Source organism: Lagopus muta, chromosome 1 (assembly GCF_023343835.1).
Source record: "Lagopus muta isolate bLagMut1 chromosome 1, bLagMut1 primary, whole genome shotgun sequence".
Classification (NCBI taxonomy): domain Eukaryota; kingdom Metazoa; phylum Chordata; class Aves; order Galliformes; family Phasianidae; genus Lagopus; species Lagopus muta.
In genome coordinates this window covers 55,729,322-55,840,943 of record NC_064433.1, presented here as the reverse complement: position 1 = coordinate 55,840,943, position 111,622 = coordinate 55,729,322, and the positions used below count along the sequence as shown (strand labels likewise).

Here is a 111,622-nt window from a genome sequence, read left to right as displayed (position 1 = left end):
CTCTGTCAGTACCTAAATATAAATTGCAGTCTATTCAGCTCCAAGTTCACAGCTGAGAAAAATGTGACTCAAGAGCCCTCAATTGGCTGACAAGTAATAAACACTGCTGGAACCAGGGGAGCCAGCTTGGATACAGATGGATCAACAAGTGGATGGACCTCCTGATCAGTGAGGCAGCAGCAAACTCTACCACCTTCCAGCTGGCTAGTGGCAGTGGAACTCTGGCCAAAGGTGTAGGTAGCAAAAGAGCAGGAGGCACAAGTCACCCAGGCTGCCACCTGGGTAAATAAAGGCTGTTGTAAAATGCACGGACAACCCAACAAAAACTGTTTCCCCATCTTATTAATAAAGGATACTTAGGCATAAAAAGTCAGATGGCCCGATTTTGAATGTTAAACAGATGTTTCTTGTAGGGAAAAGTCTTTGAGAGAGTGATTTGTAGCATTTACTGACCACAGGACAAGATGTTCCTCACCTCCTGCCACCAGCAGTCCTAAGCTGGGAGTGTGCCACAGGGTTTGAGTTGTAGTGTCACTACACTGATACTGAGTAGAGTTTGGGAGTTCTAAATACAGCAATTAAAATTCCCTTTGACATATTTGTGAAAAGAATGACAGCACTTGAGGAACGAAAGGAAAAAAAAATAGTCTTCCCATGGTTTTTGGAGTAAACTTTTCAGTCTTCAGATTGTCTTCATTTACATTGTATAACAGAGCTCAATTGCAAATCCAGATGATTAACAATTCCCTAATTACCTGTTATAGCCAAGCAGGAGCCAGAGCAAAGTAAAGGAAATTTAATCCTATTCCCTTCTATTTTTATAAAGATTGATTATCAAATACTTTATTGCATAAAACAGAATTATAACTCCAGTTTAACTCAGAGAAAGTGAACTGTTGAGAGTGAAATTAAGCTTCACCAATAGTCTTGTACTTTATGCTAAAGCATAATTCAAATCTGTGAACGTTATACAGAAGGGAGCAAGGTTAAATCTTCTTAACCCTCTGTCCCTCAAAATCACTGGCAGCTTAGAAAACTGACTCAAATATTGGTGGTTTTTTTTGTTTGTTTGTTTGTTTTTCCACAGAGAGCTGACTCATTAAATTTTGAAACGATAAAACCTTTGCCAGGATGCTGTTGACATGAGTAATAATTAGAACAATGATCTGCAGTCAGTGCATTATTTAACCTTTCATTTATTGGTACTAAAATGTAGGTGTTGAGATGGCCATCCCTGATAGCACCTCTATGAAAAATATTCTTTGAAGAAAAAGGCTGAATCTGGAAAAACTGAAATTTACAGAAGAAAATTTTAGATTTTTGACAATTTCTTCCCTCCTTCCCAAGTTTTCAAGAAAGAAGAAATCTGATGTTTAAAAAGCCAAATTGGAAAAGAAAAAAAAATATTGTGTCCAGAAATCAAAAACCATAAACATTTAGCTGCATTGTGCCTTGAAACTTAATATTCACATCTGGTCCCCTTCAAAGGTTCTTGGAGACAACAGTTATGCAAGTGTAAGCTGAAGACTGAGGTACATCAGTTCCTCTGACATTTTGGTGCTTTTGGCTGTTCTTCACAAATTTGCTTTGCCAACAAATGAGTACTCCTCGTGTGGATTATAGTATGAGGAAAACCCTCATACTGTAATGTAAGGAGCAGAACCTGGGATTTGTTTAACCAGTGTGCAGGATTGATAGGAATCTCAAATCCTTTTATAACAGCTCTGGGATCTAATCATGCTTCACTTTCTTTCATACATGCATTTCGTTTTCTTTCTTCTCCCTTTTTTTTTTTTCCTGATAGGTTTCTCTGTAATTGATGTAAATTTCTTCTTCTGTAACTTATTCCTTTCTTGCATAGGGTACAAATGTGTCTTTTTATGCAACTTTTGCTACAGCGTCCTTATTGTCAGAAGGAAAAGGGACATGTTAACATATTCAATTCTTTTTTTTCTTTTTGTCAAAAGACATTTGTATTACAAGTAAAGTATCAAATTGCTTCAGTTTCATATTAGCATGCACAAACATTCTTCAAAACTAACCCTGACTGGACAAAATACCTTTCATCTAATGAAATCAATCATTGCATTTTTTCCCCTCATTCTAGCAACAGAATGTTTAACAACATGTAAGCCTGAATGAGTGCTGTACACAGACATCTGTCCTTATATGCAACAAATCCACCTACTGATGAAATTGCTTCTGTTCCCCCTCGTTGGTCTTCATGTTCACGTTGTTTGGAGGAGTGAGCAGACACAGCACGCAGAAAGACCCCCATTTATTGTGACTGGGATTAACACCTGGCTTTCTGCTTCCTTTAGAAACCAAGCCCTGATAATGTTAGGGGTTGTGTGTGTGCTCAGAGCAAAAACAACACAGTGCTCCTCCAGCTGAGCAGCTTTTAAGTATTTTCAGTTACTCAATTCCTTCTAAGAGAAGCTCCACTCTTTGCTTTATTAATTGCTCTAATTTTTTTCAAAGCTGAGTGAGAACAAGTCCTGTGGCTTAGGTCACGCTCAGAAGGATCTTATTTACTAATACTCCTGGCAAACAAATTAGTGAGTGCCCGTTTACTGAATGAACTGATAAGGTTTCCCAGTTCACTATACAGTTATTGAGCTAGTGGCTATGTCTGGTTTTCTTTTGTATAAGCAAGGTTCACAGAAGTGATGCCGCTGATCCGTATTCTTCCAAGTGCTACTGAAACAATGCTCTGGCCACTTTGCTTACAACTCTTTTCAGCTGCTTGGCAACAGGAGTCCATCGAACATCTGGTACCTTCGGAGAGCACTGAAAGCTCTGTAGTTCATGCTTGGTGCCCATACCAGACATACTGTAGTTCCTACTGATGCTTCTGGTTTCAGTGTACCTTAAAAATAGGTATCCCTGTGCTTCAAAAAGACTAGCCTGTCATGCAGCTTAAGTGTATTTAACGTGTCATGGGCATGGTTTGAATTTTAGTACCTTAGCATTCTGCAGTTCCTTTTCTTTTAGCTCTGACCATTAAATTCAGATCCTTCTTTAACTTCCCTCCCTCCCACCATGGTTTTAATTTCAGTATTTCCTTACCTTTAAAAACACAGATTGTATTACACTGATTCTGAAGTAGTGTAATAGGCACTTTTTTTCCTGAGTGCCTGTAAGTGGACGTTCATGAAGCTATGCACATGTATGGTTTGCCTGCAAGTACACTGTAGTGAGGACTTTCACTTTAGCCTAATAAAACCAGAGCATCTTTGATTTGGTTTCATTATCAAAAAACACATTGTTACAAACGACATTTCAGTGTGAATGAACCTGAAAGCATTAGGGAGCTCAGAATAAATCTTGAGATAAGGAGAGAAGACAGAATACAATGGTTAATTCATCTCTTTCAAAACCTGCAAGGAAGGGACTGGAGCGTGTAATTACACAGAGTGAGACTACTTGTATATATTTTCCAAGCACACTTAACGTCTTATGTTTCCCCATTTGAATAAATGAGTATCTGAAGATGAGTAAGGGATCTGTTAAATCCACTTCGTCTCCTGATTTTGGAGTCTGAAAGTTTGTTTACTTTGCTTGGGGACAGAAGGAGTATTTCCCGTCCAGGATCCCCCTTTGCTCCTCCATCTTTCCCAGAAAATGTTGGGATTCCCAGAAGAAATTCATAATTGTGGAGCAGCTCTCACAATGCAGCCATCTGCCTGCAGCTGATTTTCTTGGTCGGAGGCGGACCTGTGCAGGGGCTCTCTTTGCAGACATGCACATCCACAGCAGTCTGGCGGAGCAGAACAGTTTACTGGAGAAAATGCAGCAAAAATCTGAACCATCACCCATCAATCCTCTGCTTTGCTTTGGGGCGGGCACTGGGGGCCTTGCAGGTATATTTGAAAGGAAAACCCCTAGCTTATGGTTATTAGGGAAGCTGACTGAGGAAGGCTGCTTGTTCCCATACGTCTTTGTGTCATTCCTACCCCAGACAGAAACCACCCAACCTTCCCTCCTGCCATTCAGTTACTTTGGTGTCTCCTCAAATCTCTGCAGCCATGGGTTTGCTTCCTGGAAGCAGGAGCAAGAGAGTGCACCATGGAGTTGCCCTGCTGCAGTGCATTCCATGGAAATAGATTAAGACAAAGCAGTCAACAATAATTGCAAAATAACCCTGCTCTGAAATCAAGCAATCTGCCAAAGAGTGTTTATGAAAAAAAAAAAAAGAAAAAAAAGTAGGAAAATCAGTACTCCCAAACAAGAAGCTTCCTTTCAAAGTCAGAGTCCAGTGCAGCTGCCACAAACTCAGACATGCTGCTCTTCTTCAGCAGGCTTGAGGTCTCAAATGCATGATACCCTTTTGGTGTTAGCACTGTCTTTGTCACTGGCAGGGCCATGAGATGGTGCAGGTCTGAGATATGGCACCATGGGAGATGTGCTATATTTGGGTCATTAAACTGCCTTCTCTGGGTCTGCCCTCCCAGACGAGAGGGAAGGCAGTCTTAGCAGGAGGTGCTGCCTGCTGGAGCACAGGGTGCCCTCTGGATGTCAGGACCTTGGCTCTACCAAATGGCCCCACGCCCTCAGAACAGAAAACTCAATGTTCTGTATTCATATGGCTTGGAACAAGCAGATATTTCATCACAAACTGTACATTTCTAAATGGATCTGTCTTGCACAACATCACTATGCATTCAGCAATTCACTCCAATTATCACTTTATGACATTTTGCATCTGCTTCTGTTAAGGCAGTGAAGTTACTGTATATTTTCTTTGTGTTGTTTCATTTTAAAACAAATTGTTTCTGTGTCTGGCTGTCAACAGCTGTGTTTCTCATTTTATGCATTTAATGTACGCTCATTTTCTGCAGTGTGTCCTAATGCTACAGCTCAGCTTCTAACTTGAGACCACAGAAATCTTTCAATTAGGCTCTTCAAGGTTTTTACCCAGACTCATGGAATTTAGTCTTGATTAACAAATAATGTATCGTAACCCCTGGTAAAAGCATTGCAGCTCTTAGAGGATTTTCAGAGGATTTTCTCGGCATGCCCAAAAGCTCTGCCCAGAAAAACTGGTACCTGTGGGTGACATAGAGGTCTCCTGAGAGTCAGCTGGTGTCACCCTCTCCATCCTTTACCCAGACACTAGTGTCAGCAGTCAACCTCAGGTGGGATCACAGTTGACCACAAAGTTTCTGATGTTGGCAGTTTCCTACTTTCTTTTTTCCATGGTCATCAGCTCACTTTCTTAAGCGTGAAACTGGTGATTTCTTGTTTATTTTTCTCTCAAAGTTGTAACTGTAGTAATTAACCTGGCCCTGGATGCTGTTGTACAGTGCTACAAACCTGGACTGGCTGGCATCCTTTGACAGTGACGTGTAATGACTCAGCTGCTAAGCGACTGAGCATTCTTCTATGCTCTGCATCACTCTTCTGCTGCTTTAACAGCATTCAAGGCAGTACTTAACAATTAGCCATATGTTGATATCTGATTGCTTCAAATATCCCAAAAAAATGCCTGGGCAAACTATTATCAGTTTCGACCAACTCAAAGATTTAAGTACCTTGGGTAGAAAAGTTGAAATGTGTCTATGTGAAATGCTGAAGTTTTCTCACATTGCTGCATGTGCCAGCAATGTATGGTAGCTGACAGGCTGCTGCCAACAGAGCGGCTTGCTTCACCAACCAGCACCAGTACAATACTCTATGCAGAAAGGCCTGTGCGAAACACCAGTAATGCGTAATTTTCAGTACCGAGGAGGACGTGGGCACCTCAGTTTTAAAATTTGAGCTTGTTAAAGTATTGTTTTGAGACTGGAAACCAGCACAGGCATATGTTGCCCTACAGAAGAGATGCAACGCTGTGAATGAATGTGGGGGTGACAAGTCATGCCGGTCCCTGAATGGTGTTGTGTCAGGAGAGCTATGCTGACTGGCCCATGGTGCGGTGCGGGTTGAGCCTTGTAGGCTGCTGGTTGGAACAAAGGCTTAATTCATGTTTTTTCTTCCTCGAAGGGAGCAGGAGAAACATAAGTAAAATGTAGCAAATACTGTTGTGAAACAAGCCGTTGCTGTTCTCTGAAAAACAAGTGGGTGAGGACTCATTTTTGGAGATCTTTTCAGAGCAGCAGCATGGTCACCAGCTCTGTTGCCCCAGGGGCGGTCGCTGCCTCAGGAACACTGAGGACTGGAATCAGCTGCCTTCTTAGAAGAGGACGTGGTGCTGACCGTGTGCCACAAAACATGGCTGCTGTACAAAACCACAAGCTGTTTCCCACTCAGAAGCAAAATGCTTAATAGTAGCTGTTTCTGCAGTAATTGGAAAAGTTACTCCAATTCCCGTTTTTCTGGAAAAAATATCCCTGCCTGCAACTTGTCTTCTTGAAGAGCAGTTTGAAAATCAAGCCAGCTGATCTGACAAAAGCTCAGAAGCCATTGCAATGAAACTTATTCTTTGCTCAACTGGAGTCAGAACAACACGGTCTATTACTGAGTGGTGGTTAGCGAAAAATCAAATTATACCACTTATTCTAATTTATTGTATTACACTTGAAATTTCATTGTCAAATTTTATTTCAAAGACCTCTCCCTCACCAATGGTACTAAGAGAAACACTTGGACATGTTAAGGTTGACATGAGAGATGTTACAAACTGGTGTGACTAGACAAGAAACTCAACAAGATATGGTACCTGTAGCCATGGTGTATATTAAACTGTGGCTAACTCTTAAAATGCTTTGTCTACAGTGCAAGAACAGATCCACTGTCATCTGAAATCTTATATAGTCATCTGAAGAAGTGGAAAAATAGGTGTGTCTATTACATATTTCTAGGAAATTACCAGTGATACCTAAAAGCAGTGCAGCAACTCCAAAGTCTCCTGTGAAGGTGAGGTCTCCGCTGCTCTAGGGGCAAGAAGCACATGCAGGAAGAGAGATTTCTGGTCAAAACCTTGCAGTCTAAAGGAGTGTCCTTGTACAAATCTGCAGCAGATTCATGTTATTACAGTGGTGCAGCTTGACAGATGTTATTTAGCCAAATCACCCACTTTCTCTGCCTTTGCTGCTGTGAAGTTGTACTTTGGCATTTCCTTTGCATATATGCATGAGCAGGAACTGTGTGGGAGGATGGGAGGCACTGATCCGATCACTGTCACTGTTCACTGTATGGGCAATACAGGAGATCCCTGACATAAAAGTTTACAAAGACTAGTCTCCAAAGTCCTGTAATGGGTTGAGATGAACCAGACAAAGGTGTGACATGGCAGCCACAGCATTTTTCAGCAGTATGCTCTGTCAAACCATCAGTGGTCATAGTTGTCTGAAAGCATTGAGCATGTTGGCCTGTACTGACTTGAGCATTGCAAAAAGGCAAACTGGAAGAAAGACCGATCAAGCCCAGAAGAGGCAAAGTGACAAGCTTCTTTTCTCTACTTTCTCTTATGGACAGTATCTACTTCCTTTTATGGACAACATCTGTTTCCTCTTATGGTCGAAAAACATCAGCTTGAGTAAAAACATCATCTTGAGTAACACTACTGGTTGAAAAACACTGGTTTGAGTAATTCACTGAGGAGGAGGCATGATCACCAGAGATCCTTGCTGAAAACTCCTGGATCTTCTAGAACACCCTGGCTGTGCAGACATGAGGGGGTTGCAACCCAAAGTGTGGTCTTGGGCTCACCATGTAATGGTGAGCAGGCACATTTACCTCTCTTGACGTACCACTCATGGACCAAGACCCCTGACTCAAGACAATGCTGGATCCAAGGAATGGCAAAATCTTTTTTCTCTCTCTTTCTTCTTCTTTCAGTTTTCTTGTACTCCCTTTTCTTTGGTAGCTGTTTCCTAATTTTACCAGAAAGTGGTTGATAAGGAAATAACACTTGCACCAAGGTATTCTTATTTGTAACACTGTTCTAGTTTCAGCTGGGGCAGAATTGTTTTTCTTCAGAATGTCTGGTATGATTCCATGTTTTGGTTTTAGGAGAAAAACAATGTTGATAACACGCCAATGTTTCTAATTGTTGCTGAGCAGTGTTGTACAGAGCCAAGGCCATTCCACTTTCTCAGCTGCTACTAGCAAAGGGCTGGGGGAGCCCAAGGAGCTGGGAGGGGACAGAATCAGGACAAATAACTTTAACTAGTGGAAGGAATATTCTGTACCATATGATATGATGCAGAGAGAGAGAAGAGGGTTGGGAGTTCATTTCTCCCTCTTCCACTGCTTGGAGGCTAGCTGGGTATTGGTGAGCAATATCTAGTGCATCACTTGTTATATACATTTATATATATATATATGTATAGTCATAACTGTTATCCTTTTTCCTTTATAGAAAATTTTATAGAAATTTTATATTAGAAAATAGTTTAATCTCAACTGATGGGTTCTTCTTTTTATTTATTTATTTTTTTGCTTTCTGATTCTCTCCCCCATCCCACTGAGTGAATGACAGCACGGTGCTTAGCTATCTGGCAAGTTAAACCACAACAAATGCTTACTGACTATTGTTAAAAAGTTATCCAGTTTTGCCTCAAAGTTGTTGATTATTGTTAGAAAGCTCAGTAAATTGCCTTGTATTTTTTCTCAGTCACTGTTGTGACCCCATCACTCCAGCAACCCTACTGAGTAGGGAGTGCCCAGTTTGGGGGTTTCCAAATATTCACCTCTCTCACCAGCCACCAAGTGGGACAAGAGAACAATCATTTGCACTAATGCTTATTCCATAGATGCACTCACATTGAAGAAGTTTGGTTTGTGTATACAAACAGCTGCTAGAACAGTCAAGCTGACTTGAGGGACAACTGCAGTGCACAGAGGACTCCTTGTTGTCAGCATATGTGGGCTTGGGCCGTTCTAGAGGGTGCCTGTGATCTCAGATGTGAAAATGAACATTCATTTAGTGTCCAGTTGAAAGGTTAACTCCAGTTGACCAACCAAACATATCCGTCAATAGAAAACAACTGATAATGTTTTCTATGGTTCATAGCAGCAGCACTGACAAATTTCACCACAGAGGACAGTTCTGTTGATTTTGGCAGTGCTCTTAAACCATCGAGAAAGTAGTTATTGCAATAATTTTTAGTGCTGATTTATTTTAGGGCGGTTAGTCCAATATTTTGGAGCTCAGTAGTTAAAATAGTGGGAAAAGCATGGCAGTGCACTTCTTGGAACTGGATGAACTGTATAGAACTTCACTGCATTTCTCATACCTGCCTACGTGGTTGTTACTGCAGGTGCCTTAGCATACAGTTCCAGTGGTTTCTTACAAGAGCATCAGAACAAAATTATAAATGGAAGTCAGGAATCAGTAACTGAATGTCAAATAGCCTTAGTCAAAGTCACAAAAATAATTTGGAACATACAGAGTTAGGGACTTGAGGTTTTCTTATATGTATACATCTGTATATGTGTATTCTTTTATTATATATATATACACGTATGACATTGCAAGTAATGCCTCCTATTTGTTTTCATGAAAATAACACATACACGGAGCGCAATAACACTGTTTGATAGAGTGAATTCTCAACTACAAAATGCTATTTCTCAACATGATCACCACCATTAGCTGTGCATTTTCACCAGTGATGAACAAGAGCCTGCTTATAAAAGTCTGCACCAGTGGAGGTGACCAACTGTTGCTATCGCTACTGCTGAAACACACCACTCACCAGCTCACTGTGTTGACATCCATGGTTTGGTCTTCATAAATATTCAGCAAATGTCAATGAATGTCAAGGGGTGCCATTTTTTTGTGCATGGAGGGATTCATTGATGCATCTTTGCTTCATATGTGCTTCCGTGTCATGCTCCATTCTGTTAGACTGACCCTCTGCTGTCATCGGTCGCACAGCAACATAATGTAATGTAATACTGATGGGAAGGTTCATCCTCTACTGTCACATACCCAACATCTATCTCTGACATGGCAGGCAACTAATTAAAATAGGAGGCATTAGTTCTGGAACAGTCCTTGTATACATACGTACACATGTACCATAGAAAACCACTAAAGGAAATCGTACTATGTTAATATAAATTCTGCAAGAAAAAGGAGGAATTTCTGTTTCAGTATTTTGCAAAAATGTTTTTGTTAGACTGCTGCATCATATCTTTAGAAGTGACTTATTCTGAATGTGCCAAAGCCCATTAACTTTTCATGAGGCTTTTCAAAACAGGATTTAAACTTTTCAATCCAATTGCGACATATTTTATTTGAATACACATGCTGAAACATAAAATGATGAAAACAATTATTCCTGGAAGGTATTAAAAGGTTGATCCATATGCATAAATTAAATTAGGGCTCTGGCAAAGGTGCATTGCAAGCAAACAGATGCAGTATAAACATTCTTTCGTCTTCCTCTAGCATCTAGTGCCAAGATCCTCTAATCATTTTAAGTCTCTTCAGACTGTTGCCTGCCTGTACTCAATTACACAAATATTGGGAGGTTAAGGAAATCATTCAGAGTGCAAAAGTGAATGCTTGAGAAAGTCAGAAAAGGAAGGTCAGCACAGAAGACAGTGAAGGCTGCAAGAGCTGTGGTCCCAGGGACTGGCTGTTCAAATGCATGAACAACAGGAGAAACCTTAGGGGAACTTCGCTGCCAAGAAGTCTAAAGGCATTTCATTTCAACAGCACATTTGTGGAGAATAATTTTGCAAAGACTTATAAACTGACCAAATTGGGAAGGTTTTCCTGGGATTAGCAAAAGATTCAGCCTTGCCATGAAAACTACTTCTCTGCCAGACTTGATGTTCTGCTACAAAGCATACTTTTCCTAATGGAATAAATGTTACCAATGTTTCTTGGATATTGATGTTGTTAAATAACAACAATAACCACACCAAAACAGCTCTCCAACATGGAAAATTTCTATATTTACACAGGGCAACGCTAGCTGAAAATCAAGGTGCCAAAACAGCAGGAATGAGGCAACCCATCAGTGGTCAGCATTACCTAACTACTATGCTGTGGACATATAAGTATGTATACACTGGAGTAGGTTGCCCAGAGAAACGGTGGAAGCCCTGTCACTGGAGACAGGATGGGAGTAGTTCTCACCTGGTGCTCAGTCCAGCAGTACCCACACACATGCCTAAGCCTCTCCCTGAAACACCATTGAATACAAGGCTAGCTGTCCCAGGCAGTGAACAGCATGAAAACCATGCAGGGGCACCCAGCAGCAGGGACAGGCATCCAGCTTTCCCTCCCATCATCTCCTCCTCTGTGATAGGCAGAGAGCACCGCCGCCACACACGGGTGATAGAGCCATGAAGCTCTCATCAGCACACGTAGGTTTTTACAGCAAATATAAGAGGAGTCTGAAGTTCTTGAGTGGGGACTCAATGCATGTTTTGCCCAGTGTCTTTGGTGTCTCTCTCTGTAGCACATCCTCCACAAATAATAGAATCATTAGGTTGGAAAGACTTCTAAGATCAACCGGTCCAATCACCAACCCCCCCCATACACATCAGTGCCACATCCACATGTTTCTCGAACACTTCTGGAGACAGTGATTCCATCACTTCTCTGGAAAACCTGTTCCAATACCTCACCACTCTTCAAAAGTAAATCTTTCCTAATATTCAACCTGAAACTTCTCTGGCACAACTTAAGGCCATTGCATCTTTTCCTGCTGCTGTTAGCTGGGAGAAGAGGCTGTCCCCCACCTTGTGACCACCTCCTTTCAGGTAAGAATCATGTCCAAAGTGCTAACTGCATGAAGAAGAAGCAGGGTGCTTGGAAACCATATGAAGATATAAACTGAACCAACAAGAAATGAGGCAAGAGAAAACATGGACAGCCTAAGTACTGGGTGGACCGTGTGCTCTGCAAATCTGGATTGGCATAAACTAAAGCAAACAAAGGAAGCTGTGGAAAGTTAGATGTTTTAGATTTTCAAAATACAACTCTTTTATTTCTTTGTTTTATTTTGAAACAATTTCCCCTTAAGGACTGTTCCTTCATTTTAATTTGCAGAAGGCTGACAACTCATCCGATTAAAATTTTTTCCTTTTGCTGGAAATAATTTATTTTTATTTTTTGGCTAGTTCAAAGTGATCTCCCATATTCATCAAACTCATTTTAGTATAACTTTCCCTCACCATTTCAGGGCATGACCCAGCCTAATATCTAATGGGTGTTTAGAATAAAATTTCTCCAATAGGCAAATTTTCCCATAGTTGTTCCCTTTCATTATTTTTGCTGGATGACCTGATCTGATCTAACTGGTGGTTTGTGTACTTTGGGAGCGTAGGCATCCTGCTTTCTCTAGTGCTCAGGCTGTGCCCTCAGATGACACAAAGTGGAAATGGTGTCCAACTCGATCTGCTCATCACCAAAACATGGTGCTGGAAGCAACCAGGTGAGTCACTGAGACCAGATCCCCTGTACGGGCTGGCAACATCTGCCACAGATGTTTAGTTCAAAGGACTTGGTAGACTGTGTATGCCAACTGGCTCAAAAATCTTCCCAAAGACCTCATGACAACCCAGAGGTCTGTGGCAAAAGACCCAGCCCAGCAGCTGCTGTGTGTTATTTGAGGGAAACAAGAGGGAATGAGGGCACCAGGATGGCTGAGTCTGTGTTGGACAGAGGAAGAGGCATAGACTGAATGGCAGCAGGGGAAGATTTAGTTTAGACCTCGGAAAAACATTTTGTACCAACTAAGCCTTGCTGCAAATTGCTGAGATTCTCAAAAATCTTGCATTTACTAATATTTCTCAGAAACTCATGTGGACCTGTGAGTTAGTGTTGCAGGAGTGGCTTCTGTATGACACTGACATCTACGTGGTTGTTGGTGCAGGCAAGCACTGCTGTTGAATGCAGCCCTGAGAGTCTGTCCAGGGGCATTACAATGTTTGGCCATCCTGACACCAGCAAAATAAATCACTCAGAGTTAGCAATCCATCTGTGTGTGTGGCTGGGAACAGGAAAAGGAGCTAGTAAATAAGACTGGATATGTTATGGCTAGCTGTCTTTTGTTCTATTTGATTACTTGAACAGATAGATGGCTGCTTACTTTAGGCTATTAGGCATGTTTGGTATACATACGGATTCATGGACTTTAATTTGTTATCTGATTTTTTTAAAAAATTGCTAGGATTACACTGAGTATTAATTAATATTACAGGACTCTGCCTAATGGGGTATGAAAATAGAAGTGAATACCAAAATTCCAGGCAAATGCAGTCCCCTCTGCACTCTGATATGGTGCTTCCTTAAATTGCAAGATAACACAGACTCACAAAAGATAAATGAGGATAAATGGAGTGATAAAGGGAATGGCAACGTATCAGAACATACATAAAGAAATAAACATTTATAACTTTATTGCACATGAATTACCAAAGCTGAAAAGTTTCCAGACTGCTAATTGTCCTTTGAAGGATAAAACTCTTTTGTGGAGCTGTAGCACTGTAACAACATCCTCGCCCCCTTGTTTGGAAGAGGAAAGTTTTATTGAAGTACTGAGGGACGAATAATTTTATTTCACAAATGAACTAGAAATGCAGAAAACAACTAAATATAGGCAAGTCCTGAGAAAGAGCTCTTCTCAGTGATTGTTCAGAGACACGCACTGTTCTATTCACAGGAGGTTCATACAAAACATTGCAGTAACTACCAAAATACAACTTCTAATGATGTTCACATAAGATACAGGAGATGCAAAAAATCAGTGAAAGGAAAGAAAGGATGAGGTTGCTTTGCACATTAATTTCTTCTGCATAACTCTCTGCCAAGAGCTTTCAACAAGGAGCAGCTCAGAAGAGAGACTGATCCCAGCAGGACTGCAGTCTGGGAAATTACATCAAAGCATGGCGTTCCCTGGGCAGGTGGAAAGTCCCATCTTAGTGTGCCATAGTAGTTATAAATAGGCAAGAGCAATTGCACATGGGACCCTGGGAGTGCTCTTTGGGTTTCCTGTTACAAACAGTAGGCAGTTAAAGACAAACAAACTTTAACCCTGATGATGAACTGAAGTGCTGAAAGTAATTGTTCTGAAGGTTGCAAGAATTGTCCAGCACAGACTGTTGTATTTGTCTAAACTTACCACATAGCCTAAAGAAGCAGTGGGAGGAAGTCTTCAGATTTTCTGAGAACTCGTTCTAGGACACAGAAAGTGTCAAGAAGATATTTTAGGGCAGGAAGAAGTGAAAACCGTGGTCTTCTATGATCTTATCTTACACTCTGCTTAAAAACTGTGGAGAAGAGAGCTGGTTAAAGAGTGGTGGAAATTTTATTTTTCTTGCTGTATTTAAAAAGACCAAATATCCATTGTCCAAACTTTCAGAAGGGAAGCCTCCATGCTTTTCTTTAGGAGAGACATCACTTGGAAATGAGAGCCTTCCTACAACCAAAACTTCAATGTTTAATTTGCGGATTGAATAGACTGAGGATCATATCTCATCTCTGAACTTTCTTCTGATGCTTGTGCTCTTTGTAGGCCCTCTGAGGTTCTGCTGCCCACCAGAGCCCTAAGTGCAGCCTTAGAGACACAGATATTTCTGGACCAAAGCTTGATGTTGTGGTGATGAGCACTGCACCATCCAAAGCCTCCACCCTGCAAAGCAAGCCATACAGTAGTGGAACAGCTTCTACCTCCTGCTTTCCCACATTGGGTAGGATGATTTCCAAAATAACACCTAAACAGCCCAATACAGACTATGCATTCAAGCCCGCTCAAGGAACTTGGAGCGTTGAATTTTATTTTTCTCGGACTTTTTATTAACTTCCTGCTTTCATTTTCAAAATCTAAGACAGCTGCAAATTCCAAGACACCTCACCAAAAGCGAGGAAAGAGTGAGGGCTATGTCTATACCACACTACCCTAAGGGTTCAGATTCATTCACTGTCTCCTGGTGTCACAGGGGCACATCCAGGGCCCTGGCCAGGCACTGGGGTTGGTGCAGCCCACTCAGAGCAAGCTGCCTCCTGAGAAGCAGTAGCAGAGCTACACAGAGGTTGCTCTCCTGCAAGGCCACCCTGGGACAAACTCAATGGCTAAAGCACGCTGTTTCAGCTTCCTCCACTTGGGTAGCACGTGAAAGTTCAGGAGGAGAAATTTATTTCATAGTGATGCCGGTAAAGAGCATGAATCATTTATTGTTCCTTCTGTGAATATCCCAGCCAGGTGACTAAGGCAGATATATCTACTGATGACCCAGAAGGAGTTGCGATAAATTTCATAAATAGGGGAAAGAAGAAAATGAGTCAAAAGCGTGTATGGACTTTTACTTTCCATGTTCACTTGTTTTCCTCACAGCCTGAGCTCCAGCCAACCTAGAATTTGTCTTGGGGCTTTTTTCCACCTCTTTCCTTTCTCAGGCCAGGGTAACTGAGTATAGCTGCACCTGTGACTTCTTAAATTAGCAGTGCATAAGCTCCCTGTAGCCTCTAGGTCTCCCATGTGTGAGGGCTTGGGTGGCCTGTTTACTTTCCAGTATTTTTCTTGTCCTTGTTCCAGTTCAAGCTGCTAAGGCATGGTTTTGCTGGCTTTACTACACCTTTTCATTCCCTCAGGTAAAATGTTTGCACTTTGTGCTTGCTGGGGCATAGAGGTGGAAAGAGGAAGGAGGGAAGTGCTGGCTGAAGCAAGCTCGCCTCAGAGGTATGGGCCTGCTGAGCTTCTCTGGGGCAAGACAGGAGACCTTCTGCTCCCTGATCAGAGGATGGGCCTCTAGACTGGAGTCTGAGCTGTTTTCTGAGGAAGGACTGGGTGACAGCAGTAGTAAAAATATCCATTGGTTTTGAAAAAAAATCTTTTGGAGGACAGCCAGTAAAGCTGTGGCTAATGCTGAGCTAATGCAGAGGACTTGGGTGCTGTTTTATTGTTTAAGTCCCACTGAGTTTCTCTGCCAGGTTGTATCTGCTATACAAGTCTTCAGCTACTTAGTGCTTTCTGCCTGGATGCCTGAGGGGTGCTGTGCATGTCTGTGGCAGAGGAGATATTTAGAGTGCATAGAGAAGCTGGCAGACCCTGTCTCATCATCTCCCTCTTGGTGATGAGCAGCAGACCTCTGCAGAAGGCTGGATTCTGCAGTCCTAAGTGTCCTCTGACTCCTGGCTGAAAAGCTCAAAATCTGTTTTCTTGTATAATTACGGCTCTGGGCTTACCTTCTTAGAAATGTTCTTTTATTGAATGTGACTGCACAATATTAAGTCTAAGCAGCCTGTGGTCCTGGCCCCAAGCAAATCCCTCTGAGAGTTCAGTTGTCTAATCCCATGTGCAGCACGCAGAGTGAGGTGGGAAAGTTCTCATTTTCCCACAGCATTCCTGCCTTGCTGCCTCAGCAGTATCAGGTACAGTGGTATCATGCACTGGCCTATATACAAGCTGCTAGGTTAAAACTCCAACAACCTTATTCAGCTTGTAGCCATGAATTCTGGAGAGTGGCCCTACATAGTTAAAAAGTCATATCTTGACTGATCTTAATGCCCTTTGATTTCTCAGAATAGTTCATCATTCCTGTACTGCAATAAAAGTTGTAAATAGAGAGGTGAATGTATATCCCTAATTATACAGTTTGAAAAATGAGAATTGTGCCTCTCCCCTTACCATCCTAAAGAGGCCAGTCTTTGGAGCTCTCAGCTGCCTTCCTTGGCTTCCCCAGCACTGTTTTAACCCCTTTTTTGCATTGGTTCTGCCAGAAGCTATATTCTGTGGGATATGTTTTGCCTTTACATGGAATAAAGTTAATCCTTCACAGAGTTAAAATGATTGAGAGACATCCAACATTATTTCTCATACTTCCTCTCTCTTAAATAAGTAAAAAGTTTTTGTTTGAAATTTACATTGTCTAGAACAGCCTATCAGTGTTTCCAAAGCAAAAGCTACAAGGAATAAATACTTCACATGCAATGTTCTTTTTAAGTGCTGAGTTTTAATGGAGTTGGGAAATAGCTTGGAGGAGAGACCTTTTCCTGGAAGTGGTCTGTACTAAGGCCTTTTTCTTCACAGGGTGGGAAGAAACCAGAAGAATGGGAACAAGTGGCTGAGAGAGAGGGAGCGATTGCATGTGAAGGGGGAGTCTTGCTTGGCACGTAAGTTTAACCAAACTTGTTATTTGGGCAAAGTATAACTATTGCAAAATAAACTTGGGAAAGAGCAGAGAGTCAGGATGGATGTGTTTGGCTGGAAAGAAGGTCAAAGGAATGAGGTTTGAAGGGGGCAAGGTTAATTACGCAAGGTCAACGGCTAACAAGAGTGCTGGAGCATTTGAGTGGAAGATATTTATTTGGTGGGTGAAAATCAATGCCTTAATTCAGACAGATCTGTAATATCTCTGCAGCCTGTTGGGAGGAAGTGTTTGGCTACTCCAAGCTATAGAATTTGTTTTCATTATGGTAATAACTTATAGGCATGCAGAGAACTGAGATTCACGTTTACACGTATAGTGATGGACGGGGTATGCACATCATCTTTTCCAGTACATAGAATTCTCTTCGATAATATAAATGGTGTCGTGTCCAAAAGAAACAGCAAAGAGAACAACTTGCATAGCATAGGAATGAGCTATAGCACGAAGGGGAGGGGAGGAGGATGGGAGGAAATCTTGATTCTTTTTCTGTAGGAGTGTTTCTCAGTCAGTAATGAGAGAGTAGAGAGAGGACTGCACTACATATCTCCTTCTTCTCAAGTGAACACATTATATTGATCAGTTACTGAGTCCTTCCTGTTTTTGCCCTGATGAATTTCTTATGCAGTGTTGAAAAGCTTGATGTGGAGGATGGAGAAAGATCCCATCCAAAAGTTTATACAGCTTGGTAATTGAATGAGGTGAGATGTGTAGTTTTAAACCGTCATAACGAACCTCACTTGCCCCATCAGTTCTATGTTCTAACTGCTGAGTGAATGGAGTTATGACATTCCCCTCACTCCCTGCCTTTCAGCCATCCTCTGACAACACTTTTAATTGCCTCCAAGTCTTGCATGCCAAGTAGACCTATTCTTGAGCATGGGCATGAGCCTAGCAACTTGATGGTCTCTGAAGTGGAGAGCTCTAGTATACTGGGGAGGATTTAGTGTTGCTTTGTTTTAAATGCTAGGCCTAGGAAAAAAAAATAGAAAAATAGTAAAGCAGAAATCCTGAATGGCATGGATATTTCTCGTATGTGACAAACTAGACTACTTGCTTTCCTTCTACATTGTTTCTTCCACTCATCTTGAGAGATGACTGTACCTCCCAGGGGACCAGAGGGCAGCACTGGCTTGTTGACTAGGGGTATGAATTTCTGATCTATGACTTAAAAGAACCTTTCCAGATGTTGGAGATCCATTTTCAAAGTTTCTTAAGTACAGATCAATGAAGAACAAAGCAGACAAGCTTGGAGACAAGCTTTCCCCAGGGTCTGCCCTGTCTTGGGAGGACTATGCTGGTTGGATTTAACTGGGAAAATGTAAAAGGAGGGATTTTCTTGCATCAAGAGCCTGGGGCCTCTGTTTTGTTTCTCTGTATTGATGTGAGCCTTGAGTCAGCAGAGTGACTCCTGACTTTCATGTGCTTCGATTTTTTGCAGGATCCTATCCAGTGTCTTAAGCACCCTGAACTAGCAAAGCTGCCTTCTTGTTACGTACAAGGCTACTATGAAACTTGTTCTAGATCATTGTGAGCTCTTGTGCCACTTGTGGTTGTGTGCAGATTTGTCCTGAAGCAGCACTTTGCCGTTGCTATATTCAGTGAATTTGGACAGATCTGAGGCCTCCATCCAGGTAGTTTTGCAGTTTACGGAGCAAAAATGGAGTAGCATTGAGTGGTGCCTTCTTTGCTGCATGTGTGTACACACGTGTGTTTTTATTTCCACCTCTTTCTTTGCTTTTTTTTTTCCCCCATTTGGTTCTGCTTTGCATTTTATTTGCAATGTGTTGTGTTGTTGTGAGTATTGCTCATGCATGTTGAGTTAAGGTTCCCTGAGGAGTCTGTCTGACACTAAAAAATTAAAACAAACTCTTTTGGTTTTTGGACTCTCAAAGCCCTTTATCAGCTGGGTTTTTTGCTCTAGGGGAATAGGAAGTTGGGAAGGACTAAAATATGGCACTGCTGAGAAACAATTAATAGAAAACTTGCGCTAGTGCCTAACTGCGTGCTGATTACTCCACTCTAAAAGGCAAATGTGTTTTCTGTTTAGGTCACAAGTGAAATGAGCATTTTGAATCTTATTCCAACCTGTCACTTTCTTTTCCACCTTCATGTTTTCCTCTAACTTTATGTAATATATCCTGTTTTAGTCTTCCTTGACCTGAATTTCATTTCACTTCGCAGCTACAGGAAGAGTCACTAACTATTCAGGTTACTTATGGTAACAGCAAGTGAGTTTTCCCAGTATAAGTTTTGATCTACTCTTGCCATGTGCAATTTCTATTAGAGCAGCAGAGGCTTGAGGCCCCCATGCTTGGCTTTCTGGTTGGAGCTGAGCAGTGGGCAGTGCTGAGTGATGTGATTTACACCACACAGTGTGCTCAGTATGCCTCAACTTGCCAGATGGGAGCAGATTGGATGTGGGGCTGGAGCCTGGGCTTGTCTCTTTTCTTTCTGGTTGTTTTTTTTTTCCTCTCTCTTTTTGTGCACTGGCTGGTGGAATGTGTTTCCCAAGCCCCCATCTGCAGGCTTGTTTATTTTTCCCTCCTTTGAGCCTTTTATTTGTAGAGTAAGATGGAGAACAATGGGGAGCAATGGTCTGAAACTGAGCAAAGTGAAGGGGAAAAACTAGGCTAGACGTCAGAAGCAGTTTCATAACCGGTGGGAATGAATATGGGAGTGTGTGCCCCTGGGAAGAAGCTGAATATTTGTCATTGGATTCAAACTAGGCAATGTGGAGGAGAGCCCTATTAAAATAGAGGCAGGGGAGGCAGAGGGGAAAAGGATTTGCTGGCACTGCTTGGGCCAGACAAGCTCTCACACTCCATCCTGCCTGTTCACTCAGTACAGATTGATGACCTGATTGTGGGCTGTTTCCTGTTAGAAAGATTTCAGTGTATCACCGTCTTTACTCACATTTACAAGGTCATATGAAGGAGCTCTGTTAGAACCCAGAGCCATGCCTAACTTTTGGGAGAGGATGTCTGGAAGGGCAGATAGCTGAGAAAAAGCCAGTATGATCATTTAAGCTGGGCATTGGCTGACATTTGCAGTGTACAAAACAAGACCTGTGCCAAATCTGGCCTGAATGCTGGCTGTGTCCAGAGACCTGCATCTGGTCAAGTTACAGTGCAAAAACTTGTACAGTGCTACTGTTCGGTAGCTGAGCCTTGATAGCTCTATTTAAGGTTTGTTCTTATGAAGTAACTGTTAATAATGAAGCAACTGGAATAATGTTACGTGTGATGCTTACCTGTTCCCCTCTACATTTTTTGCTTGGATTTTGACCAGGCCCTCACTTCCTGTGAGTGGCAAAGCTGCACTGTGATGGTGGTCCATCCCGCAGAGCTCCACCTGACCTTGGGTATGATGTAACACCAGAAGACTGAATGTATCTGTTCCTTCTCCTCCTTAGATCTATCCTCTCACTCTCTATGGTATAAGTATGTAATGGAATAAAATGGGAATTGCCCTTGGGTAACTTCAAGCATACAGAATATGCCTTTGCTGTCACAGCTTTATAAATGGATCTGTAAATGATTTGTAAAGGCTATCACCCTATGAGGGGTCTGGCTTCTCTAGGGGCACCCACTGAAGTTGTTGGGCTGTCCTGGCACGAGATCCATTTGGAAGAGCTGTCTGTTCTTTCTGGGAACTAGTGTAGCAAACAGCTGTTCTGAAAGAATTCCATATTGTAGGAGTTAGTTGTTGTCATGCTGGTGTCCATGCTTTTGTCCATGTGTTACAATCAGGGACAAGATAGAAGGAAATGTCTAGGCTTCAGACTACTTCCTTCTGTCTTATATCTACCTCTTTCCTGAACCAGCTTGTTCTCTGTGATCTCAAAGCATGGTCAAATGTGGTATTTAACAAAGACAACATTCTCCTCATTTGGAACTTAGTTTACCAATTCAGAATATTCTTGCTTAAAAGCTAAAGGACTGCAGGAATTCCAAAGTAGAAATTTTATTTTGTGATTCACAGTTTATGGAACAAGAAAGAAGGTTCAGGGATTTTTATCTTAAGGAGATAAGGCTCTTGCAAAGTATTTATGATAGTGCTAGGTTCAGGATGGCTGTAAGATGCATAAGCAGCATGCTATGCAATACCATCCTTGCATAGCAGCTCAAATGTAAAAACACAGTCTGGTCTGTGATTCAGTGATGCTCCTCAGCTGAGGTAGAAGGGAAATGAACGTGCTTATGTGTTTGGGCCTGAACTAGTTGAATGGAGTGTCAGGAAATACTCTGGTCAGGGTAAAATATGCTTCATTCCTTGCATGAATGGATACTTATATTCACATGTACACAGACTTGAAATCCAATTAGCTCCCTGAGTCTTTCACCTGAGCTGTGGAAAAAATACGATGGTGCTTTACATCTACTGAAGTAGAAACTCTTGTTTCACATCTAATGGAGAATGTACCCTTGAATGAAGACTTTGGTTTGAATGAATAAGTTTGTTCTTGAGAGACGCTCAGTTTTATTTGTTGTCAGCATTGCAAATTCAGTGTTCATGATGTTAAAGCCTCTTAGGTCAAAAACCTACATTCATCAATTTACACAGATCTGCTCTTCAGCATAAAAAAGCAACGGATTAGACAACAAGAGGTAGATTTCATAGTTTTAATGCTGATTTGAACAGTCTCCCAGAAAAAGGAAGCACCAAACATTGGGTCTCTTTCAGCCAAATCTCATGTTGGATTAGGAACCTGCCTGGACGCTTTGTTTTCAGTATTCATCATTGAAGGGATATTCTGGATGGTCACGCCACCTGTGGAGAGGTCAGATTGAACAAGTGAGTCTCCTGGGATATCACATCAGTGATGTACTCATGCTGTGCCGAGCAAAGCTCTTATCTCTCTTGAAGAGAGGAAGCCTTAGTGGAAGACCATTCTGTGATTCTGATACTGTCTGCCCTGAATAATCTTCCCTGCAGAGCTGACAGTACACCTGTGCATTTAAGGAGAGGATAGTGAAGGACTGTTTTTTCAGGTCTATACATCACATTTCAGATCTAGGTCTAGTTGGTTGTTTCTTCAAGTAGCTCCCATATCCAGACTAAGTCTGGCTGTCCCTGTTCCTCAAAACCCACTAGCTCAGCTGAGGTGCAGATGCACTGCCAGATTAATAGCACCAGTAGCAGAGTATACGAAGAAGTTTTGGGATGACTCCTTTCAGGAAAGAAAGGGAAATTCATGGTTGCATGCAGCAAAGGTAGAGGCATTTCAGGCTCCATCTTAAATGCTGCATTCTCAAGGAAGATGCATAGTCCAGGAACATTATAAAAGGCAAGAGGTAAGTTCTGAGGGTAAAGTGCAGGTGAAAAATAACACTGGTTGTCTGCTAATGGCCAATGTAAGAGAGAGGTAGTTGAGTGAGGAAGTGTGGGTTTTAATGTTTTTTATTTTTATTTATTTTAGAATATGGTGCTAAACCACAAGTCCTGGCTTGACAAACATTTTCCATTAGCAAAACCTAGAATTTTTGAAGAACTCTGTCAGGTGCACCGTGGCAGCTGGTTGCCTTGCCTTACAACAGAGCACAACAAATACTGGCATTTATCCCATACGTGAATCGTTCCAATTTGAGAAGGATACATTTCACAATATTGAATTAACTGACTGGAAGACATCAAGCATTTTGAATTGGTTGCGTCAAAACATTTCATTCTGATATTTAGCCAAGATGAATTGTTTGCACATTAACAGATTGAGATGGCTCAAAAAAAAAACCACTTTGTCATGTTTTGGTTTCAGCATAATTTGACAATCTCTCAGCCACCACTGTCATAATATCTAGTTTCCATCTATGGAGCATGCTTTCTACTCAGATCACATGTGTTCAAAGATCAGAGTCCTCTTGTGTACCAAAATGATTCACTCAAAGGAGATAAGGTAGCTTGGAATAACTGGTAAGGAAGAATGTCCTCCCAGTCTCTGCTATGGACAAAATAGATTCAGCAGATAGATTAATGAAAATCTTGCCAAAATAATACTTTTAGATTTCTCAAGGGATGAAGAAACCATTTCAGACTAAGACTTTCTGGACTACACCTATCTCTTTTTTTTTTTTCCTGCTCAGATGTCTAACTTGCTAACTCATTCCAATTAGTGTAATATCCTGTTCCAATGGGCTTACTCACACTATCAGAACAAAAGATTTGCACATGGTAGCTGATAACTGGAAGAGTCACAGGAATGTTGTATTTTTCCATTTGCTGGTGTTTGAGTTGCAACAGTGGAAGGCTTTCCACAAAGCTAGCTAACCAGAATTTTTTTCTATATGGTGGTTTGACCTCCTCAAATACCTATTTCTGAATGAAATAAGGCATCTGTCTAGGCTTGTAAGTCATCTGTTGCAGCATCAATTCCAGATGCTTTAGTTCAAGAACATACTACTGGGTAGATATAGGTTTAATTGCTCCTTACATAGCAAAGTTACTTTTCCAATAAGTTATTTAAGTTTAAGTTTAAGATTGAGGCCAGACTGTACTGTAGCACTTTCCCCAAACATGGCACTTCTGTGAAACAGAATTGCCAGTGTCTATCCCACACATGCTGCTTTCCTCGTCCTCAGTAGCCTCCTGTGACAAAATTTAGTCTAATAAAGCAAAACATCTCATTTGTTAGCTTTAGATTAGTGACCTTGTAAGTTCTCTTCCCAGGGGCATTTACCTCCTCTAATTTTGCTTCTGGAAAAGGCTCTTTCTGCACTAGGGTTACTTTTAATGTATATTCTTACTAACAAAAGTTAAATGATGTTCTAACTTAACCTGGCCTTGTAAAATCAAATGATTTCCAATACCAAAACTTTCATAAATATTTGCTGGGCCATTTGTGAGAAGCTTTTTGGAACTAAGTGCTGCTAATTAATTGGAGGCTAATTTAAGTTGCAAGAAACTAAAGCTTCAGAGCACATTGCAGAGCTTAGATGTGAAAGATGAACTCTATTATGATGCTTTTAACTTAGTTAATATTTTCTGTCGTGTTTATCACAGTAAGTGGTTTATTTGTTCCTTTGCAACATTTTCCCTATCTTTTGAGCAACAGTCAACATTTTAGAGGGCTATTGATGCTGCTGTCCTGCTTTTTGTTATTATTAGTGTTTGAGCACAGTGGCAAGATGTAGATAACCCAGGCTAACAAGAGAAATATATCAACATGAATCCTTTTAGTGTTTGGCTACACATTGAGTGCCCTGAAAAAGGGAAAGCATAGTTTGGTCACAGATTGTGAATACTCTTAAGCTCACAGTAAAACTAATGGCCTTTTTCTCCAAAAGAGATCTGGGTCAGCCTGAGCCTTCTAGGGCAGTGCAACCTTCAGGTGGAGATAAACTACTTTTGGATTTTAAGATTTAGATCATAAGCAGCAAGAAATGAATTAGAAAGTGGTCTAGCAAGTCAAACAAGCTTTGTGGCTTTCTCCTTTTTGTACAAGAGGATAGAACTCAACATGAGAAAAGGAGAGGTGCCTGAAGACTGGAGGAAAGTCAAGATACGGCAAAAAAGGGGCAAGAAGGGGGAGTTGGGAAACTACAGGAGATTCAGCCTCACTTCTGTCCTTGGGAAGGTGATAGAACAACGTATTCTGGATGTCATCTCCAAGCAAGTGGAAGAAGAAAAGGTTAAGAGTAGTAGTTAACATGGATTTGCCAAGGGGAAATCATGCTTGACTGATCTGGTAGCCTTCTGTGACACTGTGACCAGCTGGGTAGATGAGGGGAGAACAGTAAATGTTGTGTACCTTGACTTTAGCAAAGCTTTTGACTCTGTCTCCCATAACATCCTTCTAGGTAAGGTTAGGAAGTATGGGATAGATGAGTGAACAGTGAGATGGACTGAGAATTGGCTGACTGGCAGAGCTTGGTGGGACTGGGTCCCATCTTGTTTAACATCTTCATCAATGATCAGGATAAAGGGATAGAATGTGAACTCTGCAGGTTTGCTGATGATGTGAAACTGGGAGGAATAGCTGACAAACCAGAAGGCTGTGTGCCATTCAGCAAGACCTGGACAAGTTAGAGAGCTGGGCAGAGGATCCTTGTGAAGTTCCAAAAGCGCAATTTTAGAGTCCTACACCTGGGGAGTAATAACCATCTGCATCAGTACAGGTGGGGGCTGATCTGCTTGAAAGGATCTCTGTGGAGAATGACCTGGGTATCCTGCTAGACAGCAGGTTGACCATGAACCAGTGGTGTGGTCTTATGGCCAAGAAGGCTAATGGTATCCTGGGAAGCTACTAAGGGAGAAGGAGTAGAGCTCTTCTTAAACTAGCTCTATACTGCATATTTTTACTTTTTATAGTATTGCTCTTAAGTTATTCTTCTGTATATCATTTTAGGATAAATTGTCTCTGGAAACAGTAGGGCTACAATTCATAAGCAATAATACTTAAATACTTGAATGCTTGCTGAGCAATGAGAGAAGTTGGGAAGGAGGGGAAGGGCAAGAAAGTATTCCTGTTTGAATATCAGAGCTGGTATTCACACTGGTGGTTAAAGAAGGTCAATACTACAGCTTGTGACTGACTGAGATAGCCATCACAACACACAGTGATCAAGAAGTTGTAGAGATGGAATAGCCAGAAGCAGACATCATCTTTTAGGTGGGCATTTGAAATTTGAGCTTTCAGCAAGTGTTGCAAGCTTATATTTGTGAATGATCTGAGACATATTCAGATGGCATTAAAGAGCTCCTACTTCCGAGTTTTATCATAATACAAGGTTGATTATACAAAAATTAATATTAATAGAAGATTTAAAAAGAAAACACTTCCTCAAAAAAAAAAACCCAAGAATGTTTGGTGAGAATTTTGGACTTATCCTGGACTTACATTAAAAGTTCCACGTAACGAACATTTTTGTTCAGGGCTTCAATTTCTTTCATCTCTTTCTCAGTGAGAGAGAAGTCAAAGATCTATTGGAAGGAAATGTTGAGAATAAGTTACAATTTCTTGTCACAGGTAACATTTCATGTGCTCCAGATTTCAGAAGTACAAGGGACACAGGAAAAAATACTCCCACTTATTTGGAGTGGATGGAGGGGTCAGGCCAGTTGTTTTCAAGTAGTATGGTTATAAGCCTTTTTGGCATGCCCATATACAACACCATCCCTTCCCCAGTGATGCTACCCCATAGCTGAGGATAAGTCAGAACAGGCCAGTGATCTCTGTATACCTCCAACCAGCAATTCTTGGGCTACAGATCTACCAAGTGACTTTGTTTCGCTTGTGCTGCTCAGTGCAGCAGTGGGTACCAGAATTCTTTCACTGTTCTGCTCTGTTATTATCATACTATAGTGCTATTAAGTGATGGTGTCAAAAAGAATTAAACTGACACTGGTCAAGTTTTCCATCTATGGAAGTAGATGGGAAAACTGCCTTTCATAGGGGCTAAGTCATAGCAAATGGATTCTTTTCTGTACCATTAGAGTGTGAATTTACCTGAAAATTCTCTCTGATGCGTTGGGGGTTGAAGCTTTTTGGGATGACCACCACCCCTCGCTGGATGCTGAAACGCAGTGCAACCTGCGCTGCTGTCTTGCTGTACTTTTTGCCAATGGCATTCAGCACGGGATCCTCCAGTAAAGGAGGGGAGGACACATTTACCCTGGAAGAGAATTGAGGAAAAACGTAGTCTTGCTGTTTTTAGTATTAAAACACACAGGCATCTACTCATTCATGGGCAGAATATTGCACCTTTGGACAATTCTGTGAAGGATGGAGGAGAGGAGAAGCTTTGGTTGTCAAAGGAAACTTCCTATGTCATATCCTAACATAAGCTTATTTTCTACTTTCTCAGTAGAGACTTCCACAGCCTCATTCTGGCAGAGGAGTCGTATGGAGACCTCCCATACAGGCACCTGGCACTTTTGATGACAACATGCATCAGGAATGTTATAAGTATACATTCACAACTGTAATATTTAGACACTTGAGTTCAAAACTACTCTGAAAAGGCATTTCACGCAGATCCATCAATGGAGATTTATTATTTCTTTCCAGGATGATGGCTCTGCTACTTGGGAATAACATGGGCACTTACCATGTTTCATCCCTCGAGGTTCCCAATGGGCTGTATCCAACAATAACAATGTCATGTTGCCTGCAAAATTCTAAGAGTTTGGGTTGGGTGAAATAGGGATGGCATTCAACCTACAAAAGTAACATAAAAAGAATGTTTAATCAGTAAGACCAGATATGGAAGTAGATGGTGTCGCAGTATTTGTAAGTGTTACAGGTTAAAGATGACTTCTTGGCTTTCAGGAAAGGATATATGTAAGTTAATGAATATGGGAATTTGATTACAGTACTAATGATATACTGCTGGGTGATGGATTTTATTTATTTATTTATTTTTGGTGGGCAGCAGATCAACATCTATGATTATAATTTTGTTGTAGGACATTTGTGGCAATAAGTGGGGAGGTGGAGCTGAGGGAGTCTGACTAAGCTGAGAAGGCAACCCACCTGATATGGGTCAGATCATTGGTTCTCTGTTTTATCAGGATGACCAATCTGATGTCATTTTTAGGGTAAGTGTTGGCAGAAGCTGTCCTGTATAGAAAGTTGAGTAGGTATATGCAAAAGGTGAGATATTTCCACAATGGCTATGATGTCATTATGAGCTCTGCCCTCTCATATTGCAAATACTGTCCCTAATTCCCTTACAGGAAGGGATTTTATGGAAGTACTTTCTGTCTCTGGGAAAGGAATATCTACAAGGTGACAGAAAAACATCTGTTTGAAAGCAGTCTGGAGCTGGCTGGCACATCTATGCTTTCTGGCTGCCTGACTTAATCTGGATTTAATATTTTTGCCCAGTTTATCTTGACCCCATGAAGCAGCAGTGCAGTCCTAGGGGCACTCAGTGAACAGCAACTGAATTTTGCAGCCACTGGGAATGTTAGTACCAATGAAGAGTGCTAGAATTTCCTCCTCTTTCAGACTGCCCTGCCCTATGCCAATTCCAGCCCTCCCGGCTATGTGCTGGGGATAGGAAGTTGGTCCCAGTTGGTCTCTGACCTCTTCTCTGATATTGCTAATGTGGATGCTCATCTGTGCCAGATGAGTCTGAAAAGTTTCCCAGTGACTTCTAGAAAATACAGTGAGCTGCCAAATGCCTGTCAAAGGTATTGAGCATTTGGATGGGTCACTGCCACCTCCCTCAAGCTCTGAGCCCTACTACTGTGATTAACTTGGATATCACCTATCATCTTCATAGGCTCGTTCAGCTCCAATTGGTTGCTTTATTTATTTATTTTTTTTCCCTTTTAATTCATGTTTTTCTCCAACTCTTACTGAAACTCTTACTGGAAAGGCAGAAGAGAGAAAGAAATTACGTCTAATGGCTGTTACACGGGAAGATTAGAGTGACCCAGGGTTTCTGATATTTAGGGTTGTTTAGGCTTAGTGTCAGCTGAGGTAAGTGTGGCTTCACTGAGGACTAGTTAACCCCAAATGGTTTATCTTAGGAACTTTTTGGATGCAAAGTAAAGTACATGGCAGAGATTTAACCTGGCTGTGGAGCTTGACATAGAAGTGTGAATTTTATAATCCCAAAACAGGAACTGAGAAGAGTGGTTGTTCTAGTACCTTCAAGTTTTATCTCGAGCTTACACAGGATGAGTAAAATTTTCAAGCTAGAAAGTGTGACTATATAGAGGGCAACAGCTGTGGCAAAGCATCACCCTGCTGCATAGGCATTGTGTTGCCTCTATCTTCCCTACTGGGCACGGGTACCACAGCAGGCGCTGCCCTTGGCTTCAGGTCATACCTGGTTGCTGACAGGCTTGTGCTTAAGTCCTGGCTTGTTCAGGATCATCTCCAGCTGCCTGCGGTTGAAATTGGATACTCCAATAGACTTTGCCAAGCCTGCGTCTTTACATGCTTCCATAGCCTGCAAAGACAGCAAAGATTAGTGGAGTCTCAAAAGCTGGCTTGATTCCTTGAAGCGTGTGTTTTGGAGGGGTAGAAGCCAGTCCGTTCTTGAAAGTGCAGAAAACTTGCAGCAGCAGAGCTAGCAGCTCTGTTACCATGAAGGCTGGTGCTACCCACTGTTCTAAACTTTTGTCTCATGTAGACCTGCTTTCCAGACCAAACCCTAATGTTCTGCCATGAAGGTAGAATTTGTTTGGAAAGCAGACAGGTTAATTTGGGAATACAAAGTAGGAGGAAAAGGTGGGAGAAGGGAATTCTACATTTTGTATGTCTCGAATCCTAATAGCTGAAAAAGCTTTATGAATGCTGTATATATGAACACATGCTTCTTCATTCAACTTTATCTGCTAAGTTGTTAGGAGGAAAGAGGCTCCTTCCCTACAATCTTCCTACAGTCTTCCTGTTTGCTCCCAGAAACTGCTTACAGATGATTTAGGGGCTGTTCAAGGCAGCACAGCTGGTTGCCCCTCCTGCAGGTTTCGTTATTCTTTTCTGTCTCACAGGAGTTGAAAGCAGGGAGGTAAGAGGCACCAGGTATTTGACGACCTCTAGTTGGCCCTATATGCTTTGTATCACTCAGTGACAAGTCAGCAGTCATCTGGAGACATTTTTCTTGCTGGCACCACGCTGAAAGACTGAAATTATCTGGATTGAGTTTAGCCAGGTTTATTTAGATTGATGCTCTTATTTGCAAGCAGCCACCGCTACCTATTCTTACCTCAGCCTTCTAGCTTAAAAGAGAGACCTTCTACAATATATCCTTTACAATAAAGCACCAGCTTAAAGTGTTCAGACAGCTGCTGCCTTGAGCAATTAGTTGTGAAAAAGAGAAATTACATCAGCCCCAGATGGGGAAATAAACAGCTAATATGGGAGTCCTCAGCTCCGTGAGATTCTGCCTGGATATCTTCACTGCCAAAAAAGGTCCTGGGCTCTCTTCTACTCTGAACTTTTGCTCAAGATTTCAGCCATTCTCTATGTATCTTCATCTACCAGACCTCAAGTAGAGCTGAACTGGTATGTGACTATCCAGTTCTGGGCAATGCAAACTGAAGTGGAATGTGGAATAGGCCATGTTGACTATCTTGGTGTGAACTGTGCTGAATTAGTAATGCTTTTGCAGCTCACTTGATGTGGAAGGAACGTTGAACATCTTTGGCTCTGAATTAAAGGCTATTTAAGGCTTCAAAAGGCAGGAACGTGAGGAAATCGCCAATCTCACTTTCTGCCTCACCTGAGACCAAATGGCAGTAGGACATCTTAACTAACACACCTCACAAACAATTTTAGAATGCAGTCTTCTGAGGAAATGCTGTTTTCCTGCAGGCTTCTTTAGCAGAATATTCTCATGTTCTCATCCTACAACTAAATTTACAAGGGAGTGAACTTATTTTGATGGCAACTTTTTAAATTAATATAATTATTATTACATTATTATTACTTCTAAATGAGGAGCTTTAGGGAAAAATTTGGTTTACGTTAATGGAAAAACATTTCCTTTTTTGAGGAAGATCCAGTTGCTTACTCCTTCAGGGCTTCAACTTTCTGCTGCTGTAAAGGTCTGATTAAAAAGGAGAGGCAATTGGGGGGGGGGGGGGTGCGGGGGAGAAAACACTACAGGTATATCAACTTGTAAACGTGTGCTCTCTGAAAGAAGCACAGACATCAAATGCCGTAATAATATTTTGTTTTGTTATAAAAATAATTAAATGATGAACAGAAGCACTGTTTCTAGAAACAGGAGTCAAATTTATCCATGAAGCTAGTAGAACTTGATCCATTTGTTCTGTCAGTATGTCTCAGCTCTGCTTATGAAGACTGCAAGTAAAGCTGAGAATGAGGATCTGTTGTGTTTTTTTTTTGTTTTTGTTTTTTTTTTTTTTTTTGTTGCTGTTTTTTAAGCATATATAGATATTGTGTTTGCTTACCTCCCACGTGGCACATAAATTTGTCTCATGGTAGATAAATTTTCCATTTTCATCTCTTGGGTAGATTGCATCTCCAGGCTAAAAAGTAAAAATAGATTATTTTTTTTTTTTTATTAAAAAAAAAAGGGGGGGGGAGAGGAAAAAAGAAAAACTTTCACTCCTCAGAGCAAAGATTTTTTTTTTTCCAGTCTTTCTACCAGCAAACATACAAAAATAAGTACACTCGAAAGCTTTCTGAAACACCCGAAGTTCAACAGGTCATTCATGCTGGGCTTACCACATCCTCCACTGCGAGACAGTCCTTGGATACACTTCTGGACTGTCACATGAATGCATGCTTAGGAACTCCAGGATGGCCTTATTTTTCAATAAACTTTTGACCCTTACAGTAAGGCAAACAAAGAATGAATATGCTTCCAAAGAGCTAAGTTAGAGTGCCAGTCTGTATTCCTTCTCCCTTCTTTCTGTCCCTCCTTTCTTCTCAGCCTTCCTCTGATCCTGTTTTTTTGTCCTGGGTGCCTGAGAAGAGCACCATCTCAGTCCAGCTCCAGCTGGAGTGATCATTTCCAAAATTTACTACTTTACTATTTTATTTACTATTATAACAATCTAAGAGCACAGCTATTGTACATGCTGCACATTTTTAAGTGCACTATCTGCATTTCCTAGGGCACTCCTTGTAACTCTTCCTGTCTCTGTGCTCCACAAGCAAGACTTCAGAGATGAATTATGAACTGATACCTCATGATATGAGCTTTCTTTTACTTCCTGCAGTTAATATTGCAGGCAATGCATTAACATCACCCTCCCTTTTGTCTGAATGTAATTCCACTTTTTTTTTTTTTTTTTTTGTGAAAGCCCTTCAGTGATGTTTAACATTTGTTCTGACTGCAATGTGCTACATTTCTAAAGACTGAATGCAAGCTGTTGGAATGATAATTCCTTATGAAAAGGATTCTTGAGTTCAAATTCAAGGCATTTCATAGGACAAGTGAGCCTAGGGAAAACACAGACTTAGATTACAGGCACCAAATTACAATCACGAGCATGTCTTCTTCAGATGTGCTGGCTTTCCTCAATGAATTCCCTGAAGAGGACCTATTGCCTTTGTTGCTGTGGCTTGCTGGAAAAAACAACTAGCCTAGAAAGAAGCAGGTGGTTATTGAAAATATTTTTCTACCAGAAAGAAAACTAATTGTCATTGTAATTTGAAACGGAGAGAATTTATTTACAAAACCACACTGATGTATTTTGGAACAAACCATTTATCCCCATGATATTCTAGCAAGCTATTCAGAGACTATGAGCTCAGGGCACACAGGCACAGCGTATGGATTTCATGGAGTTCTGGGGATAGCTCTGTTTCAATCCATTAAATTCTGTTCAATGTTTCTTCTTTTATAGTAGTCAATGTTACATTACATATAGGAGTGAGCAATTACACTAGTTCAGACATGCAGCATTTTTCTCTATTTCTATTCCTTGTGTTCTAAAAAGCCAACAAAGCTGGGATAAAGGTAGCTTGAAGATTGAGTTTGGTGCCAGCTACTCTGAATTTTCACAAGGATAAATTCTTGCCTCTGCTTCCAGGGATTTACACAAGGTTTCTGCTCAGTAGTCTCCAGGCAGTACTTCCTCTGTCAAGCTATGTTTTTTTTAAGCAAGCAAGTCCCTGAATGACAGAACTGACAGTAAATGGATAGGGAGGGATAACATGCTGACAGTGTTTTGCAGGTAACATGGTGGTGGTTGCTAAGTCTTTGAAGTCTCTCAGCAGTTTAGCACATTTCTCACCTTGAATTCTTATGGACTATAAACACCAATCATTGGCACAAATGTTCATCTTCTCTTGCAGTTGTCTTGGAGACAGTCACACAGCTTAGACTGAATACAAGATGGTTTTCTACCATGTTGTTATGTGAGCATTGAAACAGTTGGGACAACACTACACAGCCACTGCTGCTATGCAGTGCTGCAGTGCTCACTTAGTTCTCAAACTCAGGGACACCCCAAAAGCTACCAGACAATTTGCATATTTAAAGCACAGCAGTTGGTAACAACTGAGAGGAAAAACCTCCTCCCATGGTAATAATTTCCTCACCAACACAAATGTAGGGAGACAGGTCTGCACCTCCCATCACCTTCTCAAAATGTACTTTGACACATGCGCTTTCTCAAGAAGGCGATCTAACAAATTGTAAATGCATATTGTGCAAACAGAAGGCCATAAAAAGTCAAGTAGCAAGGCTATTAATCTGTTTTGATTTGTTATTTTAAAATCACAAAAAGATACTTAAAGTGAGCTTGTTCAATTTAAGGCTAAAATATCTCTTTTTCTGGTAGCTGGGAGGGATCTAGAGATTGTTTAGTGTGTGGGTACCTGCTTACTAACCATCTGACTAGAGGCATCTGAAAAACCTCCCAGTGGATACAAGCTGCTGAGGGAGAGGGCATGTGATGGCCTGGAGAAAGCCTGTGAGTGCTGGAGTGCCCCCAGAGAAGGGCAACAAAGCTGTGAGGGGTCTGGAGCACAAGTCTTATGGGGAGCAGCTGAGGGAACTGGGGTTGTTCAAGTCCGGAGAAGGGGACTCAAGGGAGACTTCATTGCTCTCTACAGTGACCTGAAAGGAGGTTGTGGTGAGGTGGGGGTCGGCCTCCTCTCCCAGGTAGTGAGAGGTAACAGCTTTAAGTGTGCCAGTGGAGGTTCAGGTTGGAGATTGGGAAAAATTTCTCAGAAGGAGTGGTGATGCATTGGAACAGGCTGCCCAGGGAGGTGGTGGAGTCACCATACCTCAAGGTGTTCAAGAACTGTGTGGGACATGGTTTCGTAGGGAAATATTAGTGGTAGGTGGAGGGTTGGACTAGATGATCTTAGAGGTCTTTTCCAGTCTTAATGATTCTATGGTATCTGTCTTACCACGGAAGAGGGGCTGAGCACCACCGCTGGGCTAAGGGGAGGAAGGACAGAAGTCCTGAATGGAGAATCCCTATAAGGGGGAGAACAAAAAGAAAAGGGAGACTCAGGCTAAAGTTAATAGTTCAGTGATTAATGTTTTCCCAGATACCATTCTTGGTGTACTTACAAGTACTGGCATAGTGGGGCTTTCTTCCTATGAGTGGTACTCTCAGCAAATAAATTCCTTTCTACCTGAAAGTCCCTGTGAGAACTTGCACCAGTTGGCTGTGTTGAGGCATTTTCCTTTCTGATTTCAGAATGGGACTATGAGTTTTGGCTCAAGTTCTTCACTGATTCCAAGGAGAAAGTAGTTTTGTTAGAAGGCATTTAAGGAGACAGATAAGTGTCAGCTTTTGCAGAGCAGGAAAGAGAAGGAGTCTATTAGCATGTTATACCTATGCAGTCCTCAGCAAAGGCAAGTGTCGTGTTTGGGATGGGTGTATTTTGTGAGGGAGGTAGCAAAAAAAGGAAACATCTGGCATACGAAAACGTGCATTTTTTAAGCAGAAGGTGACTTCTTTTTTAATCTCTCTTCAAAAGGGGCACGAGTAAATCTGGGACTGCTACTCTTTTAATAGCAGAGCTTGTTGATACAAGCCTCATGGAGTCAGATGTACGTTACTTTAAAGCCAGCTGTCTATATCTTTATGTTGTGAGACAATGACCTTCACTATGTGGGAGAGTGAACTACTAGAGAATACAAACACAAGAAAGGGGAAGCAGGAAATTGCAAGTGGTGGGAAATTTTTAAAAATGCACCCAAAAGGATTCCATACGTGGGACTGGATAAATAAAGTTTTGATATGTAAGTCCAATACTGATGTGAAGGTCTTAACAGGAAAAAGGATTTACAGGTCCAAGGTGATTGCTCCATTGCTAAATTGCTTCCTATCTCGTGCTTCTGGCAGTTTGGTGGTACAATATGATTTTAGTAATTAATTTCCTTGCAAAAAAAAGGTATGGCCAATTTAGCACTTTAACACCCCCACAGAAACTATTAGGTAGGTAATTTCCTGGCCTTAGCATCTTTAAGAAAAAGGACTTACTTGGTTAAAAAATCTCTAAAAGTTTTTTGAATCTCAATTTTCTAATTTCAGTATTACTTAATTTACCTTCATATCATGTACTTGCACGTGAAAATTTTAGAGCAAATTGTCTGTGAAACCAGAAAGTTCAAGGAGACTTACAAGAGCTGGTTTCAGGGGAGGCATACAACTCTGATGTGAGTTCCTCACTTTCAAGGGTTTTGTGACTGCAGGAAGAAGTTGCCAAGAGCCAGCAGAATGAAGAAATACGACACTTTAACTTTTTAGACATTTGAGAGCAAGAAATAGACAACCCTTATTTGGGGTTAACTGTCACCTACTCAAGCTGTCTGAGAGGAGCACTACATTTAAGGAGATTAAGATCACAGCTATGATTTGATCATTGGTTTTAGTGCTCCTGAGGCTGTTCTATTTTTGAGATAGAGTAAGGGACATCAGCTCTTGCTCCATCTTCTCCCTACCCACTCTCTGCTCCTGGCTCCTCATGGCTTTGTACAATACCTGTGTTACTTCACCTAAAGTAGTTCTTCAGCATAATTAGTCTTCTACCTAAGTTAGGAGTCCTGTCCTTTCAATGGAGAGACTTGATGATACAGCTGTTAGTAATGAATCTCACACACCTGTAAATCCCTCTGTGTGGGTAATGCAGAGAAATATGTGCAGGCGCTGTATAAAGAACATCATCTTGCATAAGTGCTATTTTCAATGTGGACTGGAAGCTACAAGGATGATGCTAGACGGAAACCTTGGTTCAAGCCAAACGCGTACTTTGTAGGGCAATTTTTCTTTTTACCTTGAAAGCCATTGGCAGCTCAATAATGTAGAGGTCGACATAATCCAGCTGCAGGATCTTTAGGGTTTTCTCCAATGTGGGACGTACCAGCTCTGGTGGATGGCAGGTGTTCCACAGCTGGGGAAACAAGCACAGACTCTGTTTAGGGTGTCATGAGTGACAGCGAGCATCCTCCAGCCAATTCCCTCCATCTCATACACTCTTGTACTTCTGACAGAGCTCATTATACACAGTACAAAGATGCCATGGTCTACATTGCTGCAAGAAAAATGCAAGGGGCTTTATCCCATATTACTCCACAGGAATTTGTAGAAGTTAAGACAGGAATCCTTGCCCAGGACTGTCTGTGTGCTGACCCAGTAAAGCTACCAAATACCTGCTTGTTACAGGACAGGTTATTCAGAGTTGTGTTTATTGCAAACTCTTGCTCAATGAACTTAGGCAGATTCCTTTTGTTTTATGAGCTTTCCAAGCATATGCTTTCACTGGAAAACTTTGTTCCCACAAGAAATCTGTGGTCAGGTTTATGCTTGAAGGCTGAAGCTCAGATCATGTGAGCTTGCTATTGAATTGCCAAGCACCTGGCACAAAGAGGATCTTTTGGTTTTTTTCCTGTGGCCGTGGAGTCTGCGTGACTGCCGACATAGCAAAGTTTAAACTTACTCCTCTATCCTCACTGAAAGAAGTATTATTGTTTAATTACCGTAACACAGGTGTGATCAGTTAAAGGATAGCCTTTGCAACCTCTTTAATCATAACCAGTGCTATGGCCTGATGTTGCTATGGAGTGTGCTCAGTTGATTAGCTTGCAATGCTACCTCTAACAGAACTCTGCTGATGCAAATCTCTTGCAAGAATAGAACCATAGCATTGTAATTAGTAACCAAGAACTCTTTGTGAACCATTCTCTGAAGCTAAAATCTACAAAAAAGTGAAATTAACATACAATGGTATACAAGTACCATCTGGTTGCATAGAATAAGTTGGGCTATTCTATCTTTATTGGGGGAGTGATGGGGAAGGTTGGGTGTTTGGGTTTTTTTTTGTTTTTCAACGCACCAAGCTGACATTTGGAGTCATACTGTGATTTTTGGCACCTTCATTGGCTGGAAAAAAACTGATGTTTGTCGGTATAGTCATTGTCTAGCCAATTTTGCTACCAATGCAGAAGTCACAGCATGCCAAGTTGTAGAATGAAACCATTTCTGAAACATGAAACACTTGAACTGAAGTTTTCAAAAGGTAAGGATTATAGGTGTTAAGACATAGCCTGAGTAAGTTTTGAAGTATTTTAATTATTATTTACTTAGAGTGTAAACTACTTAGTTGTGCCGGCAAAGGCAAGAATGTTATCTTGAAGCTTAGCTGTCCTAAGAGCATGCATATCTTCCTGCCCTAAGCTGAAGCACCAAAGTGACACCAACACCTCAAAGTTCACACTGGGTCTTAATCCTGTTGCAAAAAATGAAGAATTTAAGATCAGTGAAGTGTTGACTACATGGGTTGAGGTGTAGCACAGTACAAGGCTCAAGGTCCTGCTCTCAGTTTTAAGCTGTTAAGCTGGATTTCCTGAAAGCCTTTGGTCTGGGTGCTATTAAAGCATTTGCCAATCTTTGATTTTCATTTTACAAGTAAAATGAGATGTTCTTTTGAACTTCACATATGTAAGGAAGTGAATCTTTATATCCTTCATGTTTAGTTTGTTTTGTTACTTTGATTTAGAAATTTAGTAACTGAAGGTATATTGACAGCTTGGGAGCTGTTTTTCCTAGTGCCCTTAGTAGCTCAGTGCTGTTGAGCTAAGTTCATGCCAGTGAATATCCATCACTTTTAAAAAATGCAGAAATTCTAAGGAAAGAGTCTTTAGAAATAGCAAACATTTGTATTGCCTTAATACACAAATGCCATGGAAACTTAAGAGTTTCACAACTGTTTTCATGATTTGTACAAGTTATTGTATTATCTACCTAAGTAGAACCCATGTAGACATTCGAGAAGTCAAAGCTGCCAGCTGGCTTCAGCATTTCAGGACACCATATTTCCTGGAAATGTTACTTTTATTTTAATGAAAGAAATATCCTGGGATGAAAGAGGAGACCAAAAAAGGTCTTGCTGTATAAGCCAAGAGAGCTGCTGGCAATTGATAGAAAACCTCTAAAATTTCTGGATGCTGAGCTGCTGTGCCTGACCAGCCAGCCAGCAGCGAGAGCCAAGTGCAAGTGCCGATGATTTCAACTGGCAGTTGCAGCATGGTTGCACCAACTCACTATTCCAGTAACAGTGCCACTCCGTGGAGACATTCTTGTTAGTCCCTGCTGATTGACCAGCCTCTGACTCGCATCATCTTTGTTTAAGAGAAGGCCTGTATGAAGGAGTTGCATGTGCAGAGTCTTCTGTATGTATTTCCAGGACTTCTGATTCAGTGAGGTTGAAAACAAACACAACTTTTGTTGTGCCTACTACTTTCAAGAATGTTCTATTACTACATTTTCCAGAAGATGCAACAGTTAATGTTGGTCAGTTATCTATGAAGGTCTGATGTATCTACTGGTTTGATATTTGCCTATAATTTGTTCAGTGCAAAGATGTATAAGCTACACAAAGCTAAAGATATGTAAGTTCATTAGACAAAGGCCATCCAGTCCCGCTCTTTCTGGAAGGCGCAGAGTGGCTGTTAAAATGTCCAATGAAACCTATGAAAATCCTGGACTGATGGATTCATTTTTTGCAGTATATTTTCCACTTCTGCCTTTGATCACTTTAAAGGCTACAGAAGTGCTCTAATCAAGATGACCACCTAAAATGAAACCCTCATTTTGTCAAGCACAAGCAGGGCACAGCAGAAAGATAAATCTGTGTGTCCTATCTCACAGTCCCAAGGAAGGCTGGAACTACAGGCATTGACTACCACAGTACTGCAAGTTGCAACTTTGATACTAGCAGGACACTTGCAGTTTAGGGAACAACTGAACTCATAATCAAGAAACAGAAGGTGAAATTTCACAGCTCAATGTTTAAGTAGTGGGTAAATATATCTAGTGATCAGATCAGACAACTGAACATAGAAAGGCTTAATAAATAAAGTTTGGAGAATAAAATTTTGCCAAGAGGTGCTCTTTTGGAGATGCTGATGGGGGAAGCAGTTGGGAAAGCAGTTATTCAGTTTTAATCTTCATATCCAATTTTGTTGTTTTTTTTTTTAATTTGAAATATTACTGGTAATATGCAGTAATGATGCTACAAAACAGTTGAAATAAAATATTTTAACTGATTGAAATAAATGTATTGGCATATGAGAAACTGAGAGATTACCCTGATCAAAGTGGAAATTCTGAGGACTTGAAGCTTTTCTTAGGATGGCAAAATTGTGACTGTAACCAGTAGTGCTGAGCAGGGAACTAGGAGTAAAGTTGCATATTTCGCAGACTGAAAATTGCTTTACTTGGAAGTTGCTCTATAGCTGTTGAAAATCCTCTTGGTCTGCAAACTACACAATCTAAAGCTTATTTTCCCAGATCATACAGCTTAACTAAATTGCTCATAGTAAAACAGGCCTTTTATCCCATCAGAACTTTCACTCTAGGAACTGTATATTTATTTCCAAGGCTGTTGAGTAACTCCTGTGGATTACGTCTTATTTGGGAAGGGAGAAAGGGAAAATATTAGGCTGTTATATTCAAAGAAGCATTGCCGGAAGGGGAACTTGAGGCCACAGAGTCCATTAGAAACTGGACAGGAACCATGGGCTTTCTGGGAGTCATCTGATCTTTTTTTAGAAATATGCTTTCTCTTATGCCCATAATCCGGTCAATGTATTTGTAGCAGCTTCTATCGTATGTTTTATTGGACAGGGGATTTCTTTCTTCTAGCAGGGAACCTGCTCTTACAGCTGGGATTTTAAAACAATAACTTGCTCATGCACTACTCCAGTCTTGTTACTGTAAACCCAAAGTGTGATGACCTCTCCCAGTGTGTTGATTCATGATCATAGAAGTCTTTAATGACAGACAATACAGTAACTAGGGTGTAGCTTGATTAGTAATTCTTTGGCAGCAGTACCAACATAAGCACTTGCTGTTCTCCTGTACATAGACACTTGCATGCATGTGTTGGCTCCCACCCCTTCCATTGTGCAATCTCAGGGCAAATCTTTATGGGGAATTGCTCTAACAGAAAGTAACTCATTTGCAAGATCATTGTCCGGATCTGGCTCAGTATGTGACTATACAAATGCTTGTGCCAGCACAACACGTGTGACAGTAACAGCCCAGGTAGCACCACTGAGTGTAGCAATGGTCTAAACTTGCAGGTACCTACAGTACCAGGCAGAACACGTACTGCATTGTTCCCATTGCTAACTCACCTTTAAACTGACAACAGAGATTACTGTGCTTTACAGCAAAGCGAATGCTGAAAATGCTATCACTTCATGGTAAAAAGAGGAAAGAAACACAAAGAATGTTGGATCGAGAAATACACTGGATGTTGACCACTGGCGTTTTTAAGAAAGTCCATTCACAGAAATCCCAGACTTATTGTGAATAATATGAGCATAACTTCTAACCTTGCCACAATAGAAGATGTCTTCTCTCTTGATCTTTCCTTCAGCAATCTTCTCCCGGATGGCTTGTCCCACTTCGTGCTCATTGTAATAGACAAAGGCACCATCGATGTGGCGATAACCGGTATCAATGGCAATCTTCACTGACTCCAAACAAGTGCCTTTGGGAGTCTAGTGGGAGAAGAGAAAGAATAAATATCGTTCCAGCCTCCTGCTTGCTCCCTGTGCAATGCTATAGTCATTGAGATAGGCACAAGTTTTATGCTGGTGTTCACCCATTCTAATCATCCCTCTTGTTGCCCGGGTCTGGCTCAGTACGTGACTATACAAATCCTTATGTCAGCACAACATGTGGGTAACAGCTCAGGTAGCACCACTGAGTGTAACAATAGTCTAAACGTGCAGGTACCTACTGTATCAGGCAGAATGTGTATTGCATTGTTCCCATTGCTAATTCAGCTTTAAACTGAGAAACATACAATCATCAAGGTTGGAAAAGACATTTTAGTCCAGCTGCCCACCTAGTACCAATATTTCCAAACTAAACCATGTCCCTAAGTACAACATTTAAACATATCTTGAACTCCTCCAGAGACTATGACTCAGCCACCTCCCTGGCAGCCTGTTCCAATGCCTTACCACTCTTTTGAAGATGAAATGTTTCCTAACATCCAACCTGAACCTTCCCTCATGCAGCTTCAGGCTATTCCATGTAGTCCTACTGCTAGTCACAAGAGAAGAAGCTGACTCCCACCTCAGCACAACCTCCTTTCAGGTCATTGTAGAGAGCAATAAGGTCTTCCCTTGAGCTTTCTCTTCTCCAGACTGAACAATCCCAGTTCCCTCAGCCATTCCACATAAAATCTGTGTTCCAGATCCTTCCCTGGACACACTCCAGGCCTCAATGTCTTTCTTGTATTGAGGGGCCCAAAACTGAACTGAACTGAGGTGTGGCCTCACTGGATCTGAGTGCAGGAACCATCACTTCCTTGCTCCTGCTGGCTACACTTTCTTATACAAGCCAGGAGGCCACTGGCCTTCTTGGCTACTTGGGCATACTGCTGGCTCATGTTTAGCTGAGCCCAAATACCTGTGTTTCAGCATCTGAACAAAAATGTGCTGTGTTCTTTGTTCTTTTCCTTAAAAATATCATACATATGGAATTAGATTGCAAAAATAAGCTAGAAAAAAGCAGAACATTCGCTATGTGTCTGGGAAAGAGAAGTATAAGAGTCTTCAGAAAGTAAGAACTGAATGTACTTGAGATGTAAATTATTTCAGAATTTCTCACCTAGTAAAGATTTTCTTGCAACACCTGTTTAATAAAATTCATTCTTCTAATGGAAGAAGGCTTTTTTGTTGAGCAGAGCTGGTCAGCCTTCTGTCTCATTAGAAACTGCATGAATAGCGTATGACCCAGCGTAGCAGGAAGGAGAAGTTTGGATGTGTCTTCTTTCTTTTCAAACCAATTTACCATTAGAGGTATTACAGTTCAAAGGGTGATGTTTTAGGGAGGGTTACTGATATTCCCAGTTGTGGATGGACAGTTGCTTTGCAGTGTGGCTATGAATCAGCAGGCTGTTTAGTGTATGTTTATATACCTCTTGGCACGTCCAAGAGACATTTCTGGATTTTGTGCTGCACTTTCGATTACTCATCTTTGCTGAAATTCAAAGTGAGCTAGTTTTGCTGTTTTTTAAAAGCCATATTTTCTAAAAGCTGATGTGGCAAGTAAAATAAGTGCTGGGCAAAGCAAGGAAAAAAGGCAAGTGGTCACGGAAAGTATTTGACTGATCACTGGACCAAAAAACATCTTATTGTTGCCACAGTTTGCTTAACAATGAGCAGCTCTAAGCAGTGATGGCCAAAGGTGCTCAGTGATGCATGGCAACATTTTTCTCCCACTTTTTCACTGACATTTCTCTGGTGAGACAGGGACATCTGATTCACTTAAAGATGCCATGGGATGCTGAAGCTTCCTAGGACAATGATCTTCTTCACATCCATGGAAGAAAGGCTGATGAAGGCTTATTGAAGACATGTGGGATCAACATCTCTGTCTTTAAATCACAGAGCTGCAGCTAGTGGTAGGTTATTTGGGTGTAACAGGAGCGTATCCCTGTGTGCTCACTTTGCTTCTCAGCATCCCATCCAGGCTGACTGTATTGGATGGGACTGAGCTGGCTTCTGTTCAGATTAAAGGGGGAGCTGTCTGCCTAAATATTACTTAAAACACAAAGCTGCTCATGCTTGCCCTCATTTACTGCAGACCTGACTGATGACTGAGAGGCAGAAAGACACAATTTGACAAGCTAAAATAATTAGAACAGTCATGATGCAATATTGTCTGCTTAATTAAGGGAAACAATGAAACACTTGTTAGAATGCTTTGCTGCTTTCACTGTGGAAGCCCATGGGAGCATGCTCAGCCCCACCAGGGTCCTTGCCGAGCTTTTAGTAGAATGTAATGAAGATCAGGGCAGCAAAAAGCCTTTCAAGAACAGCTAGTTTTCTAGTTTTCACTTGGGACATGTTAGGAGCATAAGGCATAGCGTGCTGACAACCTCCAACACATTCATTGCTTGTCCCTATCTGAACCTGATAGAGCCAGATTTGAGGAAGGTAAGAGACTAAAAGCTCCAAACCAGATGCTATGAGTCTGCAGTTACTGATAGCAGCAACATCAGGCTTGTCACAGCTATGAGCTGCAATAGGGCTGGAGCTATGGTTGCATGGCATGGCTTGCCCAGAAAAGCAAGTAAGCTCAGCTTAAGGCTCTGACCAAGTAATGGGTAGTTATCTGAAAGAGAAATATATTTTTAAAAGTGCAGTCTGTTTTCCCTATTAAACCTGATTTTTCGAACACTGTGATTTTTAGACATTTTCAGCTTGTTTGACTGCTATCATTAATGTGTGTATAAGCAGAACATTTATAATACAGTGACACGTTACCTTAATACAAATTAAAAAGTGCCTGATTTTTTGTTTGTTTGTTTGTTTGTTTGTTTTTCCTCTTTGTTAAAGAGCCTAAAAATGGGATGTGGATCTGATCCCAAGATTTCCTCTCTCTTTTCTCCTTGCTCTCTTACGAGACTGCATGAGCACAGCTCCCAGTTGTTTCCTCAAACTATAAACTAAACTCCATGAAGCAGGGAAATGTTGATTACTGAGTTCCATCATTTCTCAGACACCAGGGATGTTTTGATCGGTGATGAAAACAGAAGGAACATGGAATGAAGAGCAGAGCCTTTCAGATTGGGAAATGGTATCACTGCAGACTTGGGAGGAGAGGGTAACAAAGGGAAATGAGCAAGCTTGCAGCTACTTCAGCTGGCTTTGCCTGAATAGGCTAACTTATATTAGTGCTGAACTCCTATATATTTCTTATTTCTTTTGCATGGGACTTGTACACATCTGTACAAATAATCTTGTGAAAGACTCCTCCATCTCAAGGATTAATCTTATCCTTTGGGGACTGGAGGAGGTTTTTTTTGGATCAGGACTTGATTATCAAGGGCTGGAGATGGGTTTACATTAAATACAAATGTTTTTATTGCACTAGTTCATTTCATCTGATGTGGTATATTAGTTCTGACAGATTCTGGTTTAAGGTGCTTCAGATAAAAATGCAAGGGGGAACCTAAGCAACAGTTTTTGGAAAATCCTGCCTCTATTGAACCCTCTGAACTGAAGGCCTGGGACATCTGCGAGCCTGGAAACTTTATACCATATGTTTATTTTCATTCTGATGGAGAAACTATCATCTCTACTATTTCACATATCTAATCCTTCCAAATCCTGCAGTAATGAGCTGTGGTAAACTGTGCTGATGAGTTGCACAGGCTCGTCATGTTGTGGTTTTGCCACTTTTTAGAAGCGCTGCCTTAAGTGTTGTATCTTATTCCGCTGTTCCTGACAGACCGTATTAAAACAGGGTGGCTCAGATCAACACTGCTCATCTGTCTTTCCAACAGAGAGGGCACAAGCTTAGATCTCTCCTTTCTACCCAGGCCGAGATGTTTTATTCTTTTCAGCTTCTCATGGAGATAAAATCCCTCACAAGAAAACACAGTGCTGTGTAAGGTCTGGCATCTCCCCCAGGACAGCTAGGCCTCGTTGGCCTTGCTGCTGGCAGTGCAAAAAGTGGCTGTCCTATTCTCTTTAGGCAGCCCTCTGTGTGTTCTTGCTCCATTTCCCTACTAAGCAGCAGTCATGTGTAGAGCAATACAAATGCATGCTGAGACACCAAAATATCCCAGCATGGTGCTATGAACCTTTGTGCTTTGTCAGTGGTCATTCAGGAGGCACTGGCCTTAAGACAAAATTTTACTTCTTTATTACTTTTTATTTAATCGTAGATAAGAGGTGTGCTTGTCTCTTAGCTGTAATTAATGCTCCAGCCTCTAATCAGAGTGCCCTGCACCCATGCTACTTTGATCAAAGGCTGTTATTTTAGAACCAGGATTTTATAACCGCTTGTACATTGTAGGTCAGATTTTATCTGTGATGGTCTTACATTCAGTCACTAATGTGTGCCAAAACAGGCATTATATTTATTACATCTATTCTGATAAAAGAGGAACCAGTAAGTTGAGTAGAACCCCTCACTGTATCGCTAATAACACCTTTAATAGCACACAAGTTATTTTTAAAATCATACAGTTAAAAGAAATAACACACAGGTTTTGTCCCTCCATCAGTCAGTAGTGTGTAAACCTACTGGTTTACCAGCACGCATGAGGGATTAAACCTGCAATCACTTCCTTCAGATCCATGATAAGTAAATCTGGCAGAAGGGTGAGGGAAGCAGACTCAAATCTGCAACTTCATTGAAAGAGAAAGAAGCAATTTGGCTCCTTCTCCATAGATGAAGTAGCCAACTGGCCAGTTACCACATTTTATGAGTCTGAAAAAGCAATGTGCTTCATCAGGTCTGCCTGTCTGAAAGGGTCTGCTCTCTTTTCCTCTGAGACCATCAACTTTTTTTTGGTAATGTTTGTTCCAGACACCTTCCATCACATCCCATTTTGTCAAAAGCTATTCTCCCTACCATGGAAAATGTACAGCTTCAAATCTGCTCAGGATTACATGTGATCAAACCACTGGAGAATATTCTATTGTGCAGACATACCCACAAATTTTGCTGTTGCCTGTCCAGCAGAATAGTATTTACTTAGCAGTGTTCGTGGTAGTCTTACTCATTACTGCAATTTAGTGTTGCATTTCAGCTTCCTGCCATTCATTCTGCTTCTTCTATAGCATCCTTTTCTGATCAGCAATTTCCATCAGCTTTTCAGCTGTTTAAAAGTGATTACAGTTACCTCTAAAGACAAAGCTAGTGGGACACAGCAGTCAGACAGATAGCAATCTTGCATGCAACAGCTGCCACAAGCAGTGCTTTTAAATGTCTTAACATCGCTGTTGTAATTTATTCCTTAATAGTGCATATGGCAAAAAGTCACAGTCTGACTCAGGCTCCCATGCTCTACTTTGCTTTGCTTCATGCATGCAGCTTTGCAGTTGCCCCAGCCTCTGCAGTGCATGGGGGCTGAGGCAGCAGCAATGAAAGGAATTAGTGCTGAGTATCTCATCTGGTTAGTGGTATCCAGTCCCCCAGCTGGGACTGGTGAGCCTGGAAGGAAGAGTTGGAGGTGTTGGGAAAGAGGGCTATCTCCTGGAAAAATCTGACTTGAGCTGCAGCTGAGTTACACGAGGGATCCAAACTGTGGGCTGAGTGCTCCAGTGCTAACCTATAATTTAAGATGTGAAGCTGCTGTTTAGGAATCTTAGTCAGCTAAATACAGGAAGGAGAAAGTAGGTACATTCCTGGGCTCAGCGCCTCCGTTGCCAGAGCTCGGCACTCACACAGAGATTCTTATGCAAGTTTCTTGAAGCCCAATTGCTTATTTCCATTTGCCTGTTTTCCGGACAAGCTGGAAAAGAGGACTGGCTTAAGATGTCAGGAGGAGAACGTAGAAAACGTGTACTGAAGGCATTACAGGAAAGCGCAGGTTGAGTTTACAAAGCCAGAGGATATAAGCCACACAAGGGTACATTCTTAGAATTGTTTAATCTTGTAAAGGAGACGCTGTACTGTACACCTCTTTCTTGGAAAATGCAACTGCCAGCACATCTCTCTCTCGTACACAGGAAAATCTGGCTTTCCTCCCCCGGAAGTATTGGCAGCCACCATCCGGGAAGCAAAATCCGGAGAAGGGATCTCTGCAAAAGCAAGGCTGAGAACGGAGGCAGCACAGCTGAGAGCCAGGAGCTGCTGTGCTGGCTGGGGGTTTGCTGTGCAAGAGAGTGCATTGCCTTAGAAAGTGGAGGGTAGCAAATGTGCCCACAGTAGATGCTGTGAACGGTGATGCTCTCTTCCACCAGTCACACAGATGAGCATGGATGAAGGGAGCCTTTGTCTCTAACATGAAGTCCCATCAGTGGTTGGAAGCCTGAGGTCTGATTGCCCAAACAGCAGCAACTTAGATTGCATAACTACAGATTTAGCATTTCTAGAATTCCTCTGACTTTGTTATTCTGGGATTTACTCAAAGCTGTGTTCAGGAAAGCCTTATTATTGTAGCTGGCAGAGGCTGCTGGAGCTTTTCTTACCACTTGATTGCAGAATCCTCCGTTTTAGGATCGCTGCAGCTTTTCAGTTAATGCAAACCTGGGCTGAAGGGCTGCCATGCCTCAATTTTAAGCAGCTAGAGCATTAAAGCAAACCAAGCAAATGGTGTGCACACCTGGGTGCCCTGCTCTCAGCATCAGTGAATTGGGTTGGGACAATTTGCTATAGAGCTGGAGCATACCGTATCCAAACAGCCCTAAAAAGCACATACCTAATTGCAAGGGTGGACGCTATCAAAACACCCTTCGAACAAGAAACATGATCCCAAGGATGCGAGAGGCACAAGGGAAGGATGTAGCACCAGCCTGTGCAACAGCGGACGGGAAAGAAAAGGTTGCCAGTAGTTCTTCCACTTCATTCCTTAGAGTTAAAGGGGAGAGGTTTCTGGCACCAGTTGGCATAAGCATTTGCAAGGGCAGATGTAAAGCTTGGGGAATTCCACCACCTAGTTAGCTGAACCAACAAAAGTTGGCGTTGTTGAAGCTTAGAGAGGCATTTTCTGCACAATGTTTTCAAGTTTTGACAAATGTGGCCTCCCAGGTCAACTGAAGACGCAGCCCAGATGTTGGCTTCCCGCGTGAGCCACAGGAACATGTTTACGCTGCTCTCTGGGGAACTGCGGGGAATCAGGGGCACATGGGAGCACGCAGGCACATTTAACGTATGGAGTCACTCAGGGACATTTTAGAAAACGGAACAGGTCTGTCTGGAAAATTGGGTTCTAAGTGTTCTTGCCAAAAAGTATATCTTTCAGTTGTGTTAATTCAGATGACTCACTTGTAGGGGTTCAGTTTTTCCATGCTCTTCAACAATGCCGGCAATTCCCTGTCTCCTCTTCCGCAGAACAGTCTTCGTAACTTTGATTTACAGGGAAGGGCTTTCCCTGAGGTACTTGAGCAGAGTTAAAAATTCAACATCTTTAGAATGCCAGAGAAAGAGGAAAAAATAATCTTTTTTTGTCAATATTTGGGCTGCACATTATTGCATTGGTAACAGCTAACTTTGTAGTTTTTGGAAGAGGGATATATTGAAACAGCTAGTGCTCGTCACTGCAGTGCACAGCTATGGAACGGAAAAGGTCTGCTTCCCATTTGGTTACTCTTCAAACAAATATCCTTAAGACTGTTTTTGGGTAGTGCTACTGTCCTAAAAGCTTATCTGGATTAACCTGCTATTAGTTTTGCATCTGGACCTATTAAATGCAATTCCAACCTCTGTCACAGTCAGACAGCCAGCTCAGTGGGTGATATTAGCATCTGATATTTACCATACAAAAGCCATACCAGCACCCAGCCAATACTGTCATCTCCTCAATGTTGCCTTGCTCCGGGAACGCTTCCCTCTGGAGCTCTCAGGCGGTGTCCAGCTCCGTGTGTGTCGGTGCCGTGTTTGGGAGCCAAGGGAAGCCGTGCCAGGCTGGCTGTGAGAGCTGGCTCTTCAGCTTGGATTACACAGGCACTGCTGCATGGGGGCCAGGAGATTATCTGGCTGTCATCAGCTCCATCAGCTGAGGTCCTCCCCTCTGCAGCCGGGGGTATGTCTCCTGCTCCTGGAAGAGCATGGAGACATTTTTACACAGCAGCTCTTGTGTCAGTAATGACTACAAGGCTTATCGTTTTAAGAAGGGTGTATTTAGTTTAAGGCGTGCTCAGGTTTGGGGCTGAGGGGTAAGCAACTCTAACTAACCAATGATACAGTCTACTCATCAGGGCAAAGTAAGGAATCTACTGCTTTCTGCAAATAGCAATTTTGTGGCTGCTTTGCTCATAAATCCTTCATAGGTTAATGAACCTTGTAGCTAGAAAGTTAGTCCTTCATTCACCCTCATATATGAGGCTGGGCCCATCCTCATTGGGCTTTTCACATGTTGATCATTTCAGTGAATGCAGCTTTTAATGCACCCCGTATGATGAGACACTAATTGTGTTGAGAGCTGGAAACACCACAGAAGCTGCTGGCACGAAGCAGAGGTTAGTCATACTATCAGTTTGTTTTCTCTTAAGCTTCATGATTCATAGAAATGAAGAGCCACAAAGATCTCAGCAGAGAAGACACAGGAAAGTAAACAGGCATTTCTGTGAATTCAGCAGTGTCTGAGAGTCACAGTTTTGTGCAAATAAAAGACATAAGAAAAAAGCTTACATCCTCAACAAATTTGCATGCAAGAATCTTTCCTTCCACTTGATGGAGGGCGATGAATCATTTTGTCAAATCCAACTTTACCGGTAAAAGGACAGTTTCTACACAACAGATAGGAGTTTCTGAGCTTGCCACATATCAGAAAGAAAAATGGCTTCCTTTCTGATTACCTTTTTTTTTCTAATTACATGACTCAATTTTCTCTTCTTAATGAGTTCAAGATGCAATCTTGCATTTATGCAAGCCGTAAGCATTCCATTGTATAACATGAGGCTACAAGGAGTTAGCAGAAACAGAGGTGTCGTAAGGTGGTTGCAGACAGGGGAGCAGAGGTCATGGCTGAGCACCAAGGAGAACATGTTGAAGTCACAGAAATATAGAAAGGCTGTTCCAGCTACAGAGATGATGTATGGCAGAGCGGGAAATGCTCTGATTGTCTGCCAGATAAATAAACTCTGCTTTTCACTGGTGGCAAATATTGAAAGCATATATGATAGGGAACTTTAAAATGCGTCATGCAACTAAGGTTTTTAGCAAAAGTTGGTGATGAAAGCAGGATTTTGTTGAGAGCCATCTGATGATGGGAAGGATGAGCTGCGAAAGCAGTACCTGAAGTACTCTGGTCATCCCTCATCCTTTGGTATACTTGCCATCTCTGTATCAAACAGTAGGAATTGATTCAGGCAATAATAAGAGCCCATAGTCACTGCAGCTCTTCAAAGCCTCATGCAGGCTCTTTCTCCTGTCACTTCTTACAGTGCTTTTGATTGCACTTCCAAGCCAACAGCCACTCTTCTGCCTCAGAGCCTGTCATCCTGCTGCCTGCTACACGCTGGCATTGGTTCCTGTCTCTGGAGACCAAATACTAAGAAACCCTGCCTTCATCTGCTCTTGGCAACCAGGTCTTGCCAGTGACTGTGACTTAGCTGAGGAATAAGCATTGAAATCTGAGAGGCTGAGCAGCAATGGCATCATTCAACAACTTTTTTTTTTTTTCTTTTTTTTTCTGGAAGATTACTTTGCTTCTTAAGTTCAGGGCATAAATATGAGGCTCTATAGCCAACTATCTCAGCTGACTCTCCCCCAGCCCCTTTTCACTCTGGATTCCAGTATCATTGTTAAGAACGAAAATGGTAACATACTTCCCTGGCCTACACCTGGTGTAGTCAATGATTTTGTGCAGGTTCATTGCAGACCTAACTCCAGACTCTCACTACTTGCTGAGCTCACATACAACTCTGGGTGTAGCTGTTCATGTTAAGAGTACTGTGGTATTTTTCATTTTTTTATAGCGTGTTGTGGGAAGTGAGCTGAGGCTGTTAGGATGTGTGCATGTTACAGCAGTTCCTTCTCCTGCCTTTATTATCTCTTTCAAGTAAAATCTAGCAGCAGAGTGGGAGGTTTACCTCAGGATGAAGACCAAAGGCGGTTTGGATTTATGAAGGAGAAATTCACAGAGATTGGGAAATGGAAGCCTTTGAGATTCAGCCCTCTCTCCAGAGCTCTGGGGTATTGCTCCTGCCTGGGATGTCCAATACCTGCTCAGTCTGATAGCTTTGGATCAAGCCAGGTGACTTTCCTGTGAGTCACCTGAAATCTTTGCTGTCTCCATTCAATCATGTTTCAGAAGTTGGTGATGGCCGGAAGGGAAAAAAGGCAAATTAAATGGTATGTAATCCCCCATACTGCAGTTCAGAGATCTATCTGTAGCCACAAATCAGCTGTTGCTTCTTTTGCCCTCAGGGTAGCCTATGCCCAGCTGCAGTGAAGGGCAGTCTGCACCAGAGATGCACCATTAATGGTGATCAAAACATTTCATGCTGTGCGTGCCCTTCTGTGGGGAAGTTTTGGCATAAAAGGTCCTACAAAAGCACTAGGGGCTGTTAGTACTGAACAGCGAAAGGTTACTTTGTTCAGCTTCTAGCTTGGGTGCAAAAAGCAATTCAGGGTGCCAAAACAGTGTTTTTACTTATGCAAAACAGATTTTTGACTTGGTCACAAAGATAGGATGTGGGAGCCCTGGGTGATCTTCTCTTCTCCCTGATTCAAAACAGCCACTTCCTTTTAAACAGAACTCAGGCTCACACTCACATGGGTGACTTTGTGGCAGGCAAGGACTTGGGGCACAGCCCTCTCCTACCTGGTAGAAATCACACAGAGCTGTTCATAGCCAAAGCTGTAGGGTTAGTGGGAAGAGCGCTTTCCTGCAGGGTGTGTGCAGTTCTTCGTGCTTCTCTCAGACTATCACGCACTCCCGAGATTATGTTATGTCTCTGGGCTGTGTGATATGAATTTGGTTCCCAGTGATAGAGAAGAAGATTGAATCTGGTTTCCCATGTGGGTTCCCTAACCAGTAGGCTATTTGGGCTATTCATCAGGCAACCACTACCTCCAACTACTTTAATAATCCTTTGATTCCTCAGCTTGTACTGCCAGTGCCCAAAATCAAATGCTTTGCCATTTGTTTTGCCTGAAACTATTCCACAAAACTGCTTCCAATTCATAAATGGATTTTGGCTACCTCAGAACCTCATTTTCAGCAAAGAAGTTGCAACTTGCCAGAAGCCCTCACCCAGCGCTATACTTAAGCGCTTTGCCCAATCTTATGTTTCAGAAGCAATGCCTCTTGTACAGTGTGGTTGCCACAACCTTCCCTCCAAGCCTTCTCCTCCTTCAGTAAAAACAGGAAGGCAAGAGAGGGTCTGTGGCCAAGGCCCCCTTGACCTTCCAGAGAGACAGTGATTATTTACACAGAGGCACCGTGCTGGTGATCCTAGCTGCGCTGAAAGGGATGAGTTATGAAGTGAAATGGATGTAAGTGTAGTTTTAATGAGGTGTAGGATTTCCAGGATTTAGGAGCATTTTTCACACCTTTCTCCTCCACTCCTGTTCAGCTCCGTTCGCCATCTGCTCCCTGCTGGGTTCAGGTCCTGCTCACTGGCCTCACTGGGAACTGAGTTCTTGTGCAGGGGATGACCCAGCTCTGCAGCTACACAAGGTTTGCCCTATCTCTTGTAGGGCAAACCTTGTGTTCCCTCCCACCCCACTTGGGGCTTCCCTCTCCCTCCCACCCCCCAGCCTCTCTGTTCTCCCAGGAATTGCTTTGGCTGCCTGGGGGTCTCTGGAGGGAAAGAGGGATGTGCAGCCCTTGCAAAACCACTCCAGCATGTGTGGAGCTTTGTTAGGAAGATCCATGCAGTCAGAAAGAAGCAGAATTGGCCCCACCTTGTAGAGCCTTCTGGAGGGTCTTGACAGCCCAGACTCACTGGTCCCACTGTGATTCCCTCCCAAAACCATCAAGAGAAGGGACATGGGAGAGTAGAAGAGAGAAAAGCAGGAATCAACGATGGATTTTTCTTGCTGGGATTTATTGGTAGGCAAGACTACTCGTTTCCTTCCCTGTGAGAGCAGAGAAGGAGAACACAGAGCCAACCTTAATGCACTAGAATACGTTGTTGATACAGATATTAGGAAACATCAATTTAAGCGGCAAAAGTGATTTCTAAGTGGGTTTTTTTTTTGTTTGTTTGTTTGTTTTTTTAATCCGAATTTATCACTAGTTGTTACAGCCAGTGAATATTCTTCACTTTTTGCTGAGAGATGTATTACGGCAAGTGGAGTCATTGCATTTTCCTGCTGTGCTGGGAGAATAAAACAGAAAGAACCACCCCCTCCCCCCAACACTGCCAGTCTCAAGGAATTAGATCAACATCTGGCCAGAAGAAAAAGGTCTCCTGTACCAGGGATAAGGAGTTTTCTATAAAAGTAATGTGATCATCAAACAGACCCTTTCTCAATGGTGCAGTGCTGCTCCAGCCGAGCGATGTGCTTCACTGAATCAGTAAACTTACACACAGGACCGAATACTGGCCAAAGATATTTTTTTTTCCTTGGTGTTTCACAACTTCAGAAGTGTGACTTATCTTCCAAAAGAGTCTTTAAAAGAACAATAAAGTCATTTAAGATGAGCAGGTGAGCTGCTGACACATTTCAATTCTGAAGGCACTGCTGTGCAGTGCAGTTTACCCAAACAAAGCCTGAAACACCAAAACTGTCCTCCTGCCCATTTTCTTGTAACTGACTGTCGGAAGAGCCCATTTCCCTGCTCTGTGGCTAATGAGATACGCCTGGTTTGCTCAACCAGTGAAAGCATTTCTGCACTCCAGGAAGGGCGCTCTGGGCTCGTTACAAGCTACCAGGCTGCAGCTCAAGATTGAGAAAACAGATTTATTTTGGACCAGGCAGTTTGACACAGAGGTGCCAGGGTGAATAACCTTTGGAAGAAGTCTGCCTCCAAGAGCAAGATGAATAAGCTGACAAGTGAGCGGCTCCACGATCTGTATCAAAGCACAGAACGGCAGCGTGTCACAGAGATCTGACTCACAAGCAGAAATAGTGTGCTGGTTACCGCTGGCACCATCACTGCCACCCGCTGCCTGCCTCCGCTGCAGTGAACGGGTGGCTCAGAGGCTGCTGCTTAAGCAATTCAGCCAGGAAAGGCTGCAGCTGAGGATTTTAAGGGAGACGCTCCAGTGCTAGCTCATAGAGCTCATAGCCTTGCTTGCTAAGGTAAACCCTGCAGGGTTCCTCACTGCCACAGCTCCTTTCAGCTCTCTAAGCAGGAGGCATAAGATGGGAGCACAACTGGGCACCCCTCTGGAAGCCATGCCAGGTACAATCAGCGCTCAGCAGAGCAGCTTGTCGCAGCTCAGCCACTCTTCATCACTGTGGCAAGATGCTGACATGAGCTCTACTATCAGCAAGGCAGCCTTTTTGAGCCATGACCCTTGTGTTCATCCTGCCCCATGCTCAGCAGCTGTGAACACTTCTGCAGCACATCCTGTGGCACCCTGTGACCATGCTTCCCCAGCTGCCTTCCCTGGCACCTTCCCACATCCAACACCCAATCCCAACCCTGGCGCAAGGCTGCAGCCCAGCACTGCAGATCAGCATGTCGTGCTTCACCTGGCCTGCTGGGAAAGTGGGCTTTCTGCAATGCCTTAGCATCTCCTACTCCCACCCGTAACTTTCTATCATGTTTACCCCGTGCAAAGATACAGCTCAGAGAATCAAACTCCTACAAGTGCCAGGGAAGGGAGAATGGGTGCTGGGACGCAGCCCCATCCCCCACCGGAGGTGCAGCCACCAGCAGCTGCAATTGCTCCAAATGGGGGTTGCCATACCCGGGCCCTGCTTTGTTGTCCCAACCCCCATTCTGCTATGAAGGCACGTGCAAAAAGCCAGCAGCCCGGGGCTGGAACCCCCTTACTTACAAATGATTCATTTGCCGGCTCTTCTGGGGCACTGCTCCTGCCAGCAGCCTCACCCACCAGCTTTGAACCCACAAGACTGCAAGTGTAGGGCTTGGGGACATGCCGATGCACAAGACTGGAGCCAGATGCTTTAAGTTTATTCAGAGCTATTTTGTCACCAAATTATGCAACATGCCCCTCTGCTACACAAAAGCTCCCGCTGGAGAGCTTAATTTTGTTCCTCTAACCCTTGTTCAAGGAACACCACTCGCTAAAAATATCCCCAGAAACCTCAGGGATGCAGGGGAAGGATGGTGCCCGGCGTCTGAAATCACAGATTCCCACTGGTTGTCCCTGCATGAGCCCGGGGTGCTCAGCGGGGAAATGGGCAGCACTGGGACCTCTCACAGCCCTCTGCTCCACTCCTGCGCTGCCTGCAGCAGCCTCTGTTGAAGTCCTCTGCCATTATTGGTAACGCACAACGGTGCGTTTACTTGTTGCTGATTAAGAGCTGTCTCTAGGAAGGCATTTTTAAATGCACTGCGGCGTGTGGAGTCGCTCAGAATATTGCATCTCGACGCTGATACTGTTACACAAGAAGGGCTCTGGCCAGCCTCACTGTTTCTACTCTTTAAACAAAGAAACAAACAGAAGGGAACGAGAGGATCGACCCTTCGGGAAAGAGACCAGCGAGCTGCCTTCATGCTTCCAGGTGTGCAAAGGGAAGAAGCATCAGGTGTTCTCCCACCGCCCCGACGCAGCGCCAAATGCGACAGTTCCACGGGACGCCTGCCCGGGACGCACAGCACCGAGGGATGCAGAACATTTGAGAGTGGTTTGGCCGCTGGCACTCAGCTTTGGGAGCTGCAGGAATCAAGATGCAGGAATTTGGGGCTTTGTTTTAGGAACATTCCTTGGAAAGTGTCGGGGCCAGCTGCGAGACGCTCCGAAATCCCTCATCTTATCTGCAGCGGGGCCTGCCTGGGGGACCCGAAACTCGGCGTGCCCGCCTGAGACGGGGTGCTGATCGGAACACCGGGATCGGGGTCCCCTGCCCGGGGGTGCGCGTCCCCATCGCCCCGAACCCCGTTCTGCGGGGAGGGGCACCGCGCAGCGCGAACTCGACGGGATTTTTATTTTCCCACCTTTTCGTCCTCTGCGCGCCGCTCACTGCCGGCACTCTTAACGGGCGCAATCGGGCTTTTTAAGTTTGCGGAGGAAAGGAGCGGAAAGAAGAACCGAGCTGGGAAGTGGTAGAGAGGAAGGGGAACGCAGCCCCGACTCGGGACTGTGCAGCGGAGACTGCCGTCACCTGCGGGGGACGCCCGGACCCGGACTTACTTTCTGGGGGTCGGCGTAGGTGCCCAGCCCCAGCAGCGGGATGCTGTTCCCGTCGCTCAGCGGGACGCGGTGGCTCTCGGCCGTCAGACTCATCTTGCCGCCAGGTAGAGCCGCCCCAAGCCCGGGGCCGCCTCCGCAGCCGCCCCGCGGATCCCTCCGCACCGCACTGTACAGACGGCTGTCGTGCGAGACCCGAGGTGCGAACTGCTCTCTGCAGCCGGCGGGGAGCGTCTTTTTGGGGGGCCGAGCCACGTGTGCCCGCCGCGGCCCTGCACCGCGCCCCGTCGCGCACCGCCCCGCGCCCCGCCCCGGCTCCGCGGCCACCGGCGGTCCCCGCGCACCGCCCCGGCCCGGAGCTCACGCGGCTGCTGCCGGGGGCCCCTGGATACCCCTAACCCGTCCGGAGCCCCGAGGGAGGCTGCCAGCCCCTCCCCCACACCCCCCGTCTGCGAGTCAAAGGGGAGCATCTATCACGAAAGCGATCTTTGCGGGGTCCTGGAGATCTATAGGTGCAAGCTAGCTTGCGTCTGGGGAAATGGTGGTGGCTCTCAAGGCTGGGATGTGAGCAAAGAACTCCCTTCTGGGAGAGTCCCTTACGTCACTTAGGACACCTGCACATTGGAGATGGAAAAAATTACACTTTTGCTGATAGGGACCTGCCGAGCAGCTGGTGACCAAGTGCAAAGCTGAGGCTGAAGGTCCAGCAATGTGGACCTGCTGAGCAGGCATCTAGTGGTTTCTTAGGCTGTGGGTACCTGCGTGCAGGCATTTCCTTGTGGCAGGAGGAAAGGAACCCGGTGTACCTTCCTCAGTGCTCCCATGTAACTGGCTGCTATGGGCAGGCTACAGGAGAAGCTCTGATCTCTCTTCATACTCACGAGTACAACGATTATAGAGCATGCCGATGCCAGCTGCAGCTCTGAGCCACAGTCCTACTTCTGCTGTGTTCCCAGCAGAGAAAAGCATTAAGTGAGATGGAAGTGGGATGAGCTGAGGAGAATGTGATGTGGCAGAGGGCATTCAGGGCACTACCCAGCTCCAGGTATCCCACGAGGAGGCTCCACTACCCCTGCATTCCTACACTCTGTCTCACCCCCAAACCCCATTTTACAATAACTCCCCCTATTCCAGCACAGCTTGCTCATTTGCTCAGCACAACCAGCTCATCATCTGGTGTGGCACTGGAGCTGCACGCGATCTGAGTAAAGCCCAGCTCTCTGTGCACATGCCCAGGGTGCCTGGCATGGGCATGTGCACAGAGCCGTGACAGCTGAGAAAGCAGATGATCACACTTTACTCCCATTTATGTCCTAGTTACTGGTTTGAAATAGCTTTCTTTCACAACATCTAGAAATGCTGTTGTCTTTAGGATCGCTGATGAGTATCCTCTAAAGAACAAAGGAAGCAAAACGACGCAGCCTCGAGCTCTTGAGCTCTTCGCAGGCAGTTCTTAGAGGCAATTAATGCTAGCTGCTCAAGGAAGCAGAGTCCCGTTTCAGAGCTCAGATGACTTCACCAGACTTTTTACGAGGACTCGGTATCTAGCAACTCCCACTGAAAAACAATGCAAGTTTCTCGAGGCAAAGCTTTGGCTGCCGGTTGTTGTTGATCAGCAGCTATTCGGGAGCTTTTATAAGATGCAGATGTGATCTCAGCTCTTTCTCTAGGAAACAAAAACAATGAGGTTTCAGCCTGGCCTTAGCAGAATCACCATCATCTCAGCACCAGCCAGCAGCCTCTGGCAGGGCTTGCAAGGCATGCAGAAACACCTTACGACACAGCTGAGGTGAATTCACCATTCCTGGGCTGATGGTGTAGTTTTATGGTCATACCAGTGTGGTAGAGAATAGGGTTTTCAAGAGCAGCATTTTCAACTTCAATGCTTTGTTTCCTCTGTATACACACACGTATCAAAAACTGAAAGAAAAAGAAAAAAAAAGTGCAAGTTTTGGAAGGAAAAGTCGATCAGGCAGCTGAGGTTTCTTATTGTTAAAAAATAACAAAAGTCTTGGGTAAAGAAAATGCTTAGTGCCCCCTTACCTGAACAACATTCGTCAGTAGTCTCTTAAGGTAAAGAGGCCACTCTCTTTGAATGTAACCTCCCCAGTTCTCACAAGTCAAAAGATGGGCACAAGAAGGATTTGTTGACTGGAAAGGATGGATCTTCAGGTTTCATGTTTTCTCTGAGATTTGTGGGTTGCCCTCCTGTTGTCAGCAGGCCAGAGATTTGGACAAGGGATGATGTTAAAAATAGCATCCTCTCAGTTCTTGTATATTCGGGCATGCTTACACATTGTAGATTAGATTAGTGAGTTTCTAGAGGTGGGTGACCTGTAGGAAAATAGGAAGTGCCATAATTATGCTTGTGTTTCTCCATGAGATAATAGCGTTAGATTGAAAATGTTTCTCTATGAGATAAAAAAAAAAAAAAGCATGTTGCCACACTGCTTCTACATTCTGTAGGAGCTGTGCCTCGCCACGTGAGATCATCTGCACACTCTCCACGTGTTTTTAGTTAAAATTTCTTAAAACTTGGTCTTAAAGCCTGCGTATTTTCAGCCTAGTCCCTTAATAGCTTGCATGAACCAGCATCTGTCATGCTTGTGGAGCACCTATTTGTAATGTGTATTTACAACCGTTTAGCGCAGAGGTTTTGGTAGCACGTGTTAAGGCTGATATTTCTTAACCTCGCTCAGTGTGATCAACAAATACGTCTAAAAAGAAAGTTCCAGTCTCTCTTCTTACCCCCAACAAATAAATATAAGTGAGGGTTTTCATTTTTTTTCTTACCACTTTGTTCACTATGGAAACAAATGTTCTAAACTGAGATTGAGAATATTTTTCTATGAAAAAAAAAAACACCAAAGAAACCCAAACCAAAAGCACCCACCATGCTGCAGCATCTATTTAATCTTCAGTCTCAGCTTCTAATTATCTTCCCATGCACCATGGTAGAGCTCTCAAGGACACCCAACCAGATGAGTGTTACCTTATATTGCTGGGTAATTCCCTCTCACAGTGGCCAAGGGTTTTCTCGCATGGGAGCGTTCCTGATCTTTTCCCTTTGATCGTGCTTGTTGCATAATGTGCGTGATTGCAGCCGGGATAACAGTCAGTCTAATGGGCCTGCTTGGGAATTTCTGTGCAAACACTTTTTCCTGGCTCCCACTCTTGCATGTCAACTGCTTTGCAAACAATGGAACACTTAAGCGACATGTTCTGGTTTACTTAAATTATTTTTGCCTGCTAAGGATTAGTTCTGGGTGAGTGCTGCCTCGGAGGCCTAAAGTTTGCTTTCAGGTTGTGCCTGCCTTGCAGCTCTGCAGTACTGGGAGCGTGATACATGTGTGTGTTTGCCGAAACCCTTCTCTGCAAGACCTAGAAAGCAGCAAAACCGAATTTTTCCAGCACTTCTGTTAGATCCGTAAGGAGAGCACGAGGAGGGGGAGAAAATGTGGCTACCACTTGCGCCTGTGGAGAGAATTAGGAAAATACTTGACGGCTGGGCCGCTTACCCTTCTGCTTCCTATAAACGCGCTGTGGCTACAGCTGTGATAAAAGGGAAATTCCTAGGTATCCTTGACGCTGTTCCATCACTCTGAGTAATGCTGGAAAAGTCAGGCGACCACTGAGTTGGATGGCTCCTGGGCGTACATGGAATGCCAGCAGCTGCTCAGCATTATCCTCCCACTGCCTTCAGCACTCTGCCACTGTGCCTGTGCCCGGCCCTGCCACAGCCACCTCTGTCCATTCTCATCCCTGTGTGTGTTGGGTCTCGCATGGGGCTGGGGGTGTGGTGTTACCTTGAGCACATGCTGGTGTGGATCCTGTGCTAGGAGCGGGCTCCACATCTGACTCTCCTCTTGCTTAGGGTGTTGGAGCTGAGAGTATCTGCAGTGGATGCTGTATAAGCATGAATACCCATCAGAAGAGGGGTGGCCAGCAGGGACAAGGAGGTGATTGTCCCCCTCTATTCTGCTCGTGAGGCCCCATCTGGAGTACTGCATCCAGGTCTGGAGCCCCCAGTACAAGAAAGACAGAGAGCTGTTGGAGTGGGTCCAGAGGAGAGCCAAAAAAATGATCAGGGGGCTGGAGCTCCTCCCCTATGAAGACAGGCTGAGGGAGCTGGGCTTGTTCAGCCTGGAGGAAAGAAGGCTGCAGGGTGATCTCACTGCAGCCTTTCAGTACCTAAAGGGAGCCTATAAACAGGAGGGGGATCAACTCTTTGAACGGGTAGATAACAGCAGGACAAGGGAAAATGTTTTTAAGTTGAGGGAGGAAAGGTTTAGGTTGGATGTCAGGGGGAAGTTCTTTACAGAGAGAGTGGTGAAGTGCTGGAACAGGCTGCCCAGAGAGGTTGATGATGCCTCATCCCTGGAGGTGTTCAAGGCCAGGTTGGATGGGGCCCTGGGCAGCCTGGTCTAGTATTAAAGGGGGAGGTTGGTGGCCCTGCATGTGGCAGGGGGGTTGGAGATTCGTGATCATTCAAGTCCCTTCCAACCCTGGCCATTCTGTGATTTCATGATTAGTGATTCTGTGCATGGCTGTCCACCAGGCACTGCCCTCATTCTTTGTTTTGAGTCTTCGATTAATCAAACAAAAGTGGCTTAGCTTTTCCTGGGTCTGTTTACTGATGGTATCACTTTCTTCTAGCAGCAGTATCTCAGTTCCTGCTCCAGACTGTCTGCTGTGGCACACACCTGAAGCTGTTGAACACCTTCTCTCAGCTCCCCCAGACAAATGTCAGGAGCTGCATGGTGGCCTCTGGACTCCACAGACACCTGCCCTCATCATGCAGGAAGGCATTAACCTTTGGTTCTAAGTGAGCGTCCTCATATCTCGCCTCATTTAGTCTGGCTGGCTATTTGATCCATCTGATAGAAGCATCTTTCCTTTGGCATCCTGTAAATCCAGGACTTGACCTGAGGATTTCCAGGGTGCTGTCTACCCAGTGCTGGTGGAAAATACCTCACATGTTGTGCCTAGCTCTTGGTAGTCCCTGGCAAAAGGACTGAAGGAGGGGATGGGCAAGAAGGCCTCGCAAGTATGTTGTTACATACAAGTGGTTATTCATCATCTGCAGCCCAATGATCTGAAGTTGGAGGTGGGAGGGTTATGTAGCATGTGATAGCCTTTATTATGCTGGTACTTGCCATTTCTGCTGTAGGTGAGATTGTGGCTTCACTCCAGAGTGTTTTGCCAGTGATATCACTAGGACCAAGGTTATTTCTTAAACTGGCACAGGTTGCCCAAGGAGGCTGTGGATGCCCCATTCCTGGAGGCATTCAAGGCCAGGCTGGATGTGGCTCTGGGCAGCCTCCTCTGGTGGTTGGCGACCCTGCACATGGAAGGGGGATTGAAAATCATTGTGGTCCTTTTCAACCCAGGCCGTTCTGTGATTCTATGATTCTACTTGAAATCATGCTCTTAGGACATGGTGAAAGCACCACCAGATCTCAGCTTTTTCCCCAGACTTGAGCTTTTCCTTGCCTCCAGTTCATACAGAGCTCATACTGGGCTCACCTTACCTTCATGCAGCACTACTTTCCTGAGTTTCCCTCACATAACCTATCACATGTATCTCTTGGGTCCACCTTAGGGCTGTGCACTAGGTCTTCTAGTTCAGCTGTGGTGAACTATCATTTTATTTCCTTGTACTGAATAAACAGATGTTTTCTGTATTAAGAGTCTCACTGGCATGCTGTTTCTTTCCTTGCCTTCAGCAACGGGCAGACATGTCTGACTAATTGCTGCAGAGCCACACTGGCACCTTTGCTACAATTGGGACAACATGCAAAAACACAACAAGGGTTTCCATGGCACAACACCTGGTGAGATTAAAAAAAAAAACAAGGAATAAGAACTTTTCCCCATACCTTGTCCTCTTTTACAAGGTGAAAGCAACACAGGCTTGGAGATGAGGCTGCCAAAGTGTGCAGCCTGGTTGCTCACAGCACTTCCAGCGGCACATCTCTTCCACGGAGACTCTTCCTTAAAGGAAGCACATTTCACCTGCCCCAGAGCCAATGTTAGAAGGAGGAAATGGATCAGAAAGAAATTCCTGAAGGTAAAGCCTAACAGCCTGGTGGTTTCTCTGCTTGCAGGTATTCTTTGGGAATGCTTTAAAAATGAGTAACACTGTGGGCTTTACTGATGTCTCCTACTAGTGGGAAACACCTTCTGTAAGTAAAAACAGGGTATCTGGAAGGGTTGGGTCTCAAGCAGCCCACTGGTGCATTTTGTTTTATCTGCATGCTTTATAAAGTGTGCCAGAACACTGTAAGAGACCAGAGAGCTTGGTTTTGTGTGGGCGGGAGCCCACAGGTGCAGGAAGAGCTCTCTGTATTTCTGTGTGTCATGGAAAGAGGGTTAATCTGGTTGGCTGGATGTACAACTGCACTCAGCTTCCTATTCCACATTATTATTTGTGCATGGAACAGGCTATCTAGGGAAGTAGGCATGGCCCTGACTGCCAGAGCTCAAGGACACTGCTCTCAAACATAGGGTTTGGATTTTGGGTGGTGCTGTGTGGAGCCACGAGCTGGGCTTGATGATCTTCTGGGTCCCTTCCAGCTCAGGATATTCTGTGATTACCAGTGTGCTGCTTGCTGACCACAAAGGGTTTGTCCTACTTTGTCCTCCCAGGACCTCTCAGCTGAGAACAGCCATTCTTTTCGTCTGATTTGCCGTGCAGGTGAAAAACAGATCAATCTGCTTTTCTCTTTCCCGTGTTGCCACTGAATTTTTGATGTTTACATGCATGTTGTCAGATTGGGAAATCTCCTAGTGTATTGTGTAACACGCTTACCGTATTCTGCCAAGCATTGCCAGCCTATCACTAGTCTTCCAGACCACCTTGCACATTTGAAGCTCATTGGCAGGTTTAATGAACTGATCAACTATCTGCCTCTCATTAAAGGTCTATTCCCTCATCCTGCCACATTCCCATGCTTTGTGCCATCTCGTGCCATGAGGCAGATGCTGTTCTTTGCCCAAAACCCTCCTGTAGCATCTCTGCAAATCAAATGGTGGTGATACAATTCCGGATTAAGAAATGGAGGCAGATAAGCGATTTCTTGTTTGCGTAAGAGTGGAAAAGCAGGGGGAGCAGAGCTAGGGATGGACCCAGAATAACTCATGGGCTGCCTGTCATAACAAGAAAGGGGAGCTTGCAACAACTTCGTTTTTCTGAGATGATTTATTAAATCTTCTGTAATTACTTTAGTCAACATCAATAAAGAACAATATGTTCTTTTCTAGCTTCCACAGGTTATTTAGGATCTCTCATAGCCATAACAGATTAATAATGGCCCTAGGATAGGATTGTATTACTAAACTTTTATTAAGTGTTTTAAAACCAATTGAAGACATTGCCAATTTGAGATTTTTAAATTGTTTCGTGATATTTTCTTCCCATTTTTGGCAAAGCATTTTTGAAATACTCAATCCTGAAACTTTTAATCATTTTGCAAAAACAAAACAAAACAAAACAGCAATGTACGCTCTCTGATGCTGGCTGTATACTGTGACGACAATTCAAGTTAAGCACATGTTGTTGTGGGAAGAAGAAGGAATAAAATTTTCCAAAAAGGAAAATTACTTTTTCCAGCTTTTTTTTTTTTTTTTCATTTGTAAATGTATTTTAAGTCATATTCACGGTCTCTGTAAGTGATGTTTTAGGAGGTTTTGAGTCCTCCTTCCAGTTTGATGTGTCTTTCGGAAAGTCATATCATAGAATCATAGAATGGCCTGGGTTGAAAAGGACCACAATGATCATCTAGTCTCAACCCCTGCTGTGTGCAGGGTCGCCAACCAGCAGACCAGGCTGCCCAGAGCCACATCCAGCCTGGTCTTGAATGCCTCCAGGGATGGGCATCCACAACCTCCTTAGGCAACCTGTTCCAGTGTGTCACCACCCTCTGTGAAAAACTTCCTCCTATTATCTTCCCGTCTTAGTTTAAAACCATTCCTTCTTGTCCTATTGCTGTCATTTCTGAAAACTGTCAAGTCTCCATATTGACAAACGAGAGAATGCCTTTGCCAACATAATAATAATTACTAAATAGCCTGTGTGTCTGAATTTCAGGGAGACGAAAACCCAAGCTGACATTGTTCTACATGTTGTGGACGTGCCCTGTTTCTTCCATGGAGAACATCAGCCTGAAACAGCTCCGTGAAATGAAAAGGCTCTGCAGGACTCAAGGTTTGGGGCAGAAAGGAGAAAAATGAATGTAGATACAATCACAGTTGGCTTTTGCAGGTAAAGGTGTACTTGCAACAATATCAGAAATATGTAGAGGAATTACAGGACTCACTGATGCTGGGTCATAGGATTTGCTTTGAGTTGTATGTAGCTCAGGGTGGGGACAGACTGGGACTAAGAGACTGCCTGAGCTCTGTGCTCTCCCTGTCTCCCTCCCCAAGGCACAAGGTTATCCCTGGGGCTATAAATTTGTGGAATAATATACAATAAGAAGCAGCTCTTAAGACCAGATCTCTTCATTCTGGTGCTTACCTTCATATTTTGATTTTGAAACAGAAATTACTTTTGTTGGGATCAATCAGGATGAAATGTGTGCACACTCTTTTTGATCTCTCTTGCCTCTTTGGGAAGCAGCTGATTTCATCCACACTTAGTCTCCTGCCTTACCTCTTGTCATTCATGTCTCTTTACTTCTTGAGACCTTTTTTCTGTTTTGTTATTTTTGTTTTTATTTTTGTTTTTGCTATTGCAATTAAAGCTCCAGGATCCTTACTTTTGAGGAAGGAGCCTATCAGGGTAACCCTTGGGCTTCTCTAGCATCCTTTGAAGGACGGAAGCATATCCTCAGCACCTGGAGCCCACCTACCTCTGTCTTGGAAGGGCCAGCAAAGCCTAAGGCAGCAATATCCTGCCCCTGCATGCAGCCTGTGCCCAGCCCACCCACAGTGCCCACCCTCAGCCCTGCACGTTGTGGGACGTGACACAACCCCACGGTGGTGGACACGTCCCCACCAGGCGCTTGGTGACCTCCTCTCCACAGGGCTGATGTATGCCTGAGGGACCAGCAAGGCTGGGCTGGGAGCTGTGGCATGCTGCAGCTGGCACCCCACAGACCATTCTTTAGCTCTGTTTTGTATAAACCCTTGTCGCCGTAGCACTTCATCTGGTGTGACGAGCACGCATGGTTTTTCTCTCCGCTTTCCCCCGAGGAGAGCCTGGTGTGGGCAGTGCAGCATTTCTGCTTCGCTCTGGTTATTTTAGAAACAAACTTAAAAACATATGTTCATTTCTGTTCGTTTATGTGACAGAGGCAAGGTCGAAGAGATAGGCCTGGGAAGGGGAGCTGAAACCTCCCTCAGAGCTGGGAGATCCTATTACACAGACTTTACTGCAGGCTGATGTTTAAGTTTCACTATAGGCTGCTCCACCACTGTAGTTTTAAATGCCCCTTTCTTTTATAAATCTCTTCCTTTTGTCTCCTTCTCCTTCCCTCACTTTCTTCTTCTGGACAATTTCACGCTCGGGACTACCCTCTGTTCTGCAGAAATATTCGTACATACTATAGGAACACATTTGTACAATTATTTTAGTCTTAATTTTTTCCCTATCTAGATCCTTGTTGCATTGCACACAGCGTCCCCGCTCCACAATTCTTACCTAAATCTCCATTTTTGTGAAGGCAGCCCAGACCTCTGAAATAGGTACGTGTTAATAGAATCATAGAATCATAGAATTACTCAGGTTAGAAAAGACCTTAAAGATCATCAAGTCCAACCACAACCTAACCATACTACCCTAACTCTAGCAGCTCTCTGCTAAACCACATCCCTGAGCACCAATTCAATCCACCACCCCAATAGGGCAACAAAAGGGGCTGGCAGGGAACAGCAATGGGCAATGGAAGGTTTCCTTGTGAAAAAAGCCAGAAATGGCATGTCTGGTTTTCATTCTTCATCACAGCAAAAGGAGAGTTTTGTGGTGCTGGTGGAGAGAAAGGTGGGGAGGGGAGATTCCAGCAGATAACATGGTGATACTGGAGACGTAAAGGTAAGGTGAGGGTGGTGCAGACCTGACCTGCATCTCGTGGAGCTTATCTCTGAGGCTGCTCCCTGCCCAGGCAGCCCTTGGAGGTCTCAGAAGTGAGAGGAAAAAGGAAAAAGCACATGACGATTAAATTAACTGAAAGGAGAGTGCTTGGGTGAGATGCAGTCAGCTGTGGGCACTGATAAAGGCAGCTGTCGTGAGTTTCTGGAGTGTTTTGATAAAGTCTTGCACTTCGTTGCTGTGATGGTGCTGTTGAAAAGTGACTGGTAACTGAAGAGACTTTAGGTTGTCTATCGTGGTGTGAAAACGCTCAGATTTTTGGCAGGAGTACTTCTTGTTCTTCCTCCTCGTGACATTGGTGGGAATGCAACTGCACATTTCAGTGGGAGCAGTGTATGACCCACGATGAGTCCCTCTGCAAACCGAGAAACGTTCTCTCAACCACTTCTGAGATGTCTGGATGTCAGTAGAAGTGATCACAGTCCCCTTTGTTGTTCAGAAAACATATTTGGCATAGCGGAGCAATAAACTTTCCCAGATTTTATTTCCTAAAAAAAAAAAAAGTTAATTAAATAACAGGTTGGTTGCATTTGTAAACAAAGCAGTCTGAATGCAGTGCTAACAGAAAGCGTCAGGGACTTTTACAGTTTTTATAGCTTTTTCCCTGGGCGATTGCTTTTTAGAAAACTCAGTGCATATGATTCTCTTTTATTAGAAAATAAACAGAAAACACATGCCCAGAAACCACTTCAAAAGGTCTGTCTCCAATGCCAGTGCTAGAACTGTGTAGAATCTCCTTACGAAATGAGAAAGCAGACAAGTTTTTTTCTGGCCCTTTGGTTGAAAGCTCTGGCCAGCGTAGTGAAAGGTTTATGAACCTTCTGGAGAGTCTCCACTGCATGTAGGGAACTTACACTGCTGTTCTGCTACTCCTTTGAAAGTAGGGGAAACCCCACAGCCTGAGGATGCAAACCAAGCAGTGGGAAGAGGAAGGAAGGGATGGAACAAAAAGGTAAGAAAATAGTAACTAAAGGCACAGCTGGGTGTGTATTGCCATTGCTGATCCTGATCCTATAAATTATCTGGTTCACTGTGGTTTCTGCCTCACTTCTGCCTGGTGTCTGGCTTTGAAGAGGCTTGGTGGTTTCCTTTGCCTTCCCAAGGGAGAAGAAGGCAGGTAAGGGTAGGCTGACTGCAGCTACAGGATCCTGACAACTGGGGGCTTGATTTGCTCTCCATGTATGCTGAAAGAAGCAGCACAGTGCTCAAGCAAGCAAATGAGAGCTTGCTTAGTTTGGGTAAATCAATTAAGAACAGATAAACTAACAGATCATTTTCACACCTCCTCACAAAGCTTTGTGTTATGGTACTTAAACTTGTAGAAAATTTTGCGCTAACCAAGCGGGATAAAAGCCCGTGTTTCCTTTCCAGGCATGTGAAGAGAAATTAATTTCCCTTATACCACTGATGGTCTTTTGGAATGGACTTTTGCAAAGTAAATCCCAAGCAGTTCCTGCTATGTCTCCCTTTCCCCAAACTCCTTCTAATGATGCTGGATCTGCAGTCTCCTCCATCAGGTCCCAAGCTGTCAGTTTGTGACCTCTGAGAGAACAAACACACTTCTCTGTTGGAAAAGGTAGGGATGAAGGCATGGAAATTTATGACATTTGAATTCTAATTTCTGAGTTCAAATTTTAGAAGTGTATATTGTGAAGTAGCTAAGAGACTGATGAAGCCAAAGGGAAATTGCTGGAATATCAGCTTGTATGGCAGGGTGACTTCCTGTGCACAAGAAACCCTCATGATACCCCACAGCTCTTCTGGAGCTGCTGCTGAAGGGGTGCAGCTTCTGTGCCAGCTGTCTCTTGGGTATAAGGGAGCTTATTTCTTTGAGAAGCAGAGCTCTTTTCTTGCCCACTGAGTCTTTAAAGCAAGCAGCGTGAAACCTAAGAGATGCAGCATGACTTCCAGAGCTCCGTGATACGCATGGGTGATTTTGCCAGCATTGTTCATGCAAAGAGGCCAGATAAGTGGGGGAACTTTGCACGCGGCGCTTCCCCTCCGAGCTGTCCCACGGCTGCCGTCTCGCCGGACCACCCTGGTGCAGATTACAGCAGCAGTTTATTAACACAGAACAGAGATCCGGGGCTGGCCATAGGAAGCTCAAGCCCTAACAGCACACTGCAGGATCCTTGTTCTCCCTACACAAAGCTGCTCTGTTAAACTACGGTATCGACCCGCACTGGTGTACAAATGCCTTTCGTTAGGGTTTGCACGCTGTGTTACAGGCGGCTTCAGTTAAAGAACAAAATAAATCTGTTGGTGGCAATTTGCTGTTTAGCTGTACTGGAAGTGAGTTTTGGTAGGGAGGACTGGCAGTGTGGGTCTCAGTGCCACAGTGGTTTCGCCAGCGGTTGCGGAGGAGATGGAGAATTTTCAACATCTCATCCAACGTGGCTCTCCCAGAATGCAGCCCACTCCAAAGTCACAGGTCTCTATACACTTCATAAGGTGCTACAGCAGAACTTGAAATGTTCGCTCACAGACCCCTCTTCTGGATCATTTCATTGACCACCTGGTGTTGGTTTTTTTAAAAGACACACTGCGTCCCGCACATCGCGTTCTGTTTACCCTTCGGCCCCAGCTTGGCAGAGTGCCTGGGAATGTGCCTGATGTTCAGCTCTTTCCCAGATCAGCTGGACACTGAAGACGGTGTGTAAAGATAAGCTGTCATGTTGCTGCTCCCACTCAGCAGGAGAACACCTCCCAGCACCTGCTAGTGGAGCATCTGGGTGCGGGATGTAAGAGGGATGGGAGAGGTGCACAAACAGAGCTTTTTGTTCCACGTGGTTCTTACCACCTGTTTTTGGGGATCGCTCAGATTTATGTGCTTGAATACTGATTGCAGATGGGCATCAAAGAAATAGGAGAGAGAATTTTTCAAAGGAAAAATTGCTCCTTTCGTGAGTCCAAGCAGAGTTATTCTTTGACACCAAGAGCCAACAGGCTGCACTGAGTTTCTGATTTCCCTGTATGTCGGTGCTACTACTATAGATGAAGCTGCATGTTGCGGTCTGACGATTCAGTTCATTTGGTTGGCTGGAGAAAGTCTCCTCTTTCTGCAGTGGCCAAAGTGAAAGGCACATTTAAACCTGAGGAAGTGCTGGCAGCTGCAGAGGATGCCTGCTAGAAAGTAAAACCTAAGAAATTACACTTAATGAACAGCGGATTGCATGCATTTTTAGTATGTGTGTGTGTATGCACAGGAAAAAGAGAGGGAGAGGTAAGAACAACCCAAAGCCCAATGGGAATGAGAGCAGGCTGTTGGTATGGGCTGATTTGACAGTAACTTGGTCTGATGAAGGCTATGGTATCAGTCGCTGTGGGTGCCTGTTTTTCCAGAGGGACAGCAGACCCACCACTACGGTGCCACTAGTGCACATAATACAGTGCACTAGTCTTGGCAAAGCTGCTGCCCTTTGGGTTTTCCAGAAGGGGCATCTTGGCAAAGGGATTAAACTGAGTGTGTTTAAACTAATAAGTTACATTGGCTAAACTGCTTTTCAGTTTACTTATATGTCCTTTCACATTGCTGGGAGCACATCGATCTTACACTAGGTGCTCTAATTGTGCCTATCTGGATATCTTTGGTTTTGTCATGATGATGTTCTTGCTCAATTTATTTAGCCAGTGTGGATGTTGTTCTCTACTCTGGGAGGCCTCTGTGGTTCAGGTGGTACCACAGCTTTTCTAGGAAGAAAGCCAGAATTTTTCTGGTCATCAGAGTACATTCTCATTTGCTCACTTGTGTTTTGCTGCTCTTATCTCTGTTTATATTATATTGCCATCAAGGGCACTCCTACACTTGTCCTGTGTGGTGCCCAAAGGATCACCCCTCTGCAGCTTGTGATCTGCCTGTGGGATGGAAAGGCTCAGGGAGAGTGGGTGGAAATTGTTAGGAAGATCTCAATGGTGCATTTTTTTTCTTCTAAATGAAATCCCTGCCACAGGTTTTCCTACATGCTGAAGCATAGAAATCCATGTGAAAGTGTCTTAACTCCTTGTGTGTTTATTATCAAAGTCCTTCAGGTTTGTTTGACTATTTTGTTGTGTCCAGTTTCTTATCTGATGACTTCTGGTTACCTTTCTCATTTGGAGGCAAAGTCCAAAGAAAGATCAGCATCTACTTCTGGAGGGAAGAGCTGGCAGAGAAATGGGTCAACTCTGCCCCCTTTTTAATTAAAAAATTTAATTTAAATTTTAATTAAATTTTAAAATTTAAATTTTAATTTTAAATTTTTAATTTAAAAAATTAAAAAATTAAAAAATAAAAACTTTAATAAAGTTGTAAAACAACTGGAAATTCTGAAAGAACTGCATCTCCTACAACTGCTATTGTCATGGTCCCCACAAAGAATATGTGTCATCTTAAATTTGGGGAACAGAACTTCTACTCCATGAAGCTGTGGTCTTAAGGGTGACAGGACTGGTAGGCATATTTATTAGGAGAATCGACTGGAGGCAAACATCACTCAGGGCTGTTTTCAAGGACGCCCAAGGATCAAGGTGTCACATCATTCCCATGAGCTCCACACTGCTGCTTCATCATCCCTGGTGCCAGAAAGCAGGCTCTTGGCTTCACCTGGATCTTTCTGTCATTTAAAGACTATAAATTCTTGCCCTATCCCAAGATATCATTGCATAAGTATGCTCTGCCTGCTTTAATGTAGTGTTTGCTTTTCAGAGAGAGCACAGAAGCAAAGAAAGCTAAGTTATGTCTTGTAAAGTAGCTGACGAGCCTTTCTGGCTGAGCAGAGTTTTGACTGGAAAACTGAAAACTCAGCTCATATTGTACCAGTATGGCTTTAAAGCCAGGTGCCTTGGCTGCTAGTATTTAATGAGTGGATACTGCAAAAGGAGTATAAGAAGATTTATGACAAAGACAGTGAGGTGGGGGAGTCACCGTCCCTGAAGCTGTTCAAGAAACATGTGGATGTGGCACAGAGGGATGTAGTTAGAGGACGTGGGAGTGATGGGCCAGCGGTTGGGCTAGATGATCTTGACTGTTTTCTTAATCTGTGCTTGTGATCTGCCATGTGGCAAAAGCAAGGAACAGCAGTAACCAAGACCTTGTTCAGGTGAGGGTGAGCAGTCTTGAGAGCATGACAGAGAGAATGCAAAATACTTGAGCACAGCAAGACAGCAGACAATCTTGTAGTGGTTATTTGTGGCATATTTATAACCATGCCCAAGTAACTAACATGGTGAGTTATTTTTAGTCCTCCCTTGGTATAGAGAGAATACTACACTGGTGTCAATGAAGGCGAAAAATGAATAGTGAGGAGGTTAATGGTGGTTACTTTAGCTAGAGAGCAGAAAGAAAATCCCCTCCAGGGCTACTTACTCTGCTCTCTAGATGCTCTGCTAGAGCAGATTTACCTCAGCTATCAACTGCTTCCTCTGTTCCCCCTGTAAGTGCCTGATGTGATGGTGGTGATGTCACTCTCATGACCCATGATGTAAAGTGCCGGTGACTTTCAGTCTCAGGAGATGAGCACAGCTCTGAAGTCTCCTGAAGAACCAGGCTGATAACACCTTTCCAGGTGTCTGAAAAACCTGCTTCAAGCAGCAGTGCAACTTCAAATTTCTCCATGTTTTACCAAAACTGCAGGAAACGCGGTGCTTTCCAATAGCATTCCACAGCCACTGCATTGATTTTGGAAAATTCATTTAAAAAAAAAAAAGCCTAGTGAGCTGAATAAGGCTGAATTAGCAAATCACAGATACCCAGAAGGAACAGTGTCCTGTTTATAAGGAAAGAGTGTGGTTGCTGTGGTCAGACAGCCGGGCCACAGGCCAGGTCATGCCTCCCCAGCATATTTTATCTCGCCTCATGTCACAGGCAGGATGTGGGGGATGGATGGGTTCCTCCTCCGAAAGGTGAGGGTGATTCATGCAGCACAGGCGTTGCTCCTTTGCTGGCTGCTTCACCTCACACTAGCAGAACCTTTGCTTCTTCGTGAAGGTGTCACAAGGGAGATCCCCGCTAGCAGGGTCAGCGCAAGCCCACCTTGGGGCTGACGAGGCAGGCCACAATAAGGCCTGAATGGACCTCTTCTCCTCAGCCAAGTGCTAACACTTATGTAGTCTGCTCAGCAAGTGGTGTGACTGTAACACTCAAACCATGCTTTGGAAGCCATTGGGCTGTGGCAGCATTCCTGGGTGTCCTCGCTTGTGCTGTGGACTACTGGTGCAACCTGTGGGTTCTAGAAGGCCAGTGGGCCACAGGGGCAGCTCTCCACTGTCATCTGGGGCTGAGGGGACATATAGCAGTGGCATTTCAAGATCCAGCTTTCCCCATAACTATAGGCATCTGGTGGTTCCACTGTTGCTGCAGTTTTCTGGAGGGCAGCGGTGAGATTAAAGGTGTGTTGTGAAAAACCCTCGAATTCAATTACTAGATACAGATGAAATCCAGTTTTTTGTCTCCATGCAGGGATCCCTGTGGCACTTCCAGGTGCCACAAACATGCCACTGGCACAAAGCTGATGCTGTCCTTCTACATGGCCTGATGGGCTCACTGAGGCCACAGGCCATAGGCAAGTGTGATTCGAGTCCCACTTATTTATAAGATGTTCACGTGGCACAGGCACTCAGAAACTGGCTGCTACTTTCTCAATGCTGTGCACTCATTTTTGTGGTCACGTAGCATCTCCCCCCAGACAGCTGTTGATCTGTAACAGAGGGTAAGACTAAAAGAGACATCACCATATTCCCCTCTTCCACACATATGGACTGCTGAGACTTCAGCAATTGTGTACAGCTACACGTATCAGTGCTACAGGATACAATAAATTCATGCTGAAGGGAGACTGTGGGAGGATTGCTATCGTTCTGTGTTCTTTCAGGGTTTACAAAGACTGAAGAGTCTTCAGTTCATGGTAGGTTTCCTCTGAGTTCATGTGCTTACTGGAAGACAAACTCTCTCTCTGGCAAAACTGTCACTGGGGCTATGCCAGTATCTCATGGAGAAACTCAGATGCTGCTCCCAGAGTCTGGTTCTCTGCTGAGCATTGTTGCAACAGGCAGATGTGCTAAGGTGTTGCTGAATGGCCTTCTCTTTCTCCCCACTCCAAGAAATGCATCGTTCCCCAGTGAAGTACTTATTTTTCAAGCTAGTAAATCACATGCACTGTATATATGCCCCCCCCCCCCAATTTACTCTGGAATTGCTGCTGCTGCAGTCACAGGAAGGAAGGATTTCACTGCTGCTGTTGCAGTGTTTTTCTTGTTTCTTGTAGCATGCTGTTTAGACAAAGCCCCTTCCCCTTTCCCTTCCATCTAGCTCCTTGGCCAGTTTTCTTTTCTGAACCCCCTGAACTGATTGATTTCCTTGCATATCTCTACTATTTCTCAGTAATTTGCTCAATTTCCCACCCCCCACTTAGAATGAGGAAACTTCCTCAACAGCAATGACCAACAGAAAGGCCTTAAGAACTCTTCATCTTTATTTAGCCCAGACTTTTCCTTTCTGGTTTGCAGATGCCTCAGGCCGGACATTACCTCGATCACAGAACAGTCCTTATTGTGAGGAGTGCAGGCAGAGCAGACACCTGCCTGTCCTTCTGACACACTTTTAGGCTCCTGTACTGGGGCTGGCTAAAATTTCCTATGTGATGTAATGAAGTGGTTTCCTTTTCTGTAGATTCACAATGAAAAATATTTTTGCTGCTGTTGTTTAGTTCCTCTCTTCTCACCTCATGGATTTTTCCAATTTTTGTATTTTAGAACATTAAGTTGTTTTTATTCAGTTCTTTCCTTTCCTCCTTTGCTCTCATCCATCTACATTTTTTGCTTTTTCTGTCAAGCACTAAAACCTATGAAGGGCAGATCTGTGGGTGGGTACAGTGTTTTTTCCTTCCACTGAGCTCTTTGCCTCTGCTGCAGTTATGCCTGGTTTTAACCTCCTCAGCATCTGACAAATCCTGAAGTAGTTGTGAAGTAATTGGATTTCCTTTTTATCTTTTGCTATGCTATGGCTTCTCCTTGTCTTCTGAAGCGATGGGGAAAGAAGGCAAATCTCTGTTTCTTTGTATGAGCAGAGGAGGCTCCTGCTCTTTGGAAGAAAGATTCCACACCCTCATTATTATTAGAGCGAGTTTAGAAGACTTATTTCTTCTGTGAAGTGTTTTCATAGAATCATGAAGGAAAAGACTACTAAGATCACTCAGGCCAACCATCATCCCATGCCCACCATACCCACTGCCCACTTCCCTCAGTGCCACATCCACATGGTTCTGGAACACTTCCACGGACCGTGACTCCACCACCTCCCTGGGCAGCCTGTGTCACTGCAGCACCACTTTTTCCGAGGAGAAAAGTTTCATAACATCCAACCCAAACCTCTACTGGTGCAACTTAAGGCCATTCCCTCTTGTCCTGTTGCTACTACCTGGGAGAAGAGGCAAACCCCCACCATACCACACCTCACTTCAGGTCATTGTAGAGAGCAATAAGGTCTTCCCCGAGCCTTCTGTTTCCAGGAATAGATGACGTACAGGAGGCAGAGAATGTATTGTTACATACTGACTTGGGACATGCAGGAAATCAACCTGAATTTCCCCCATTTTTATAGCACGTCACTATTTCCCACCTGTCTCAGTGTCCAGATCAGATTTACGGGTGTGGGGCCTAAGTGAAGGTGGCACATGTATGCACGTTAGGAAGCTTTTTCCTTCCTTGTGAGATGCCGATGCATAAACACGCGCAGAGTGCATATCCAGCGTGTGCGCAGCCACGCACAGGCGCTGCGTACCACCCCGCTGTGTGCTCAGGGTGCAGAACCCCTCGCTGCTCCTCCAGTGGAGCAACAGTGCCAGCTGCTGGTGCAGCACTGGCCTGCCAGCCTTGGCGGGCACCGGGAACAGCTCAAGTGCTGCAGCTCCTATACTCAGAAATAGTTCCTCCCTTCTATTTCCGTACCAACATAAAACTCCTCTGGGGTCATGTAAGCCCATGCTGGTTGCTTTCTTTGGGACGTTTCGCACTGTAATTCTAACACTTAAAGCTACTTAAAGCCCCGTTCCTCTTCCAGCCTCTCTCCCGGGACTGGCTGCTGGGAAGGAGGAGAGCTTTTTGCCGAAGGTAGCAGAGGGGCTGGCGAAGGTGTCGTGTGCTCTTTGGGACCTTTTAGTCATGCCGTGGCAGCAGCAGTTTGCCAGCTGCAAATTTGAGATTCTCATTTGTACTCCAGTTGCTGTCAGCACCGGGGAAAACGAGGTGGCAGCTGATGGGCAGGGCACTGTACAGTGGTTTTGGTCAGAAAAAAAGGGAAACAAAAAGATGAGGGGGAGAAGAGAATGTACAGGTGTACACAGAAGTTTAATTTAATTAGAATTCCAGTGAAATGCTTAATAGAATATATGGGCTTATTTTTCAAGAGCTGGAAAAGGCAAGCCAATTTCTCTAACTTTTTCCCATGAAAAAACGTTCTCATTTGTCTTTTGATCCATAATGCCATGTCTTCTCTCTGTCTCTCTTCCTTTCAGCCTGCAGTCATAGAATCATAGTGTCATTAAGGCTGGAAAAGATCACTAAGATCACGTAGTCCAACCATCAGTGCATCCCCACCATGCTCATAATCATGTCCCTCGGTGCCACATCCACACGGTTCTCAAACGCCTTGCTTTATAGTGGGTCACAGTGTTTGTAGAAGGTGGCAGTCAGGGGAAATGAATGGGGAGTAGGAAGCGGGGGGGAAAGGAGGAAGGGGGTGAAAAGGAAAGGAAAGAACGAGAAAGTGTGAGAAACTAATAGAGCAAGGGAAAAGAAAGTGAATGGGTAAAGCAAGTAGTCTAGGAGGGATCACTTGGGAAAATCTGTAGAAAAAAAAATAGGGATGGATGGAAGGAGAAAAACAGGCAAACAAGCTGAAAGTGAGTTCGATGAGTCAGGGTTTCTGTGGCTCACTTGCACCTCCCAAAGTGCCATTTTTTACTCTCTCCCAGCCACAAATTTTCTTTGTAATTATTTTGGAACAGGGCATAAGAGGAAAACAAATAAATCAGCTATTCTTAACCGCATGTGGGGAGCCTGGGCTGAGATGCAGGTAGGCTGCAGCCATGTGAGAGCTCTGCATTGAGGTCAGAGAGCTTTGGCCACCTGGCAGGATACAGCCACTGCTGCTCTGTTATATGGGTATTTTTCCCTAATGCCTTCACAGGAACAGCTAAGACAGGCAGGCCAGAGCTGAAGAAAAAGAAAAAAATATTATATTGGTGCTGCCTGGAAAAAGAGGAGCATCAAAGCTCTTTCAGTGAAGCTGAAACCTCAGTTTTCTTGGGAGGGTTTTACCAGGTGAAGTTTATAAGCCCTATGAAAATAGTTCCCAGGCTGGCTGTTGCTGGCTCAGCACTGCAGCCCCATATGGGAGCCCTGAGGTGGCCTATGGGCACTGCAGGGGTCAGGAGACCTGGCACTAAGTGTGTAAAGGAATGCGAAGTACAACTGTCCCCTTTCAGTGACAACAAGCAGCCAGGTTGACCTGAGGCCTAATGCATAACCTCATCTCTGTGTTGAAAGACATACAACCTGCTCTTCCAAAACCCCAGCTGGTCTTCTTGCCCTTCCTTTCTCACCCATCTCCACACTGCAACCCTGTGTGTTGACATGTAGCAAGTATAAAGCTCTAAAGTAAGAAGTATTACTGTAACTGTTGCATTTTCGGTTTGGGTATTATGTGGCACTCAGCTGGATTCCTTCTTTGCGTGTTCATTGCTTAAATCACCTAATTGCTGTATTTTATTTTAAATTGCAGAGTAGAGAGAGGTTTTTATTTAGCACTATAATCTCATTTCACAAAGGCTTTTTTTTTTTTTATAAGAGTTTTGTTGTTTACATTGCTCATTATGAGACTTTCAGGGTCTGCAATTTAAACATTTTATTGGTACCAATTTTGGCTGAACCCATAAAATAACTGTTAAAGTCTGTTCATAAAAAATAAAAACACAGATTTGGTCAACAGCAGGAACTTATTTGAGAGACTAAAGGCACATCTGGAAGCCTGGAGGAGAGAGCCAGGAGTGTCTGGAAAGCCACCATGGAAAGCATGGAGACAATGAGAGGCAGAGGAGAACAGGATGTCTCCTTCAGGAGAGCTGTTCCACCATAAGAACTCCCATAGCAAACTGTCTAAGATTATCAAAAGTAAAATAACATACATGGCCTGAAGGAAAAAAAAGGCAAGGACTGGCTATTTCCTATTAGGTTGCCATTGGCACTCAGTACTGCTGTGTACCTTCTGCATGGAGACTGCAGAAACCTTATGAAGCTCCATGGTTACTGGTGAGTAATTAAAAGACCAATCTCTAGGATTTGTGTGTGAATACCTATAGCATTTTCCTTCCAGTGAAATACTCTCTGACTGGCCCGCTTTGGATTTGGGTGCCATTGCATCATCCCTGCTTTCCTTGAGCCACCTTTATTTTCTTCCCCAGGTCTCCACGATTCAGTCACTGTCCACATGCCTGGTGTCCAGACCAATCTCACTCATCAGGAGCACACAGATGTGAGAATATAACAATATGCTGCTTATGAAGAAAATTCTGTGAAATTGATTTTGTCACTAGGTTCATAATGAAAGTGTTTTGATTCCTTGTTACTGATATAAGCAAATGAGATGGGTGTAATCCTGGCTCTCACTCCACTCCCTTTTTCTTGCAGGGCTGCTTTTTGACCATTCTAGTGGTGCAACCTGACAAGCCATAGCACCAAAAGTGGGGAAGGAAAAACTGTATGAGCCTGCCTAACTCCAGGCTGAAGCTGCTGTGTGAAAAGGAATCCAGTTGAAAAAAGCTCAACAGAAGTCATGCCATGCCACACTGCTGTGGGAGAACGTTCTCATCCCTATCTCTTATGGGATATTTGAAATCATGAGATTTGTGTGCATGCTAAGTGCCTACTCTTTTCAGTATCCTTTTTAAAGTGTAGTCTATAATGCTACTGGGAAAAAGAGAACACATTTGAGAGAGGTTTCTCCTTACATATACAATTTGAAGGTTTGGAACAGACCGCCTGGGAGTTCATAAACTCCCGAGGGACTTGTGAGATCCAGTCTGCATGTGAAATTTCTAAAATATACTACAAAACTTTGGTTGCAAATATTCCATGGTCAGCAGTCCCAAATGGGGACTCAAACAACTGGGAGGAAGGAGCCAATGAGGACTTCGTGAAATTCAGCTAGAATGAATGCTGAGTCCTGCATCTGTGATGGATGAACCCTAGAACTGATAGAGGCTGGGGAGTAGCTTGGCAGGAAAGGCTTTGAACGCCTTGACTTAGGTGGTGGGCTCTTCTCAGCACACCTGAAAGAGGGACAAGAGACAGAGTAGCCTTGTCTGAGCTCACACCTAACCTTGCTTTGAGCAACAAGTTGAACTCAGAATGTCCTGATGTCCCTTCCCACCTGAATTATCCTGCGATCTTCTAAAGTGCTGCCTTTAGAAGTCTGAGGTTCCCATCCCCCGTCTGCCTCCATCTTGTTCTGAAAAGCTGCCTTAGCCTCCCTGATTTTTCTCTCCTGTTTTGAACCATGTTCTGTAAAGTGATTCCTATTCCAAACCAGTAGAGTGTTGTTATGGTCATGTTCTGATTTATTTTGCTGCACAATTATGAGCTACAGTGAACCTATGCATTTCTATGAGTAAAGGAGGAAGGTTATGTGCTTTATTACTCATTACAGGCCTTTAAAATAACCAGCCTTTTACTGTAAATATATTATTATTTTTCCTAACAGCAAAGCTAAACTGCAAGTGTGCCACTAGATGTCCCTTGTCACCCAAGTGATGGTGGCACATCCCCAGCGCTATATGATGTAGCATTGTAAAGAAAACAGTGTTTAAAGTATTCAGTATGGAGAGATGTTGTGGCTGCCTCAGAAAGACTTGTGTTATCCTCAGAAAGGTATTGTCATAGTTGGCAAGGAGATAATTACTTCTTTTATCTCTTTTGCTTAATTCTAAAGAGACCCCTAGTAAGAAGGTGTTTGTTCTGAAGGGGTATTTTCACCAGGACCAACCCAAATTTCCTGGTGAAAAATGCTCACACTAGGAATTGCTGGGTTGCTGAGCCTAACACTGTGATGTTCAACAACTTTTGCAACGCCAGTACAGGCCAGGGTAGCATGAGATGGGATCTGGCAATCTGTGTCAGCAGAGCTGCTGGAGAAGGGATAGGGAGCTTCAGGATTTTCTTGCACCTTTGTATTGATTCTGACCTTTGGGGCAATTTTATATTGAAATGGACCAGTGAAAGAAGCTGCTTCTGTGAAGAGGTGTTGGACATTAAGCATTAGTTTAAGGAAAGGAGAATACAAACAGAGGGAAAAAATTGGTCTCAGTTTGCTTCAGACAGAAACCCAACAAATGACAGTTAAAGCCCTTCACCCTCTTTGTTGGCTGCTGAGAGCAGGAGATCATCTGCTTCTTGTGAGCTGGGAGAGCTGAGCTGGCCAATGAGGACGGAAGAAGATGCATGCCAGGCTCCTTGAGGAGGTCCTCAGGGCACCCTCTCTCCTTCTGCCCCTCTACCCCACCAGTGCAACCAAAGCCTGGAAGGATCATTGTGTCCCTACAAAGGGGGAAAGCGGCTGGTGAGTGAGGGAGCAGCCTCTGAGGCTTGCAGCATGGAGCAGGGAGAACTAAGGAGCAGATCTGCAGAGTTGGAGACAGTGCCCAAGGGGGCACAGGGAATCCCCCCTACCCTGATCCTACTCGGCATCCTCAAACCTTTCCTTACACATCCCAGCCCCGGCAATAGGGCAGTTTTGGTCTCTCCTGCAGCACTTCAAGTGTTAATTCCTCCGCATGCCATGTGGCCTTGTTTTCGCTGGAGTGGAAGCTGCGTTTCCATATGTCCCTATCTCCCACAGCTGACATCTCAGCGAGGACATCTGTGCCACTCGGCATGCCTGTGCCCTTGCACAGCTTCACCTGGGCTTGTGTGGAGTGATTCCTCCTCGCCCTTGTCCCCCATGGTGCTCTGTGCACCTACCATTGCTTCATGAGTAGGGGGATGCGCCTGTCCCCATGCTGCCTTAAAGCATCCGAGCTGGGTTATCAACCCCGGGTAATATTTTATAGAATCATTAAGGCTGGAGAAGACCACTAAATCACCTATTGCATCCGTAGTGTGGCTAAAAACTTGCTCTTATCTGTTTCTCAGGATGTGCCGCTGCAGTGTGTGATTGCACAGACCACGCTGTTGTGTATTCAGTCACATACGCCTGCCTGAATGACTGAAATGAAGTATTTGCTGCTCTCTACTTCATTTAAACCTGCGGGAGCTGGTAGTGCTCATCCTCCCCACATACTGAGGTATCCACACGTGCCACTCGCCAGCCTGGGGCTTCTTCCCCAAGCAATGGCTGAGCAAATCTCTTAATAACAGAGCAACTACTCGCAGATTATTGTGATCATAATTTGGCTGACATAGCCTTTATTACTAATGGCAATGCTGGAAATGGAAAACCCAGCTTGATGCTCAGCTCCCCGCTGGAAAGTAATAAAATAAAGAGGAACAAAATCCTTGAATGTATTTGCTACCAATCCTTTGAAAAACACAAAAGTGGAATCCTGCCAATGCTGTTGCTGGCAGTTTTTCAGACCAGAGCCTCTCTCCAAGGTAGGATTAGAAGTGGAAATGCATTTGTATCTATGACATTAGTATCATGTTGTTGTGTATGAATGGAAGGTTTGCAATCATTTGACATCTATTGTTTTCTATTGCAATTATGGTACGCTGCTTTTTTTTACCTTCAGCATATTTTTTACCAATCTTCCAGTCATGGAATAATTAGAAAACAGCTCCAGTTATTGTAGAAACAAAAACAAACATACAAACAAAAAAGTGTTTATTTTGTCAACTCAAAGAATGGTCAAAAGAAGAGTTTCATTTAAAATGTTCTTATAAAAATGGAGGGTGTCGCAGCTTTTCAGTGAGGTCTTTGTTGACAACGTCAGCTGTAGGAGGTTGGCTTTTACATAAACTCTTTTGTCCATCTTTGTGCGATGGCAGAATTCGCAGCTAGTTTCTGATGGCAGAAATTTCTTGTCTGCAGCAGCTGAGAATGATTTGATATCATGTAGAATAATAATAAAAAAAAGCATCCCCAAACTACAGCTCAGATTTTGAATACCAGAATGAGCCCTCAGTGCTAAGGAATGAGCCTCCAGTGCTAAGTATACAGAAAAAGCTATTTAATTTTATTTTTTTTTAAACATAAAAAGAACCACTTGATACAATCACTTGCAAATAAAAGAGGAATGTAAATGTACTTTTCGATTATTTATTTATTTCGCTCCCTCTCTTTTTTTCATGTTAATGTTTCTTTGGCTCTTGGTTCGTAACCATCCAGTAATTATAATTATAAAGAAAACTAACTTCCTACCATGCTAATTGAACTGTATGTCACATAGGCATTTGGAGAGAATTTCCCATGCTTTCCAGTGTGAATGGAAGGAAAGAGCAGCGGTGCTCAATTTAAACTCGATTTTTTTCTGGTACCTTGCAAAAAGGCTTCATTGTATTTTGATTAATCTATGCTTGGTCCACCTCGGATGTTTCCATGGAAACAGATTTTTTTTTTTTTCTTGATGGCAACTGTTAGGCTCAGGAAGGTTCCTCTCTACACAAAACCACCCCAGCTCCTAAAGAACTACTTGTTGGAAATTTAATGTGCATAAACAAAACTCCCAAATTCCTCCTCAGTATTACGGTATTGTTGCCGTCAATGCTAATGAAGAAGTGTTTTCTTAATGGTATGGAATGGTGCCTTTCCACTCCACAAGGAAATAGAATAATGTTATTATTCTTTCTACTGCAAGAGAGTGCTTTTCTTGGACCAGGAAAAATTAGATTGCAAACCTTTCAAAATTAAATTTTAAGAGTTCCAGTGTGTGAATATCATGTAGTTCTAGGCATAAATCATTTGCCTTAATGGCTGTAAAAATTTAATTAAACTTGCCTTGTAGATTGGCAGCAATTTGAATGAATTATTCTTCTGCGTCATATTATTTTTTTCAAAGAAAGAAATAAGATCTTCATACACACTGCTATTGCATTTGAAATAGGTTTTAAAAGTCAACCAACAGGGGGAGCATTTGTATGCTATTATTATTGTAACAAAGTGCTTGGAAACATGACCATATTTTTTTGTCTAAAATTATTAGAATTCTTGACCATTTTTAAAAATAGAAAAGGTTTTGGTTCGGAGTGTTTCAGCTTCTGAAAAATCAAATCTTGACTTTTGCTGACGTTGAAGTTTTGAAGTTTTGACATTGAAGTTTTAAACAGCAGATAAAATATTACTTTGGTTGAAAAGCAATTTTTATTTAATTATATATTTAATATTTAATTATATTATTATTATTTATTATTTAATTATATATTTATATATTTATTTAATTATATATATATATTTTTATTTTATTTTATTGGAGGAAACCAATTCAAGCACCTCTAATTGAAACTTGACTTGTTTCTTTTATTGCAGTGACACCTATACCATATAAGATAGTGTAGAAATACAAAATGTAGATACGTCTATTAGAGTAATGCCCTGACACCAGTGCTTGTAAAAGTCAAGGCAGAGATGAGAGAAAAAGAGCTGTTGATTTATTCATCCTTCTTTTTGTTTCTTCTTTGTTCATCATGAGAAGGAATCTGCCAGATGGAAAAAGGAAGATCTCTTTGAGAGCAAAATAGAGTTTTCAAGCTTTCTCCACTCACGTACTGCGAATAGGAAGTATACATCAAGCTAGGGAAAAAAGCAGGAACCTGTCAATTCCTCTTTCCCATGTTCTATTAGAATCTGTTCATACAATAACAGCACCTTTTTTACACCATGCTCTACCTAAGCGTTCCTCTTAAGCTTTTGGAGCACCGCTACCATCAGCTGCTCTAACAACAGCACGAGGTGTGAAGGGTCCATCTCTCTTCACAGTGGCTTCTGCAGATAGCAGTGCTGCCCATTTGTATGGCTGTGCAACGCTTTAAGGTAGGTCAGGAAAGTGAAATAGTTGGGGGCAGTAGGACCTGGCTGCAATTACTTGAGTGAATGAGAATTCCGTACTGAATATTGCTCTTGGCTGGAAAATGTAACAGTGCCCAAAGCAGCCATGCAGGCAGGATGTGGTAAGGATGTACCGTGAGTTTGTCTTTGGAGAACTGTGTTGCTCAAAGCCTTGGGTTTCTTTGAAGCAAGATTTATTTCTCCTCTATATGTGGTGCTGGTTTGGTAAGTACTCGTTTTGAATCTCACAATCATGCAGTGGATTCTTGGAATTAGTCAGGACTTAGTTTTTTGTTGTTGTTGGTGGTGGTGTTTTGTTTGTTGTTTTTTTTTTCCCTTTGCAGAATCATTGGATGGCTTGGGTTGGAAAGGACATCACAGAGCATCTAGATCCAACCCCCCAGCCATGGGCAGCACTGCTAACATCAGGCACTACATCAGGCTGCCCAGGGCCCCACGCAACCTGGCCTTGAATGCCTTCAGGGATGGGACATCCACAGCTTCTCTGGGTAGGCTGTGCCAGTGCCTCACCATTCTCTCAGTGAAAAATTTTCTCCAGACATCTAACCTAAATCTCCTCCTCTAGTTTAAAACTGTCCTCCCCTTACATGATAGTGAAAGTGTCCTATGACTATCTATCCATGATTTTTTCCTCAATATTTATTTCCCTGCTGATTAAATTAGTATGTAACTACTTGTTTTGTCATTTGTCCTACACCCTAGAATAAGCAACACCAAGACAAGAAAATGACAAAACAATGTTAACGACATTAACATCTTAAAACTACGCAGGAATTGTCCAGTCTGCAATGCCACCATGTGTGGCAGAGAGAGAACCCTATTTATTTACATATGCCAGCAATCTATTCGGGGCCTGCGAATACTGGGAGTGGGCAGCTGTGAGAAAAACAGAAATAAGTGACAGTAGACTTTGAAATGGAAATCACAGCAAAGCACCATATGTGTGACTGAGTAGTACTGCTGATGCCCTCGATTCAGTGCTCTGATGAGGGAATTTGTTGAGTAACTTTGAATTCAACACAAAACACTGTGCCACACAGCAGGCTCCAGAAATCTTTGGGGACTCTGCCCCTTTGACCTGTACAAAGCACGTGGGACAACACCATGCTTGTGGGAACAATCTTAGTCTTAAATGCTGCTGCAAGACCAGGCAAGAGGGAAGTATTTGCCTTTCTCACTGAGTACCTCATTAATAAATGTACATTATTAAACATAGACTAGTAACAGTGGACAAGGAGAAGGCTGAGGTAGTCAACAAAATTTTTGCCTCAGTCTTCACTAGTGACTGCTCTACACACAGCCTTCAAGTAGATGGTTCAAGAAGGTGGGAACTGGAGGAGTGATGCACAGAGAGATCTAGACAGGCTTGAACAGTGAGCCCAGGAGGACCCATGAGGGTCGATGAATCCAAGTCTTGCATCTGAATCATAGCAATTTCCCCTATCAACCCACAAGCTGGGGCATGTAAGGATAGAGCCTGGGCAGCCCTGCCAGAAAGGACCTGTGGGTGACTTGCACCAGTCATTGCAGGCAGAGAGAGATTTGTTATATATATATATATATATATATATATACACCTAGTGAGATTAAGACTTTAAAGGAGGCAAATGCTGCCCAACCAGCTTACTGCAAATCCTAGCTAGTAAGACTTGGGGGAGGAGAATAGAGAAGAAAGTGACAGAAGAAAGATAGGAAATAAAAGCAAGAGTTCATTATGGAAAGTAGAAATAGTCCTGCAGTGGATTCACAGCATTCCATGAGCCCGTAGTCTTCAGGTCCATGGTGAGAGTATACAGGATTTCCTTTGTTTTAGGAGTCCTTTCTAATAGTCTTTTTTTTTTTTTTTTTTTTTTTTTTTTTTTTTTTCCCATAGTTTCCCATGAGAATGGCACTTCTCTACAGCTTTTCTACTTTTGGGTAGCTAGACCCCTCTGAGCCCATCCCCCAAGAGTGATCCGGCTGCACAAAATCCATTCTTCCAGTTACTTATCTGTAGGATATTCTTTGTTGCCCCTGGCAACCATGTGTAGGCAGAGGTGAGGCCCATCCAACAGGGGCTGACTGCAAGCACTCAGGCAAGCTTTGAGACTAAAAGTATAATCTTTCACAGAGGGTAACAGAAGATGGTGACCTGAACATGAGCAGGCAATGTGCCCTCAGCCCAGAAAACCAGCCATGTTCTGGGCTGCGTCAAAAGCAGCGTTGCCAGCAGGGCGAGGGAGGTGATCCTGCCTCTCTGCTCTGCACTGGTGAATAGGTTGCCCTGAGAGGTGGTGGATGCCCCATCCCTGGAGACACTCAATATCAGGCTGGACAAGGCTCTGAGCACCCTGATCTAGCTGTCGATGTCCCTGTTTACTGCAGGGGAGTTGGACTAGATGGACTTTAATGGCCCTTTCAACTCAAAGGATTCTATGGTTCTATGATTCTATGTCATCCCCTGGGAATGCAGCTTCCTACTCACTAAGTTAGGGAGCACCTATTTGTCAGGCTGGTGCACTGTAATATTTACTTTTGCTTCCTAACGCTTCAAAACTAATGTGAGAACAGAATATATATTCCCTTCACAAGGCAGGATGATGGCTGCTTTATTGCAAAGTTTGGTTATTTATTTTCCTGCCGTGACACTGGTTATGATCAGTGTTTTGCTTTGAGTTTTTTTCTCAGGCTCTTCAAAGGCCATGGAGTCAAAGTCTGCGCAATGGAGGAACTCCTGCCAAGCTGCAGATATGGCAGTAACACCACTGTGCCATTTGTACGTAGCCATGGACAAGACAGGGCTCATGTTATAGGGGACCTGGGGTGAATTTCCTAAAATTTTCAAATGAAGATGGCTCCATTTACACCTGAAAATACAAACCTGGATGTTAAAAGTTATCCCTTATAGCCTCATCTGTCAAACTGCCTCACATTTATCAGGACAAAGTCTCGAAAATTCAGTGGTTCTGGCTCCACAACAGGTGCTAGCCTCTTTCCAGCATGATGGCTCCAGGCACCAGCTCCAAGGCATCTACAGCAGTCCTAGACACAGCTGCAGCCATGTCCATTCTTGGGTCGCACCAGAGGAGGTTCACCATTTGTCAAAGTGACACATATCATGTGAGGGTTGCACTGAAGCCCACCAGATGAATGTGTTTGGAGGTGATGATGAGAAAGATGACGTAACGGAGCAACCCATGAGATCATACAATAATGGAATCATAGAGTGGCTTGAGTTGGAAGGGACTCCATGGATCATCATGTTCCAACCTCCCTGCCATAGGCAGGGCCACCAATCTCCAAACCTGGTACTAGGTCAGGTTACCCAGAGCCCCATCCAACCTAGGATATCCAATTCTGTAGTCAGTTTAGACATCCAACTCCCACTGTTTGTTGAAGTTGTGTGCCCTACCATAGCTATTTAAAGGTCACGAATAAAGGTTAAACACAAGAGGCTCCTTGCTGGCATTGACGAATTGGAGTAATTGGCTGTCATGACACAGCAGCAGCAGTGCACAGGGAAATTGTCGGTGGGAAGGTGTCCTGTTTGCAGTTAAGCACAGCTTTTGGGGCCACAGATTTTGGAGGACTCTGTAACTGCTGCTTTCATCTTAATTGGCTTCTTATTTGGGATTGTCACCTTCCAGCTGGTAGTCTTTCAGACTCTAGAAGTCTGAGGTGAAAAGCAGGGTATATGAGAATAGCTCCTGTGCAAGATTCCGCTCATGAATCAGATTCCTCTCACTTCGCCGTGGGTGACAAATGCTGATGCAATAACAGTAGTTCCCATGAAGAGCCATGGCTCAGAGAGCAAAATTATAGACACATGCACATAGTGATGTGGTTAATCATGAATGTGCGGAGCAAGTTTTGAAAATGTTGCATAATGTAATTACTAGCTTCTGTAATGCAAACTTCTGAAAGCAATTACTGTTGTATGAATGCATACATTAACCATATGTCTATTAAATTTAATGCTCTCTTCAGAAAAAAAAAAATAAAATATGTTGGTCACTAATTTGACCTAAGTTCACAGGGTGCTTACAGGTCACCAAATTAGTCAGATCTGTATTTGCTGAACATTAAAGCATAGTTATTTAGGGCCCATAATGGGGCTTGCTGGTTCTGACCAAAGGAAGTAAGTTCCATGACTTTATGATGCAGGTGAAAAATCCTGTTCTGGCACATTCAGAAGTAGATAATGCTTTTGCATGCCTCCAAGTCAACAGTCCAGAGGAGTCATTGATTTTTCTCTGCATCTGTCTTTGAAAATTGGTTAGTTAAAAGTGCTGTGAGCTGAGTACTCCACATCACTTTGAATCATAAAATAACTAAGGTCAGAAGGGACCTCTGGAATCATCATTTTTCAAAAGCTGTTGCTGTGCCAGGAAAAGGGGAATGGTTTAGAGACCTCTTCGTGTTAATGCTTGAAAATACTGTATGTAAAGAAATATTACATCCTTAAAAAATATGAAAACAGAAATTCTGTACAGAAGGTGCTGATTTTTCATTGAGTCACTGAACCGTATCATCCCAGGTTTTCATAGGAGTTGTCCTATTCTATACTCAGAGTTTCCAAGAGGCCTTATGCATATGCCTGAGCAACATGGAAAACTAAAAATGTTCACAGGCCTCAACTCTTAGTGTGTTTTCTTTAGCTGTCTTGCACCAGTTACTTCTGCAGAGTTTCTCATGCACTGCAAGCCATGATTGTGTGCTCTAAGCCTTCTGTAGTTTCAAGAACAAACTGCAGAAGTGCTAGTTGAGCCTGTGGACCCTAATGGGCCTTAACAGCTGAATAACCTCACCTGGTACCTCCACCCCACACCAGGACCCAATTCAGCTCAACCTGGGGCTATTTTCCATCTGAACTCTGCTACTGGGTGGCGGCCTTTAGTATCTATGCCTAAATGGTTTCTGGTGTGGAAAGTTCTCATCCAGTTTTGCCTGGTTTGCTGTCAATAGAACCATTACTAGTTCTGCCATGTTCAGCCCTGTGGGTTTGTGTCCCACATTGAGGACCTACTTCATTATCTTTGTGCTCCAGCCCTGCACGTGGTCCTCAGGTGGTAAGAAGCTGGTTCCCAATCCAGTTCCTTGGAGGATGATGATCTGGTTGCTGTTACCCGCTATTTCTTGGTATGTAGGTCAGTAACTATTTTTATACTCCAAATTTGAGATTTTTTTTAAGGCGCAGTTGACTGCTCTGACCTGTGGCTCATATTGTCCTTGTTCTCAATTCTGTTTATCATAACCTACGTATTTTTTCATATTTTGCATTTCAATGGCCATTATGTATATTTTAGTGCTATACTATTTGGTAGCTCATACTTTACTGTGAAATCTAGTTGTTTCTGTTTTTTGCTTTTTTTGTGTGTGTGGTTTTTGTTTGTTTGTTTGTTTCCCCAATAGAATGAGAATACTTGCATATGGTCATAGGGGTCAAATGTACTATTTTGTTTGTTTGTTTATTTGTAGGTTAATGTGTATTTACTGCTTCTTCTGTTTACAAAAAAGGTTTCATCCATTGTGCCTAAAACGATCTCCTTGAATATTAAATCACCCCTGAAAAATACTGTTTTAGAGTTTTAAATCACTTGAAAAACAGCTTATTTAATCTTTTTCAGGACTGGATTTTCATGATTCAAAAATGTATTCTGTGTTTAGTTTTAGTTTTGAAAACTTTTCTTAATCAGAAGTTTAACTCAAAATCCAGGTTTTATTTTTGCTTCTTTCTTCGATGAAAAATGTTACTAGGTGCCATTAATATGAGTCTTTGATCTGAAGACAGTCATAAACCACATGAAAGTTAACTGTCTTTCATTCCAAACATTCCTATTAACACTCAGAGGAAAAAAAAACCTCCAAAGAAAACCAACCACTTTTTTTTTGTTTGTTTGTTTAACTTAGTAGAAAACAGTAACAAATGAAAAAAAGAATTGCCATAAGCTTTTGGCTGGCCTGAGCTAAGCTGCATGGCCTACATAACTTGTTTGACTAAAGGCGGTGTACTCAGAACAAGTGCTTTGCAGGCTTAGGGTATGTCCACACAGTCTTCTGCAAACCTGGGCTTGTTCAGCCTTCTTTGTGAGCTATCCATGAGAGAGCCAGCTCTGGGGTGGAATCATTGTAGACTGTTGGATGTGGTGTACACTGGAGCTGCTAAACTCTGTCTTTGCTGAGTTCACATCTGGCCTTGAGCAACATGCTGGCATGGTACTGGTTTGGAATAGGCTCAAATCAGCCCCACAGGAACAGCAGCATGGCTGCTGCTGTCTTTGAGGATGTGACTGAGGAACCTAAATGTTCTTTGTGCGTGGAGCACTGTTTCTGTGGGCATGCAAGACAAAGAGAAGTTTTCAGTGGGAAGAAAAATCAATTATCTCTGCAGAGATCTGGTGAAAGAGGCCTTGTTGACGAAATCCACAAACCTGCCTCATAGTTGTCCCGTCACTTCTGGGGCTGCTGTGTCGGAGGATTCTGAGCTGCGTAGGATATGTGCGGTAGCTCTTGCATTGGGATTGTGATGGAGAGGGGTATGTGGTGTGTCTGTGGTTGTGGGGTGCTCTCATGGATGTTGAGGGATGAGAACACCCACAAGCTAGTGCAGGATGCAGCTTGCTTACACTCGGACTTGCAAGAGACTGTGCTATACTTGAAAATCACACAGAGACTTTAGCTAGAAACAATCAGACTGTGCAAACTATGATGCTTCAAGAGTGTATTATTTCCCACACTTTTGTGGCTCATCACGGGTTTGGCAGGAGGAGGATGGAGGCTGTCTTCCAATCAGACTTCTGGTGTCTACTCCAAGGCCTAAGAAGCATAGGGCTGTTTGCAATGAAGGTCATTATAGTTTTGTTTAGCATTAATTGAACTTCATGGAACTGCTGAAATATTAAAAAAAGCACAGCAAAATCTTTCCACATCTCTGATTCTTTCACCCATTATCTAACGTCCTTGCTCATATAGAGTTTTCTTTTCTTGTACAAAAGGTGATACAGTCATTACAGCTATTTGTTATAGCATTGATAATGGGGCTGATGCTCTTTCCCCTGTTGACCTAAGAACATACAGAAATCTTCCTGTGCTGAAGGCTGAGTGAATTCTTATGCTATTTGATGAAGGGGCCGGTAGTCAAATTCCCTGGGTAAGTCAGAAGGGAAATGAATTTAGTTTCATTCTAGGCCTATTTATTTCAATTACTCTTGGACTGAATCACTTTTTGGGACACTTAAGAATATTTGTGTTCTATGAAATGGTGCTAGTTACAGGTTTATGGAAGTATAATACACTGATTTGAGGCTTTCAGCAAGTTGCTTGACTCTACATAGAGTATTCATAAGAAAATCTCTCTAATTCACTTTCTGAATCCTACCAGCAGCATGAAACCGCAGCCATTCAAAATGAAAAACATTAGTTGTGGGCTGCAGAATTCCTACTTTTTCCTGCAGTGTACACCACAATTAATTCTAACTATAATTTTTGTCCATCACTCTGAGTTATTGTCTGTTAATGATGTGTTTGTTTTTTGATTAAAAGAGTGAATGTCAACATGTGTTCCAGACACAATTTATCTTAGACTTTCTAATCACCATAACAGTCACCATAATGTCTGGTCGAGTAAATCCCATCCTGAGCTTTCTTACCCTGAGGGAAAGCATTTTCAATTAAGTTGTGCTTTTGAAATGTTGGAGCATATTAATGTGGCTTATCGTTCTTCCTTGTGTAAAATAGTTTCCAGCAGCCCTCAGATGACCAGTTCAGCATCTTTTCTTTGCTTATCCTAAAGCACACTGCTCTCTCCACTCCAATTTCTCTACTCTCTCTCTACTCCGGTTTCACTGTGATGATGTCATTGAACGTGAGGCTGAAGGCAGAGAAGTTGGGCACTTGGTGTAGTATGCAAGTTGCCCAAAACAAAGATTCTGCGACTTGGAAGCAGCTCTGGAATTAATATTTTTGTTTCTCTTTACTTTCCAAATTCAAATCTGCACTGGCATTGCAGGACTGATCCTCTGACAAATGTCATAATTATTACTGACACTTGAGCTTTCTGCAGCCAAAAAAAGTTCTGCTTGATATCTCCTGCTATCCAGCAATGTGTACATGATTAATGTTCTCTATTCTTACATATCTTCAAAGGCCATTGTCTGGTTTGATGGCTTGGCTTTTTTTTTCCTTTTCTTCCTTCCCCCCCCTCATTGTAAGCAGAGGACTACTGCTGTACTGAGGGAGATACTTGATGGCCCTTCTGGGTTTCTTACTCAGCATTCTTACTCAAAAACACAGGGGTGATGTCCCTGCCCAGCATGGGACACAGCCAAGAGTAGTCAACAGATTCACAAGTGGGACCAGGAAATTGAGGAAAGGTGGTCTGTAGACATATCTAAAGCTAATTTAGCTTAAAAATTCCTTGTATGTTTGTTGCGGAGTTCAGCGCAGTCTGTAAACCCGCCAGGTGAGACAGGCCAGTGCACGTGATGTCAGAGACAGTGTCCCCAGCTCTTGTGTTTATATTGCTTCCAGTGCCCAGGCTTGCTATGTTAAAAGCGGTTGGATAGATCAAAATGAAATGTGGACAATTCCACCAAGATCTTGGATCTTGTAAAAATTCTTTTCCAGAAATCACTTTTGAAGTTAGCTTTTAGTTTGCCAGTTGCAGGGTTAGCTGTGCACTCCAGAGCACAGCTGCTTCAGGTGGTTGGTGGAATGAAGTGGCATATACTGTTATTAGCCACGTTTGCCTGCAAGTCTGCTCAGTCAGAGTATGGCTGTGAAGGGAGGTGACAAAGGCAAGTATACTTACAACGTAGTATGTAGATACCAAGTTTCTAACAGATTTAGTCAGCATTTGATATTCACCCAGAACTCAAAAATGAATCGGTGTGCATTTAATAGACATCAACCCACTGAATAATTTATTCCTTGCTATTTCCTCTATATTGGAAACGTCTCTGCAAAAGTGGGTTATGTCCCACTCGCCTGGTTATCAGTGTGGCAAGTCTGAAGGGATACAACTGTGCAACCCTCTGCTTGGAGGCTGCTTTGCATGGAGTCAGAGATTTCTGCTTTTCAGCAGAGGAGCAGGAATACCTCTAGTTGCCATTTCCAGGCAGCAGGCTCTTCTCTCCAATGCAGTTTTCCACTTTGTGTGCTAGTGGATTGTTTATTCAGGGAGCATTAATTTCTAAATACGAATGTGAGAGGTCTTCACTCATCTATTTTTAGTATTTTACTGTTTCATGAAGGTGTTGTGCAGGAAAGAATGTATGCATATTCCTATCCCATCTCCAGTTGCCACCTCCAGTTTTCTGTCGTGTCCACACCCTGTCCTGCCTCTGCAGTTGTTTGCACTGCAGCTCTTCACTCCTTCACTGCCATATTCAGTTTTTATTCTTCTGACAACCTAAACTGAATTTTACCTAACCTGGGTTATATGCCCTTGGTAGGAGGTTAAAATTTATAAAATCTTAAAAATAAAGATCAGACGCTCTTTGACAAAAACTCAATAAATCAACTTGTCAGTTTTCTTCTCCCCTCTCAGCTCAGATAATTCAGCCTTCATTTACCATCTTCATCCAATAAAATACTGCGGAGGCTTGAGTTATCACAGTTGTTTTCCCCCTACAGGCCACACAGAGGGTCATGAGACTCTGAAGAACCCAAGTGATCTGGAGCACCATTCATATTTTACATCTCCAGTGGTGGTTCAAGAACAGATTTCTTCCCTGGGGCCATTCAAGGTTCTTTTCCCACAACTTTCCTTGCATTTTACAGCACCCTACTTCAGACAGACACTGGGATCACAGCGATGATGGTTTATGCTTGCACAGCTACTTGAAAAGGAGTGCTGGATTGCTTTCATGTTGTGGCCATATGTGACTTCTCTTTCTTCACCTCAGCATGCTAGGGCCCAGCCCATGAATTAGGAGGTCATCCCACCTCCTTACCGCCACTTATGTTGGCAGACAGACATTACTGACATTGACACCTATGTCCAATGCTTCTCCATGCAATGCTTACAGTTCCTTCAAAATGGATCCTTAATATTTTTTTTTAATTAGGAAAACCCCACATATATCTCTTTCAGCAAATGTATGATAATAGAATAATTACATTTTCTTGGTCTGTCCATCTGTTTTCTTCTTCTCAGTCTATGGTGAGGGTGAACATGCCTATTAAAGCGTCTTCCTAAAGACATTATATTCTAGTCAGTGAGCCAAGGCAAGAAACTTTAGCAAATGGCACCACCTGAAGAGATAAATTCTGTTTTAGTTTTCTGGAGATATCCAAGCCTGTGTACTCAGTTTGGGTTTCAGAACTCTTGCTGAGTACTGCCTTATGCAGATTAATCAGTCACAATGCTGACATTTTCCAGTTGACATTTATATATCAACTGGAAATATATTATTGCATTATACCTTTAATTTTGCTGTCTATTTATCATCAGAAGAACAATCAATTTAAATGAGAAGCGCTGACAGTATTGTATGTGTTGTTAGAATGGAACAGAAGCAACCCTCAACACTAGCTGCACTAGCAGCAAGCCTGGCCTTACAGTACAACAGAAGCTGAAGAAGTACTTTGCAACTATGCAGTAGAAAATAGTCTGTGTATATGAGGGAGTATACGTGCCAGCCAAAAAGCATAGCCCGCCTTACTGGAGTTTATAATATAAACAGGTGATAATTCCCTTTTTGCTCTTATGGTATGCTGCACAATATGCAGAGCTGTAGATGTGTATCTGAAGCAGTATCTTAATTCTCCTTTTTCTCTTCTTCCAAGTCATTGCACAATCATCAACTTGCTCATCATTAATCTTTACTAGAGGTTTCTGTTTTACCACGAGTGTGTAGGTAGAGGTCAGTAATTTGTTTTTACGTATTCACTGATCTGGCAGAAGTGGACACGGTTGTATTTTGTGATTTTCTGGCCTGCTTTGATTGGAGATGATCAAACCATTTGCCAGTTCTCCAAGTTCCCTTTGCTTTCCTCTATCTTGTTGTCTCTAGTACATTTGGTTTACGTTTCAGGTTCAGCTATAAAATTCCTGCTTGGTACTTCGCAAAGCCTTGTAATGGTTTTAAAAGATTTTACATGAAAATAATAGCTGAGTCACCTCTACCTGCTACAAGGGAGTATTTTGAACAGGCATTCGTTGCCCTCAGTTGCACTTCTATGGGATTCCAAGGTGGAATCTCAATTTCTGAAATATATGATAAGCTTCCTTGTTTGTCCAACTTGCTGATTTGTTGATGATTTAATTTCCTTTGCTAAATTTTTACAGCTTCTGATTATTCTTTACCTGCAGAAATTCTAGTAGAGTTGCAGACCAAAACCTTGAACCAATTGCAGTACTGTGCAAATCAATTCCAAAGCAATGTGCTACTTCAACATCAGTAAATCTTGTCTGGATTTATTTTCTAACTTTCTGAATACATTGCAAAATATATTATTGCTTAATCTATTGCTAGGGACTCCTGATTCATGTTGTCCAATAAGGAAGAAGCTGCAAGAGCTCTGTGTGCCCAAGTTCAGTTTTCTTACCTTGGTCTTTGGTTAACACAGCACAGAGGGTTTTGCCTGTAGTACTGTGAACTTTGTTACATAATATAGGCTTGATTTTGCAGTCATAAAGAGTTGTTTGTGAATAACGAAGGAAAAAAACATACTGATAAATTATGCACACGTATGTGGAAGCGCTGCTTTGGTCTATTTAAATGTTTAGTTATTGAACAATGAATGTTCGCTTGTTGTTATTTAGTGTTTGTGACAAAAGTGCTGCACCTTAAGATTACCCATATAATTAGCAAATGTAACTGAAAGGTTCAGTAGTAAGAAAAGAAATTCAGTATGGATTGCAAATAAAGACAGGCTAGATGCTTTGCGTGAAGACTTTTTTTCTCCCTTCAGTTAGAAGGGACCTACAAGAAAATATTGCCATCACCTGAGAATGGGTCAGATTCCTGGTGGAGCCACGGTCTTCCAAGGACTGCATGGATGTGGCACTGAGGGACATGGTTAGCAGTCACGGTGGCAATGGGCTAACAGTTGGCCTGGATGATCCTAGGGATCTTTCCAGCCACAATGATTCTATGATTCTTTTTACTGTCAGAACCAAATGTTTTGCCATCCACCTCTTTCCCTGCAGCGCTTTGTACTGTTCCGTCTGTATGCTGCATTTTTCACTCAGCCAATATTTTATGAGTCCTTTGTTGTTTGTTTGTTTTTTTCAGGCACTTATTTTTCTTTCAACAAAAGATATTCTATTTCATAATGTAGTATCGCTAGAACATCTTAGAAATTTCTCTCTTGCCTTTTGTCAGGGTCATTGCTGCCCTGTTCTTTTAAAGTGATGGCATACAAAGTGTTTTTCTTGGCATATGCTGCCAAGTTTCTGATGATATTGATCTGTGACATTTTCGCCCTTATTGAGATTTTGGCAAAGACCAATACTCTGCTGAGATTACGTATCTGAACTTGTATACGGAGAGTATGCTTTAACTTGTGTCCTCGGGTGCCACTGGACTGGCACAGGGATTTTCTGGAGTTATGTGAGTTGTACTTCTTCCATCATTGTTTGGAAAGGTGTTGATTTCTTCCTCCCTCTCCCTGTGGATTTGTAGCTATTGCTTATGCTTCAAGTTTTTAATTAGTTTGTACCATATTCTGAAGTAATTGACTTTGTTTACATCAGGGAAGTGCTAGCAGGTATGCAATCCAAAATGATGATGCAGCATTTGTTTGTTGTTGTTGTTGTTTTCATTTCAATCACTGTCTGAGAAAAGTAGCTCTTCCAAATCATGCGATAAATCTCTCTGTCTTAATTTTTGTCACTCCAGAGGAAGTTATCATGTACTAATTGTCAAAATGTCTGAAGTGTTTTGTGAAGGAGGACTTTTTTCCTTGTCTTTTTTAGCCTATTTTCTACTTTTATTTTTATTTTTTTTTTCTCTCCTACCTACTGTTAAAAGATTTGAACAGATTGGGGCTTTCTGGGATATAAATTGCAGTATAAAATGACTGGAGTGGATGATAACTCAGAAAAGGTTAATACAGCATAATTAATTGCTTTAATTTAACTTAACAATTATTAGCAATATGTTTCTGTCCCTTTTTAAAGCCTGTCTGTTTATGGTTAGTGATTACTTTGATTATCTAGGCTCTGAGTCAAAAAGCCCAAGAAAATACCTTCTTAACAGACTAGGTAAGACTTCAGTTGACTTTCTTGGTTAGCTAAGTACCTCTGAAGATCTGTCACTTTGTTTAAACTATTTCCCACACTGTTCAGTTTCTGATGGCCCAAGACAGTGGTAAGAAATAGATAATCACAAAAAGCTGCAAGAACACTCAAACTTGATGAAAAAGCATTTGATAGTGTAGGTTGCCACAGATGCTTTTAAGACTTAGATCTGAAAGATGAGTATCTGCAATCTGCAGCAGTCCTGCAGGGAAAATGGACTTTTCTTAAGTAACAAATTAGAAATGCTTGTTACACTGATTACCACAGTCCTTGCCTTTGCAACATCTACCTACATATAAAAGTGGATTGTACAATTATTTCCTCTGTGAAAATACACTGGATATGTGGAGTATTTTGATGAAGATATTTACCTTTCTACTTATAAGAGACAATGGAGCATATTTCATACTGCAAGATACAAAGGTGGTAAGACAGTTATTCTCCATTCAGCTGCACTGACATTCATTCTGTAATCCTGGTAGGACGGATGTTCTTGATGGAGACTGAAATAAATCTGGTACTACGCATAAAGGAAGAGATGTTAGCTGAGATAGTGGTTAACTTATTTCTCCCTTTCTTTCAATGTCATTTTGCTTCCTTGTGTTTTCTCCTACAGAATGTGATTCTGAAGATAAGGTAGCTCTTGCTCTTTGGACCCCTAAATCATAATTATTGTGTTACTTTCTAACATCTGTCTGTACTGTGGAGTTACTTCACTACTGCTCTTGTTTTCCACTGCAAATTGTGGTCAAAGCATCTGCCTTTGGAGACCATCAATAGGGAGCTTCCTGTCATACAGAGACATGTCTTGGCAAAGCCGAGAAATGGATATCTTAATTTGTGCTCAATTTTTTATTTCATTTGTTTATTTGTTTATTTATTTAACATAAATGTCACCGAGGGAAGCTGCCAACAAAGAAAGGAAAAGCAAAAAGAAACATTGTCTTTCCACAAGACCATAAGCTGCTCTGTGACCATAAAGAGGACAACTAAAACTACTATGGTCTTGACTCTGGCTGCTCTTGAGGGTCATTGATGTTGTCTTTATTAGCTCATGTGAGAAACATGTGTTTTAGTTCTGATGTTGAGGAGACTTTTAACATCTGCTCTCCCAAGCTAGTGAAAAGGTGATGGTAAGATTGTGTAGAGAGGCAAGTCTCATCATTAGCATTCAGCATTCTACATACAAAGATACCAAACTAAAAGGGCTAAAATTAGCCAGTGGCTGTATCCAAAGTTCTTGAAGAGCAGGACATGATGCTCACATACAAAACAATGAACGCTGGTAAGAAAGATCAAGGGGACAGTTTCGTAGATACTAAGGCAAGTGTCACTGTCAACAGAACCTTGTACTTTAATCCAGTAATTCTTGTCTGTAGACAGAATAAGTCATGCATGGGCTTAAATTTAAACATGTGCTGAAGTATATTGTTAACACTGTCTTCAGTATTGTGGGTTTTTCTCTTTCCTCTTAGCTTGGAGCAGATACAGAGAAAGATAGAAACAACCTATTGATAGTCCTTAAAGGAACCAGGGGCAATAGAGAGAAAGGAAGGTTTTGTTGATGTGGACTGGTCAGGTCACAACCTCTCTTGCTGCCCTGATTTTGATTTTGTTGTTGTTTTTTCTAGACCTGCATTTCATGTAATTGGGATGGGTGTTCCAGGGAAAATGCATTAATAAAGATAAGGTAAAAACAGTGAAACATTTTGAAGAGATCTCACTTGATCAAATGTTCTTTTTCTGAAAGATGCCCAATTGAGAGGGAAATAAATTTGGCATTGTTATATACATGCATTTTCTGTATCAGATTTCCTGTATCTGCTGCTGGTCTTCATTACTGTCTATGACAAGAGGAGCTCACATAGAATAAATATGGTTTTGGGTGGTTTTACTTGCAAATCATTTAACAGATGAATTTGTGGAAGATCAGCTTATGTGTCCATTTGCATAAACAGATGAGAAAGGGCAGCCCATTGCAGGGAAGTTTTAAAATAGTTGTATGTGCAATTTCTTTAAGTAAAACGAAATTTAAGAAAAAGACTGTGAGCATCAGGGAAGGATTTTTAGCTCAAATGAAGAAGTAGGGGTGATGATAGTTGGATGACATACAGCATGAAGGATGCTTTGCATACAATGTAACAAAACGAATAAATCCACCAGGAAAGATCAACAGAAAATAAATACACATACTCTGATTTTTTTTCGTATTACTTTTTTTCTGACGGAGATGTATTCGAATGTGTAACTGGAAACTGATTCTTTCAGATTTGTCTCCAAAGTGGAGGTGATCTTTCAGCAACATTCAATAGTAATTTATGTGAAAACCAAAATAAATCAAGGGAAATTGTTCACGGGTAATGGGAGTCTTGAGAAGTTTTCTGCCTTCCAGAAGCCAAGATCTGGGATGTTGCCAAGACAGTGCTGCAACTTGTCAAGAGCACAGACTACTGTCCGCTACTGCTCTTTTGTGTGGGCATAAAAGAGAGCAGAAGCTGGAACATGGGCAGAATCAAAACAGACTGGGAGCGCAAATGATGAATACTGGAGCCCAAATTATCTTCTCCTCAGATTTGTCAGTCGAAGGAAAGCGGGAAACCAGAAATAGACGTAGAATACATATCAGCTCTTGGCTATGTGGTTGGTTCTAGTGTGAGTTTTGGTTTTAACGACAATGAGACTCTCCATGAAGACTATAACCTCTAGGGAGAGATGGAATCCAGAACAGGCAGGGCAACATTTGGCTGCAGGCTGGCCAACCTAGTGAGCAGGCTTTAAACTGAAGTTTTTGGAGGATGAGGTCCAGAATGGCAATGCTCATGTGATTGCAAGTGATTGGGGAATAAGCCAGGCCAACCAAAACAGTGACAAATGTTTCTTAGCTGCCTCCCATGCTGTGATCCAGAAACTCAGCCATCTCAAGGGTGTGTACAGGCATGGAGGCACCTCTTGCATCCCGCTAGGCAAACCCACATCCTCTGCTCATTTTTCATCTCTGAAGTGCCTGTGTACATGCAGCATGGGGAATAAATGGTAAGAATTAGAGGTCTGTGTGTGGTCAGAGGACTATGAGCTCACTGCAATCACGGTAACGTGATAGAGACAGCTAATGTGTTTGGGGTGCACTCATGGATGGCTATGTACTTTTTATGAGAGACAGATTGGCAAGGCAGCAAGGTTTCTCTTTATATGAGAGAACAACTGCAATATATTGAGCTCTGCCTAGAGATGAATGTATGGAGAGCTTATGGGTGAGAATTAAGGAACAGGCTAATCTGCGTGACGCTGTTGTGCGTGTTTTCTACGGGCTGCCTGTTCAGAGGAGGAAGTTGATGAGGCTTTTAAAGACAGCTGAAAAAAGCCTTAGGATTACAGGCAATGATTCTTATGGGAGACCAACCTGATATTAGCTTGAAAAGCGTCTCTGCAAGGCACGCACAGCCCATGCAGCGCATGAAGTATAGCTTTCTGGTGGTGGAGGAGCCAATTGGGAAAAGTGTGCTGCTGGACTTTAGTCTTACAAACAAGGAAGGACTGGTTGGGAACATGAAGGCTTGGCGTGACATAGGACGCAGCAACCATAAGACAGTGGAGTTCAGGATCCTGGAAGAAACCCGGCAATAAGTAGAATTGCGACCCTGAACTTCAGGAGGGCTAATTTTGACCTCTTCAAGGATCTACTTGGAAATATCCCATGGGTTAGATCACTGGAATGTGGGGGGAGGGGGGGGGGGGGGGGGGGGGCAAGAGAGTTGGTTGACATTCATAGAATTACAGATTGGAAAGGGACCTCAAAAGATCATCAAACCCAACCACCTTGCTGAAGCAGGTACCCTACAGTAGGTCTCACAGCTAGGCATCCAAATAGGTCTTGAATATCTCTGTAGAAGGATACTCCACAACCTCTCTGGGCAACCTGTTCCAGTGCTCCATCACTGTTACCATAATGAAGTTCTTCTGCATGTTAGTACGCAACTTCATATGTTCAAGTTTCAGGCCATTACTCCTTATCCTATCACTTCACAACATCAAGAAGAGCCTGGCCTCATCCACCTGCTTCCTTTAGATATTTATAAACATTATTCAGATTACCTCTTAGTCTTCTTTTCCCCAAGCTAAACAGACCCAGGTTACTCAGCCTTTTCTCATATGGGAGATGCTTCAGGTCTTTAATCATCTTTGTGGCCTTCTGCTGGACTCCTTCTAGGAGAGATCTGTCTCTTTTCAAACAGGAAAACCCAAACACCATTTCTCAAGATTGGTGCATCCCTAAGAGTGCCTGGACAGGCTGGAGAGTTGAGCAAAGAGGAATACAGAGCAAGGTGCAAAGTCCTATAACTGGAGAGGAACAACTGCATGCATCAGTGCAGGTTAGAGGCTGACCTGCTGGAAAGGAGCTCTGCAGAGAAGGACCTAAGTCCTGATGGGCAACAGGTTGGCCATGAGCCAGAAGTGTGCTCTTGTGGCTCAAAAGGTCAATGACATCCTAGGGTGCAGCAGGTCAAAGGAGGTGCCTCTCCTCTGTCCTGCTGAGGCCACATCTGGGTCCAGTTCTGAGCTTTGCAGTTCAAGAAGGAATGGGAATTTCCAGAGAGATCCCAGTAGAGGGCCACAAAAATGTTTAGGGGTTTGGAGCATATCTCTTATGAGGAAAGGCTGAGATCCCTGGGACTGTTCAGTCTGGAGAAGGCTGAGTGGGAATTTTAACAATGTTTATGAACATAATGTTCATAATATGTAATGTTCATATTGTGTAATGGGAGAGAGTTGAGTGTATGGGGCCAGGTTCTTTTCAGTGGTGCCCAGTGACAGAACAAGGGGCAATGGACACAAGCTGGAACACAGAAGGTTCCATCTGAACATGAAAAAGGATTTTAAGGATGACAGACCTGGAACAGGCTGCCCAGAGAGGCGTTGGAGTCTCCTCAGGAGATATTAAAGACCCTCCTGGATACCTTCCTGTGGAACCTACTGTAGACAATGTACTTTAGCAAGAGGTTGGACTAGACAATCTCCAGAGGTCCCTTTCAACCCCTATGATTCTGTTATTCTGTAATGGAATTTACCAACTCTAAATAATAAAGAACAAAGGGTTTGGTCCTGTATTTGCTTAGATTTATAATATACGTAAAACCATTGTGGTCAGCACCTTAAATAAAACCACGGAGGAGTGCCTAAAATGGAAAGAGAAGCATCGTAAGTCCATAAAAAGAGAATAAATGAGCAGGAAAAGATAGCAGGGAAGCTTGCTGAATTAAAGAGGGAGAAATTCAGACTTTAATGAACTAATGAGTAAACCAGAAAAAATAGCTTAGAGAAACTACCAAAAATATCAACAGTAACCAGACAAATCTGGACACCATGAGTCCCTGATGGACATGGGAAAAATGCTTAATAAAAAATTCACTCATTTCAAGAGAAATCAGTGCTAGCTAAAACTGTTTCCAGAAACTTCTGAGGATATATTTCATAAAAAGGTAAAAATTAATGTGTGAATAATGTCTAGACACCGTTACTACATGAATTTGTGCATATTCAAAATGAAAATTCCTGTGAACTCTTCAACATATATTTTTGGGTATATATATAAAGTGCCATATAAAATGAGTATTTTGGTTTATTTCTATGATTGTTTTAGACCAACAATTGGTAAGATTGAAATGTCACATCTCATGTAAATTTCATCAACGTTATTGGATGTTATGTGATCATAGGGCCAAGTTGGGTGAACAAGGTATTGCCTCCACAAAAAGGAGAGGTGAGTAAATCACTCATAGAAGTAAGACAGAATGAAGAGACTGAGAATCTCAGCTGCTGTCCATTTCTGAAGTAAACGTGTATGTATCCAAAACCAAAAAAACAAACCAAAACCAAGTAAACGTGTATGTATCCAAACCAGGAAAAAAACCCTGAAGAGGCAGTGAGATTTTGGTAACCAAATACTTTGTCCTCCATGCAGTGGCAAGTAATCTTGGAGCCTGGTGCTCGAATACACTTAAGCACTTGAGTCTTGGTCTTTGTAGGTAAGACATTCAGTGAATGAAATCCATTGAGTCTCAAAATAGTCATCTTTTCCTCCCTATGTGGTCTTCAATTGAGCTTTACAACGTTGATGGCATTCTGTTGCAACATTAATTGTGTTCTTTCAACTGGGTTGATGAAAACAAGGTGAATGTTTGGGAGTTTTAAGAGAGGGTGGATATTCTGTGTTTGAAAGCAGATTTAGAAATATCTGCAATCAGATTTTATTCTGGCATGGCTAAGTCATAAAAGCTAAGAGACAACAGCACAAATTTTAGCCTGTGTTAGCAATCTGAGGTTCACTACGTGTCTTCAACAGTTTTGGAAATGATGAATTGATACCTGAGAGATTCATCTTTATTGTTTTTAGACAGTAGCAAAAGAATTAACATCAGGAGCTTTTTCCTGGAAAATAGTATTTTTATTCTGAAGAATATATATCAAAGTCATCAATCCAACTGAGCAGGAAATCATGCAAAAGAAGACAAATTGATAGATAAAAACAAAGTAGAGGTCAACCAATCCTGCCTGTCTCTTGATCCTGATTCAGGAACCATATCCCTCCTCCTTTTCATATAATCCTGGGAAACAAGCAACTTATCTATGAGTTTAAAAAGGAATTTCTTCTGCTCTTGCACAGAACCTTTCATGAATCATCCAAATTTTAATCAAGCTTGCCTGGGAGAATGCATTTCTGAAGACTGAAGCTATTTAGCTGTGAGCCTTACCCAAGCTCTGTAAACATCAGGAACTGAAAACGTTGCCCTGCTTAGGTATGGAGACTGTGAACAAAGACTGAAAGTTGATCAGATGCTGCAGGACAGCCCCATGCTCTGAAGAAAGGAGTGGGATGTAGAGTTTTCCTGTGAAGCGAGAATATCTGGAACAAAAACCTTTATAATGTAAATCTGTGTCCCTTGTTGTGGCAGAATTCAAATTCTATAGGGAACAAATTTAATAACCTAAGCAACTGTCAGAGACTACATAAATATTCTTCCTCAATTAGTGAAAGGAGCACTGCAATAAAGACTACAAAGCAATTGATTTAACGGTGCTAAAACTAGGAAATGTACTTTGATAACAGCATGATTTTTTACAAAGGTGTTCTGAGAGAGAAACTGCTTCAAATCTCCAACCCTACAATGGTGACGAACTTCCTTATCTCCTTGATGTACTTAAAGGTCAGGCATCGTGGCAAAGATTTTTTGATGAAGTAACTTAATTATCTTTGAATTGCAGCATGCAGTGTCATGATATTATGGTAGGAGCATGACGCAGTGTTAGGTTTTATTATTGTTTGTCATCACATTAAATTGGCTTAGTTTTAAATTGCAGCAAGAACATTAACATTCAAAACCATTCCTGCCTTGAATGCTCTTCAGCCCATTCACTTCTTTCTCTGTCTTCTCTCCCCACCCCAGCTTGTTCAGTAATTCTCCTTTATGCCTCTTTGAATGCAAGAGGGCGTATAAGCTTTCCCCTCTTTCCTTACTGTCTTTGCCGAGAGCTATTTCAGGGTAGAAAACTGGTTTTTAGTTTTCCATCTTGCTTTGGTCCTGGGTTTATGGGCCACTAGTTGGTTTTTTTGTGTGTCTTTGAGTTTTTTCCAGTTTTGTACACAGGCGTTCTGTGAAGGACCTTCAGAAGTACAGAAGTTATATAGAAGTTTGAAAATACAATTTTTAGTTTTTGAATGTATGTGACAGTGAAGGTTATAAAAACTGGAAGTTCCACTACATCTAGAATCAGGCTAACTGAAATAAAGTTGTTTGATTATGTTTGGGAAATGTTGAAATGATATTTCTTCATTTCTGAAATTTTTTTTTTTTTTTTGTTATACTGTCCCATTGTCAGCGTGAAGTTCATCCTTATATTTCAAACATATGTGGGAATGAATAGAAAACCCACGCTGAAGCTGGAGGAAGAAAGGAATCAACTTAGTGTGAGCTGAGTCCAGTCAGAAGTGCACAGAAATTTGTGCAGAGTGGAGGGAACACCGGTATTTTATCCAGCCCCACCTCCTGCTCATGGCATGGTCAACTTGGTCAGGTTGTTATAGCCTTAGCCTACTGAGTTCTGTGCTCAATGATGCAGATTTTGGGGCTTCTCAGAACATTTTTTTCCAATAATTGACCACGATTGATGTGGAAAAGCTTTTCTTAATATCTCTCTGGATTGTCCCTTGCAACTTACCTATTTCCCATCACATAATTTTGCCTCACGCTTTGACTGTGTACATCCAAGCAGGTTTTCTTGTCTACATTCTTCCATTAAGTTGTTGAAGACACTGTTAGGTATTCCCTGAGCATTTTCCAGTTCCTGCAGCTGAACAAGACTGTTACCTCAGCCTCTCCTTGTATCTGTATGATCCAGCTTGCCAGTTCTCCTATCTGGTGGCTCTTCACTGGACTTGTTTCCAGTTTGTCAATGACTTTCTTTAACTAGAGATACCATGACTGAATGTATCACTGAAATCCAGGAATAAAACTCGCCAACCCCAATGACAGGGGTTAACTCTTTCCTCCTTCCCAGCTTGCATTAGCTGCTAAAAATTAAGGTGCTTATTCTAGGCATCACAGATAGGTGAACTAAAGCACTCCTGTTCAACAAATGAACATTCATACATTTTCTGTGAAGTGCCTACCTGTTCTGGCAATTGCTTAACATATAAAATCTAATATTACGCATGTGCTGTGTTATTATGGGGCTTTTGCAAGCAGCTTTGGTGATTGTTGGATTCCACTGGGAGATACTGTTTAACCTAAAGTTCATAAGCTAAGGAGGCCTGTTTCCTTATTTAGTTAAAGAAATATATGTACAGAAATTGGTTGCTGACTGTGTTTCTAATTATCACATTGAGCTTGTTATGGTGCCTATATTATCAACCCTGGCAGGGTACACTGTACCTCCTCACAGCTGGTGGAATGTCGAGACTCTTCTTTTAGGCTCCAGATGTCCTGCCTATCTAGGAAAAACAACCTTCCAAAGACAGAATGTCAGTTTGCCGAGGACTCTCAATTAATTGTTGGCTATCAGATGTATTAAATACACAAGTTGTCTTGTAAGTGCTAAATGGGCAGAGGATTGTTTTGCTTGAGCTGTTGGCTATGCTCTTGCTAATGCAATCCAGTGTGTCATTTGTCATCTTAGCCTCAAGGACTCACAACCTAAATATTGCCACGTACATCAGAGCTGACCTTGGGCACAGCCAGCCAAGCCCCAAAGTGAAGAGGTTGAAGAGGGAAGAGAAAGATGGTTACAGAGAAAGATGGTTACTAAGTGGACAGGGCGGTTAAAGCCTGCTGTTGCCTTCAGGGCCTGGCACTTGCATACTCATGAAAGAGTAGAAAGAAACAGACTAATGCCCACGCAAACATTAAGCAGTTGCGTCGAGTAAGCTGGGTGGTAATTTTCCATTAGTCCAGAGTCGCTTGACCTATCTTTAGCTGCTAAAAAAGTAAGGTGCTTATTCTAGGCATCACAGATAGGTGAACTGAATCACTCCTAGAAATGCTTGTCTCTCCGCAGGCATCAGTGAGTAGGCTAGATGATGAGCTGAGATTCAGAATCTAGTTTTCAGGCAGTTAAATTCAGGTGGGATTGAACCATCAGATGATGCTTTTGCATCCTTAAAACAGATAAGAAACACTTACACAGAGTTTCACTCCAGTGTAGAAATTTCTTCCTTAGCTTCATACCTCAAGGTCTTATCTTCAGATTAACTGGGTAAAAATCATGGTTGCTACTTGCTCCTGTTAGGCATAGCAAAGCTTTTCGTGGTCAGTACTGTGGTTGACTATGTCCTGGGTAGATTTGTAAAAAAATTTGGAAAAGATTTTTCAGGGATTTTCCTGCTAACTCTATGGAAAACGTAGCTTGTGCATGTAATGAAGAAAGCTCAGTCTTGAAATGAGATTTTGCAACTGTTTAGTAGTGATAGTGGGAATCTGGGTATGGTGCTGGAGGCTCTAAACAGATATTATCCAAGATCCACCAAACCCGTTTGGTATGAAAAGGGTTCATGAAAATAATTCTCAGTAAAGAGAAAAATTTTCTAAGCTGTTCTGGATGGTGGAGGGGTGAATGAGTTTCATCTTTGGAGGGCTTCCAATATTTTAACACTGTTTTTGTCCCAGGTTCACTGTGGGAGTTAGTTTAATCAAAGAGCTCAGCTTGTGCTTCGGAATGCACTGCAGCTATCTGAACATCAGTTCTCTCAGGACACCAGGATATTCAGGTAATCAGAGATTGCTGTCACAGTAACATGAGAACGTTTGCATTTCTTTTAATAAACCCAAATACAAAAGGCATTGGATTTTCCCCTCAATACATGATTGGTAAGCTTTCAATTGACTTTTTCATCTAATATTTCTTTTGTCATACAAAATTGCTTATCTGCCCTAGATATAAAGGAGGAAGCTTAATGGCCCATGAGCAGAGGTCTTATACCAAGACAATCATAAATCTCTAATGCAGCTGAATATGCTAAACTATCAGTCTTTGTGCTCAGCGATAGAAGCAGCTCAGCCTCTTATTTTTCTGTAGCACAAAACGCAGACAGAGTCACCTGGCAAGGCCATGAGATGCAAAGGAGGAATGCACCACTGATTGGGTTTCCTAGGTTTCATGTAGAATCCACAGGGAAAAAACGCTTGGGCAGAAATCAGAGGAAATTCCATGATTCAAAATATTTTTCCATTTCAGAGTAGAAGGTCAGAAAAAAAAAGACACTTGTCTAAAGAATCATTTTGCAGTCAGCCAAAACATTGTACTTAGCCTTGTTCAGAATTTCTCAAAGTACGACTACTGTAAGTATGTCTTTATATTTGTTTAATTCATTTTGAGCTGCAAAGCCTTCTCAAAGAAGATAAGAAATAGAAATTTAGCTTCTCAGAGGGGCTAGGCAAATCCAGGTGCCATTGAGTTTAGCTGAAGTTGTAGATATTTAACATTTCTGGAAAAATCAGGGTTGTGATGTTCCTACAACACACTCATGAGCTGGAAAGTCAGAACAGTTCATCAGTCAGACTATAGAGAAAGAAAGAGACTCTGTTTCTACAGATATTTCTTCAAGTCTTTGTCTGTAAAGGTCATTGCTGTTACTTTGAACTTCAAAATCTCAGATTTGCTGAGCAGAATTCTCTGTTGCATCTCAGCTGTTGACTTCATTATTTTAAAGTTCCTTCTCTGTTTTCATGAGGTGCTGAGAACATCATCTCACTAGCAGAACTGGAATCACACTTGAAGTGCTATTACATGGGATTCTGACCACAACCTCCTGTAGTCAATGTTGTGAAGGAGAGAGGGACTGTACTTTAAGCCATTAGCACTAAGTATGTGAGTTGGAAAGGAGGAAAGAGTTAAGAGACCACCCTCCCATTCCTATCAGTGCCACAAGCACTAAACCATCTCTCGTAGCTCCTCATCCAGGTGCCTCTTGAACACTACCAGGGACAGCGACTGCACCACCTCCCTGGGCAGCCATTCCAGTGCCTGACCACCCTCTGAGAGAAAAAGTTTCTCCTAATGTCCAACCTAAACTTCCTCTGGTATAACTTCTTGCCATTTCCTCGGGTCCTACTATTTGCCTGGGAGAAGAGGCCAGACCCTTTTGCACCACAACCTCCCTTCAGGAAGTTGTAGAGTGCAATGAGGTCTCCCCTGAGCCTCCTCTTCTCCAGACTGAACAATCCCAGCTCCTTCAGCCGCTCCTCATAAGACTTGTTCTCCAGATGGATGGATGTTTCATGGAATCATCTAGGCTGGAAAAGGCTTCTAAAATCATTTAGTCCAACCACAAGCCTATCTTCACCGTGCCTACTGACCACATCCCTCAGTGCCACATCCACACGGTTCTGGGACGCCTCCAGGGACGGTGACTCCACCACCTCCCTGGGCAGCCTGTTTAGTGCCTGGCCAATACTTGCTGATATTGGAGTACCAGGAGAGTCCAGTACTGGCCCTGAAACCTGTGGCTTCCAGAAGAGCACATTCTCCTTCTGAAGACCCTGGGGATGGCATTGTAGTAATGCTTGAAGTTGCCTGTGCTGGCTACTACACCCAAACTTTGTTGCTTTCTAGTGCTCCTGAAATCACACTTAATAGTAGTAAAGATTAAAAGTAAAACGTAAATGAGAATTTATTTACATAGCTTAAATGCTGGCAACACAATTACATTAAATTTAGAGACAGAACTAAGAAGAAAACTATTCTTTTATCCACCCATACTTCAATGAACTTGGGATTTGTTTCTTGGGATTCTTTCTGGGTATAACGTTTACATCTAATTTATTCTCTGTGGTTCCACTTAGAAAACCATTTAATTAAAATGTTGATTTCAATCTTTTCCCAAGGGATTGCCTCCCATCTGCCTCCTAACTTTCAGAAATACTTGCATTTTTTTGAGCGAGGTGAAGCCATTTTCTGCCTAGCTCACTAAGAAACTCTGTTAGTAGCCTTCTTCAATACTCTTGTATTCAAGAATACAGCCTGGTGCAGTCACAGTCATAGCTCAAGACTAAAGCCTTTTTTCATACACTGCAACTTACACCTCTGTCAGTGTTAAAGCATGTTTGCCCCTGACTCTGCAGCTGTATTTCAAGTAAGTGCATACACAAAGTTATGCATACACACAGCACATTGACTGCTTGTCTTCAACCGCCATTACTGTCAGTGGTAAACACTTTGGTGTAATGACAACTTAGTACCTGGCCCTTGGAATAGCTGTAATGTAGTTTAATAAATACTCAGGTTTAGAAGTGAAGAACTCTAGAAGCCATGGTGTTTCCTGGAAGACATCAGGAAATGCTGGATATGGGGAGTGATTTAGTGCTATTTTCTGTTCTTTTTTCTTTTATTTCCAACAATTACATAACTTACTTGGAAATAAACCCATTGTTAGATTTGAGGTTAATGTGTTCCTTGTTGCTTTTTTGCCTAGGAAATTTCAATCATAATCTTTTATTTGCAGACTTAGTTATCTCCATAGCAACTAATTGTGATTTATTAGTAATAATAATGCTAGTAGTAATTGAAACAAAATGATGGGGAAGATACTGTTTCCGAATAAAATGTCTTTCAAATCTTTTTGAAGAAGCAACAGGTGAAAGTAATGCAATGAATGTATAAGGAGACAGTAGTATTTCTAGTTTAAAATATTTATACGTGATGCATTTTGAGGGGGAGAGATCCAAAACACAATGGAGACCTTGATTTTTCTAGTCTTGGGATTAAGCCCTCATTTAAGTCATTTCTGAACTCACTGTCAAGTAATAATTCAGATTTTATAACCTTTCATAAGAGAATAATTCAATTAAAAATAAACAAGCTAATTAGATTTAATAAAGCTCCTGTTGTGACGAGGAACAGGAAATGAAAGATTAGGGACTGTTTGCAGAATTTATTTGATAACCCTCTAAATGCACGGAGGAATAGATTTCTTGTTCACATTGAATAAACAGGCTTCAATAATTTAAAGAACTCATTCCTAGAGTTCACAAACACAAAGTCTCACGCATTTGCTTTGGAGATGAAGGAGGCAGAGCTAATCCTAATAGGATTTGGACATGTAAATCCCGGGAATTATAGAAACCCTTTCAGACTCAGTGCTTTACAGCACTCTCCTGAGTAAAGCCTCCATACTACGAAGTAGGGCAGGAGGCATAGAAAACACCTCATTGTTCACCTTGAAATATTTTTCTACTTCTGACTTACTTATGGGTTAGAGGTGGGGAAGAAGCATCTTCTGAGGTCTGAGGGAAGAAAAGTATTAAAGATAGATCTGCCCATGAACTTACAGGTCTTGTCTGCTCAAGATATCTGTTATTACACAGTTTCCTTTTTCATGGAAGTCCTCAGTGGCTGCTCCTAGCAACAATACTGCAAACCTTGTGGGAATGCTGGTAAGACCAGTATGTGCCTGTGCTTGCATTGCGCAGAGGTCATGGAGTTGTTCCCATAGCTCCTGGCAAAGCTGTGCTAACGCTGAATTTGCTCAGTTATATGACTGGAGAGATTTGAAACAAAAGAAAACCTGCGCTCATGATACTGTTGGTAGCGATAAATACTCGCACAAACACTTCTGAGAAATAAGATCAGATGATAGATGTTGGCTCAACAACAGCAAGACCTCTTCTCATAGCCTGCTCCAAGAGGTTCTACCAGTCCTTCGTGCCATGACAAGGTCAAGAGATTGGACGATGGCACCTCGTGGCTCCTTTTCAAGGCTGCTGTTTTAACATACAAGACAGAGAACCTGCCCAAAGCTTCTGCCGCCAGCCTTTAACTTGGGAAATTGGATTTGGATTTCTGTTCTGCAGTTGATTACTTATGAGACCTCAGGGAAATAATTTAGTGTCAGACACTTCAAGGTATAAACCCCTATTTGTTTTCCGTGGAAATTTGTTAAGATTAGATGCTAAGTATCTTGACATCCACTGAGGGGCATTTGAGTTTGTACCTGAGAAATGGAGCTGAAATGATGCATATTCTTGATAAATGCACCAACAATTGTGAAGTTGTCATGCCTAATAGGTATAGAAGTCATAAATTCACAGCAGATAGGACTACATGGTTCCTGATGCTAATTTGACCTTTCTTGTCTTGTTTGAATGGATGTTTTTGGCTGCAAAGATGAAATTCTTGTAATACTGAGATCACTGGCAAATTTTATTATTGGCTTCTGTAGATCCACTTACTCTTTAAGAAGTTTTATTATTATTTATATTCCCCTTCCAGAATAATTGAAATAGAGCCTGCATCACTAAGTCTGTAAGTCAGTCACACAAAAGAAACATTTAGCATCAGTAAAGGCAAAGATGAGTTTGTATGGATGGAAAATGACTGCACCAAGCAGATGGCACACAAGGTAAGAGGGATTAGGAGGGACAGCCCCACAGCAGTATTTTTCTCTAGAGCTTGAGAGATTTATATTCAATTGTCCTCTCAGGACTAGAAGCAGACTAGCCAGGATAAAGTGGCATCTTAATACACTTCCCAGCGGGGCTTTAGTTGCATTAGTTCTTTGAGTAAGTTCATTCAGGGTCTCTGTGTGGCCTGGTATTTTGCCATGTAGAAGTAACCTGAGACACTTGTTCTAAGAATGTTTGGTTGGAGTTCAGCACTGTAAATAAGGATTGCATGCGGCCACAAGCTATGACTTTACTGAAAGAAAAACAGATGGTTTTTGCCTCTGAAATCTCTTAGAAGTTGCTGGTTGTTTTACTCCTTTCATTTGACCTTTAGTGTTTACCATCTTCCCCTTTTGTGGTTGCCCTCTCCTACCTGTCAGACATTAATTTTCCATCTCTTCCTTCAAGCACAAGCTAGCATTCCTTTCTCTTTGTGTCACTGTGTGTACATACCACAGGGAGCACCATTAGTAGGAGAGTACACAACCCTGCACAAAACATGCACTCTCTTCCTGCTCCTGGAGAATCAGCAGAGGAAAATTCGTGAGAGATTTTTTAATCTACAGTTATTATTATTTTTTTAATATTGAATATAAATAATGTGAAACTGGTTGATACATGCCTTGTATCCTCAAGAGGCACTGCCTTAAATTAACACACTTGTAGAGCTGTAGTCATGATAAACTGACAGACTCCTCCTCCCTGGCT

The 111,622-nt window shown here is 42.7% G+C and overlaps 1 protein-coding gene across 1 annotated transcript; it reads right to left on the bottom strand.

The window, feature by feature from the left end:
- Nucleotides 1-21,666: 21,666 nt before the first annotated feature.
- On the bottom strand, nt 21,667-55,921 carry AKR1D1 (aldo-keto reductase family 1 member D1). The gene is made up of 9 exons (XM_048945263.1): nt 55,644-55,921; nt 40,284-40,451; nt 35,720-35,836; nt 30,925-31,002; nt 28,833-28,955; nt 27,102-27,211; nt 26,501-26,666; nt 25,892-25,974; nt 21,667-21,828 (listed from the first exon to the last, which is right to left on the bottom strand). Exons 1-9 carry the CDS (start codon nt 55,734-55,736, stop codon nt 21,786-21,788), a joined length of 981 nt encoding a protein of 326 aa, XP_048801220.1. The 5' UTR covers nt 55,737-55,921; the 3' UTR covers nt 21,667-21,785.
- Between the last annotated feature and the right edge of the window lie 55,701 nt (nt 55,922-111,622).

Excerpts from the sequence above, each read along its gene's own strand:
- AKR1D1 (XM_048945263.1), bottom strand. The coding sequence starts at position 55,736 with ATGAGTCTGACGGCCGAGAGCCACCGCGTCCCGCTGAGCGACGGGAAC. Across the intron at positions 40,452-55,643 it reads CCTACGCCGACCCCCAGAAA|ACTCCCAAAGGCACTTGTTT; the intron begins GTAAGTCCGGGT and ends TTCTCCCACTAG. Across the intron at positions 31,003-35,719 it reads AGCTGCCAATGGCTTTCAAG|CCTGGAGATGCAATCTACCC; the intron begins GTAAAAAGAAAA and ends TTTACTTTTTAG.